The sequence below is a fragment of the Rattus norvegicus genome, chromosome 4, assembly GCF_021556685.1.
Source record: "Rattus norvegicus strain SHRSP/BbbUtx chromosome 4, alternate assembly SHRSP_T2T, whole genome shotgun sequence".
Taxonomy (NCBI): domain Eukaryota; kingdom Metazoa; phylum Chordata; class Mammalia; order Rodentia; family Muridae; genus Rattus; species Rattus norvegicus.
In genome coordinates this window covers 42,253,630-42,397,808 of record NC_141537.1, presented here as the reverse complement: position 1 = coordinate 42,397,808, position 144,179 = coordinate 42,253,630, and the positions used below count along the sequence as shown (strand labels likewise).

Genomic DNA, 144,179 nt, shown 5'->3' with positions numbered 1-144,179 from the left:
TGTGTCAGTTTATCCCAGAGAGTATGGTGAAAGGTAATCTCTTTATGGCCATCATCACAAAGCAGACAAGAAGACACCACAGAAGGGGCATTGAGAAGCCACGGCTTTCTGTTCCTTCTCACTGCTCTCAGATGGGCATCTGGGCTACTCCGCTCGACACATAGTAAGAGGATTCCTCTTCTTCCTGGCCCTTATCACACTACATGCTTGAGAGCAAGGGCAAGTGAGCAGAACACACTTAGACACTCTCAGGGTAAAAGAATATTGTCTTTATGTGAACTGTTCTCAGGAGTCATTTGGAAAAGTTGTCTGGTCATGGGTAGTGACTTTGGGGACTTGGCAGCACTTGTGTTTCCCTTCTTGAGGGAAAAAGCAGAGAGTCCAGTTGGTGCTAAGGGTGGAGGTATTTCTGTCACAAGAACAGGAGAAGAGATTCCAGTTCTAACTGTCTCAGTGTCCAGATGGAGCAAGGTAAACGTGAGTTCATTTTTGAGAGTCAAGCTTGCTAAACAGCACTACAGTGACCTTTATTTTTCCAAACACACAATCACTGACTGATTGCTGAAAAGAAGAGGAAGCTTCATATTGGCCTCAGAAATGCTGATCGATTCTGAAGAGCAGCACCTCCTGCTGAGTACGTTCAAGCCAGATGTGTTACACTGTGGTGCTTTGACCAAGGTTCTTCAAAGAAAGGCTTATCTTTTCATTTACTAGTCAGATCAAGCAACCACAGTGCCCAACAGTGTGCTATAGCCAAGGACAGCATGGGTGTCACCATGCCTTGTCTTGTCACCTGCCTCATGCTGTCCTTTAGGTGTCCTCTGGTGTTTTATTCCTCTCATCCCCTATCCTTCAGTCTGTCATATTTCCTAACTCACCAAGGGGCTCACCCAGTGAATGTAACTAACTAGCAACTGATGAAGTGCAAATTGGACCAACACGGCCTCAGAAATGAGGCTCTTAACCACTGTGTGTGTAAACTGCAGTTCTCAAAAGTGTCCTTAAGTCACCAACAGGAATATTATATGGAGACTTGTGAGCGTTGCTCCCCAACCACTGAATTGGAATCGTTTCATGCTGCATTCCAATAAAAATCCAGTGAATCGTTTTAAACTGGGGTACATGCCATCTCTGTTCTTAAAGTATGAAAATAAACTTTCAGTTTTATTTTTACATTCCCAAATTAATAGAGAAGTTTGTTTGAGAAATAAAGAATATAATGGCAATATAACATTTGTGCCTTAACTGCCCTTTGCTCTACATAAGGAATGGTTTAAAGTACTTTTATACTGGCTGAGACATCAAAACTCACTGTTGAATCAGGGTTGAGTCTTTTACTGTCGTATTTTAGAGATGAAGAAGTTAAGACAGAGAGGAAAATAATTTTCCAAGTTGATATATCAAGCAACTAGTAAAGTGCAAACCTTTCCAACTAGGCCTCAAAAATTAGGTCTTTAAACCACTATTCCTGTCAACCATTGGTTTGCAAAGGGTCTCCAAGCCACAGGCAGGACTATTATATGGAGACTTGGTAGCAATGCTAATCTCAGCTACTTCCCAGCCACTGAATAGGAAGCGTTCATGTCAGGACTAACAAAGTGACACAAATGTCCCAAGTGAGTTCGGTACCAGTTTGAACATGAGAAACATTTCTTCAGAGATCAGTGGTAACATTGTTAGGATATTTTCAAAATTTTAACTGGTGGTAAACCATTGTGTGTATACATATACACCTATCAAAGGTTTTTGTCAACCCAGCAACTTTCAATCACTTTTAATTATAATTTGTTACAATTAAAGTAATACATACTGTTTTGGCTTAGGAGTCAAAGAGGAATTTTCAGATTTGCGTTGGTATCCAGTAATTGTTTCAAAAAATTACCTTTCTTCCTCAAACCAAATCCCGACATTTTCACTTATGATCCACCTCATGCTACTATACCCAGACCAGAGTCTCAGTGAGGGATAAAATCAGATCTCTTAGGGAGTGCTTTCTTCTGAAACGTTTCACTCAGCAACCTCCACCATGCTCTCTCTCTCTCTGGAAATAAATTTGATATTCCAGGAGGTTGAAATTTTTGTCTTCATTTTGCTAAAGACAAAACAAAAACAAACATCCTTATTTGTTCTCATGTGTTTATGTAGGCCAGCTCAAGTGGCACCTGACTCTCCACTGGGGTCAAAAGTGGACAAGGCTTTACCCTGTTACCCAGGAGAGCTATGCTGTCACCCTTAGTATATATATAGTAGTACCATGTAATTTGCATTTGTCTATTGAATGAATCTGTTCAAAAAACAGCTAAATGTACCAAACAAGCAACATTGATATGCTCTGTTAAGTCTTGAACTCAATTCAGATGTTTTTCCTTATTTCTACCAGAAGATTCCCAATTTCCTGGAAAGGCATACAATAGAATCCAAATTTTGATTTACCCAATGAAGTCTTAAGCCTGCCTTAATTTAATTTCTAAATTAGAGCCTGTCTTTAATTTTTAAAATGAAGCTGGTGCACCAGGGTAATTAATTGTTATTAATATCACAATATTTTGAGTACAGAGTTCATGGAAGACTGATATTCCTCCAGGGTAAAATGATTGACTTGCATGTCTTGGGTATGACCTGGGAGGAACTGACCAAGTGAAAAGGCATGGCAGGGAAACAGTCTCCTTCTCACCCTTCCTTCTGCAGACATATCATTCTCGTGAATAAGTCTTTGAACTTAGAGTTACTCAAGATGATTATGACGGAGTGGCCGGCAGGATATGCTGCCATGATTTCCTTCACCACAAAGAACTGATGACTTCTGTATGGAATTCTAAATGTCATATTTGCCATGAAGGCAGCGAAGTAAGAAACAAAGAAACAGAAGAATGATGTCACTGTTTTTAATGCATTTATATGGGCTTCGGTTCTGGCATTTGACATCCTCTGAGATTCACTTCGCATCCGGTACATGTGCTTGTAAAGAGAAATGAATAACATAGAGGTGCACATCACAAACACAGTTAGGGGAAGCAGTAAGGTCAGGTTGATGAGGAGTAAGTTGTTATTTCTCATTAGCTTGACATTACTATTATTTAGTCTTGTGTTCCTCAGGATATACCCATCCTCAATTAAAGGGAAACCTACCTCTATACACACAGTTGCGGTCCCCAAAGAGGCCAGCAAGCTGCCCAGAAGCAGCCAAAATATGAGCTTTGAAATTCTGAATTTCAGCCAAAGAAACCAGGGCTGAGTGAAGCCTGAAATCTTGAGGCAGTAAAAGACAGAAAGACATGTGGCAAACCAGAGGCCAATTGAGCTGAAGAACATCCAAACGAACATTATCTTGGAACTATAAATATTTTCCTCATAAGAGTATGGAAAGAACACAGAGAAGAAGCTTTGTGTCATCAGCATTATCTGCAGCCCGAGTCTGGACAGCCCTGTGCACATCAAGAGGGTAGGCAGGATCGGGAATGCTCGGCTCTTGAACAAGTCATAGCAGTTCACAATGATAAGGAATCCATTCACTGTAGTCCCTATGAGGAACTCTGCTGTCATGATGACCATGTGATAAATAGCTGGGAAAAAGAAAGTCATGATGAATCTCAGCGTTTTTCTGAACGATCTTAGATTCCTCCTCTTGATCGTTCTCCATGCAGGACCTAAGGAATCTGGCTGGCTGCTGGCACCTGAATTGTAATAGCGTCTTATGCATGCTTTTCTGTAAGAAAGAAAGATGTCTTTTCAATGCAGTGATCATCACTGGAAACTGAGAATGCAAATCCAAACATTTGAATGATGGCTGCTCTTTCCAATTATATTCGGGGGTGGTGTGTACCATGTCTGATCTACTCTGTTTTCTGATTTGGTCTGATTGTGACTATGTTTCATTTTGGCTACTGCTATTATTTTTTTTTCCTTTCATTTTTTTTCCTAGTGCCAAAGACAACAGCCCTAGGGTACATGCTTAATTTTCTTTATTGTAACAATGTCCAATCTCAGATGTCACTTGTTCTAGCATATGTGGCTCTCTATCCAACACACTTTCAAGTTATAATACTTCTGGAAAACGTTAATAAAATTTCTTCTCTTGATTCAAAGTTTGGGCAGAGGAGGGAGTCTGGGAAGGATAAACAACATTGAAGATGTTTGAAGAAAGCTAACGTGTGTGTGTGTGTGTGTGTGTGTGTGTGTGTGTGTGTGTGTGTGTGTAGAGGAGTTTAAATGGAGTTAATCCTACACAGGGGATAGCGTTCCTCCTAGAATCCCTAGGTTGTCAATTTCTACTTCCCAGTGTGGGATACTTCTCTTGAGTTGCTTGACAGGGAGGTCACAGAAGCTCATCAAATGATATAGGTTAGTGCTGCTGCCATTCATTTCTGACCAGAACTTGATTGTCAGGTCCTATTCCTGAAAATATCGTGCACTTTGTCTCTGAATTTAGAGAGATCAGGCAAGGGCTGACCTGGGAGTTTTCTTTATGTTGCCTAGCTTTTATAGCACAAGAGGCTGCAGTGTAGGCTGCTGGGGCAGGAAAGCCATTATCAGTCTACTGGAGCCATGAATCTGTGAACTACAATACAGACTGCTCTGGCAAGATGTGCCCATGGCTGCCATAGAAGTATTCAATCACTCTCTGGTGGGATTTAAGGCACACTCCTCAGGAGGGAACTTCTATCTGATAATATAAAGACCCGTGACTAGGAAGGTAATAGACTCTAGGGAATGAATCAATACCATTATTTTGCTAAATAGCCATAGTATCCATCTGACTTTTAATTATTTACTTTCCTTTCATACTCATAGACTTGTGTAGCTCTCAGTCCTTATCAGAGAAGCTTTGTGTTAACATGGGTCTGTGCAGTGCTCATCCACAGATGGGACATTCCCAGTTGGACATATCTCAGTCCTTTCCCAACCAAAGGTTTAACTCAGAACAGGAGGTGGAGTGATTGTAAATGCTAGAGTAAGAGAGTGGAGTACTGGCGACTTCTGGATGTAAGAAGAAGATTGTGGTCATGAGCTCATAGCAGCATGGTCTTAGAAGAACGTTGCTGTCTCTGAGTACCTGAACAAGAGCTGCACAGTATTAAGTCAGTCGACATTCCAGTACGGAGGTAGCACAGCAAATGTACACCATTTCTGGCTGTAGAGAGTTGATGGCTAGGGGATATGGGAGCAATTTTCTTTAGGTCTGCGGTCCCTGATATGTTAATTAGACACCAGTAGATGCCCATCCCCACCTTGCACCTGAGCATGTATGGGTAGCACTAAGCAGACTCAGTGGGTAAGGAGGAGGAGGAGGAGGAGGAAGAGGAGGAGGAGGAGGAGGAGGAAGAGGAGGAAGAGGAGGAAGAGGAGGAGGAAGAGGAGGAAGAGGAGGAAGAGGAGGAGGAGGAGGAGGAAGAGGAGGAGGAAGAGGAGGAGGAGGAGGAGGAAGAGGAGGAGGAAGAGGAGGAAGAGGAGGAAGAGGAGGAGGAGGAGGAGGAAGAGGAGGAGGGAGAGGAGGAGGAGGAGGAGGAGGAAGAGGAGGAAGAGGAGGAAGAGGAGGAGGAAGAGGAGGAAGAGGAGGAAGAGGAGGAAGAGGAGGAAGAGGAGGAGGAGGAAGAGGAGGAAGAGGAGGAAGAGGAGGAGGAAGAGGAGGAGGAAGAGGAAGAGGAAGAGGAGGAGGAGGAGAAAGAAGGAAGGGGAGGGGGGAGGGGGATGTTTGCCCGGATACCGGGAAAGGGAATAACACTTGTTGAAATGTATATAAGAAATACTCAAGTTAATAAAAAAAAAAAAGAAATGTCTTTGGGAAAGGTAAATGGGGGAGATTCACAGAGGAGTTGAGGAAAGGGGAGTGAATTGATAGAAGTAAAATCATATACATGTATGGAATTCTCAGAAATAAATTTAAAATATTATATTAAAATAAGACAGAACAAAAGTTTCCCTCCCTTGAGCTCAACTTTCATCTAAGAAAATTGCCACATTAGACTCTGACAGCAATTTCTGGAATATAATACCTTAAAACGAAAGCCCCTTTTTGTTCCCAAATATACTGTATTTCCATTGCCTTTGTATTGGTGGAATGTTGACAGGTGATCCTGCCATGCAAAATAGAGTGTTCAGTAATGTTACCAACCAACAGAGGCCATAATCACTGTGTTAAAATGAGCTCCCTCTCTGGGTTAAGAAGAGGCATACACATAACCCTGTTCAACTCACCCTACATACAAAATGTAATAAACTATTCCTACATAAGATGTCATCATCCTGGATGAATCAGAGTAGACACTTGAGAAATGTTAGTTGCTATAAACATTACATATCTGTCATTGTAATGTACTTTATTATATATGACATATTGTATAAAGTCTTTCTATCCTATGGAAAGGATAATATATATTATATGTTAATACATAATATATAACAAGTAATTATATGTTAATATATAATATTATATATTGTATATTGATATAATATATGACACATTAATATGTTAGCATACATACACATCCCATGAATAAATTATTTCTACAGGAAGTTAAAAAGAGAAGTATCTAAGAACACTGAAAAAACAAAAGGCAAACAACAGGATTTGCCATCCACTGTCCAGTCTCATGATGATGTCAGAAAGCCACAAAGTGGCTACTGTCTTGTGAAAGGAACTGTCATTACGCTGTGCAAATTCCTCTGTAAATGCTGGAACCCTTTCCATCTTCCACACTTTATAACTCAGCCAGATGTTGAAGGCTGAGTTCACCTTTGTCTCTTCGAAAATTCTACTTCTATGAACCATAGTGTGGGCCAGAATTTCATTCTGCCTGGCTTTTGGTCTTGGTGATTTTGTTTAGAAACCACAGTATCGATATTTGCCTCCTAAAAACATTACCCCTTATAGACAGGTTATGAAACTTCAGCAGAATTCCAAACACCTGTGAGTGTCCTAAGTCTGAGATGAAGGGAAGATTAAGGAGAGCACCATAGTTTATAGCTTAGCCTAAGTTAAGAGTTACCACTAAGCCATAGCATTATGTTTGGATAGTTTTCAAATACCATAGATCTGGATAGAATTCTTGCTTAAAATAAAAATTCAATCTCTCTCATCAGTTTTTCAACACTCCTGTTTTGGTTTTCTAGTAACTTTGTTTCAATAAAAGACCTTACTGAGCTAACTTTCTTGAGCCAATGAGAGGTAGGAGTTTGTATATAAGTAATCCAGATGACAGGTCTATGTCAAATTATTAATTATGTAATGTAATGCTTGACAAAGGTCTTAGACTATATACCAACCTTAGGGGATTATATATTAAATAGCAACATATTCAATGTGGTTTAAATATACTGTTTGATCATACAAATATAATGAAAAATATATACTAATATGCCTCTATTGACTTTATATTTTATATAGCATTGGTGATCATTTTATATGTCCAATATATTTAAAATTATAGCCAGTGTTTGATTATATAGCAATTTGCATAATTTCTTCCTTATTTTCTAGGATTCTTGCTCCTAGAGTCTTCCCTCAACTTTTCATGGAACATTAGGATTAAAATGGATGGGGTAATACATAGTTAGACATTTTTTTATTTTTGTCAAAAACATTAACATTGAAGTGTAATTTTTCTGATGATTGTTGTGAAACTGCATTTTTACACCCTAACTCACAATGTATATATTCTAATATGATTTTAGAGAAGTTTCTTCTGATGTGATGTCTTAGATAAATACATAATCTAGTAGTTAGAACTTATCTCCATTATGCTTTAAAGTAGATTAAGTATCGACATGCTTTAAAGTAGATTGACTGAGTCAGTTTCCACCCACCTTGTCTTTGTCGCCTTGACCCTGGTGCAGCTGCTTTCAGGGAATGGGCTTGATGATTCCCCTCTGAGATTTGAATTTCCAGAACCAATTTCATTGTGAAATCCTGGATTCTGACTCTTATTTGCCTCTCTATGTACACCGTTTAATTGGAGGCAATGGGTGACTTTGGTAAGAACTGCTCTAAAAGTATAATTGACATTGAGCTCCAATTAGTTTGCATTTGCATTTGTGATTTTCCTGTCATATGGCTACTGGTTTGCATTGACCCTGTCCAACCCCATCTTGGAAACAGAGTCTTAATGAAGAGCTTGCTCAGGCAGAGAGAAGGATCATGGTGACTGAGATAGTCTTACCATGAACAGCATTTTTTTCTGAGTTTAGAGAAAGGGAGCAAGCAAATCAAGAGAAGTGGTTTTCAAACTAAGAAATGTCTAGCAAATTTAATGTGACAGATTTCTTTTATTAGGACACTGGGTATTTATAAATAATTTTGCTTATCTGGTTTCAATGAATAAAAATTCTGATAAATACCCACAAGGTTCTTGAGCATTGGTATACCCCTAATAAAATTGATTGAATAGAGTCTTCTGATTCTAAGGTGAAGGACATAAATTATTTGGTAGACTAGAAGCGGAGGGCTGGCAACATGGCTCACTAACTAGAGGAGCTTGCCACCAAGTCTGATGACCTGAGTTCAATTCCCAGAAGCCACATGGGGAAAGAAGAACACCGAACCCCAAAGGTTGCTCACTGATTTTCATCCAAGCACATAGGTACTTACATATTGTAGATAGACAGATAGACAGAGACACAGACAGACAGATAGATCTCAAGCAGATATATACTTAGATACATGCAAGAGACAATAACCATAACAAAAATTAAAATTAAGTTGTACTTTAATTATTGATATTATTTCCAGGTATTTCCTTGTTAAAGAATATTATTTTTACTTACTGTAATTGCCCAAGTGTTGTGTATTTTAAACAAATCACCTTTGCTAGGCTAGGTGATCTACAGACATTGGAAGAAGTCTGAAGCTATGTTTATTATTAAAGTTGAAAATATTTTTGTTGTTAATTCATCTCCTACCTTGGGTTTACCATCAAAGTTTTATACAAAGAATTGGCCTTTTAAAAAATTAAATGCAATCCATTAGAGTGGTTTAATTTTATGAAAATACTCAAACTTATTTTATTCCATAAGGCCTGATGCAAATTTTCACCTGAATTTTTTGTTATCAAGTAGTTGTGGGAAGGGAAAGGAGGAGTAACAAGTCTTAAAAGGGATACCCACTGACATGTTGGTAGCATTTCCCTTGCTATCTCCTTAGTGAAACTTTGTGGAGAAACTGCCTCAGATTGTCTGCTTTTGGTATCTCTGCATGACTCTTTTGAGTTATGTATAGTGTCTTATTATGATTTTATTGAAAAGTACCAGTAGATTGTCTACATAGATTTTGAGCTGAGAGATGATGTCAGTTTTCTTTTTCTGTAGTGTCTATGTTTCCTCCCTGAGTTGATGGAATAGCAGCAAGCATTGGAAGTGTGACAGAGACTCCAAGCAAGGTAACCTCTCATACTTCCACCCAAATCTTTACTCTTGCATATACTACATTGCATAGATAAATTATTCCACGAAAAGGTAGACACCAATTCAGAAATTTGATAAATCTATTTGACTTTGATAATAGCTCATCACTGTGGTTGCCACAATAGTAGCAAGTGGTTATTGTTCTCCACAAATGTAGTTTCCTTTCCTACACAGGCACCATTGCTTCACTGTCTCAGGAAAACTGTAAATGACCTGTGGTATGAAAGCAATGGAGAGCCTGAGGTTTGAGGACAGCCTAAGGAAGGGCTTGAATGTAGGTGGAAGTTTGTAATGGATGAATCTTTCCTTCTAGGAAAATAACTTTGGAAGGGGCAGGAAAATAATTATAAACAGTACTTCCTCAGCAGATTGCTACACTATTAACTAAAACAACACAGGACATTCTCAACGGAATAGTGGAAGAAAAAAACACACTTCAAACCACTTGAGAATCACAGTAAAATTTGCTATAATCCACTCCCCACTTTATGTAGAAATAAGAAGAAATTAATGTGACATTTTCTAGGATAGTTCTGTGAAGTGTTCAAACTAGGACTTTGGTCTTGATTGTTAGCACATGTGATTATCAGCCAATGCCGTGGGACTAACATAGTGAGCAGCAAGAAAAGCCCAGATATAATTTAACAAATAGTATTCGTTTACTACATCTGTGAAAAGCAAGGCACGACTAAATTCACAGGCAAGCTATAGGGAAATGGTTTACATTCAGTCACTGTTTGTTCCCTTTACAGAGCAAATCATTGCAGACTCTAAAGGGCTGAGTTTTTCCAGATAACACAGGTAAATACTGGCAGAACTTGTGAAGTCCCCCTTTCTGGAGTCCTATGCCCTCCCAGGTAAAACATGTCTATGAACAAAGAAGAATATCTGTATCTCAGATTTTGTCACTGGAGAAGACTGATATTTGGCTAAAACCTTGAAGCAAGTAGTTTACCTTGCACAATCTGTGTCTCATCTAGGTATGATAAAGATTGTGTGATATACTATTTGCTATTCAGAATATTCTGCATGTATTCTATCACACCACTAACATGAAATAGGTTGTAGCCCATCACCAGAAGTAAAACAGCCTAGAGCAGCATGCATGGACTCAGGAAAATAAGTTGCAAGCAGAAAATATGATAGCATATTTATTCCTGTTTGCTTTGCCTTGCTGTAATAAAACACTGACCAAAAGCAACTTGAGAAAGACATCTTATTTACTGTTACACTACAAGGTAAAATTCCACTGGGAGACTCTGAAGGGCACACAAGTTACTCCAAATTACACAGGTAAGCTGGAGAATACTGGGGGGAATTCAAAGTAGCAACTTGGATGCAGGTACTGAAACAGAGGCCGTAATAGAGCACATAAAAACAAAATTTTGTTGTCAGACAATGTAGGTTCAAGACATTAACCTTTGCTGTCTTCAGAAAGTATTGTTCTTTCAATACAAGCAAGCTCTTGTTCCCTCTGCTACAGCTTATGTGGAGTTCGAACCTTTTGCCGACTTAACTAATAAATAATTCATGTGTTTTACAACATCTATTTTTCTCTTTCTTCAAAATATATGTTATTCTAACATTCACATTGTATATGATTTTGCATGCATTATTTTGTTACTTTAATTAGTTTACTAATTTTTTAATATTTGAACTGATATTCAGGACTTTAAAAAATTTATTAGATATATTTCTTTACTTACATTTCAAATGTTATTCCCTTTCTCAGTTTCCTGTCCATAAGCCCACATCCCCTCCCCCTCTCCCATATGGGTATTCCCCCACCCGCCTCCCTTACCGCCCCCCACACACACATTCCCCTGCACTGGGGCATGTATGTATATGTGCCTGTATGACTTTTCCTGTAGCATAGGCACATGGGTACCTGTAGTAGCCAGAGAGAGTTAGGTTCTGTGGAACTGGAGTTACAGTAGATTTTGAGACACCTGATGTGGGTACTGGGAACCAAACTTGGGTCTTCTGCCAGGGCAGCTAGTGCTCTAAACCTCTCCAGTCATCATATTACTTTATATAAGGCAGATTCAGAAAATACAACTCTTGGTGCACTTTAATTATCATGCTATTTTCTAGTAAATGAACATAATAATGCTTATGGTATATTTATTCATATTCTCTGTTTTATTTTCCAAGTTTGAAATTTCATATGAAGATTTATAATACATTTTGAATGTCAGTGGACAAATACACACCTTATTTCCAATATTTAAAGCATCTTTATGATGGCAGCCCAGCATTAAGATATACACGTTTTATTAATTTTTAAATTATTTTTTGTTCTCTCATAATCAATACAAAGATATTACTAGTAAATTGGCCATAATATCATCTAAATCAGTAGGGTACTAAAAGTAATCACTAAATCATAAATCTCAAGAGAGACTAAGTGATAATTTTGCAGAGGTGAAGTAATGTGCTGTGGTTTCCAGGTTCATGCACCTAATCTTCATTTTGTTATAGAGGTAGTTTGTGTATGCACAAGGATGCATATTTACATGGGGGCGAGTCTAGGTTCCTGCCATGCCTACTAACATGTTGACTCATAGTCTGTAGGTAAATGCAGGTTTTGCTCTATGTAAATGAGTTAGATGATGGGCCTTTTTACTAATCCCTATTTACATGTATTTTCTGAATTATTACTAGTAATAGCAAACCTAGTTAATAAACATAGTCCTTTGTAAAAGAAATGCACATTGAAACTAAAACATACTATAAAAGCATGAGGAAACATTCCCACAAGAGCGCTACTCGTTGCTATTCTTTGCCCCTCCGATAGAATTGTAACAAAATGATAGTCTGAGAGAACACGAAAGTAAGTTCTTTAATATGTAGAGAGATACATTCCTCAAGTTGTGTGCATGCTTTGAGTGATGGAACTTTAGCCGAGTCCAGGAAGAGTTGGCAGCCATGGTGAGAGAGATGTAGCATTCAGGAAAACAAAACACAATTCTCAAGGTAAAAATGGATCCACCACCAGGCTGAGGATGATAAATGTCTGATCCATCTGGTACCAATAAAGAGATTCTCCATAGAATCTCCACAGAACTCTGGAAACGTGCTGCACGCCTTTACAACAGTTGCCAATGTAACATTGGTTTTCTTGTTTTGTCTTTTTTTTTTCAAATTTAACAGTTTTGTGTGAAATAATTTAAGACATGTCTCTTTACTTTGCTCCCCTTGTACCTTGCTATGAGAATATTAGTGTGGCCTCTAGCATAATACATTACTTTTCAATGTAGAACCTTAAATAAAAGTTACCTTAAAAAATAAAGAGATTTTAAAAAAAACAGAGTTTAGCTGTTACCTTAAAAACAGTTATTTACAGAATTTTATTCAAACACAGGTTTAATATATTTATGATAACATAATATATAAAATGTTGTTGCATAGTTATATAATAGTTATATATATCTAGTATTTTATATATATATATAGTATATTACGTTACATGTTTTTGGAAGCCAAGGCATTGAATTACCCAAATAATTATTTTTTGTTTTTATATCCACATAGATTTTATTTTTTTAATTTTATATACAAATACATTGTATTTAAATGCCAAGAAGGAGGAAGCCAAGTAAGAGAAACACATGCCACTCTAGACTGCCCTTCACATCTCCTCCCTAGTGTTCGTTGACCACCATTTGACTGATTCTTTTGGAATCTCCCCCTCCCCACTTCTTACTTTGATCTCTCTGGAATGTCATGAGCCCAATGAATTAGCGAGAAAAGACTGATATTAAAGGCTGCAGCGATCATATCACTCCAAGTCAGTGTTCAAAACAAGCCATTCCCCCAGCACACTAAACGGAAATGCCTTTACCTCCACCTTCTTTATTTCCTCTCTTCCCAGGCAAAATGAATGCTGAAGGGGGTATTCTCCTTCACTGGTGGGAAGGGCAGGTCCTCTCAGAACTAGTGGTGAGAGGTCTTGAAGAGACAACCTTTTTAGTCCTGTACAGGGTGGGTTAGCAAGATGTCACCTGATTCAAGGGAGCTTGGAAGACCTCTCTCTCTAGAAAGACAAGAGTTTGCAATAGGAAGGGCACTTTGTCTTCCAAGTGGAAATTCTGACAAGAGAAATAGCGTGAAGGTCTGAGGATAAAGCGAGAGGCGCTTGAAGATGAAGAGCAAGCCCACGTGCCTAATAAGAACCGCACTTCTGTTTACTCTGAAGGGTGCAAGCAAATCACTTTGCTCCTCTGTGGGAAAGTCAACAAACGCCATTGGCTTGAGCAAATGGTTGCAAATGTTGTTGCTTTAGATTATTCTCCCTAGGATACAGTATCAAATGTTACTAATATTTATTAGAAATTACTTGGTACGTACTTCAGGGAATCCACGTGGCACGAGTAACAAGCCTTTGAGGAACTGCCAGAGAGGAGATGACATTTACCAAAAGAAAAAGATGTTCCCTCATACAATATTCAGCCAATGCAGTTCTTCTGAGTGATCAGCAAACAAGGAAGTGGCCATGTAGCAGGCTATGAAGAGCTGGAAGAAGAGGGTATGGTGGGGAACCTGAGTTTGAATATTTAAGACAGAAATGCTGGGGTTGGGGATTTAGCTCAGTGGTAGAGCGCTTGCCTAGGAAGCGCAAGGCCCTGGGTTCGGTCCCCAGCTCCGAAAAAAAGAACAAAAAAAAAAAAAAAAAAAAAAACAAGACAGAAATGCTTCCAGGTGTCCCTGGTTTATTGATTATGCTTCCTTCTTGCATAATAGCTTATATAGCTGGAAAAATAAAACCTATAAAATGGCTATTCATTTGAACATCAACAATACTGCTCAATATGTCATTTTAACCCTTTTGATCAATTACAGTACTTGTAAAGCTGTTCCCCTAATTTTTGTGACTTGCTGCCACCTATTGATAAGAGAGCTGTATTACCATTTGTGTACTGATATCCCCCAAACCCAATAAAGCTTTGGATGGCTGACTGAAGGCTCTTGTCTGTGAAAATTTAGTTGAGTTAAACTCAGTTCAAAGACTGCTTTTGTCAACATTAAATTAGATAAGTAAAGTTTTGAATTTTAAGAGTTCACAGGTCACTTGGCCAAATAAACTTGGAAAAAACTAATGCCATGAAACTAAGACAAGGCATAAACAAGAATAAAACTCACACTTAAGGATACACAAAGATAAAACAAGAAATTTGGAGTTCAGATCCCAGAATCGTGTTGGTTGACTCATAACTCGTTACTCCAGTTCCAGAGACATCAGGTGTTTCTGGGCACTCGTGTGAACATATCTACTCACGTACATACACATAACTAAAAAGCAATAAAATAATTTCAAAAAGTGAATTGTGAGTGGAAACTTGTAATTACACAATCAAAACTATAGGAATCCTAGTGCATGGTAGGTGGGATAGAATGAAGTAAAGAGTCGGATGTGTGGGATTTGGAAGCTAATTACATGAATCTGAATCTCAGGTAAGATCAGGAGTGAGGATACACACCGCTCACTTAATTAAGGAAAAATCATGGGAGAATAGTTTGCCTAAGAATACAATATTGCCAAGCATGATGGCATACACTTACAATGCTAAAGTCAATTAATAATACCTGTATTAGTTTGCATTCCCTAGAGTAAAAAACTTATAGAAGGAATTATTTATTTTTTCATTGGATAATTTTATTTACATTTCAAATGTTATTCCCTTTCCCGGATTCCCGGCCATAGCCTCTTATCCCATTTCTCTCCCCTTTTTCTACAAGGGTGTTCCCCCTCCCCAACCGCTACCCCTTCCCACCACCCCCGACAATCTCCTACACTGGGGTGGTCCAACCTTGGCAGGACCAAGGGTTTCTCCTTTCATTGGTGCCCAACAAGGCCATCTTCTGCTACATATGCAGCTGGAGCCATGGATCTGTCCATGTATAGTCTTTAGGTAGTGGTCCCTGGGAGATCTGGTTGGTTGGTATTGTTGTTCTTATGGGGTTGCAAGGTCCTTCAGCTCCTTTAATCCTTTCTCTAATCCTTCCAACCAGGACCCCGTTCTCAGATCAATGGTTTGCTGGTAGCATTTACCTCTGTATTCAACACGTTCTGGCTGTGCCTCTCATGAGACAGCTGTATCAGGCTCCTGTCAGCATGCACTTCTTAGCTTCTTCAATATTATATTCTTTCCGTGGCTGTATGTATATGGGCTGTATCTCCATGTGGGGCAGGCTCTGAAAGGCCATTTCTTCAGTCTCTGCGCCAAACTTTGTCTCTAACTCCCTTCCTACACATATTCTTGTTTCTCCTTTTAAGGAGGAGTGAAGCATCTGCATTTTGGTCATCCTTCTTGAGCTTCATGTGGACTGTGGATTGTTTCTTGGGTATTTCAAGCTTTGGGGCTAATATCGAGTTATCAATGAGTGCATACCATGTATGTCTTTCTGTGATTGGGTTACCTCACTCAGGATATTTTCTAGTTCATTCCATTTGCCTATGAATTTCATGAAATCATTGATTTTAATAGCTGAGTAGTACTCCATTTTGTAGACATACGACAATTTCTGTATGCATTCCTCTGTTGAAGGGAATCTGGGTTCTTTCCAGCTTCTGGCTATTATAAATAAGGCTGCTATGAACATAGTGGAGCATGTGTCTTTGTTGTATGTTGGGGTATCATTTGGGTATATGCCCAGAAGTGGTATAGCTGGTTCTTAGGTAGTTCAATGTCTAATTTTCTGAGGAACCTCCAGACTGATTTCCAGAGTGGTTGTACCAGTTTGCAATCCCACCAACAATGGAGGAGTGTTCCTCTTTCTCCACATCCTTGCCAGCATCTGTTGTCACCTGAGTTTTTTTTTTTTATCTTAGTCATTCTGACTGGTGTGAGGTGGAGTCTCAGCATTGCTTTGATTCGTATTTCCCTGATGACTAAGGATGTTGAACATTCCTTTGGGTACTTCTCAGCCATTCAATATTCCTCACCTGAGAATTCTTTGTTTAGCTCTGTACCTCATTTTTAATAGAGTTATTTGGCTTCCTGGAATCTAACTTTTGAATTCTTTGTATATTTTGGATATTAGCCCTGTATCAGATGTAGGATTAGTAAAGATCTACATAACGATTCTCAATCTGTTGGTTGCCATTTTGTCCTAATGATAGTGTCCTTTGCCTTACAGAAGCTTTGCAATTTTATGAGGTTCTATTTGTCAATTCTTGACCTTAGAGTATAAGACATTAGTGTTTTGTTCAGGAATTTCTTCACCAGTGTCAATGTGCTTGAGGCTCTTCCCCACTTTTTCTTCTATTAGATTGAGTGTATCTGGTTTGATGTGAAGGTCCTTAATCCATTTGTACTTAAGCTTTGTACAGGGCAATAAGAATGGGTCAATTTGCATTCTTCGATGTGCTGACCTTTTTCCAGCTGAACCAGCACCATTTGTTGAAAGTGCTATCTTTTTTCCATTGGATGGTTTTAGTTCTTTTGTCGAAGATGAAGTGACCATAGGTGTATAGGTTCATTTCTGGGTCTGCAATTCTATTCCACTGATTTACCTGCCTTTCTCTGTACCAATACCATGCAGTTTTAATCACTATTGCTCTGTAATACTGCTGGGGGTCAGGGATGGTGATTTCCCTGGAAGTTCTTTTATGGTTCAGGATAGTTTTCATTATCCTGGGTTTTTGTTATTCCAAAAGAATTTGCAGATTATTCTTTCTAACTCTGTGAAGAATTGAGTTGGAATTTTGATGGGGATTGCATTGAATCTGTAGATTGCTTTGGCAAGGTGGCCATTTTTACTATATTAATCCTGAAAATTCATGAGCATGGGAGATCTTTCCATTTTCTGAGATCTTCAATTTCTTTCTTCACAGACTTGAAGTTCTTGTCATACAGATCTTTCACTTGCTTGGTTAGAGTCATACCAAGGTATTTTATGCAATTTGTGACTACTGCGAAGGGTGTCATTTCCTTAATTTCTTTCTTAGCCTGTTTATCCTTTGAGTAGAGGAAGGCTACTGATTTGTTTGAATTAATTTTATACCCAGCCACTTTGCTGAAGCTGTTTATCAAGCTTAGTAGTTCTCTGGTGTAACTTTTGGGGTCACTTAAGTATACTAACATATCACCTGCCTATAGTGATATTTTGACTTCTTCCTTTCCAATTTGTATTCCTTTAACCTCTTTTTGTTGTCTGATTGCTCTGGCTAGGACATCAAGTACTATATTGAGTAAGTAGGGAGAGAGTGGGCAATCTTGTCTACTCCCTGATTTTAGTGGGGTTGCTTTAAGTTTCCTTCCATTTAGTTTAATGTTGGCTACTGGTTTGCTGTATATTGCTTTTACTATGTTAACGAATGGGCCTTGAATTCCTATTCTTTCCAGGACTTTTATCAGGAAGGAGTGTTGAATTTTGTCAAATGCTTTCTCAGCATCTAATAGAATGATCATGTGTTTTTTTTCCTTTGAGTTTGTATGTATAGTAGATTACATTGATGGATTTCCAAATATTGAACCATCCCTGCACCCCTGGATGAAGCCTACTTGATCATGATGGATAATCATTCTGATGTGTTCTTGGATTGGGTTTGCAAGAATTTTATTGAGTATTTTTGCGTCAATATTCATAAGGGAAATTGGTCTGAAGTTCTCTTTCTTTGTTGGATCTTTGTGTGGTTTAGGTATCAGAGTAATTGTGGCTTCCTAGAAGGAATTTGGTAGTGCTCCATCTGTTTCTATTTTGTGGAATAGTTTGGACAGTATTGGAATGAGGTCTTCTATGAAGGTCTGATAGAACTCTTTACTAAATCTACCTGGTCCTGCATTTTTTTTGGTTGGGAGACTTTTAAATACTGGTTCTACTTCTTCAGGAGTTATGGGGTTATTTAAATGGTTTATCTGTTTCTGATTTAAATTTGGTACCTGATATTTGTCTAGAAAATTGTCTATTTCATCCAGATTTTCCAGTTTTGTTGAGTATAGGCTTTTATAGTGCAATCTGAAAATTTTTTGAATTTCCTTGGAGTCTGTTGTTATGTCTTCCTTTTCATTTCTGTTTTCGTTAATTTGGAAACTCTCTCTGTTCCCTCTGGTTAGTCTTCCAAGGGTTTGTATACCTTGCTAATTTTCTCAAAGAACCAGCTCCTGGTTTTGTTGATTCTTTGTATAGTCATTTTTGTTTCATCTTTCTTGATTTCAACCTAGAGTTTGATTATTTCCTGCCTTCTACTTATCTTGGGTGTATTTGCATCTTTTTGTTCTAGAGCTTTTGTGTGTGCTATGAAGCTAGTAGTGTATGCTGTCTTCAGTTTCTTTTTGGAGGCACACAGGGCTATGAGTTTTCTTAGCACTGCTATCATTTTGTCTCATAAGTTTGGGTATGCTTTGCCTTCATTTTCATTAAATTCTAAAAAGTCTTTAATTTCTTTCTTTATTTCTTCCTTGACCAAGTTATCATTGAGTAGATTGTTGTTCAATTTCTGTGTATATGTGGGCTTTCTGTCATTATTGTTATTGAAGACCAACCTTAGTCCATGGTGATCTCATGGGATGCATGGGATTATTTCAATCTCCTTGTATCTGTTGAGCCTGATTTGTGACCAATTATATGGTCAATTTTGGAGAAGTTTCCGTGAGGTGGTGAGAAGAAGGTATATTCTTTTGTTTTAGGATGAAATGTTCCATAAATATCTGTTAAATCCATTTGGTTCACAACCTCTGTTAGTTTCTCTATGTCTCTCTTTAGTTCCTATTTCCATGCTCTGTCATTGATGACAGTGGGATGTTGAAATCTCCTACTATTATTGTGTGAGGTGCAATGTGTGCTTTGAGCTTTAGTAAGGTTTCTTTTATGCATGTAGGTGCCATTGCATTTGGAGAATAGATATTTAGGATTGAGAGTTCATCTTGGTGGATTTTTCCTTTGATGAATATGAAGTGTCCTTCTTTATCTTTTTTGATAACTTTCGGTTGAAAGCCAATTTTATTCGATTTTAGAATGGCTAATCCAGCTTGTTTCTTTGGACCATTTGCTTGGAAAGTTGTTTTCCAGCCTTTCACTCTGAGGTAGTGTCTGTCTTTGTCTCTTAGTTGTGTTTCCTGTATGCAGCAAAATGCTGGGTCATCTTTACATATCCAGTCTGTTAGTCTATGTCTTTTTGTTGGGGAGATATTAGCCCAAATGCTAGAATTACCCTAGATGCACAGAACACATGAAACTCAAGAAGAATGACCAAAATGTGAATGCTTCACTCCTTCTTTAAAAGGGGGAACAAGAATACCCTTGGCAGGGAATAGAGAGGCAAAGATTAAAACAGACACAGAAGGAACACCCATTCAGAGCCTGCCCCACATGTGGCCCATACATATACAGCTACCCAATTAGATAAGATGGATGAAACAAAGAAGTGCAGGCCGACAGGAACCGGATGTAGATCTCTCCTGAGAGACACAGCCAGAATACAGCAAATACACAGGCGAATGCCAGCAGCAAACCACTGAACTGGACCCCTGTTGAAAGAATCTTAGAAAGGACTGAAAGAGCTTGAAGGGGCTTGAGACCCCATATAAACAACAATGCCAACCAACTAGAGCTCCCAGGACTATGCCACTACCCAAAAACTATACATGGACTGACCCTGGGCTCCAACCTCATAGGTAGCAATGAATAGCCTAGTAAGAGCACCAGTGGAAGGGGAAGCCTTTGGTCCTGCTAAGACTGAACTTCCAGTGAATGTGATTGTTGGGGGGAGGATGGTAATGGGAGGAGGATGTGGAGGGGAACACCCATATAGAAGGGGAGGAGGAGGGGTTAAGGGGATGTTGGCCCGGAAACTGGGAAAGGGAATAACAATCGAAATGTAAATAAAAAATACTCAAGTTAATAAAGAAAAAAATAAAGATGGAAAAAAAATATTAGATCATCAAGAAAGGTGTGGTATTGTATTATGCTGGAATGAAAGGTGATGATGAGTAGTGAAGTAGGGGAGAGAAGATAATGAATTTAGAAAAGTGAATGTAGAGAAATTTTAATCTAGCGGCATGGATGCTCTGGTAAAGGAACACATCCAAAGACAAGGTCTGTATGACCCAGCTGGATTGCAGAGACACCACACACCTTTAATCCCTCTGTCTTGAATACAGACATGTCCTTAGAATGCGCTTTTAAGGTAAACTTAGTTTTTAGAAGGAAGCATCCATGTTTGAAACTGATTCCTAATTGAGGGGCAGACAAAGTGATGAATCAGAGAAAGATTTGACAGGACGAGTCAGAGATAGTATATACCCAACTCTCAGCAGAACAGACAGAAGAGAGAAGAGGTGATTTAACAGACACACACACACACACACACACACACACACACACAGAGAGAGAGAGAGAGAGAGAGAGAGAGAGAGAGAGAGGTTTACTAGGATAGTTTTAAAGAGATAGATTACAGTTGAGGACAGAATGACTCAGAGGATGACAAGGAGCCAGAAAATTTGAACCAATTGTCAGAGTTAGTTTGGAGCCAACCAGAGCAATTCAGTTGGAAGCAGAGAGAAGTCAATTAGAATCAATCTGCTTAGAGAGGAGTTTGAACCGTAACAGCTGAGTTAAATCAGCCAGTAGAGTTTGGATAGTGGGAGAAAGGATGAGTTTATTCAGTAGTAAGCCTCTGAGACAAAAATTACACCTGGAAAATTACCTTTACAAGTCAGAAATGTAAAAATTTTGTAGATGAACCCAGAGAAGTTTCAGTACCATAGACAGAGACAGCCAGGGCACCTGCATTCAGGTCTTCAACACTACTGTTAGGTAAGTTGAAAGTTCATAGTAAAAGAGTAATGAGGGTTTCTCAGACCTTATACTCAGCAGACTTATGAGTTAATAGTATTTTGAGGAAAAAAATCCTATATTAACTTTTAAGCTTGGTTTGCTGCATAATTTTCTCACAGTTATGACATAGAATGCTATTATTATAGAGTATGATCATCAGAAAAGGAAGAGAGAACATGTAGAGTGAGGGTTACACAGAATTATATGTGATCAATAATATGCTGTTTCAGAAGACACAGTTGCTAGAAAGATGATTGGTAAGAAACAGAAATTCAGTCAAAAGAAGGATGTGGACAACAGAGTGAGTATGGTAAATGCTGTCTTCATAGACTTAACTATTAATTGTTATTGTATACTGTTGACACCAGATTCATCTACACCTCCTTGAGCATACACCTTCACTTAATATAATAAGTAGGAAAACAATGATTCCACAGCCTGCTCTAAGCATTTATGGATTTGATTCTCACCAGGAGACATCCCATGTGGTATTTTGAAGAGAAGAGAAATGCAAAATCAGATCTCTACCATCTTTATGCTTATTTCCAAGAGAATGGTGTGAAGTCGGTTTCTAGTAGCAATGTTTCTTGTCAATGTCCAATTCTTGGTATTGTGTGCTCAGGGACATTTTAATCATAATATGACTACCTTCAGTTCTATTTTCCATTCAGCAATGTTGCAGCCATTGAGAGCAAAGTTAGTGGCTCTAGGGGCATGGGCAGATTCCTAACCTCCCTTTCTTTTCTGGTCAGAATCCTATACACTGAAATTTCTACATCCAAACCTTGCAATAAAATCATGTGCATACAATTTCTCTATTAAATCCCTTTCTATACTCTGACTAATACAGGGTTTTCCGCTATATTAATGTCACATATATGTTGTCCCTGGTTCAACTCTGTATTCAGTAAATCATGCCTGTCCTAAAAAAAAGTTTATTTCCAATTTCATAAACATTTTTAGTTTTGTTGTGAAAGTAAAGAAGATTGTTTTTAGTTTTGGCTCTTACTCTAGAACATTGTTTTTAGAGATTATCAGGGAAATTTGTCCATATTGATTTGTTAAAGTAATTTTCTCATTCTTTTGTAACAGGGATTTTATGAAACCTTGTGAAAAGAGATGATTCTGCCACATCCTTTTAGAAACTGTGTCATATGCAACTTGCATGGAGTCAATGATAAACATGTTCTAAAGAAATTAAACCTGAATATAGTGATTCATAGTTTCCGGCAATCTCTAATTCCCATGACATACTCTGTTATCTCTACCTAATCCTATTATTACAGTTGTTTATTAGTATGTGACTTTTGCATAACTGCCTAGAGTTGAAACTGCCACTCAATAGACATAACTTGTAAGTCTAAGGAATAGGAGACAGGAAACCCGGCTTCCTAAGGATGACAAGTATTGCATTTTGGATTTGATGTTATAGAAGAAGAGACTTCTTTTCAAAGGCTTCATCTGCTTGCAGTCTATGATTAAGGCCACCTTAAACATGGCCGTTACAAAAAGCTGCATGTTTCCTCAACCTAGCAATTTTTGGCAGCCTTTTGAAGTAAATTATAGTCTTCTCTGCTTACTTCACAACACTGTCCCTTCACCTTCCAAATTAAGTATCACAGTGGTATAAATGCAAAACAGATTAAGTGTCTTTCGGCATGGCTGCCCTTTGTGAGGCTTGGCTGATATCGAAGTGTGGGTCTGAGGCAAATTTTAATTTGAAAATAAGATATGGAAATGATGATATAGAGGATTAGAAGAACCAACTGACTCAATTTGAGGCTGTTCTGGAAACAGATTGATTTGCTTTAACATGCTTATTATGCTTTTACATGCATGCCTGTGTGTGTGTGCAACTGTGTGTGTGCATATTAATACCAGGGAATGTATATGAGAACCAGAGCTCAACTTACTGCAATCGGTTCTCTCCTTGCACCATGGGGATCTGTGGAATCCAACTTGGGCTGACAGAGTTGGGAGCAGAAACCGTAACATGCAGGTGTGTCTCACCTCTCCCAGACTGACATGTTTTAACAGGCAAACAACTGTTTGCACCTTCTTATCAGGGTAAGTCTAGTCAATGGACTTGAAATTCCTTTTATTTTTAAAGACAAAGTTAATACTAGCTTTGGCCTAATAAAATTGATCCAGGGATTAGACAAAAACAATACATGTGAGGTCTTACCAAACATGGCATAGAGAACTTGCTTTTATTGTTGTCAGTGTTAGTTTTTTCAGTCTTACAAATGTGTCCTGATTGGTTTGATGTATATTTGTTCATGGAGAAATTTTTACTAGGGAGATGCAGTATAACCACACACACACACACACACACACACACACACACACACACACACACACAGAGAGAGAGAGAGAGAGAGAGAGAGAGAGAGAGAGAGAGAGAGAGAGAGAGAGAGAGAGAGGCAGAAGGAGAGGGAGAGGGAGAGAGGGAGGGAGGGAGAGAGGGAGGGAGGGAGAGAGGGAGGGGGAGGGAGAGAGAAAGGGAGAGGAGGAGGGTAAGGGGGAAGGAGAGAGACCTACTTACTTCAGCGAGGCTACCCATAGCAGACCAAAGTAACAATTACACCATAGTCTAACTTGGTGAACCAGTGAGTTTCTTGGGCGGTAACTATCAGAAATAGTTAGTTATAGGAGTGAACACCACTCACCAAAACAGCTCTGTCACCAAAAGGCCCACCCAACATGGGTGATGACTCACAAAAGCTGCACCCGCATAGGGACTGACACGCTGGTACAGGAGTGTGGTTCGCTCTGACTTTATGAGAAAGATGGTACCCGATGAAACTCCTATGTTTGACCCAAGTTTCCTCAAAGAAGTGGACTGGAGTCACAATACAACTATATTATCTCTAGCCACTTCTCCAACACATCCTGGAGGAAGTTTGGTTTTGAGGCCTCTCTGTACTGTGGACTTAAATAAAGGGTTTCTTAAAGGTATTGGGTCAGTCGAGAGAGACTGGCGTCATCAGCCCGGAGTAGTTCGTGAAATCTTTGAGCCTATGAAGAGGTCTGGGGATTACTATGTTACAGTTGTAGAAGATGGAACCCTAGGACAAATTGTGGCTACAGCAACTCTGATAATAGAACATAAATTTATCCATTCATGTGCTAAGAGAGGGAGAGTAGAAGACGCGGTCATTAGTGACGCGTGCAGAGGAAAGCAGCTTGGCAAACTGTTTCCAACTCTAACTTTGCTAAGCAAGATGAGCTGTTACAACATCACCCTTGAATGTCTACCACAACATGTCGGTTTCTTCAAAAAGAAGTTTGCCTATACAGTATCTGAAGAAAATTACATGTGTTGGAAGTTTCTAAAGTAAAAACCACCATCAAGAGGTTAATGCTACAAGGCTTTAGCTGTTTTAGAGTTCATTTTTGTTGCTGTAACCCAGTGAGCTTCCTACCTACTAGACTGAAAAAATGCTGTGAGTACCAGTGTATAGCCACAAGAGGATGCCTGTGGCTGCTGGGAGTACAAATGAACAAAAGGTGGGGGGGGGGGTGATTTTTAACCAAAGGAATATATTTCCAACTTGAATCTTTTCTTGCATTGTATTTTTCAAGAGTTTGTCTTCATTTCTTGCTAGTCAAGAGTATGGGTTGTAAACAGTTAATCTGCTCTATGCTGCTTGTATGAATATATATATATATGTATATATATTATATATGTATATATATTATATGTGTATATTATATATATGTATATATATTATATGTGTATATTATATATATGTATATATATTATATGTGTGTATATATTATATACATATAATATATATATATATATATTACAGTGCACCATTTCTCACATTACAGTGAGTTGAACTCTTTTGTTATCATGATCACCAGGTACATCTTTGCACAGCATTAACCCTAATCCTGCACACAACTTGGACAGTCTTTTCAAAGCAACAAAAGGAAAGAAAAATGGGACAGGGTACAACAGCTTAAATATCTATTGTACTAAATATATAGTTCTGTACAGATACTGTACCACCTGTCTCATCTGTCAAAGGATGTTAGAACTATCCAAGGGCAGATACAGAGATCCAGCGTCCTTTCCATGAGTGAGTGATCAGCCCCCAGTGAGGCTTCCACCCAGGTTTCTGTATCTTCAACATCTGAAGCCCTTGAATCACAAAAATGTGTGGTACTGCCTTTGGTACAGCTTTAAAAGGATGGTAGCTTTTTTATTTCATGTGATTATAATGGTACTATTATTCTGACCTTTGTCCTATTTTATTTATATTAATGATTTTTTTTAAAAAACAGAATCAGATACTTTACTAATAATAGTTCTAAACTTTTTCATTCCATGTTATTACATGAAACTTGGTTATATGAAATAAAAAAGCTGCAGCCCTGGAGTTCTTTGCAGTGTTCAGAATATCTCTCTTCTCTTCAGCATGGCTGCTCAGAATCTTTCCCCAGCTGCTTCTACTTAGTTATGGAAGGGAGTTAGAGAATCATGGAAGTTTTGATTATTCCAGACATGTGACATTTTTGTTTATCTCCAGGGTCCCATGAGTCCACCCCTTTCTCCTGGAGAGAAAGCTTCCTTAGGAGGAAATTGCTCTATAAGACTGAGGGAAAGTAAATCTCAGGAAATGGTCAGAATATTTAGAGATTGCCCAAGGCCTCTGTGTGTGTGCTTATCTTTTTCTGCCACAATACTTATATTTTGCTAATGCATGACCTCTAGCAAACATTACCAAACTTTTATGCCTTGGTAAGGCCCCCTTGTTAGAATATGCTTCTATGAGTTCTTACTACCTTGTTACGTCCCTCCCAGTTTAAATTTGACGTTATGCATGCTATTTAAACTATCTAAAAATGAATATATTATTGCCTATCAATGGGAAAGTACAAAATTAAAAAAATACTATGAACATACTGTATACACTTTTATATAACATTTAAATGCTAATAATTGACAGACTACTTTCTATGTTGTGTTAGGCAGCTATACACCACGATGAAAACTACCTTAGTTGAGCTATTTAAAAAGGGGAAAGGCTTAATTTGCATCATGGATTTAGAGGGTTCAGTCCATGGTCACTTAGTCCTGCAATTTTGGGTTGAGGGTGACACAATCAATATGGTGCAGATACGTAACACAGGGCCTGTTCTCACAGTAGCCTGGAAGCAAAGAGAAAAAAGTAAAGGAGCAGACTCCCAAAGTCTTTGTAAGGGCACCCACCCCATGTAATCTACCCTCTTTCCAATGATCTCCTCCTACTAAATAAGTTTTATCAGCTCCCAAGAGTGCTTAAGGTTTGGTAATCAAGTTTTTAACACAGGTGACTTGGGAAGACATTACATCTAAGCTATCCTAGCTAGCCACAAAGACCATGCTGAAATCTCTTCTTTTGTGGTATCACAAATGAGAATTAGCAGAGAGACAGATAGATTCAATGTTCAGACCTGGAGGTTGAAGTGGAGAGTAGTTATGAGTTGTCACAGTGTTTCTCTTTAGTGTAGAAGTTCTCAACATGTGAGTTGCAACCCCTTTGAGGGTCAAATGGCCCTTTCACAGACACTATATGTCAGATGTCGTACCCATCAGATATTTACATTATGATTCATAACAGTAACAAAGTCACCGCTATGAAGTAACAATGAAAATAGTTCTATGGTTGGTGTTCACCTCAACAAGAAGGGTCTCAGTATTAGGAAGGTTGAGAATCACTGCTTTAGAGTGACAGAAATGTCTTCAAATTAGATGTTGGTGATTAGATGAAACAGAAAATATGTTAATGTTCGCTAAGTTATATGCTAAAATTTGGTGGACCTATGTATATATTATGCATATGTAAACAGGTATGAAATTCTAAAAAAATAAAAATAAAAGTAGTTGAATGTCATCAAGATATCTTAAAATGGATTTGTATCTACTATATCTGGTAAATTTAAATTGAAATACTGTGAACTAAGCATGGCAGAACAATAATTTGGGGGAGAGAGAACTGGAATCGGTATGTGGGAGTGAGCATCTCTAGGCTGAGCTAAAAACCTAGGACAATAAAAATTCCAGGAATCTATGTGGATTGCTCTAGCTAAAACTTGTAGCAACTGGGGATATGGAGCATAAAGTGGCCATCCCCTGTAACCAAAAAAGACTTCCAATGGAGGGCCTTGGATAACTATTTAGTCACAAAACTTTAGACCCACAATTTATCCAGCCTACAAGGTATGCAGAAGGAACAGAAATTGAGGGAACATCCAACCAATGACTGGCCCAGCTTGGTATTCATTAGAGAGAGTCCACCCTTGAAACTGTTAATGATATTCTGCTATACTAGCAGATAGGAGCTTAGCATAACTGTCCTCTAGAGGTTTCACCAAAAACTAAAGGAAACTGATACAGAGACCCACAGCCAAGCAGTCAAAGGAGTTTGGGGGAAGTCTCTTGAAGGGGTGGGGGAGGGTTGTGGGAGCCAGAGAGGTCAAGGACACCACAAGAAAACATACACAATCAACTAATCTGGGCCCATAGGGGCATAGAGACTGAACTGCCAATGAGCCAGCATTCATGGGGTGGACCTAGGCCCTCAGGAAATATGTCATAATTGTGCAGCTTGGTCTTCATGTGGAACTCCTAACAGCAGAAGCAGGGGCTGTTGCCTGCTCTTTTGACTGCCTTTCAATCCCTTTCCCCTGTGTTTCCTTTCCTCAACACAACAGAAGAAAATGTACCTACTCCTACTACAACTTGATTTGCCAAAATGGGCTGATATCCATGGGAGGCCTCCCATTTTCTGAGGAGAAAGGTCTGTACTGTGGGAGTTGAAGTGGGGGAGGGGAGATGAGAGCAAGGAACTGGGAGTTGAGGAGAGAGGGGAAGATGGATGTAAAGTAAAAAAAAGAAAATAGCAGAACAAAATCTAAATTTACAAACATCTTTTAGACTGTTTTGAAAACCTAATCTACTTCCAGATACAAGCCATGCATTATGTTATAAGGTATAATCTTGAGGCTCAAATGCTTTGTGATTTAGAAAGAATTCAATATAAAAATCACATAAACAAACCCAGAGTGTCACATAGCATCACCACCTGCTACAGCATTTCATTTACAGCTTCTGAAAGAAACTAAATTAAACAGAGTCATCACCATTCACTAGTCAGTTACTGATTTCAAAAGCATTTTATATTGTATACTTGAAATGTCTCGGAGTTACTTCCTGTGTGTGGATACTTGTTGAAAGGGTAAGTTACACACTTTTTCAATTACATTCAAAAGAACTGTAGCACTTAAAATCATATTAAAAATCATATTGTTGAAGCAAATTTAATTTCTCCATCGACCATTTTAAAATTTGCTTTATTTATGAGCATGCTAAAGATTGCACTTTTGAAAATAAGTTCCTAGTCTTCTATAATTCATTTGTTAACATTGAGTTATTTTCCCACATTCAAATACTCAAATTTGATATTAAAAGAACTCACTGCAATTATATAGTTCAATTCTCTGGTACAGTTGGTCAGAAAACAATGCCCTAATCAAATCAAATATTCTTTTTAACCAATGTAGGAATCATGTTCTATTTTGGGGCTAGCTCTTAGTTAAACATTAGTGTGTTTGAGATAGCTGATGTCTTGGAATCTGATCTATAGGAGGAACAATCACTCCTACAAACACACACACACACACACACACACACGCACACGCACACGCACACGCACACGCACACGCACACATATGTCAAGATCCTAATCCAGCAATGTGTATGTTACTTCCTGTGTAAGTTACTTCACATGGTAAAGTAACTTTGTAAGAGGTATTAAATTATGGCGGAAGATTTTTCTATGCAAATTGGCTGTAATCCCAACTCCTCTTTATTTTTTTTTTCTGAAAAAGAATTTTTTTTATTAACTTGAGTATTTCTTATTTACATTTCTAATGTTATTCCCTTTCCCGGTTTCCGGGCAAACATCCCCCTAGCCCCTCCCCCTCCCCTTCTTTATGGGTGTTCCCCTCCCCCACCCTCCCCCCATTGCCACCCTCCCCCCAACAATCACGTTCACTGGGGGTTCAGTCTTAGCAGGACCCAGGGCTTCCCCTTCCACTGGTGATCTTACTAGGATATTCATTGCTACCTATGAGGTCAGAGTCCAGGGTCAGTCCATGTATAGTCTTTAGGTAGTGGCTTAGTCCCTGGAAGCTCTGGTTGCTTGCCATTGTTGTTCATAAGGGGTCTTGAGCCCCTTCAAGCTCTTCCAGTTCTTTCTCTGATTCCTCCAACGGGGGTCCTATTCTCAGTTCAGTGGTTTGCTGCTGGCATTCGCCTCTGTATTTGCTGTATTGTGGCTGTGTCTCTCAGGAGAGATCTACATCTGGCTCCTGTCGGCCTGCACTTCTTTGCTTCATCCATCTTGTCTAATTGGGTGGCTGTATATGTATGGGCCACATGTGGGGCAGGCTCTGAATGGGTGTTCCTTCTGTGTCTGTTTTAATCCTTGCCTCTCTATTCCCTGCCAAGGGTATTCTTGTTCCCCCTTTTAAAGAAGGAGTGAAGCATTCACATTTTGATCATCCGTCTTGAGTTTCACCAACTCCTCTTTAAAAGAGAGTCAGGACAATCAGAGATTTAAAGAGTGGCATTGGGGTCAAACAGAGAAGAAGCTACTGCCTTATTGGCTCTCGAGGTGACAGAGAAGCATGAAAGCCAAGGAATGCAGGAGGCCTCTTCAAGCTGGGCAAGGCTCACAAGACAGTTTCCCTGCATGCTCCCCTACCATCCAGTGTCTCCAGAAAGAATTCAGGTTTGGTTGAAAACAAGTTGATTTTAAAATAGACTCCCGCCTCTCTTTTCTGATCCCTTTTTTCTCATTTTCTTTCCCATTAACAATAGGGCTTTGCTTCATATCCTACTCTGATTTGAAAGTATAATCTTTTTACTCAACATTCTGAATTGTGAGGCTGTCATCAGATGTTTTGAACAAAAGACTGACCTCTTGGAATCTAAATAGACTAGTCAAAAGGAAGAGTTGTAGTGAGGGTATAGAAAAGTGACTTAATCGGTGTAACTAGTGTCTGCTTCCCCTGGATCCATCCTATAGAAACTACCAGGAACTTCCAGATTTTATAGAGAAAGGAAACAAAGAAGGTTGGAGTATGCACAGTTGAGAGCAGATAGTTTTGGTCAGACCAGTAGTCTGAATAATCATTACCCAACTGTTTCTCTAAAGGTGTTACTGTTTCCATACTCTGTGAGGAGCAGTGTAGTTCCCATGGGTGATTGCTCTTGGGAGCACTTTTGGTCCATTGCTTCCACCATGAGGTAATTGGTTCTGTGAGGTGGGCCACTGTTTGTGTGTAGTTTCAAATGCTTGTCACCAAGATGTTAATTGATTAGTCCTGCCATTCTTTGATGGCAGGGTAATCACCGAAGAAAATAGTAACACTTTTAAAATTAGTTCTTTGAGTTTGAAAATAGTCAAAAATATGGATATCTTAAAAATGAGACATGAAAATATATTATGGAAGCATAAAGAAAAACTTCAACATTATGCATGTCTAAACCACAATGACTTAGCTAACATCCAACACTGATTAGAATGCCTGCCTTAAAAATAGAAACAGAAAGAACTTTACAAAGACTCAACAAGACTACAACCTGGTTCTTTAAGAGACTTAATATGATACATAAATCTTTAGACAAACTCACTAAAGGGCACAGAGACAGCATCCAAATTAACAAAACCAGAAACGAAAAGGGAGACATAACAACAGAAATAGAGGAAATTAAAAAGAAATCATCAGATACTACAACAAAAGCATATACTCAACAAAACTGGAAAACCTAGTTGAAATGGATGATTTTCTAGACAGATACCACATTCCTTAATTAAATCAAGAGCATCTAAATTATCTAAACAAGTCCATATCCCATAAGGAAATAAAAGAATTCATTAAAAACCTCACAACCAAAAGAAAACCCAGGGCCAGACAGATTTAGTGCAGAATTCTACCAGACCTTCAAAGAGGACCTGATACCAATATTCCTCAAACTATTCCATAAAATAGAAACAGAAGGAACACTACCTAACTCATTCTAAGAAGCCACAATTTCTCTGATATCTAAACCACACAAGGACCCAACCAAAAAACAGAACTTCAGACCTATCTTGCTTGTGAATATCCATTCAATAATACTAAATAAAATTCTTGCAAACCAAATCCAAGAATACATCAAAACCATCATTCACCATGGTCAAGTAGGCTTCATCCCATGGATGCAAGGTTGGTTCAATATACAAAAATCCATTAACTTAATCCACTATATAAGCAAACTCAAAGAAAAATTGACATTATCATCTGCTTAGATGCATAAAAAGCATTTGACAAAATACAATACCCCTTCATGTTAAAATTATTGGAGAGATCAGGAATTCAAGAATCATACCCAAACATAATAAAAGCAATTTCCTGCAATCTGACAGCCAATATCACATTAAGTGCTGTTGTGGTTTGCCCTGAAGTTTTCTGTATTTTGATGCTAATTCCACTGCCCCAAGGACAGCTGCCTAGTCAAGGACTCACAACTCTGGTGACTTCACCAGAACCACCTCTCCATTGAATTTGTAAAGTACAGGTGAGGGGCAGGTACAGGATAGAAGGAGGCCTGTCATTGGAGGAGAAGGAAGGATGGGTGGGAGATAAGTTTGAAAGAAGAGGAGGAGACCAGAGAGAAAGGAGAGACAGGAGGGAGAGAGGGGCAGAGAAGCCGTGGCAGGACAAGATGGCAGGTGATATTAAGATTCTGCTCTGTGTATTTACAGGTTGTTATTAATGTTCTCAAGATATGAATGGTACTGGGCTTTGTATGTTTAAGTGGGCAATTATATCTTATCAATTGGGTCAAAGATTATTGTATTGTGTGTTCTTTTATGTGAAGGTTTGAGTGTAGGAAAGTGCGCGGCTGGGATGTGTTTCCGCCAAGATATCTAGCAGATATCTTGGGGCACCGCGGTGCGGACCTAGTGGGGTAATAGACAACTATACCTCATTATTTTTATACTTTTACAACAACAAAGTGCCACCAAAATCTGAGACAAGGATGCCCACTCTTCCCATATCTATTCAATACAGTACTTGAAGTTCTAGCTAGAACAATAAGACAACAAAAAGAGATCAACGGGATACAAGTTGGCAAAGAAGAAATAAAGGTATCCCTATTTGCAGATGATATGATAGTATATATAAGCAAACCCAAAAAATTCTACTGGAGAACTTTTCCAGATGATAAACAACTTCAGCATAATGGCTGGATATAAAATTAACTCAAATAAATAAGTTGCCTTCCTTTATATAAATGATAAACAGGCTGAGAAAGAAATTAGGAAAATAACTCCCTTCACAATAGCCAAAAATCATATAAAATATCTTGGGGTAACTTTAACCAAACAAGTGATAAATCTGTATGACAATAGCTTCAAGTTTCTCAAGAAAGAAACTAAAGAAGATCTCAGAAAATGGAGAGATCTCCCATGCTCATGGATTGGCAGAAGTAGCTGTAAAATTGATCATCCTACCAAAGACAATCTACAGATTCAGTGCAATCCCCCATCAAAATCCAAACATAATTCTTTAAAGTCATGGAAAGAGGAATTCTCAAATTCATCTGGAAAGGCAAGAAAACCAGAATAGTGAAAACAATTCTTAACAATAAAAGAACGGGTGAGGGAATCACCATCTCTGATTATATTAAAAAGTTATATTAAAACTTTTTCCTTTAAGTCACTAAATTTGTAATTTGCTAAGTAGCTGGAACCCAACAATACTTGAAACTCTAAGAATTACTGTTCTTATTTTGAAAATAAAATAATAAAGTTATTTGGAGGTATTTGAATGACTTATTTAATTTAAAGACAAAACTAAATTCAGAGTATAAAGCCACCCCAAGGAACATTATTCATATTTCTTAAAAGGTCTTTATATGTTAGGGCTATGAAAATTGTTCAGATGTTGAGGCCTTGCTACATAATCATGAAGACCTGAGTTCAGAACTCAAAACTCACTTAAGCTAGGTTTACCACAAAATAATAATACTATTAGGTCTGACAAACCTGAGCACTCATATGTGTGTTCCCCTCGAACAAATTGCATGTAAACTCTCTCTCTCTCTCTCTCTCTCTCTCTCTCTCTCTCACACACACACACACACACACACACACACACACACACACAGAGAAGCAGGTTGGGGGAGGCAGAGAGACAGAAACATACAGAGAGAGAGAGAGAGAGAGAGAGAGAGAGAGAGAGAGAGATTTTCCTAAAAATCCTGATGTTAGATTTTTGCTCACTATCAATGCAGACATGAAGACCTCTATTCTCTATCATGTGGAGCTTACTCTGTGAAAGAAAAAAAACTTAGATAAAGATGAAATATTGAGTTTGCTTTAAATTCTAAAAATGACATAATTGGCCCAAGGCCAGATCATGCCCAAGGACGATGTTTTCTGTACTTACTCAAGGGCTTGTAACAGTGTTCTAGACCAGAAGAGAAACAATGCAATGGTATATTATTTGAGTTTCTTGCCAAATCTTGTCAAGGACAGTGTGAAAGAGCTAGTGACAGAGTCACCTGGTTTGTGATAAAAAAAAAAAAAAAGCAACTATTGTCATTTTTCCAAGGAATGCCAAAAGAGGACCATGATATAAATTGTCAGGCCAAGTAAGTGAGTGCCTTAGCTTTTTCCTTTTAAAGATTACAGCATTACCCACTTTAAGATCTACATGAAGCCAGAATGGCATGAATGAAAGATTTTATAATGCAGTTTCCAGGGCATTCTCTGTTAAGCTCCAACCACTCTTCTTCATTAATATTAATGGAATAAAGCTGGTCTTTTATTTATCCACATTTTTCTCATTAGCTTTTAAGGGATTAACAAAAAAGAACCATTTTAATTGCAGGATAAAGACAAAGTGTAAACAGCCTGGGAGTGAGTATATGTCAGCTCATCTCTCCTCAGGCATTTCAGTTACACTATAACTGACTACGTTATCATTATTAATAATCTAGATGGTTTTCACATGATACTCTTCAAAGACCCAAACTTCTCTTGTCTCTGATGTTTTGGTTTTGTTTTTGGATATTTTTTTAATGTGGCCTGCTACCTAGTCATTCTGTCCTCTAGGGATGACTATTTAATTATAAGACACAATACTATGTTCCCATTACTTCACTGGTAAAATACAGAAGAGCAACAAAGTACTTAGTAATTGTATCATTCATATTCTTTCCTGGGCTGAAACAACATTTTTAGAGGTAAGTGATAGTAATAGAAACAAAAGGTCCAAACTCACAACCCACAACCGAGTCCACTGGCAGCTATGGGAGATCTCAGGGAACAGAGAGGGTTGCTAGAAGGCATTATGGGAGCATTCCATGTCTGTGTTGCTCTCTTTGCTTCTGTTTCCCCTCTTCCTCTGATTATGTGTCTTTCTGACCTGTGTGTGTGTGTGTGTGTGTGTGTGTGTGTTTGTGTGTGTGTGTGTGTGTGTGTCTGTCTGTCTGTTTGTCTGTGTGTGGTGATGTGCTGTTTATTGCTCCTGTATACCTTTCATTCTCCATGAGCAGTCGCTGTGTTCTTTCTTCTCCCCACTGCCTTCCCTATTTGATCACTCCTGGAGTAAAAATGGCTTCACATCGGCTTTTGAGTGCCCTTATGTTCAGCTGCAATGAACCACATAAGACTCCCTGTCTTTTTTTCCTTTTTGGGTAAGAGTCTTTCATCTTTATTCTGTCAGTACTGTGGCTAACGTGACTTTGGGAAAAAACAAGGTTGTTCTTGCTCAGTCAAACGTGGAATTCATAGTATGTAAATGCGATTGTTTACTGTGTTCTGGATGATGCACTATACTATAATAGAGTAATAATAAGAGACTACACATTTTTATGTAATTAGAGATAAAGGAAGACATAATTACATAGTTTGTGTCCATTGTTTTAATAACAGTAAATTATCATGTTTATTCGTAATAGCTAATCAAAACCAGGAACTAGACAAAGTATCTCTCTTTCCATTGCTTCAACCACACACAAGCACACGTACTCTTGATTCTTAAACCCTGTGTAGTATTATTTTCACTCCTGTTGTACAGGAAAACTGAAGTGGGCACGAGCATGCTGTTCAAAGTTACACACAGAAAAAGTGTGTGTCAGACTTGTAATCAGAGCCCAGGTGGCCTGTGTTCCCGAAGTCATTGTCCCAATTGTGTATCTTATTCTTTATTTCCCAGTGATATTTAAAAAAAAATTACAAGTTACATGAATATTGATGAAGGCAACACACTTACATTATTCTTTCATCTTTCCAACAATAAAACTGTGAAATCAGAATTTATACTGTTTTATTAACACTGTGACACATGATAAAACATTTTATTGCTCTTTGGTTTCTTTCCATATACCCTTAATATACATACATGCTTGAAATTCCTAAGTAAGAGGCTAGGTTTTTATCTTTTACTTTGTAATATTGGGTGCCTTTTTGACATAGGAAAACAAAACTTACAAACAAGTTTGTATGCCAAAGAGAACTTAGTTCCCAAATCAGTTAATGATTTCAATTTTGAGACATGGTTTAAACTGTTTTTCTTTTGTTCTTCTCTTACATATGACATCCAGACCACAGTTTTCTCTCCCTCCCCTCTCTCTAGTTTCTCCCTCCCACCTCCCTTCTCCCCACAGATACCGTTCTTCTACTGTCTGTCCTCAGAAGAGAACAAGCCTCCCAGGGAAATCAAGCAAACACTGCATAACAGGCTACAATGGATCAGGCACACACTGTCACATCAAGGCTGGACAAGCCAACCCAGTAGGAGGAAAATGGTCCCACAAGTAGGCAAAAGAGTCACAGACAGCCCCCACTCTCACTTTTACGATTCCCACACAAACACCAAGCTACTCAGCCATAACATATATGCAGAAGACCTAGGTCAGACCTCTCTACGGGGTCCTCCTAACTTCTGCTGCAAGTTTTGATCCCAGTCAGTTGATTCTGTGGGTATTTATCTGATAGTGTCTCTGACCCCTCTGATTCTACCAACCCTCCCTTCTCCTCCCCATTCCCCTCCTCTCTCCTCCTCCTCTGAGGGACTTCTTGAGTTCTGCTTAAAGTTTGGCTGTGGGATTCTGAAACTGCTCTCATCAGTTGCTGCATGAAGCTTCTTTGATGATTTCCACTAGGTTCCAGTCCCAGAAGACTGCAGGTAGGACAAACTGTAGGCTGTAGGTTTTGTAACTGGATTGATATCCTAATCCCTACACTTGAGACCTTGCCTGGTTACAGAAGATGGGCACTTCAGGCTCCATGTCCCCTATTACTAGGAGTCTTTGGTAGGATTACTTTCATAGATTTCATGGAATCTCCATTACACTAGTTTCGCCTTGCCCCCACAATGCCCAGCCTCAATTCCAGTCATTTCTCCCAGTATTTTCTCCTGCTTACTCCCACTACCTGATACCTCCTGCTCATAACTGCACACATCCCAAGTCCACCCACAAGAGCTATACTCTTTCCCCTTCCCAGGGGAAACTTTTTGTACCTGCTTAAACTCTCCTTGTTACATATCTGGGTCTGTGGACTGATTTTTTAAAAGCTAATATCTACTTATAAGTGAATTCATACCATGTTTAACTTTCTGGGTCTGGGTTACTTCACTCAGGATGATTTTTTTTTCTTGTTCCATGTACCTGAAAATTTCATGAAGTCATTATTTTGAACAGCTGATTACTACTCCATTGTGTAAATACCACATTTTCTTCATCCATTCTTTGTGTGAGAGACTTCTAGGTTCTTTCCAGTTTCTGGCTATTAAAAATAAAGCCGCTGTAAACATAGTTGAGCATGTGTCTTTGTGATAGGATGGAGTGCTCTTTAGGTATAAGCCAAGGAGTGGTCTATCTCAGTCTCGAGGTTGAAGGACTCCCAATTTTCAGAGAAATTGCCATATTGATTTTCGAACTGTACGTGTTTTCACTCCCACCAGCAGTAGAGTAATGCTCCCCTTGCTCCACATCCCTGCCAGCATGAGTCATCACTTACGTTATTCACCATTGTAATAGCTATAAGATGAAATTTCAAAATAATTTTGGTTTGCATTTCCCTGATGCCTAAGGATGTTCAACATTTCTTTTCATGTTTCTCAGCCACTTAAGATTACTCCGTCAAGAATTTTCTGATTAGATTTGTGCCCCATATTTAAATTGGAAGATTTAGTTTGTTGATGTCTAGTTTTACATATTGTAGATATAAGCCCTCTGTTAGATAAGGGATTGGTGAAAATCTTTTCCCACTCTGTAGACTGCTGTTCTGTCCCATTGACAGTGTTGTTTGCTTTACAGAAGCTTGTCAGTTTTTTGAGGGACCATTTCTTAATTATTAATCTTAGTGCCTGCACTATTGGTGTTCTGTTTAGGAAGCTGTCTCCTTTGCCAGTAAGACAAAGTAGTCTTCACGTTTTCTTCTATCAGGACTAGTGTATCTGATTTTATGTTGAAATCTTTGATTCACTTGGATTTGAGTTTTTCGCAGGGTGATAGGGATCTATTTGCATTCTTCTATTTGCAGACATCCAGTTAGACAAGCACCATTTAGTGAAGAAGATTTTTCTATGGTATATTTTTGGTTTCTTTACCAAAAATTAGATATCCATTGGTGTGTGGATTTATATCTGTATCTCTGATTTGATTCTGTTGGTCAGTGTGTCTGTTTTTATGCCAATACCATGCAGTTTTTACTACTACAGTTGTGTAGTACAGCTTGAGGTCAGAGACTGTGATACCTCCAGAAATTTTTTTTATTGTGGAGGATTGTTTTAGCTATCCTGGTTTTTGTTTTGTTTTGTTTTGCTTTCTACATAAATTCGAGTATTGTTATTTCATGGTCTGTAATGAATTGTGTTGGAAATTTGATGGCGATTGAGTTGAACCTGTAGGTAACTTTTAATAGGATGGTCATTTTTACTATGTTAATTCTACCAATCCAAAACCATGGGAGATATTTCCATCTTCTGATATCTTCCTAAATTTTTCTTTAAAGACTTGAAGTTTTTATTATACATGTCTTCCACTCGCTTGGTTAGTTACTCCAAAATATTATTTATGCCTATTTTGAAGGGTGTTGTTGCCATGACTTTCAAAGACCTAATACCAATATTTCTCAAACTATTCCACAACGTGAAATAGAAGTTCATGAGGCCACAGTGACCGAGTCTAGGCAGTGGAGGCATTTCTGCTAATAGATTGGTCATTCACCTGTTTTCCTGATGGTTTACTAAGAGACAATTTCTCTTTCATATTAAAAGGAATAAGTATATAATTTACAGCAGAATTTCTTAGTGCTTGTGGTTTCCTCTGTCTCCTGCATAAAGTCCCATCTTGTCTTTACAGCTCTACAGGGAGAATTGTGATCTGAATCCAGCAGGTCTCCCCAGGAAACCCTTTGTTCACCAAAGTCTCTTTTCCCCTCAGGCCAAGACTGGTCAGGGTAAAGTTCTAGGTGGTGGATCAGGGGACTCTGGGTCTGAGACTGGCAGGGAAAAATCTCCAGAGAATTCATTTTAAGATAGTACTCTCTCTCTCTCTCTCTCTCTCTCTCTCTCTCTCTCTCTCTCACACACACACACACACACACACACACACACACACACACACACACACACAAGGGTCTGCTTTCTTTACAGAGACAACTAACCCTCTACAGACTCAAATGACTCTTGGGTTTACCAGGAACCAGGAAAGTCTTGTTGTTTGCTGAAGAATCCTGGGCTGGGTCAGCACTAGACAACCTAGTCAGCTCTAGGATTCACACACAAATACACTCAGTCTCTCTATTCATGAAGAGCAGACACCACACCACACTGACATCAGTTACTCTCTCTTCCTGCTCCCACAACTTATTAATGAATTCCAAGACAACAAGGGCATCTTCTGGGAAACAGGTTCACCCAAAGAAACAAAGTGAAGCAGCAGAAAGGGCTGGAAACTTAAGACTGCGTCTATCCTGTCAAAGGAAGTGATGGCTCAGTTTATAAAGTGCTTGCCCTGCAGTAATAAGAATTTGATTTCAATCCCCAGAGCTCATTCAAAAAAGCCTTCTTGTAACCATAGTGTTTGCTGTGATCCCTGGACCTCAATGGCCCAACTTCCTAGCTATTTCGTAGGCTAACAAGAGAGATCTATCTTAAAATCATGTCACCAGTGCTTGAGGAATGACACCTTAGGTTGGCCTCTAGTCTCCACATGAAAAGATGTGTTTATAACCAGATGGTGATGTCTTTTTCCTGTAATCTCAGAATTTAAGGGGCCAAAGAAGGAGGATTCAAAGTTCAAAGGCAGCCTTATCTAAGATGAGGCACCCTACAGCCAAAGAATAACAAAACAATCCTTTGCAAACCCCACCAAAACAGTCTAGATTTCTTGGAGAACTTGCATTCTAGCAGTTTCTCACTATTTGTTAGGACAGCCAAACCCTGTGTCAGAGCTAAATCCCAGAGCTCCTGGCAAGCTATACTAATGCAGATGACATCCTGGGAGATGGGACATCCAAGACCTGCTGTGAGCTCAGGGTCCTCATGGGCGTGTCTTTCAGAGGTTGGTAGTCGGGGTTGGGAGGAGTCTAGGGCTGGCGCTAGGGACCAGAAGTCTCCCTTAGAAGGACTGATTTGGTACAGACTGAGGTCTCAGGACTCCCATGTAGGTCCTATGAAGGCTGGGCTGGAACAGACTCTGAGAAAATCCAGGGAGCAGAGGGCTGAGGCCAGGTTCTCCCGATCTGTGATACTCGCTGGGACACACGCGCAGCCCCAGCAATGCAGGGCGGAGTCTGGGCACGCCTGGTAACCGCGCTGATGCTCCTGGTCTCCGGAGAAGGACAGCAAGGTAGGTGGCTGGACGGGGCGCATACAGGCGCTGCCGGGAGCTGGGCTGAGGACCAGCTTTGCTGAGGAATCAGTGGCGTTCCCTGGACCTGTCAGCATCTCGGTGCCTTTCTCCAACCAGCCGCTCCTGGAATTTACTTTAAGCTTAAGTTGCCAGAACTTCTTTTTGGAAACCCTTGGTCCTGTTTTGGTTTCTTTTGTTCCGTGCAGATCTCCTGATCTTTAAACTCCTTTAATTTGCTGCAAGAACCTTTGCCGAATCTGCCGGATACCATACCGGAAAATGATTCGGAATTAGTTAGAAACTAATGATTACCACTCCCAGGCCTCCTCTGGAAACAATTGGTGAAAGTTGCATCTCGAAGTACACGACTGGGTTAGTTTTGCATATGATAGTTTTCTCATCATTTAGTAGTCAGTTTTGTGCTGTGAAAGGGAGCTTGTCATGTTTCATCAAAACAGGACAGAGAAGTGTACAGCAGAGTGACGTTAATGACACAAAACAGAGCCACGTCCCTTAACCTTTCTGAGTGTCTTTGTCCGCTTACCGATAGGAATATTAAACAAATGTCACTTAGTCTTGTAAGTCAGTTTTTTGCGGGAAGTTAATGATGTGCACAGCTATCTGCAGCTTGAAGAAAAGCCCCATGCACCTGTTCTAAAGGTTGAAGATATAATTGTCTTTGTACTTTCATGTCAATCCTGAGGAGTTTTATTAATATAAGTTTGGCCTGAAAAGTGAGAAAGAAGTCGGTATGCCCCACGTGGATGATGATGATGATGATGATGATGATGATGATGATGATGATGATGATGATAATAACAACAACAACAACAACAATAATAATACCACCATCATCACCATCATCACATCAACACTCAATTTACTTCTTAACCCGGTGGCATTCATCTGTGGCTTCTTGTTAGATTAACCAGGTATCCAGAAAAAGCTTTTCTTAAACTAACATATTCATAGGCAGAAGAGTGTGACTGGATCCAGGTATCTAGTGTCTAAAGAACAGATCACCCATTAGGATACCTGTCTTCTTAAAGCTGTTTGTTTATGTTTTGTTTTGTTTTGTTTTGTTTTTTTGCTCATTGCTACTGAGAATCTCTGAACCTTTTGTTTCTAGTTCTTTATTAGGTATAGAATACATTTTATTCAACTAGTCAGCACACTGTGTTGGAGAACATTATAATTTATTCCTTGTAGATATTCTCAAGCCCATTATTTAATCATCTTTTCCCTCTCCCCTTACGCTTCCTAACCCACAGAAGGAATGCCACTAAGAATTTCTAGAACTTATGAACAATAAGTACTAATTATACAGCCATTGTGTTTCCAGAAAATACTTGTAAACATGTTTATTAGCATATCCCAATATTTAGAAAGATGTTTCTAATTTTTCTGTAAATCACATTAACAATTCTATTAGGATGGTGTGTAGACCAAATAGATCACTCACCTAGAGTGTGTTATGGTTTTAGTAAATTCATTCAACCATGTACAGCCGTTTCATAGTCATTCTGCTTTTGGTTTTGAGTATTTGTCCAGTCTGTGTATTTTAATAAATGGGATCATATTAAAGGAATAATTTTCACATAATGTAATGTTTTAAAGATGTACCATGATATAATATGGATCAGAATGTCATTTACTTTTAAGGCTGACTAGTATTCAACTCTAAAGAGGCAGTGTATTTTGTGCATGCATTCTTCTGTCGATGGATTTATTTGCTTCTGTCTTTCTGATTTTATACATAACGTTGCCACAGCATCTCTGTATAAGTGTTTGTATGAACGCATGTTTTTATTTTTACCCAGGAAGAGGTTTACTGGGTCAGAAGAAAGCTTAATTTTGGAGTGGGTAGTGCCTTCCAAGAGTGGCTGCACTGTATTCCTATAGCAATTCCCTTATTTCAATTCACTCACATACCTACTAACATTTAAAGTTGCCTGATGTTTTGATTTTAGTCAACCTAGCAGATATCAGCTTGCATATTTCATTGTGACTTGGTTTATATTTCCCTGATGACTAATGATTTTAAGCAAGTCTTAGTCATTTCTATATTGACATTTCTACGTATTCTTTGAAAAGAGTCCTAGTTAGATCTTTGCCCTTAAAAAAATGAATTCTTGAAGGATTTTGTTTTGCTGTTGTTGATTTATAGGAATTGCTAGTATATTTTAGACTTAATTTTCTTGTCATCTGTATGTATGCATTTATTTTTCCCATTTTGTTCGTGGATTATCCTTTTGTTTTCTGCATCTTTTGCAGCACAAAATTCTTAGATTTTCTGGAGACAAGGCTATACTATGTAGTGTATGCTTGCCTGAAACATGTAATCCTCTTCAGCGTGCTAGGGTTACATGTACCACCACACTGAATTTAAATTTTTAATTTTTGATGAAGCTTGATTTCTATTCGATTAGTGTCTTAACATATTTCCCAACTAATTCTCAGCTTTAGAGAATTATGATCTGCCTATTGTACTAAACTAGAAAGTAATGCATTATAGGAAAGAGACAGTAAAAACCATTTGCATATGTTGCCACTGTGAGCCTATCATTTATAACCTGACACAGTCTTTCAAAGTATTTGAAATCAAAGTATTGTAGATCTTTTTACATGCTACTTAGTTGACCTAAATCACACCAGAACATAGATTAACAAGCAGTAGTATACATTTACATGAACTTTTGTTTTGGGGGAAATACACTGAGGCTTTTCTTTTCTTTCTTTTTTTTTTTTTTTTTTTTTTTTGTCAGGCCTTTATATTTTTATTTTATATTTATTTATTGTTTTTACATTACAGGCCTTTTGTATATATCTTATAGTTTCTGGTTTAGGATTTTTATGGGATTTTTGTGTGTGTCTCCATGTCTTAATATGTATTTCTTGAGCTTCTTCTTTGGATATTTTTCTTCTGTTTGCTTGTTTTGTCTATTCTAGTTTGTCTCTTTTTATTTTATCTACTTTTATTTTATTATTGTTTTTTTTATTTATTTTTTTTTATTAACTTGAGTATTTCTTATATACATTTCGAGTGTTATTCCCTTTCCCGGTTTCCGGGCAAACATCCCCCTCCCCCCTCCCCTTCCTTATGGGTGTTCCCCTCCCAACCCTCCCCCCATTGCCGCCCTCCCCCCATAGACTAGTTCACTGGGGGTTCAGTCTTAGCAGGACCCAGGGCTTCCCCTTCCACTGGTGCTCTTACTAGGATATTCATTGCTACCTATGGGGTCAGAGTCCAGGGTCAGTCCATGTATAGTCTTTAGGTAGTGGCTTAGTCCCTGGAAGCTCTGGTTGCTTGGCATTGTTGTACTTTTGGGGTCTCGAGCCCCTTCAAGCTCTTCCAGTTCTTTCTCTGATTCCTTCAATAGGGGACCTATTCTCAGTTCAGTGGTTTGCTGCTGGCATTCGCCTCTATATTTGCTGTATTCTGGCTGTGTCTCTCAGGAGCGATCTACATCCGGCTCCTGTCGGTCTGCACTTCTTTGCTTCATCCATCTTGTCTAATTGGGTGGCTGTATATGTATGGGCCACATGTGGGGCAGGCTCTGAATGGGTGTTCCTTCAGTCTCTGTTTTAATCTTTGCTTCTCCCTTCCCTGCCAAGGGTATACTTTTTCCTCATTTAAAGAAGGAGTGAAGCATTCACATTTTGATCATCCATCTTGAGTTTCGTTTGTTCTAGGGATCTAGGGTAATTCAAGCATTTGGGCTAATAGCCACTTATCAATGAGTGCATACCATGTATGTCTTTCTGTGATTGGGTTAGCTCACTCAGGATGATATTTTCCAGTTCCAACCATTTGCCTACCAATTTCATAAAGTCGTTGTTTTTGATAGCTGAGTAATATTCCATTGTGTAGATGTACCACATTTTCTGTATCCATTCCTCTGTTGAAGGGCATCTGGGTTCTTTCCAGCTTCTGGCTATTATAAATAAGGCTGCGATGAACATAGTGGAGCACATGTCTCTTTTATATGTTGAGGCATCTTTTGGGTATATGCCCAAGAGAGGTATAGCTAGATCATCGGGCAGTTCAATGTCCAATTTTCTGAGGAACCTCCAGACTGATTTCCAGAATGGTTTTACCAGTCTGCAATCCCACCAACAATGGAGGAGTGTTCCTCTTTCTCCACATCCTCGCCAGCATCTGCTGTCACCTGAGTTTTTGATCTTAGCCAATCGCACTGGTGTGAGGTGAAATCTCAGGGTTGTTTTGATTTGCATTTCCCTTATGACTAAAGATGTTGAACATTTCTTTAGGTGTTTCTCAGCCATTCGGCATTCCTCAGCTGTGAATTCTTTGTTTAGCTCTGAACCCCATTTTTTAATAGGGTTATTTGTTTCCCTGCGGTCTAACTTCTTGAGTTCTTTGTATATTTTGGAAATAAGGCCTCTATCTGTTGTAGGATTGGTAAAGATCTTTTCCCAATCTGTTGGTTGCCGTTTTGTCCTAACCACAGTGTCCTTTGCCTTACAGAAGCTTTGCAGTTTTATGAGATCCCATTTGTCGATTCTTGATCTTAGAGCATAAGCCATTGGTGTTTTGTTCAGGAAATTTTTTCCAGTGCCCATGTGTTCCAGATGCTTCCCTAGTTTTTCTTCTATTAGTTTGAGTGTGTCTGGTTTGATGTGGAGGTCCTTGATCCACTTGGACTTAAGCTTTGTACAGGGTGATAAGGATGGATCGATCTGCATTCTTCTACATGTTGCCCTCCAGTTGAACCAGCACCATTTGCTGAAAATACTATCTTTTTTCCATTGGATGGTTTTGGCTCCTTTGTCAAAAATCAAGTGACCATAGGTGTGTGGGTTCATTTCTGGGTCTTCAATTCTATTCCATTGGTCTATCTGTCTGTCTCTGTACCAATACCATGCAGTTTTTATCACTATTGCTCTGTAATACTGCTTGAGTTCAGGGATAGTGATTCCCCCTGAAGTCCTTTTATTGTTGAGGATAGCTTTAGCTATCCTGGGTTTTTTGTTATTCCAGATGAATTTGCAAATTGTTCTGTCTAACTCTTTGAAGAATTGGATTGGTATTTTGATGGGGATTGCATTGAATCTGTAGATTGCTTTTGGTAAAATGGCCATTTTTACCATATTAATCCTGCCAATCCATGAGCATGGGAGATCTTTCCATCTTCTGAGGTCTTCTTCAATTTCTTTCCTCAGTGTCTTGAAGTTCTTATTGTACAGATCTTTTACTTGCTTGGTTAAAGTCACACCGAGGTACTTTATATTATTTGGGTCTATTATGAAGGGTGTCGTTTCCCTAATTTCTTTCTCGGCTTGTTTCTCTTTTGTATAGAGGAAGGCAACTGATTTATTTGAGTTAATTTTATACCCAGCCACTTTGCTGAAGTTGTTTATCAGCTTTAGTAGTTCTCTGGTGGAACTTTTGGGATCACTTAAATATACTATCATGTCATCTGCAAATAGTGATATTTTGACCTCTTCTTTTCCGATCTGTATCCCTTTGATCTCCTTTTGTTGTCTGATTGCTCTGGCTAGAACTTCAAGAACTATATTGAATAAGTAGGGAGAGAGTGGGCAGCCTTGTCTAGTCCCTGATTTTAGTGGGATTGCTTCAAGTTTCTCTCCATTTAGTTTAATGTTAGCAACTGGTTTGCTGTATATGGCTTTTACTATGTTTAGGTATGGGCCTTGAATTCCTATTCTTTCCAGGACTTTTATCATGAAGGGGTGTTGAATTTTGTCAAATGCTTTCTCAGCATCTAATGAAATGATCATGTGGTTCTGTTCTTTCAGTTTGTTTATATAATGGATCACGTTGATGGTTTTCCGTATATTAAACCATCCCTGCATGCCTGGGATGAAGCCTACGTGATCATGGTGGATGATTGTTTTGATGTGCTCTTGAATTCGGTTTGCCAGAATTTTATTGAGTATTTTTGCGTCGATATTCATAAGGGAAATTGGTCTGAAGTTCTCTTTCTTTGTTGTGTCTTTGTGTGGTTTAGGTATAAGAGTAATTGTGGCTTCGTAGAAGGAATTCGGTAGGGCTCCATCTGTTTCAATTTTGTGGAATAGTTTGGATAATATTGGTATGAGGTCTTCTATGAAGGTTTGATAGAATTCTGCACTAAACCCGTCTGGACCTGGGCTCTTTTTGGTTGGGAGACCTTTAATGACTCCTTCTATTTCCTTAGGAGTTATGGGGTTGTTTAACTGGTTTATCTGTTCCTGATTTAACTTCGATACCTGGTATCTGTCTAGGAAATTGTCCATTTCCTGAAGATTTTCAAATTTTGTTGAATATAGGTTTTTATAGTAAGATCTGATGATTTTTTGAATTTCCTCCGAATCTGTAGTTATGTCTCCCTTTTCATTTCTGATTTTGTTAATTTGGACACACTCTCTGTGTCCTCTCGTTAGTCTGGCTAAGGGTTTATCTATCTTGTTGATTTTCTCAAAGAACCAACTTTTGGTTCTGTTGATTCTTTCTATGGTCCTTTTTGTTTCTACTTGGTTGATTTCAGCTCTGAGTTTGATTATTTCCTGCCTTCTACTCCTCCTGGGTGTATTTGCTTCTTTTTGTTCTAGAGCTTTTAGGTGTGCTGTCAAGCTGCTGACATATGCTCTTTCCTGTTTCTTTCTGCAGGCACTCAGCGCTATGAGTTTTCCTCTTAGCACAGCTTTCATTGTGTCCCATAAGTTTGAGTATGTTGTATCTTCATTTTCATTAAATTCTAAAAAGTTTTTAATTTCTTTCTTTATTTCTTCCTTGACCAGGTTATCATTGAGTAGAGCATTGTTCAATTTCCACGTATATGTGGGCATTCTTCCCTTATTGTTATTGAAGACCAGTTTTAGGCCGTGGTGGTCCGATAGCACGCATGGGATTATTTCTATCTTTCTGTACCTGTTGAGGCCCGTTTTTTGACCAATTATATGGTCAATTTTGGAGAAAGTACCATGAGGAGCTGAGAAGAAGGTATATCCTTTTGCTTTAGGATAGAATGTTCTATAAATATCCGTTAAGTCCATTTGGCTCATGACTTCTCTTAGTCTGTCTACATCACTGTTTAATTTCTGTTTCCATGATCTGTCCATTGATGAGAGTGGGGTGTTGAAATCTCCCACTATTATTGTGTGAGGTGCAATGTGTGTTTTGAGCTTTAGTAAGGTTTCTTTTACATATGTAGGTGCCCTTGTATTTGGGGCATAGATATTTAGGATTGAGAGTTCATCTTGGTTGATTTTTCCTTTGATGAATATGAAGTGTCCTTCCTTATCTTTTTTGATGACTTTTAGTTGGAAATTGATTTTATTTGATATTAGAATGGCTACTCCAGCTTGCTTCTTCTGACCATTTGCTTGGAAAGTTGTTTTCCAGCCTTTCACTCTGAGGTAGTGTCTGTCTTTGTCTCTGAGGTGTGTTTCCTGTAGGCAGCAGAATGCAGGGTCCTCGTTGCGTATCCAGTTTGTTAATCTATGTCTTTTTATTGGGGAGTTGAGGCCATTGATGTTGAGAGATATTAAGGAATAGTGATTATTTCTTCCAGTTATATTCATATTTGGATGTGAGGTTATGTTTGTGTGCTTTCATTCTTTTTGTTTTGTTGCCAAGACGATTAGTTTCTTGCTTCTTCTAGGGTATAGCTTGCCTCCTTATGTTGGGCTTTACCCTTTATTATCCTTTGTAGTGCTGGATTTGTAGAAAGATATTGTGTAAATTTGGTTTTGTCATGGAATATCTTGGTTTCTCCATCAATGTTAATTGAGAGTTTTGCTGGATACAGTAATCTGGGCTGGCATTTGTGTTCTCTTAGGGTCTGTATAACATCAGTCCAGGATCTTCTGGCCTTCATAGTTTCTGGCGAGAAGTCTGGTGTGATTCTGATAGGTCTCCCTTTATATGTTACTTGACCTTTTTCCCTTACTGCTTTTAATATTCTTTCTTTATTTTGTGCGTTTGGTGTTTTGACAATTATGTGACGGGAGGTGTTTCTTTTCTGGTCCAATCTATTTGGAGTTCTGTAGGCTTCCTGTATGTCTATGGGTATCTCTTTTTTTAGGTTAGGGAAGTTTTCTTCTATGATTTTGTTGAAGATATTTACTGGTCCTTTGAGCTGGGAGTCTTCACTCTCTTCTATACCTATTATCCTTAGGTTTGATCTTCTCATTGAGTCCTGGATTTCCTGTATGTTTTGGACCAGTAGCTTTTTCCGCTTTACATTATCTTTGACAGTTGAGTCAATGATTTCTATGGAATCTTCTGCTCCTGAGATTCTCTCTTCCATCTCTTGTATTCTGTTGGTGAAGCTTGTATCTACAGCTCCTTGTCTCTTCTTTTGGTTTTCTATATCCAGGGTTGTTTCCATGTGTTCTTTCTTGATTGCTTCTATTTCCATTTTTAATTCCTTCAACTGTTTGATTGTGTTTTCCTGGAATTCTTTCAGGGATTTTTGCGATTCCTCTCTGTAGGCTTTTACTTGTTTATTAATGTTTTCCTGTGCTTCCCTAAGTGTGTTCAGGTCTTTCCTGAAGTCCTCCAGCATCATGATCAAATATGATTTTGAAACTAGATCTTGCTTTTCTGGTGTGTTTGGATATTCCATGTTTGTTTTGGTGGGAGAATTGGGCTCCGATGATGGCATGTAGTCTTGGTTTCTGTTGCTTGGGTTCCTGCGCTTGCCTCTCGCCATCAGATTATCTCTAGTGTTACTTTGTTCTGCTATTTCTGACAGTGGCTAGACTGTCCTATAAGCCTGTGTGTCAGGAGTGCTGTAGACCTGTTTTCCTCTCTTTCAGTCAGTTATGGGGACAGAGTGTTCTGCTTTCGGGCGTGAAGTTTTTCCTCTCTACAGGTCTTCAGCTGTTCCTGTGGGCCTGTGTCTTGAGTTCACCAGGCAGCTTTCTTGCAGCAGAAAATTTGGTCTTACCTGTGGTCCCGAGGCTCAGGTTTGCTCGTGGGGTGCTGTTCAGGGGCTCTCTGCAGCGGCAGCAACCAGGAAGACCTGTGCCGCCCCTTCCGGGAGCTTCAGTGCACCAGGGTTCCAGATGGTCTTTGGCTTTTTCCTCTGGCGTCCGAGATGTGTGTGCAGGGAGCAGTCTCTTCTGGTTTCCCAGGCCTGTCTGCCTCTCTGAAGGTTTAGCTCTCCCTCCCACGGGATTTGGGTGCAGAGAACTGTTTATCCGGTCTGTTTCCTTCAGGGTCCGGCGGTGTCTGTGGCAGGGGTCCTGCCGCTCCTGGGCCCTCCCCCACGGGAGCCCAGAGGCCTTATACAGTTTCCTCTTGGGCCAGGGATGTGGGCAGGGGTGAGCAGTGTTGGTGGTCTCTTCAGCTCTGCAGCCTCAGGAGTGCCCACCTGACCAGGCGGTTGGGTCTCTCTCTCACCGGGTCTGGGAGCAGAGAGCTGCTGCGGGCCGGGATCCGCAGGTGTGGGACTTCCGGTAAACACAGAACGTGCCCGGTTCTAGAGAAATTCTGCTTCCGTGTGTCCCAAGCTCACCAGGCAGCTTTCTTGCAGCAGAAAATTTGGTCTTACCTATGGTCCCGAGGCTCAGGTTTGCTCGTGGGGTGCTGTCCAGGGGCTCTCTGCAGCGGCAGCAACCAGGAAGGGCTTTTCTTTTCTTTTTCTTTCTTTTTTTTTTTTTTTTTTTTGGTGGGGGTTAGGGTGGGGGTGGGAGGAGTTTATTCAGCTTACACTTCCACATTGCTGTTCATCACCAAAGTAAGTCAGGACTGGAACTCAAGCAGGTCTAGAAGCAGAAGCTGATGCAGAAGCCATGGAGGGATGCTGCTTACTGGCTTGCTCCCCTGGCTTGCTCAGTCTCCTTCCTTTCTTACTTCCTTCCCTCCTTCCTTCCTTCCTTCCTTTCTTTTTTAAGGCAGTTGCTTTATGACTTTTATTCTCCTCTCATACCAAAACTAGGTAAATTAACACCAGCTCCAGAAATTTACATAGAACTTTTAATCCCATAATAACCTGACAACTTAAGAGGAAATGTTTTTTTTTATTATTATTATTAACTTGAGTATTTCTTATATACATTTCGAGTGTTATTCCCTTTCCCGGTATCCGGGCAAACATCCCCCTCCCCCCTCCCCTTCCTTATGGGTGTTCCCCTCCCAACCCTCCCCCCACTGCCGCCCTCCCCCCACCAGTCTAGTTCACTGGGGGTTCAGTCTTAGCAGGACCCAGGACTTCCCCTTCCACTGGTGCTCTTACTAGGATATTCATTGCTACCTATGAGGTCAGAGTCCAGGGTCAGTCCATGTATAGTCTTTAGGTAGTGGCTTAGTCCCTGGAAGCTCTGGTTGCTTGGCATTGTTGTACATATGGGGTCTCGAGCCCCTTCAAGCTCTTCCAGTTCTTTCTCTGATTCCTTCAACGGAGGTCCTATTCTCAGTTCAGTGGTTTGCTGCTGGCATTCGCCTCTGTATTTGCTGTATTCTGGCTGTGTCTCTCAGGAGCGCTCTACATCCGGCTCCTGTCGGCCTGCACTTCTTTGCTTCATCCATCTTGTCTAATTGGGTGGCTGTATATGTATGGGCCACAAGGAGGAAATGTTTATAGCTGTTTTCTGTATTTTTCATGTCAAAACACTTCTCGACTTAAGCAATACATTTGTATTATGTACATATACATTTGCATATTATACGCATTAATTTTACACATATGATTTATGACATTACACATATACACTCCTATAAAAGCCAGAGTTTTGACAGTTCTTGTACTTGGTGTTGAAATCATTCATTGTATTTTCATGTGTTGCATATAGCAATCTCCATTGTGACAGCTTTCTTTGATTAAGTTGGTGGCATCTTACGTTTCTTCTATTACTAAGTCAAATGATTTGCTATTACTTTAACTTTGAAGTTGAAGTAATGATATTGTGTTAGCAGACTAAGATTAACATAAATCCAAGTGTTTCCCTACGGTTTATTCTCACACTAAGCCATTTTCTAATGTAGCTAATGCGAGATATTTTTGAAAATTAAATAATTTTGAAAGGATTCATGTTGTCTTCTTGTTCTCAGTAAGCAGAGAATTTTCAAGGTGCTGTTTTTTCTTTTTTTTCCTTGTATATTTTATGTATTTACATTTCCAATGATATTCCTTTTTCCCTCTCTCCCATGCTCTGTCCCCACTCCCCTTACATCTATGAAGTTGCTCCCACCCACCAACTCCGACCTCAACACCCTGGCATTCCGCTACACTGGGGAAAGAAGCCTTCACAGGACCAAGGGCTTCTCCTCTTATTGATGCTGGGCTTAACTGATTTATTCATAGCTACTTACTATTCTTCTATGTTTTGCTCACATGCATACTCTCAACATCTTTGTGTCTCTACAGTTTCAGACTATTTTCAATATAACATTGAAAACTACCTTGTGTATCACGCTTCCTTAGGAGAAAACAAGGATTCTATGAAAATTATACTTAGTATTATTCTTTTTAAATTTTTTATTAGATATATTTCTTTACTCACATTTCAAATACTATTCCCCTTCCCAGGTTACCGTTTATAAGCCCCCATCACCTCCCCCTTCCCCTCCCCAATACTGGTATTCCCTCCTTACATCCCCCTTACTGCCCCCCCAAATTCCCCTGCACTGGGGGTCCAACCTTGGCAAGACCAAGGGTTTCCCCTTCCAGTGGTGCCCCAACAAGGCTATTCTCTGCTACATATGCAGTTGGAGCCCTGGGTCAGTCCATGTATAGTCTTTCAGTAGTGGTTTAGTCCCTGGAAGCTCTGGTTGTTGGCATTGTTGTTCTTATGGGGTTGTAACCTCCTTCGACTCTTTCAATCCTTCCTCTAATTCCCCCCAAGGGGGTTTCATTCTCAGTTCAGTGGTTTACTGCTAGCACTGACCTCTGTATTGGCTCTGGATGCGTCTTTCACCATGTGTTTTTTAGCTTCATCAATCTTATCTAGTTTTGGTCGTTGTATATATATATGGGACACATGTGGGGCAGGCGCTGAATGGCCATTCCTTCAGTCACTGATCTAATCTTTGCTTCCATATCCCCTCCTATGGATATTTTTTTCCCTTTTTAAGAAGGAGTGGGAGCATCGGCATTTTGGTCATCCTTCTTCTTGAGCTTCATGTGGTCTGTGGATTGCATCTTGGGTAATTCGAGCTTTTGGGCTAATATCCACTTATTAGTGAGTGCATACCATGTGTATTTTCCTGTGATTGAGTAACCTCACTCAGGATGATATTTTCTAGTTCATTCCATTTGTCTATGAATTACATGAAGTCATTGTTTTTGATAGCTGAGTAGTACCCCATTGTGTAAATGTACCATATTTTCTGTATCCTTTCCTCTGTTGAAGGGCATCTGGGTTCTTTCCAGCTTCTGGCTATTATAAATAAGGCTGCTATGAGCATAGTGGAGCATGTGTCCTTGTTATATGTTGGAGCATCTTTTGGGTATATGCCCAGGAGAGGTATAGCTGGATCCTCAGGTAGTTCAATGTCCAATTTTCTGAGGAACCTCCAGAATGATCTCCAGAATGGTTGTACCAGTTTGCAGTCCCACCGACAATGGAGGAGTGTTCCTCTTTCTCCACATCCTCGCCAGCATCTGCTGTCACCTGAGCTGTTTATCTTAGCCATTTCACTAGTGTAAGGTGGAATCTCAGGGTTGTTTTGATTTGCATTTCCCTGATTCCTAAGGATGTTGAACATTTCTTTAAGTGCATTTTGGCCATTCGATAATCCTCAGCTGAGAATGTTTTCTTTAGCTCTGTACCCCATTTTTAATATTGTTATTTGATTCTCTGGAGTCTAACTTCTTGAGTTCTTTGTATGTTTTGGATATTAGCCCTCTTCAGATGTAGGATTGACAAAGATCTTTTCCCAATCTATTGGTTGCCGTTTTTGTCCTAATAACAGTGTCTTTTGCTTTACAAAAGCTTTGCCATTTTATGAGGTCCCATTAGTCAATTCTTGATCTTAGAGCATAAGCCATTAGTGTTTTGTTCAGGAAATTTTCCCCACTGTCCATGTGTTTGAGACTCTTCCCCACTTTTTCTTCTATTAGTTTGAGTATATCTGGTTTGATGTGGAGGTCCTTGATCCACTTGGACTTATGTTTTGTACATGGTAATAAGAACGGATCGATTTGCATTCTTCTTCGTGTTGACCTCCAGTTGAATCAGCACCATTTGTTGAAAATGCTATCTTTCTTCCACTGGATGTCAAAGATCAAGTGACCATAGGTGTGTGGGTTCATTTCTGGGTCTTCGATTCAGCCTGCTATCTTATAGAACCCAAGATTACCAGCCAGGGATGGCATCACCCACATTGGGCCCTTCCATCGTGATCACTAATTAAGCAAATGCCTTACAGCTGGATCTCATAGAGGCTTTTCCTTAAGGCAGGCTCCTTTCTCTGTGATAACTCCAACTTGTGACAAGTTGATAGATAAAACCAGCCAGTACAATGCATACTCTGTTTTTTTTAAATTTTTTATTAGATATATTTCTTTACTCACATTTCAAATGTTATTCCCCTTCCCAGGTTCTTTCCATAAGCCCTCATCAACTCCCCCTCCCCCATATGGTTATTCCCCCCATACATCCCCCTTACTGCCCCTCCCATATTCCACTACACTGGGGGGTTCAACCTTGGCAGGATCAAGGGTTTCCCCTTCCACTGGTACCCCAACAAGGCTATTCTCTGCTACATATGCAATTGGAGCCCTGGGTCAGTCCATGTATAGTCTTTGGGTAGTGGTTTAGTCCCGGAAGCTCTGGTTGGTTGGCATTGTTGTTCTTATCAGGTTACAAGCTCCTTCAATTCCTTCAATCCTTCCTTTCAGCATGAATTTTTTTAGCTTCATCAATCTTATCTAGTTTTGGTGGCTGTATATATATGGGCCACAGCAATGCAAAGTCTTATATCAATGTAGTATTCTAGCAAGTTTGAGTCTTTGCTTTTTAAAAAGGTATTTATTTCATGGCAATGGACATCTAGCTCAGTGGTAAGTATAAAAATGAAATAGTGTTAATTATCCACATTTCTTTTTTATCAAGTTCTTTAGATTATTTTAATTTTATTTATATTTGCATATGCATGTAAGTATTAGCCTGTTGGTTTGTGTTTTTCTCTGTGACACTGAGGAAAAATGTAATAAATTTGCAAAGAATTAGTGACTTCTGTAAACTGAATTTTGAAATCTATGAATGTGTTTCTCTCCCTTGTTTCAGGTTTCCTTAACTTTCTTTGAGCCATGTTCTGTAGCTAGACTTACTCGTAATGTGTTTGTTTCTGGATATTACAAAATGTAGCCTTGATTTTGATTGTCAGTTACATAGAGATATTTCAGATAAATTGTGCTGGTGTTGGAGGTTGCAAACTTACTGTGCCTACTCAGCAGTTCCTGGACGTCTGTTGGTTTTGCAGTGTTGTCTGTGCAGGTATATGGTATTCAGTGTTTATGAATAAAGGCAGTTTTATCACATTCTAGTCCACTTGCCTATCATTCTTGTTTTACTTTACTCACTTGTACATCCCACTCAATGGTGAATGGACATCCTCGGGCTTCATGCTCTTGTTCTCTCGAGTGTAAAAGATTCAATCCTTTATTTAGCATTGTGTTGCTAACTCTAATATTCAAAATTTTCTTCATCTGGCCAACGAAGTTCTCTTTTAAACTTACTGAGCATTATCAATCATGAGTATATGTCAAATGTTGTCAGTCATGTTCCCTGGTAATATTAAAATGATCATAGAGTTTTAAAACATCTTTTCCTTTAATATGAATAATTTTGTGGACTGAAATGAAAACCAAGTGTGACATTCCTAAAGGTAAACTTCACTTGGTTCTTTGGTTGGCTTCTCTTGTTAATATTTATTTTATAATCATTGCATAGTCATGAGCTCGTTTTATTAATAATTGCCTAATTTTGTACTTACACTGTTTCTCTCATTAACTAAAAAAGGGGCCACAGCAACCTCTAGTTTAGGGATAATTTAACCTCTTTACCTAATTCCTTGGCTACCTTTGTCACAGTTTTGGATTCTCAGAAAGCAGATTATAGCACAGAACTTTTCAGGTCTGTGGGTGATAAGGTGGGGGTGGAGGTGCCCTCTCAAGATCAACCTTATCAGGAAGTATAGGGAATAAGTCTGTCCAGAAGAAGACACTGCTTCAGGGAGAGCTTAGTGAACGCTGTCTGGAGAAACTTGTTTTTCCAAAGTAAAATCTTAGTGGGGAAAGGCTTACTTATTCAGGTATACAGACTATAGTGTTCTATGAGGAACGTGGATTATTTTATCATCATCATCATCATCATCATCATCATTATTATTATTATTAAACTATTATTAAACAGTGAAATAAGAATATACTTATCTAGACACTGGGGATTTTCTAGAAAGCATGCTGAGTCATGACATTGGTGATTATTTGCAAAACTATTTAGTCAGTACCAGACAAAGATAGTCTTGTCCTTACATGAGAGCCTAAACCTCATTCTAATGCTTACTTAACTTTGTAATATATTTTAGAGCTAAGACCAGTCTTTTGATTGCTTTTGAGACTTTTTCTTCCTACTGAGTTGCCTCATCCAGCCTTATTATGAGGTGAGATGTTTAGTCTTATTGTAACTTGATGTGGGATGTTTGGTTGATATCACTGGGAGGCCTGTTGTCTTTTAAAGAGAAAGAAGGAGTGGAAGGGAAGTGGGGTAGAGGGGAGAGAGGGTGGAGGGACTGGGAGGGGGGAGAAAGGGGAAATTGTGGTCTGAATGTAACTAATATATAAGAGAAGAATAAACAAACACAAATGACTTTTAGAAGCATGTTTTCTTTCTTTACTAAGATTGTTTTAAACTTTCTACTCAATGTTCTTTAAGTGACAAACATTTTTAGGAAATTACAAACTAACATAAAAATAGGAACTATTAGTAATGTTATTTACTAAGAACTATTCTCAATAAAATAAAATAAAGTGAAATAAAATTCTCATTTAAATATTATATAGTCCTCCAATATTGGGAATGTCACACAAAGATGTTCCCTACAATTATTCTTTATGCTGCTTTGGATTAAGAAGCATTATTTTAAGCAGGAAAATAAGAATAAATGTGAAATTTGAGGACTCTAAGTGCACTGGAGAAGTACTACATAGAATTCAAATAGATCCATGGGTTGGGAAAATCGACCAGTCTTAGAATATTTGCCACTAAGATGACCTGAGTTCAGATGCCCATGAACCATGTAAATAGCCTACAAGTGTGCCCGCACAAGGTGCTAACATGTATTCACACATCACACATGCACCTGAGAAAGAAAATGAACTTATTTTTCCCTAGTGAAAATATATTGGGGATAATGGATCACAAACAATATTTCAGTAATTCATGTAAATCCCATTAGTACTATCCTTCATCATCACATCTTTAAATTTTTATTGGTTATTTTATTTATTTACATTTCAAATGTTGTCCCACTTTCCAGTTTCCCTTTGAAAACCCCATACCCCATTCCCCCCTGCTTCTATGAGGGTGCTCACCCACCCACCCACTCCTGCCTCACTGTCCTAGCATTCCTGTGAGAATTTTATTGGATATTTTTATTTACATTCCAAATGTTATCTCCTTTCCCCCACCTAACCACCCAGTCCTTCCCACCTCCCCACCCTGACATTAATTTTTAACCACTCACGATGTTCTTACATGGAAGGGTAATAGAATTGTTTTAAAATTGAAATATTAAGGTGTGTGTGTTTGTGTGTGTGTGTGTTTGTGTGTGTGTGTGTTTGTGTATATGAAGATACTTATCTGATACAGCTTGTAATTATCAAAGTTATTGGAATTATCAAAGTAAAAATTCTTTCTAGAAAATGCATAATTTTGGAGAAATAAGGCCCTTGGGGTAATTCTGAAATCCTGTAGTAAACAGAGGAAACTTAGGTGGCAGGCACAATTACAAAAAATAAGAACGGCATTTAAAAAATTAGTTGGGCATATTGCATCTGCTATCTAGCAAAGGTAGGATTTTAGTGCCCATTTTAGAGAAAGTTTGTTCAAGAAAGGCCAGTAATGACATTTAAGACCATTGAGTCCAAGAGGAATCCATTTAGTATTGGTGACTTCTGGCCATAATAATCTCATCTTATCTCAAGAGTGGTCAGCTCTGTCATTCTTTCAGCTCAAGTCAAATGAAGAATAAAACCTCAAAGCTTCAGTATCTTAGAGTCACACTGTGACAAGATTCAAGTTGTTCCTTGCATCTTTAGAAAGTGCAAGGTCAATCATCTTTGACGTGCTAGGAGTCCCTGATACTGAGGGCCTTTTGTGTGTGTGCAAAGGTGAGTATATTTGCTTGCTTCGGGAGGGGGAATAAAATACTAAGCGTAGACTTAACTAGGTTGGTGTACAAAACACATGACCAAAAAAAAATTCTCATCTTTCTATCTAGCTCAGGAGTGCTCTCCTGGAGGCCACCAGTTTCTTCAGAGTCCTTACAGAAGCATTCACTTTGACTCGGTGTATCTCCAGCATTCAGCTGCTCAAGACCTGATCTGTGACCATTCTCTCGCTCCTGGATGGTACCGATTTCTCATCTTTGACAGACCCGCTGAGATGCCCACCAAATGCGTTGAGGTACTTTTCCTCCTACTGGAGAAATCATTCTCCCTCGAAGTATTCAGGACACATATATTCCTACACTTATGTCTCCTGGTTACCCCAAGTAGCCGGCCAAATAGCCAAATTTTAAACATAGGTCCAGATATATATATAACTGCCATTAAGGAATGCTTTTGAAAATTTGCTTTAGTGCTTTTCAGTTGTTACCTGACATTTTCTTTCTTGACTCAAAACCCTCAAGTCCACCACCTATTTCTTAAGTGAAGAAAACTCATACTGCCAGTGAAATTTTAAATCGTCTTTCACACAATATATGTAATGGGGTGTGTGTGTGTGTGTGAGAGAGAGAGAGAGAGAGAGAGAGAGAGAGGCAGAGAGACAGACAGACAAAGAGACACAGAGACAGAGAGATACAGACAGAGAAAGAGAGAGAGAGGTAAATATTGGATCCCTTTTTTTAAAAAAAAGTTTTTATTAGATATATTTCTTTACTTACATTTCAAATGTTATTCCCCTTCCCAGTTTCCTGGCCTTTTTGAATTGTTTTTCACTCAGTGTTTGAAACAGGATCTGTCACTGAATCATGCCCTCCCCAACTATGCTAAACTAGCCCCAGGGATCATTTCATCTCCATCTCTTCAGTGCTGGGATGTATAGGCGTGTGCCATGGCTTTTTTTTTTTTAATGGTGGATGCTGAGGCTCAAACTCAGGTCTTCATGATTGTCCATCAAATAACTTATTAGCTTAGCTGTCTCCCCAGCAGTCATATATTTCTCGGTTCCACCCTACAGACAGAATACCTTATATAACTCAGTAACCTGGAGGTCTATGATTTCGGCACATAGTTTCTGTTCTTTAAGCACACTATGTGTACAGCCTACATGTTTTGTTTTTCTTAAACCTGTAAACAGGCTAGCCTGGTTCTTTTAGGTAAGTCACATTTAATTCTATTTTTTACTTTTTTTCATTTTGCTGGCCTGGGGAATTGAACCCAAGATATCACACACACTAGGCAAACAGACTACCACTGAGGTACATCTCTAACCATGTTTAAGATCTTCTATACATAAAATCAAACCAGATGTGTTTTTCTGAAGTCAACTTTTCCCTGAGCTTGCTTCTTCTTATGATGCTTTTCATTCTGATAAGAGTCTAGCTTAGTCAGTTAGCCCAGATAGCTTTGTTTACACAGGGATCTTTGAGAAGAACTTTTTTTCCCCAAATTGCCTCAAAGAATAAGCCTAAAGAATAGCAATTCAAAACACTATTTCTTGATGATTCATCAGCTGCTGTGAATTTGACTGAGAGCTCTAGTTGCTTGAATGACAATTTTCAACTGAGAAGTCACCAGTAATTCAGGAATCTTACTGTCACAGTACTGACAACTCCCCTACCTATGTTACTTGTGATAAGTTGCTGTTTTGAACTGCTCCTGTTATTGCTACTGTAATCTTGTCCACAGAATCTAAGGAATAAGACTAAGTTTAAATATTGTAAAAAAAAAAGTTTCAGAACCTCTGTGGCCTCAAAATGGTAATGAAGTATTTGAGCATGGCATTTATTTTGTAACTGATATGCTCCTTGCACTGTAAGTATTTTAAGTATTTAGCCTCACTTGATTTCACACTGAGATTTTGTGGTAGCCAATGGACCTCGTTATGGAAATGTGGATGCAGATGGAGTTTGAATCACGTAACCAAAGTCATTACCATTAGGGGCAAAATGACACGCAACTCACACCATGAGTTCTTTGCCTTATTATAAGCTTCCACACAGCTCAGTGGATGGTTTCCAAGGATGGACTAGACACAAGTGGTTTTGGTTGAAATATCAAGTTCTGTGTCAGGACTGTACTATTCAAGAAACATGTCCAAATTGATAATCATCACTAATGACTTGGCGCCCCATTGTGTTGTGCTATTCTTACTTCAGAGCTACTAATTAAGAGCTGGAGTGAGAGGATACTGTACACAACTATATCTTACCAGATCACTTGTTCATCTTATTTTCATGTGTGTTTTGAGGGTTATTGAGATGCAGGCTTTTCCTTTCTCATCACCAATGCAAGAACAACAAAACAAAACCTCAGAAAAAGTATTGAATTTTGACACTTTCGCTGTCATCATGGCTGTTTCATTTTCTCTTTCATTGTTTATCTACTTTTATTCTTACCACTTTTGCAGCATTTTGTTGGAAGGAGACTAAGCCATCAGAATTTAAAAGTAAAGCTTGAGGAAAATATTTGGTGAGGGGATCACAACATTCTTATATGTGGGTTCTCTTCCTTTGGCTAATGAATCAACTCAGGAGCCTTATAGAAATATGAAGATGAAATGGCTTCCCTTGTTTGTTCCTGAAATTCAGCACATGGTCACATCACGTTACTGGTGGTAAATAGGTGTCCACTGTTTACCTGTCCTTAACAGTTAAGTGGACAATCAATATTTTTTTTCTTTTTCCACAGGATGATACAAACCTGTTAAAATAAGTTTTTGCATGTTGGGTTTAAAGCAATATACATGAATCATAGGAAACAGCAAAGAAACCATAGGGACTATAACAGTGATTTTTTTCATAATCCACCTTAGTTGTAGCAATCATTAACAGGCACCTTCTATTTCCCTTTATTTAATTTTTACAACATGGTTTTGTGGATAATTACATCATTAACATGTTCCTATACTATAATTTATTTCATGTGACTTTTAGAAATGATGTGCATAATCATTGTAATTTTGTATGATTAATAAAGTTCTTATAAGTAAAATTAATGAAAACATCTTTTAAGGTGTTGGAAAATGTACTTGTTATTGAAAACGTAATGATAATTTTTAATTTCCATAGCAATAGGTAAAAATGTATCCCTTGATACTGCATATTCACCCTTTAGATGCTCCGAAAAAAAAAAAGAACCAAAAAAAAAAAAAATCAAGTTTGTATTTCTTTTGAGACTTTTGAAATTGTGGTCTTACAGTTTGTAAAATAAAAATAAATGCAATAATGTAACAATAAGTAACAGGACACTAAAAATAACTACTGCAAATAGTTACTTCATTTAATTCTTTTTTTTTATTTTTATTATTATTTTTTTTATTAACTTGAGTATTTCTTATATACATTTCGAGTGTTATTCCCTTTCCCGGTTTCCGGGCAAACATCCCCCTCCCCCCTCCCCTTCCTTATGGGTGTTCCCCTCCCAACCCTCCCCCCATTGCCGCCCTCCCCCCATAGACTAGTTCACTGGGGGTTCAGTCTTAGCAGGACCCAGGGCTTCCCCTTCCACTGGTGCTCTTACTAGGATATTCATTGCTACCTATGGGGTCAGAGTCCAGGGTCAGTCCATGTATAGTCTTTAGGTAGTGGCTTAGTCCCTGGAAGCTCTGGTTGCTTGGCATTGTTGTACTTTTGGGGTCTCGAGCCCCTTCAAGCTCTTCCAGTTCTTTCTCTGATTCCTTCAATAGGGGACCTATTCTCAGTTCAGTGGTTTGCTGCTGGCATTCGCCTCTATATTTGCTGTATTCTGGCTGTGTCTCTCAGGAGCGATCTACATCTGGCTCCTGTCGGTCTGCACTTCTTTGCTTCATCCATCTTGTCTAATTGGGTGGCTGTATATGTATGGGCCACATGTGGGGCAGGCTCTGAATGGGTGTTCCTTCAGTCTCTGTTTTAATCTTTGCCTCTCCCTTCCCTGCCAAGGGTATTCTTTTTCCTCATTTAAAGAAGGAGTGAAGCATTCACATTTTGATCATCCGTCTTGAGTTTCGTTTGTTCTAGGGATCTAGGGCAATTCAAGCATTTGGGCTAATAGCCACTTATCAATGAGTGCATACCATGTATGTCTTTCTGTGATTGGGTTAGCTCACTCAGGATGATATTTTCCAGTTCCAACCATTTGCCTACCAATTTCATAAAGTCACTGTTTTTGATAGCTGAGTAATATTCCATTGTGAAGATGTACCACATTTTCTATATCCATTCCTCTGTTGAAGGGCATCTGGGTTCGTTCCAGCTTCTGGCTATTATAAATAAGGCTGCGATGAACATAGTGGAGCACGTGTCTCTTTTATATGTTGAGGCATCTTTTGGGCATATGCCCAAGAGAGGTATAGCTGGATCCTCAGGCAGTTCAATGTCCAATTTTCTGAGGAACCTCCAGACTGATTTCCAGAATGGTTTTACCAGTCTGCAATCCCACCAACAATGGAGGAGTGTTCCTCTTTCTCCAAATCCTTGCCAGCATCTGCTGTCACCTGAGTTTTTGATCTTAGCCATTCTCACTGGTGTGAGGTGAAATCTCAGGGTTGTTTTGATTTGCATTTCCCTTATGACTAAAGATGTTGAACATTTCTTTAGGTGTTTCTCAGCCATTCGGCATTCCTCAGCTGTGAATTCTTTGTTTAGCTCTGAACCCCATTTTTTAATAGGGTTATTTGTTTCCCTGCGGTCTAACTTCTTGAGTTCTTTGTATATTTTGGATATAAGGCCTCTATCTGTTGTAGGATTGGTAAAGATCTTTTCCCAATCTGTTGGTTGCCGTTTTGTCCTAACCACAGTGTCCTTTGCCTTACAGAAGCTTTGCAGTTTTATGAGATCCCATTTGTCGATTCTTGATCTTAGAGCATGAGCCATTGGTGTTTTGTTCAGGAAATTTTTTCCAGTGCCCATGTGTTCCAGATGCTTCCCTAGTTTTTCTTCTATTAGTTTGAGTGTGTCTGGTTTGATGTGGAGGTCCTTGATCCACTTGGACTTAAGCTTTGTACAGGGTGATAAGCATGGATCGATCTGCATTCTTCTACATGTTGCCCTCCAGTTGAACCAGCACCATTTGTTGAAAATGCTATCTTTTTTCCATTGGATGGTTTTGGCTCCTTTGTCAAAAATCAAGTGACCATAGGTGTGTGGGTTCATTTCTGGGTCTTCAATTCTATTCCATTGGTCTATCTGTCTGTCTCTGTACCAATACCATTCAGTTTTTATCACTATTGCTCTGTAATACTGCTTGAGTTCAGGGATAGTGATTCCCCCTGAAGTTCTTTTATTGTTGAGGATAGCTTTAGCTATCCTGGGTTTTTTGTTATTCCAGATGAATTTGCAAATTGTTCTGTCTAACTCTTTGAAGAATTGGATTGGTATTTTGATGGGGATTGCATTGAATCTGTAGATTGCTTTTGGTAAAATGGCCATTTTTACTATATTAATCCTCCCAATCCATGAGCATGGGAGATCTTTCCATCTTCTGAGGTCTTCTTCAATTTCTTTCCTCAGTGTCTTGAAGTTCTTATTGTACAGATCTTTTACTTGCTTGGTTAAAGTCACACCGAGGTACTTTATATTATTTGGGTCTATTATGAAGGGTGTCGTTTCCCTAATTTCTTTCTCGGCTTGTTTCTCTTTTGTATAGAGGAAGGCAACTGATTTATTTGAGTTAATTTTATACCCAGCCAATATGCTGAAGTTGTTTATCAGCTTTAGTAGTTCTCTGGTGGAACTTTTGGGATCACTTAAATATACTATCATGTCATCTGCAAATAGTGATATTTTGACCTCTTCTTTTCCGATCTGTATCCCTTTGATCTCCTTTTGTTGTCTGATTGCTCTGGCTAGAACTTCAAGAACTATATTAAATAAGTAGGGAGAGAGTGGGCAGCCTTGTCTAGTCCCTGATTTTAGTGGGATTGCTTCAAGTTTCTCTCCATTTAGTTTAATGTTAGCAACTGGTTTGCTGTATATGGCTTTTACTATGTTTAGGTATGGGCCTTGAATTCCTATTCATTCCAGGACTTTTATCATGAAGGGGTGTTGAATTTTGTCAAATGCTTTCTCAGCATCTAATGAAATGATCATGTGGTTCTGTTCTTTCAGTTTGTTTATATGATGGATCACGTTGATGGTTTTCCGTATATTAAACCATCCCTGCATGCCTGGGATGAAGCCTACTTGATCATGGTGGATGATTGTTTTGATGTGCTCTTGAATTCGGTTTGCCAGAATTTTATTGAGTATTTTTGCGTCGATATTCATAAGGGAAATTGGTCTGAAGTTCTCTTTCTTTGTTGTGTCTTTGTGTGGTTTAGGTATAAGAGTAATTGTGGCTTCGTAGAAGGAATTCGGTAGGGCTCCATCTGTTTCAATTTTGTGGAATAGTTTGGATAATATTGGTATGAGGTCTTCTATGAAGGTTTGATAGAATTCTGCACTAAACCCGTCTGGACCTGGGCTCTTTTTGGTTGGGAGACCTTTAATGACTGCTTCTATTTCCTTAGGAGTTATGGGGTTGTTTAACTGGTTTATCTGTTCCTGATTTAACCTCGATACCTGGTATCTGTCTAGGAAATTGTCCATTTCCTGAAGATTTTCAAATTTTGTTGAATATAGGTTTTTATAGTAAGATCTGATGATTTTTTGAATTTCCTCCGAATCTGTAGTTATGTCTCCCTTTTCATTTCTGATTTTGTTAATTTGGACACACTCTCTGTGTCCTCTCGTTAGTCTGGCTAAGGGTTTATCTATCTTGTTGATTTTCTCAAAGAACCAACTTTTGGTTCTGTTGATTCTTTCTATGGTCCTTTTTGTTTCTACTTGGTTGATTTCAGCTCTGAGTTTGATTATTTCCTGCCTTCTACTCCTCCTGGGTGTAATTGCTTCTTTTTGTTCTAGAGCTTTTAGGTGTGCTGTCAAGCTGCTGACATATGCTCTTTCCTGTTCCTTTCTGCAGGCACTCAGCGCTATGAGTTTTCCTCTTAGCACAGCTTTCATTGTGTCCCATAAGTTTGAGTATGTTGTATCTTCATTTTCATTAAATTCTAAAAAGTTTTTAATTTCTTTCTTTATTTCTTCCTTGACCAGGTTATCATTAAGTAGAGCATTGTTCAATTTCCACGTATATGTGGGCATTCTTCCCTTATTGTTATTGAAGACCAGTTTTAGGCCGTGGTGGTCCGATAGCACGCATGGGATTATTTCTATCTTTCTGTACCTGTTGAGGCCCGTTTTTTGACCAATTATATGGTCAATTTTGGAGAAAGTACCATGAGGAGCTGAGAAGAAGGTATATCCTTTTGCTTTAGGATAGAATGTTCTATAAATATCCGTTAAGTCCATTTGGCTCATGACTTCTCTTAGTCTGTCGACATCACTGTTTAATTTCTGTTTCCATGATCTGTCCATGGATGAGAGTGGGGTGTTGAAATCTCCCACTATTATTGTGTGAGGTGCAATGTGTGTTTTGAGCTTTAGTAAGGTTTCTTTTACGTATGTAGGTGCCCTTGTATTTGGGGCATAGATATTTAGGATTGAGAGTTCATCTTGGTTGATTTTTCCTTTGATGAATATGAAGTGTCCTTCCTTATCTTTTTTGATGACTTTTAGTTGGAAATTGATTTTATTTGATATTAGAATGGCTACTCCAGCTTGCTTCTTCTGACCATTTGCTTGGAAAGTTGTTTTCCAGCCTTTCACTCTGAGGTAGTGTCTGTCTTTGTCTCTGAGGTGTGTTTACTGTAGGCAGCAGAATGCAGGGTCCTCGTTGCGTATCCAGTTTGTTAATCTATGTCTTTTTATTGGGGAGTTGAGGCCATTGATATTGAGAGATATTAAGGAATAGTGATTATTGCTTCCCGTTATATTCATATTTGGATGTGAGGTTATGTTTGTGTGCTTTCATTCTCTTTGTTTTGTTGCCAAGACGATTAGTTTCTTGCTTCTTCTAGGGTATAGCTTGCCTCCTTATGTTGGGCTTTACCATTTATTATCCTTTGTAGTGCTGGATTTGTAGAAAGATATTGTGTAAATTTGGTTTTGTCATGGAATATCTTGGTTTCTCCATCAATGTTAATTGAGAGTTTTGCTGGATACAGTAACCTGGGCTGGCATTTGTGTTCTCTTAGGGTCTGTATAACATCAGTCCAGGATCTTCTGGCCTTCATAGTTTCTGGCGAGAAGTCTGGTGTGATTCTGATAGGTCTCCCTTTATATGTTACTTGACCTTTTTCCCTTACTGCTTTTAATATTCTTTCTTTATTTTGTGCGTTTGGTGTTTTGACAATTATGTGACGGGAGGTGTTTCTTTTCTGGTCCAATCTGTTTGGAGTTCTGTAGGCTTCTTGTATGTCTATGGGTATCTCTTTTTTTAGGTTAGGGAAGTTTTCTTCTATGATTTTGTTGAAGATATTTACTGGTCCTTTGAGCTGGGAGTCTTCACTCTCTTCTATACCTATTATCCTTAGGTTTGATCTTCTCATTGAGTCCTGGATTTCCTGTATGTTTTGGACCAGTAGCTTTTTCCGCTTTACATTATCTTTGACAGTTGAGTCAATGATTTCTATGGAATCTTCTGCTCCTGAGATTCTCTCTTCCATCTCTTGTATTCTGTTGGTGAAGCTTGTATCTACAGCTCCTTGTCTCTTCTTTTGGTTTTCTATATCCAGGGTTGTTTCCATGTGTTCTTTCTTGATTGCTTCTATTTCCATTTTTAATTCCTTCAACTGTTTGATTGTGTTTTCCTGGAATTCTTTCAGGGATTTTTGCGATTCCTCTCTGTAGGCTTTTACTTGTTTATTAATGTTTTCCTGTGCTTCCCTAAGTGTGTTCATGTCTTTCTTGAAGTCCTCCAGCATCATGATCAAATATGATTTTGAAACTAGATCTTGCTTTTCTGGTGTGTTTGGATATTCCATGTTTGTTTTGGTGGGAGAATTGGGCTCCGATGATGGCATGTAGTCTTGGTTTCTGTTGCTTGGGTTCCTGCGCTTGCCTCTCGCCATCAGATTATCTCTAGTGTTACTTTGTTCTGCTATTTCTGACAGTGGCTAGACTGTCCTATAAGCCTGTGTGTCAGGAGTGCTGTAGACCTGTTTTCCTCTCTTTCAGTCAGTTATGGGGACAGAGTGTTCTGCTTTCGGGCGTGAAGTTTTTCCTCTCTACAGGTCTTCAGCTGTTCCTGTGGGCCTGTGTCTTGAGTTCACCAGGCAGCTTTCTTGCAGCAGAAAATTTGGTCTTACCTGTGGTCCCGAGGCTCAGGTTCGCTCGTGGGGTGCTGCCCAGGGGCTCTCTTCAGCGGCAGCAACCAGGAAGACCTGTGCCGCCCCTTCCGGGAGCTTCAGTGCACCAGGGTTCCAGATGGTCTTTGGCTTTTTCCTCTGGCGTCCGAGATGTGTGTGCAGGGAGCAGTCTCTTCTGGTTTCCCAGGCTTGTCTGCCTCTCTGAAGGTTTAGCTCTCCCTCCCACGGGATTTGGGTGCAGAGAACTGTTTATCCGGTCTGTTTCCTTCAGGGTCCGGTGGTGTCTCTGGCAGGTGTCCTGCTGCTCCTGGGCCCTCCTCTATACAGTTTCCTCTTGGGCCAGGGATGTGGGCAGGGGTGAGCAGTGTTGGTGGTCTCTTCCGCTCTGCAGCCTCAGGAGTGCCCACCTGACCAGGCGGTTGGGTCTCTCTCTCACCGGGTCTGGGAGTAGAGAGCTGCTGCGGGCCGGGATCCTCATTTAATTCTTATTTATTCTATATTTTATGGTTGTTAGTGAATCACAGTTATTAACTTTTCCATAATAATTTTATTATTCTTTTTAAATATGGAAATAACATGATTAGTGACTGGTTAACGACTATTGGTTATTCCTGCACAGATGCTGCACTTACATTTATGCTTCACCAGAGCTCTTCAAGCATATACTGCTGTCTGTTCAGTACCAGAGAAGGATGACGGGTGCCTTGTCCAAAGTCATGAGTCTTTTAGGAATTCTAAAAAGTGTGTCTATTTTACAGCTTAATTTGCCAGAGTTACATGATAGCAGGCTGCAAACATTTTTTAACTCCATTTTTCCAAGTTGCTAAATGATTTTTCTGTATCAGATCATAAATAATACCTTTTTTTCTCTTGTGGATTTTGTTTCATCTTGACTCTGAATTAATATCAATTATATATTATTTCCAGCGATTGTCAAAAATTTTCATGATCAGTTGGTATCTGTGCTACATATTGATACATTTAGATAACTGGCTTTGTTTTCTGATATGTCAGCTAACTTTGTAAATTATCTGAAGTTGAATATCTCACTTGTAATACAAATATAAAATAAAAATACTTTCATTGAACAGGCTAATCAGCATTAATATTATATTCATTTAATGTTCTTTAAACTTACTTTCTTATACAATACATATATAAATGGACATGTTTTGCCTGAATGTATGCATTTATACCATGTGCATGTTTGGTTGCACAGAAGTCAGAAGAGGATGTTTAGATTCCCGGATCTGGAGTTACGAATGGCTATGAACCACTCTAAGGATGCTTGTATCCAAATCCTGATATTCTAGGAGAGCAGAAAGTGCTCTTCACTACTGAACTACAACTCAAGCCCCAAGTTATTTCATTTGTAACCTAATTGATAATTTACTATTTTGAAAATTATTCAGAAAAACATGTAAAGTTTTTCCTATTTGTATGAAATTAAGTGACTTTTCACCTTTTATCTTCTCTGACATGAAAGATGAACCACTGTGGAACTCAGGCCCCCATCTGGTTGTCTCTGAGTGAATCAGAAGCCCTACCTCTTCCTGGGGAGATCAAGAAACTGACCGCTTGTGCCACTTGGCAGTTTTTGTTTAGCCCTGAAAAGGACTGCTGCCTCTTTCAAATCCCCGTATCTGTGAGAAACTGTGGTGATTTTTTTGTGTACTTACTGCAGCCCACTCAGGGATGTATGGGCTACTGTGCTGAAGGTAGGGGATCATCTTAATAATGTGAGAGGCTAACTGTAGAGGTGTGCGTGAGTGCATTTGTATTCTGAACAGGCTGTCATGAGCTAACGTAAGCAGGAGACTTGGTCTATCTTTATTGATAAATTAAAGACAACTTTCTGGATTAAATTGGCTAGGTTTGCTTAGAATATGTATTAATCTCTTTAAGTGCTCAAAAATGAATATTACTGTAAAGGTATTAAAGCAGAATTACTGCACATTAACACCTGAGCTGCTTAAGAAACTTGGTTTCTTCTTGGCCTTTCCCTTTCTAATTAAGTCGTGATGGATAGCAAGCAAATATATATATATAAAAAATTGGACTTCTGCATTATTTTATTTTTCATAAGCAATTTACTGAGTATTTATACTGAGCCAAGAATTACTTTAGGCCTTGGGGTTGGTTACTGTAAGAATCAAGATAAGTATGATCTCTCCCATAAAAGAATACCTCAAAGAAGTCATAAATAAGCTAGATATAGCTCACAAAGAAGAAATAAATATATACATATTCCACATGCAAAATTTCCCTAAAGAAGAATTTGCGATTGTATTTGTGATGTACTTGCATGTTGGAGTGCTTGTCTAGGATCTACAAAGCTTTAACCTCCAGTACTACAAAAACTGTAAAACTAGAAAAAACAAACAAAATGATATCAAATCATGTTTGTAGCTTCTGTACCACCTGGATAAATTCCTTTATTTTGGTTGTGATCTGGGCTATACAGCTACCTTGCAAGTAATAGTGTATGGAAAAGAAAACACAATGGTGATTTCATAGAAGAAGACTTGCTGATGCTATGTTTGATCATACCTAAAAATGGACCCAGAGGACAACATGAGCATCTAGAAAATTGTAATCTTCTAGAGAACAGATGAGAGTCATAAGTTTCAGAAGAAACAAGGGCCAGAAAAGAGTGAAGAACTCTCCCGTAGACTGATGAAAAACTTTGTGAGTGATGCACTATAATTTCCTGGAATGGATATTGAGACAGAAGAGGATGCCAGTGGGAGAAATTATGTTTGTTTTATGTCTAATATAGTCCTAAGATCAGCTTCCTGATTTTGACAAATACATCCTGGTCTTAAAATATGCTAACATTTTAAGAAAATAACTCAGAGGTATATATGGGAATTTTTCTGTGTTATAATTTATGTGTGTGAATCTAAAATTATTTTAAGCTAAAATATTTGTAAAAAAACAAAACCAAATTGTTTTGAAATTAATGCCTTATTAATTAAAGAAATCCAGGCATTACAAGAGACATATACTAGCACAAAGACATTGTCTTTGAAAATTAGTTTTGTAAGTCTTTAGAAACAGCTGATGAGTCTGAATAGATATCTGGATGAGGAGAATTAGGCAGACATGAAAAATATGATGGGAACAGAGTAAGAAGAACATACCAGAAGATGAATTCGGAGAGCCAGAGGTAACAACTCCAGGAACCTTAGTTCATTAAAGAACTTAGGTCGAATTAGAACCATTGTATAAAGCCTTAGGGGCTTTTCAAGAAGATTGAAAATGCAATTGGAGGATTGTATGGTAAAGGCATTATTCCTGGAGAAAGTTTCCTGTACACTGTTGCATTCATTCTATAGTGAAGCATGGAAGGGGTAGAAATACCTTGTACTGATGGCAAAGCGAGGGGAACACTGAGCTTACATGCAATTCTCAGACAAAATATGCATACATTACCCATATATATATATATATATATATATATATATATATATATATATATATGAGTAATATTTCTCTTCTAACCAATAAAGTATGTTCTTAGCATAGGTTAGAGGATAAGTTTAAAGTCATCCATTATTCCATGGGGCATTCATGTGTTTACAAATTGCAATTAATCATAGAATTATATAGAAGAGAATGCTGCAGGCAAGTGAAGGATGTAGTTCATAATCTGGAGACCATAGAGAAAGCCACTTCAGATCAGATGGCATTGACACTGAGAGCTGGAGGGTGCACAGACTATTGTCAGAGCAAGTGAGTCAGTATCAGCTAAAAGCAGCAGTAGGCAGCACACACTCAGGGGACAGGCTTAGAGTGAAAGCACAGCAGAAATGTTGGGGGCCCATGAGGAAGGGAGAGCACAGGAAGGCTTCTAGGCCATGGCACTAGTGCCATCTTCAGGAAGTTCTGCACTATATTATGAGATTAGGTTGAAAAACTAAGAAAACTTCTGGCAAAAAGCTGTGGAAAAAGTCACATGACATATAAAAATATAATGAGTTCAAGGGACATGGGATAGCAATTCTAACCATGTAACACAAATTAAAAAGTTGAAGAGTGGCAACAATACATTTGAAGAAAGTAGAGAGTAAAGACTCTTAAGATAGCTAGTTCTATAGCAGGATATAGCAATTCAAGAGACTGAACCACAACCAGATGCACACTGTGTGATACAAAACTAGTGGATCTTATATTCAAGGAGAAACAGATAAGCCTCCAATTAGATTGCATATCATCGACCACTCTGAGTAATAAAATGAAGCCAGCTTAAGCAAAGAGCAATGGTGTCAAGCAATTTGATCAAAGAGACTTTCACAAACAAACATTCTTAGTAAGTGGATGTACATATTTACAAAGATACACATCATCCTGGGCCCATAATAAGAAAACCAAAAAATTTTTAAATGAAGTTAATTAAAATTAGTATTGATTGAACATTTATTTTATATAACGAAAATTTGCAAATTAAGTATCTCAAGTAAGTACTTACAAATTTAGAGATGAAAAGAAATGTAAATGAGAATCAGAACAATAAGGCGAAAGAATGGACAGAATAGAAGTCAATAAACTGTAATTCACATAAACAACAGACAATTTAATCAATTAAAATATAATTCTTTTAATAGTTTAGTGAAAGCTACGATTCTTTACCCGTAAATACGGTTTAGAAAAGACCACATGGGGACCAGCTGTGTAGAGCAGGTGGTAGACTGTATGCTGAAAGATTCGTTCTCTAGGAACACACAAGTAGAAAGAGGGTTGGGGAGGAAGAGAGTGGGAGAGAGAAAGAATATTAGGGAGGCAATTGAAACAAGACACAGATGAGCTCACAGAGACCGAAGCAGCAAACACAGGGTCTAAATGGGTCTGCACCAGGTCCCTCTGTTGAGTGCTGTTGAGTGTTTTTATGAGATTCCGAATTGGGAGTATGAATTGATCTCTGATTCTGGTTTCTGCTCTCGGGACTCTCATCCTCCTGCTGGGTTGCTGTGTCCAACTTTTTGCTTCATCATATCGTATTTTATTTTGTAATGTTTGATTATTAGCTCTTAGAAGCTAATTATTAGCTCTAATAAGCTTAGAAGGCTGTTCCTTTCTAATGAGAGACAAAAGGGGAGTGGATCTGGAATGGAGAAAATGTGGGGTGGAACTGGGAGAAGCAGTGAAAGGGAAACTATAGTCAGGATATATTGTATGAGAAAAATTCATTTTCAATAGAAGGAAACAAGTAAAGTAAAAGTAAAGGTAAAGAACCCAGAAAAATATTTCAGAGATAATATAGATAATATGAGAACAAAGACAAAGGTACAGTTATGAACAATTCTATTATTACTTTGGTATCCCAGATGAACTATTTAAATTACCTAAAATGGGCACCCAGCCACAATCACTTAAAAGTAGGCTCTATTTGCATTCAAGAAGTTATATTTCTAATTCCGTACTACTTCATCCAGGAACCAGACCAGTTTGAGTGGGTACTTTCCAAACATATTGTGAAAATAATAATTTCACGAAAAATCTTGTGAATAAATGAAGAGAAATCTCTTGTCCTGAGGGAATAGAGCTAAGCTTCTGAGAAGCCAGGGCTACTCAAAACGACCAAAGCCAGACACACAAGAGAAAACATTATTCCTAAAAGTCTTGGAAGCTTTAAGGTGAAAACCTAGGCCTTGGGAGGCTGGGGTGACACAAAGTTTATTAATTTGAGTTTGGGTTACACAGTAAGTTCCCAGCCAGCCTGAGCTAATAAGTAAAACCCTAGATTGAGGATAAAAATATTATGACCCAGCCATAAAATTCTTCTTGGCCAAGAAACCAAAATCATTGTGTGCATAAAATCTCTATAAAATGGAAAATTATGAATATAGCTGTTATTCGGAAGAAAAGTGGCAGCATTATGGTAAGAGTGTATTTAGTATCATACAAGAATGCAAAATTGTCCTTCAAAGTGACTGTATCACTTTGCACTCCTGCAGCCCAAACATTTGGAATTATCAATGTTCTGATGTTTACTAGTGAAGATGCCGAAGAAGATAAGAAAGCTACAAGTATTTCAAACTACAGTCCCTGCCCATCGATTTTCTGTTTGATCTTATCCTTAAAGGAGGAAAATTCTTATAAAAAAAAATCCCAGAGAGAGCAACTACATCCTAAACTCAGATGAAAATGTATTTTTCCAAGACCACTTCTTAGCTATATGCGGATTTACACATTTATGGTAAAAATAAGAACAATTTTATGATTTAAATAAAAATGCAAACCTTAAATTTTTGCAGCTATTTCTGATGTGAAGTTACACACGTGTGGCCCTGGAGAAACAGAAATTGGAGGTGGCTGTATTGGTGTGTATTACATTGTTTATTTTTTAAATTTTTTATTAAGTATATTTCTTTATTTACATTTCAAATGTTATTCCCCTTCCCGGTTTTCTGTCCATAAGTCCCCATTTCCTCCCCCTCCCATATATGGATATTCCCCACAACCATCCCTTTTACGACTCCCCAATATTCCCCTGCACTGTGCAGGACCAAGGACTTCCCCTTCTACTGGTGTCCCAACAAGGCTATTCTCTGCTACATATGCAGTTGGAGCCCTGGGTCAGTCCATGTACAGTCTTTGGGTAGTGGTTTAGTGCCTGGAAGCTATGGTTGGTTGGCATTGTTGTTTTAATGGGGTTGCAAGCTCCTTCAGCTCTTTCAATCTTTCCTCTAATTCCCTCAAAGGGGATCCTATTCTCAGTTTGGTGGTTTGCTGCTAGTATTGACCTCTGTATTGGACATGCTCTGGATGTGTCTCTCAGGAGAGATCTATATCCGGTCCCTTTCAGCTTGCATTTTTTAGCTTCATCAATCTTATTTTGGTGGCTGTACATATATGGGCCGCATGTGGGGCAGGCTCTGAATGGCCATTCCTTAAGTAGCTGCTCTAAACTTTGCTCCCATATCCCCTCCCTTGGATATTTTCCCCTTTTATGAAGGAGTTTGAGCATCTGCATTTTGGTCATCCTTCTTCTTGAGCTTCCTGTGGTCTGTGGATTGCACCTTGGGTAATTCGAGCTTTTGGGCTAATATCCACTTATCAATGAGTGAATACCAAGTGTGTTTTTTTGTGATTGAGTTACCTCACTAAGGATATTTTTTAGTTCCATCCATTTGCCTATGAATTTTATGAAGTCATTGTTTTTGATAGCTGAGTAGTACTCCATTGTGTAGATGTACCACATTTTTTTAATCCATTCCTCTGTTGAAGGGCATCTGGGTTCTTTCCAGCTTCTGGCTACTATAAATAAGGCTGCTATGAACATAGTGGAGCATATGTCTTTGTTGTATGTTGGAGCATCTTTGGGTATATGCCCAAGAGAGGCAGAGCTGGGTCCTCAGGTAGTGAAATGTCCAATTTTCTAAGGAAACTCCAGACTGATTTTCAGAGTGGTTGTACCAGTTTGCAGTCCCACCAACAACAGATAAGTGTTCCTCTTTCTCCACATCCTCGACAACATCTGCTGTCACCTGAGTTTTTTATCTTAGCCACTCTGACTGGTGTGAGGTGGAATCTCAGGGTTGTTTTGATTTGCACTTCCCTGATGATTAAGAATGTTGAACATTTCTTTAGGTGCTTTTTGGCCATTCCATAAACCTCAGCTGAGAATGTTTTGTTTAGCTCTGTGCTCCATTTTTAATAGGGCTATTTGGCGCTCTGGAGTCTAACTTCTTGAGTTATTTGTATATTTTGGATATTAGCCCTCTATCAGTTGTAGGATTGGTAAAGATCTTTCCCCAATCTGTTGGTTGCTGTTTTTTCCTAATGACAGTGTCCTTTGCCTTACAGAAGCTTTGCAGTTTTATGAGATCCCATTTGTCGATTCTTGATCTTAGAGCATGAGTCATTAGTATTTTGTTCAGGAAATTTTCCCCAGTGCCCATGTGTTTGAGACTCTTCCCCACTTTATCTTCTATTAGTTAGAGTGTGTCTGGTTTGATGTGGAGGTCCTTGATCCAGTTGGACTTAAGCTCTGAACATGGTGATAAGCATGGATCAATTTGCATTCTTCTACATGTTGACCTCCAGTTGAACCAGCACCATTTGCTGAAAATGCTATCTTTTTTCCTTTGGATGGTTTTGACTCCTTTGTCAAAAATCAAGTGACCATAGGTGTGTGGGTTCATTTCTGGGTCTTTAATTCTGTTCCACTGATCTATTTGCCTGCCTCTGTACCAATACCATGCAGTTTGTATGACTATTGCTCTGTAATACTGCTTGAAGTCAGGGATGGTGATTCCTCCAGAAGTTCTTCTATTGTTGAGTATAGTTTTCACTATCCTGGGTTTTTTGTTATTCTAAATTAATTTGCAAATTGCTCTTTCTATCTCTATAAAGAATTGAGTAGGAATTTTAATGGGGATTGCACTGAATCTATAGGTTGTTTTTGATAAAATGGCCATCTTTACTATATTAATCCTGCCAATCCTTGAGCATGGAAGATCTTTCCATCTTCTGAGATCTTCCTCAATTTCTTGCTTCAGAGACTTGAAGTTCTCTTCATACCAATATTTCACTTTCTTGGTTAAAGTCAGACCAAGATATTTGATATTATTTGGGACTATTTTGAAGGGTGTCATTGAAAGAATAAAGATTTTAAACTATCTCCCGCTGACCTTGCTGTGAAAACAAGTGCACCTCACAACAAAGAAAAACATAACATGTTTTGGGGATGTAGCCTGGCTATAGTCACCACAAACCATCTGACCTCAATAAGGCCTGACTCAACTGTCCTGAGAAAAATGAGAATTAGGGTCAGCTTGCCCCAGAAGCAGGGTGGTCTAGAGTTGAACTGAGCCCAAGTTACAAACCAATGAAATTGCTTTGTGTAACTGTTGCCAACTACCTATGTAATTTTCCCTATAAATACCTTCCCCTAATTGGGCTCGGGGTCAACTCCTCTGTCTCCTGTGTAAGATACGTGTTGTCCCCAGAGCTCTGGTTCCTCAAGTACACCTCTTGTTCATTACATCAAGACCAGTTTCTCATGAGTTCTTGGGGGTTGCGTTGTCTCGAGATTTGAGTGGGGGTCTTCCCCACCCCAGTGGTCTTTCATCATTTCCTTAATTTCTTTCTCAGCCTGTTTATCCTTTGAGTAGAGGAAGGCTACTGATTTCTTTCAGTTAATTTTATACCCCGAAACTTTGCTGAAGTTGGTTATCAGGTGAAGTAGTTCTCTGGTGGAACCTTTGGGGTTACTTAAGTACACTATCATATCATCTGCAAATAGCGATATTTGGATTTCTTCCCTTCCAATTTGTATCCCGTTGACCGCCTTTTGCTGTCTGATTGCTCCAACTAGACTTCGAGTACTATATTGAATAAATGGGCAGCCTTGTCTAGTCCCTGAGTTTGGTGGAATTGCTTCAAGTTTCTCTCCATTTAGTTTAATGTCAGCTACTGGTTTGCAGTATATTGCCTTTACTATGTTTAGATATGGGCCTTGAAATCCTGATCTTTCCAGGACTTTTATCATGAAGGGGTGTTGAATTTTGTCAAATGCTTTCTCAGCATCTAATGAAATGATCATGTGGTTCTTATCTTTGAGTTTGTTTATATAGTGGATAACATTGATGGATTTTCGTATATTATACTATCCCTGCATCCCTAGGATGAAGCCTACTTGACCATGATGGATGACCATTTTGATGTGTTCTTGGGATTGTTTTGCAAGAATTTTATTGAGTATTTTTGCATCAATATTCATAAGGGAAATTGTTCTGAAGTTCTCTTTCTTTGTTGAGTCTTTGTGTGCTTTTGGTATAAGAGTAATTGTGGCTTCATAGAAGGAATTTGATAGTGCTCCATCTGTTTCAATTTTGTGGAATAGTTTGGATAGTATTGGTGTGAGGTCTTCTATGAAGGTCTGATAGAATTCTGCACTGAACCCATCAGGACCTGGGCTCTTTTTGGTTGGGAGAATTTTAATAACTGCTTCTATTTCCTTAGGAGTTATGGGGTTGTTTAGATGATTTATTTATTCCTGATTTAACTTTGGTACCTAGTATCTGTCTAAAAAAATGTCCATTCCCTCTAGTTTTGTCAGTTTTGTTGAATATAGGCTTTTGTAGTAGGATCTGATAATTTTTTTTAATTTCTTCAGAATCTGCTGTTATGTCTCCCTTTTCATTTCTGATTTTGATAATTTGGATACATTCTCTGTGACCACTGGTTAGTCTGGCTAAGGGTTTACCTATCTTTGTTGATTTTCTCAAAGAACCAGCTCCTGATTTTGTTGATTCTGTGTATAGTCCTTTTCATTTCTATTCAGTTGATTTCAACTTTGAGTTTGATTTTTTTCCTTCCTTCTACTCCTTCTGGGTGTATTTATTTCTTTTTGTTCTAGTGCTTTTAGGTGCGCTGTCAAGCTGCTGACATATGCTCTCTCTCCTGTTTCTTTTTGCAGGCACTCAGAGCTATGAGTTTTCCTTTTATTACCACTTTCATTGTGTCCCATAATTTCGGGAATGTTGTATCTTCATTTTCATTAACTTTTAAGAAGTCTTTAATTTCTTTCATTATTTCTTCATTGACCAAGTTGTCATTGAGTAGAGCATTGTTCAACTTCCATGTATGTGTGGGCTTTCTGTCATTATTATTGTTATTGAAGACCAGTTTTAGTGCATGTTGATCTGATAGGATGCATGAGATTATTTCTATCTTCCTGTATCTGTCAAGGCCTGTTTTGTGACCGATTATATGGTCAATTTTGAAGAAGGTTCCATGAGGTGCTGAGAAGAAGATATATCCTTTTGTTTTAGGATGGAATGTTCTATAAGTATTTGTTAAATCCATTTGATTCATAACTTCTGTTAGTTTCTCTCCCTCTCTTTAATTTCTGTTTCCATTGATGAGAGTGGGGTGTTGAAATCTCCTACTATTATTATGTGAGGTGCAATGTGTACTTTGAGCTTTAGTAAGGTTTCTTTTATGTATGTAGGTGCCCATGCATTTGGAGCATAGATACTTAGGCTTGAGAGTTCATCTAGGTGCATTTTTCCTTTGATGAATATGAAGTGTCCTTCCTGATCTTTTTTAATGACTTTTTCGTTGAAAGTCAATTTTATTTGATATTAGAATGGCAACTCTAGCTTGATTCTTCAGGCCATTTTCTTGGAAAGTTGATTTCCAGCCATTTACTCTGAGGTAGTATCTGTCTTTGTCTCTCAGGTGTGTTTCCTGCATGCAGCAAAATGTTGGGTCCTCTTTATGTATCCAGTTTGTTAGTATATGTCTTTTTATTGGGGGAATTGAGTCCATTGATGTTGAGAGATATTAAGGAATACTGAATGTTGCTTTCAGTTATTTTCGTTGTTAAAGGTGGAATTATGTTTGTTTTTCTCTCTTTTGGTTTCATTGCAAGGAAATTATATTCTTCCTTTCTGTACAGTGTAATTTCTCTCCTTGTGTTGGATTTTTCCGTATATTATCCTGAATTTGTAGAAAGATATTGTGTAAATTTTGTTTTGTCATGGAATATCTTGGTTTCTCCATCTATGTTAATTGAAACTTTTGCTGGATACAGTAACTTCGGCTGGCGTTTGTGTTCTCTTAGCGTCTGTATGATATCTGTCTAGGATCTTCTGGCTTCTTTGGTAGTGTCTGATGAGAAGTCTGGTGTAATTCTTGTAGGTTTGCCTTTATATGTCACTTGACCTTTTTCCCTTACTGCTTTTAATATTCTTTCTTTGTTTTGTGCATTTGGTGTTTTATAAAACTATTATGAGATGGAAGGAATTTCTCTTCTGGTTCAACTATTTGGAGTTCTGTAGGCTTCTTGTATGTTTATGGGCATCTCTTTCTTTAGGTTATGGAAGTTTTCTTCTATAATTTTGTTGAATATATTTACTGGCCCTTTAAGTTGGGAGTCTTCACTCTCTTCTATAACTATTATCCTTAGGTTTGATCTTCTCATTGTGTCCTGGATTTCCTGTATGTTTTGGGCTAGGAGCTTTTTGCATTTTACACTATCTTTGACAGTTGTGTCTATGTTTTCTATGGTATCTTCTGCCCCTGAGATTCTCTCCTCTGTTTCTTGTATTCTGTTTGGATGCCTGTATCTATTGCTCCTTGTCTCTTCCTTTGGTTTTCTATATCCAGAGTTGTCTCCCTTTTTGCTTTCTTTTTTGTTTCTATTTCCATTTTCAATTCATTCACCTGTTTGATTGTGTTTTCCTGTAATTCTTTCAGGGATTTTGTGTTTTCTCTCTAAGAGCTTCTACTTGTTTACTTGTGTTTTCCTGCATTTATTTAAGGGAGTGCTTTATGTCTTTCTTAAAGTCTTCCATCATTATCAAAAAATGTGATTTTAAATCTAAATCTTGCTTTTCTGGTTTGAATATCCAGTATTTTCTTTGGTGGGAGTACTGGGATCTGATGATGCCAAGGAGTCTTGATTTCTGTTGCTTAGATTCCTACCCTTGCCTCTAGCCATTGTGTTGTCTCTGGTGTTTGTTTGTCTTGTTGTTTCTGAGAGTGACTTGACCCTGCTGTAGGCCTTTGTGTCAGCTCTCCTGTAGAACTGTTTTCCTGTTTCCTTTCAGCCTTTCCTGAGAACAGATGTTCTGATTTCAGGTGTGTCAGCGCTCCTGGAAACTGTCTTCCAGCTCTAGGCATGGGCAAGAATCAAAGGGTCCTGCCCCTGATTGCTCGTAGGTCCTTGCACCCAGCGGGCACAGTTGGCACTATGTGATTCCTCTTGGGTCTGCACTGTGGGCAGAGGGCATTCTCCTCTGACTTCTCAGGAGTATCCACACTTCTGAGGCTACAGCTCTCTCCCCCAGGAGATTTGGGTGCAGGGAGCTGTTTGGCAGGTTCAGTTTGGTCCTGGGCACAGACCAGAACTGCGCCGACCAGCAGCTGTCTGTTCCTATATTCCTGTGTCCACAGGAACTGTGCAGTTTCCCCTTGGACCAAGGATGTGGGCCGAGGTGTGCAGAGGTGGCAGTCTGTCCTGTGGTCTTAGGATGTCTGTACTCCTGGGTGGTCCACTCTGTTCCCCATGGGATTTGGGTGTAGGGAACTGTGGGATGGTATCAGTTCACTTCCCGGCAGAGCCACAAACAGGAAGTGCCCTGATCCAGAGGACTTCTACTTCTGTATATTCTGAATCCACCAAGCAGGTCACTCTGTAGCAGAAAAGTGGTTCTTACCTCTGCACTCAGGTAAGTTGGTTCACACAGAGACTGTCTTCCAACTCTAGATGCGGGTAGGAATCAAAGGGTACTGCGTCTGTTTACTCATGTAGGTCCTTGCACCCAGCAGGAACAGTTGGCACTATGTGATTCCCTCTTGGGTCTGGACTATGGGCAGATGGTATTCTCCTATGACTTCTCAGGAGTATCCACACTTCTGAGAGTCCAGCTCTCTCCCCCACAGGATTTGGGTGCAGGGAGCTGTTTGGCCAGTCCAGTTTGGCCCTGGGCACAGACCAGAACCATGGGTACTGGCGGCTGACTGTTCCTCTATCCCTGTGTCCAGAGGCACTGTTCAGTTTCCCCTTGGACCATGGATGTGAGCCAAGGTGTGCAGAGGTGGCAGTCTGTCCTGTGGTCTCAGGATGTGTGCACTCCTGGGTAGTCCACTCTCTTCCCTCTTCATTTTTTTTATTATGTTTTTATGTGATCGTGAATTTTTTCCCCTGTGGCTTTAAATCTTGAATTATAGAAGAATCACCAGAATGACAAAAATCATCAATAACAATGACTTTTGTAATTTTTGTGTGTAGAACATATTCCTAAGGTTGGTAGATGTACAGAGATTTGTTTTGAAAAAAGCTATAAATATTGGCAGAATCATTCACAAGAAAATTGATGATTGCACTTAATTTTCATAAAACTTTACATGCATTTTACCTATTATGTTCAAAGCTCTTCCTTCTGGAACTGTTCAAGCAAGTGTGAAGCACAATAGTTATAACAACATTTTTTAATAATGTGGAAAAATGTCTTAAAACTACAATAAGCTGAGCACAGTGGTATGTATCTTTGATCACAGTTGGAAGATTATTGTAGGTTTTTGGCTTCATAGGATGACCATCTCTCAATACAAACAAACATTAGCCACTTCATTGTGTCTATAAACAAATAAGATTCCCTAAAACTAGGAGGTAGAGTTTTTATCTGGTTAGTATGATTAATACCTCTGAGTTACTTCTCCACAGTCTTCCAGTTGCAGGTTGATTTTGCAGGCAGCTTTCCCAGTATATCTGATACCAAAACATTATACTATCTCAAATTCTGAGCTTCATTAGAGCCTGTGTTATAAATTTTACTTTTGCTTTAATATTTTAGATATAAAAATAAAGCAATATTCCTTAAACATTGTAACAATAAGGTCATGATGATTATTGGTCTATTATGTGTACTAAACATGGACTTCCCTAATCAGAGATCTGTATTAAAGAAAAAAATCAATTTTTCTTCTTGCATAAATAACACATTTCAATTGTACTTGGGGTGTACTATGTAGGACAGAGCTTGTCTGTCCTATTTCAAGCCCTGAGTTCAAAATGAGCACCACAAAAAGCAATAGGCATATTTACTTCTTTATTTGCTTATTTCAGCAAATTGTGATTATTTAAAATATTGGTATAATTATTTAAAATTTAAAATATACAAAACTGTACACAAATTGAAGCAACATAAGCAAAAATCCTCACTATGACTGTGGTCACTTAGCTTAAGATTACTAGGATATTTGCAGCTGGGCATACATTAATCTCAGAATTTAGGAGACAAAGGAAGATTGAGGTAGAGGGCTGTAAGACACTTTCTCTAGAGCTCCAGAATGTTTGCTGTTATCATGTTAATTGCAAAATAATCTATTTGAAGTACTTGTTGGGATATGGTGTCTAATGAAATGATCCTTTAAATAATTTGAGAATAAGTTTCATTATTTTTTATTTTTTCTTTTCTTTTATTGGATATTTTCAATATTTACATTTCAAATGTTATCTACTTTCCCAGTGTCTCCAGTGGACCCCTCTTCCCCAAATCCACCCACACCCTGCCTCCATGAGGGTGCTACCCTACCCATTCACCCATGCCCTCTTACCTCCCCGCCCTGGCATTCCCCTACACTGGAGCATTTAGCTTTCACCAGACCAAAGGCTTCTCCTCCCATTGATGCCTAACAAGGCCCATCCTCTGCTACATATGCATCTGGAGCCCTGGGTCCCTCCAGGTGTACTCTTTGGTTGGTGGTTTAGTCCCTGGGAGTTCTTGGGGGTCTGGTTGGTTGATAGTGTTGTTATTCCTATAGGGTTGCAAACCCCTCTCAGTTACCTCAGTCCTTCCTCTAACTCCTCCATTGAGGACCCCATTCTCACTCCAATAGAGTGAAAAATTTTCCAGCCTTTTACTATGAGGTAGTGTCTGTCTTTGTCACTGAGGTGTATTTTCTCTATGCAGCAAAATGCTGGGTCTTGTTTACTTATCCGGTCAAACTATGTCTTTTTATTGAGGAATTGAGTCCATTCATGTCAAGAGATATTAAGGGAAAGTAATTGTTGCTTTCTGTTATTTTCGTTGTTAGAGGTGGAATTATGTTTGTGTTGCTAACTTCTTTTGGGCTTCTTGAAAGAAGATTGCTTTCTTGCTTTTTCTAGAGTGTAGTTTCCTTCCTTGTGTTGGGTTTTCCATCTATTATCCTTTGTAGTGCTGGATTTGTGGAAAGATATTTTGTAAATTTGGTTTTGTCGTGGAATAACTTGGTCTCTCCATCCATGGTAATTGAGAGTTTTGCTGGATATAGTAGTAGCCAAGGGTGGCATGTGTGTTCTCTTAGGGTCTGTACGACATCTGCCCAGGATCTTCTAGCTTTCATAGTCTCTGTTGAGAAGTGCGGTGTAATTTTGATGGTCTGCCTTTATGTGTTACTTGACTGTTTTCCCCTACTGCTTTTAATATTCTTTCTTTGTTTTGTGCATTTGATGTTTAATTCTGTGACAGTGGGAATTTCTTTTCTGGTCCAGTGTATTTGGAGTTACGTAGGCTTTTTTTTATTTTCATGGCCATCTCTTTCTTTATGTTAGGGAAGTTTTCTTCTTTAATTTTGTTGAGGATATTTACTGGCCCTTTAAGTTGGGAATCTTCATTCTCTTCTATACCTATTATCCTTAGGTTTTGGTCTTTTCATTGTGTTCTGGATTTCCTGGATGTTTGGATTAAGGGCTTTTTGCTTTTTGTATTTTCTTTGACTCTTCTGTCAATGTTTTTTATGGTATCTTCTGCACCTTCGATTCTCTCTTCTATCTCTTATATTCTGTTGGTGATGCTTGCATCTGTGATTCCTGATTTCTTTCCTTTTTCTATCTCCAAGGTTGAATCCCTTTAGGATTTCTTTATTGTTTCTATTTCAGGTTTTAGATCCTGGATAGTTTTGTTCAATTCCATCACCTATTTGTTTGTGTTTTCCTGTAATTCTTTAAGGGATTTTTGTGTTTTCTCTTTAAGGACTTCTACCTGTTTATCTGTGCTGTCCTGTATTTCTTTAAGGGAGTTATTTATGTCCTTCTTAAAATCCTTTATCATCATCATGAAATGTGACTTTAAATCCAAATCTTGCTTTTCCAGGGTGTTTGGATATGTAATATTTACATCAGTGGGAGAACTGGGCTCTGATGATGGCAAGTAGTCTTGGCTTCTGTTGCTTAGGTTTCTGTGCTTGCCTCTCGACATCAGGTTGTCTCTGGTGTTAGCATGTCTTGCTGTCTCTGACAGTGGCTTGACCCTCCTGTAAACCTGTGTGTTAGCACTCCTGTAGACCTGTTTTCTTTCAGCCAAATCTGCAAACTGAGACCTGCTCCTGGGTTTGTGTGTCCTGAAGCCTCAAGGCAGGTTGCTTGGAGCAGAAGAATTGGTCTTACCTCTGTTCTCAGCTGTGTCAGTGCTCCTGGAGACTGGCTTTTAGCTCTGGGCTCAGGCAGAAACCAGAAAAGTCCTGCCCTGACTGCTCCTAGGTTCCTGTATCCAGAGGGAACTAGGCAGGTTGCTCTTGGGCTAGGAATGTGAGCAGAACTGGAGATCTCCCCAGAGCTCTCAGGATTGTCTGTACTTCTGAAAGTCCAGCTCTCTCCCCCATGGGATTTGGGTACAGAGAGCTGTGGGAGTTGTTCAGCTCTGGGCGCAGGCAGAAACCGGAAGTGTCCTGTCTCAGACTGTTCCTGCCTTTGTGTGTCCTGAGGCCAGCAGGTGGGTTGCTTGGAGCAGAAGACTTGGTCTTCCCTCTGCTTTCAGGTGGGTCGGTGCTCCTGGCTATTAGCTTTCAGCTCTGGGGGCAGGCAGAAACCACTCTCCCGTATTTCTTTAAGAGAGTTATTTATGTTCTTCCTTAAAATCCTCTTTCATCATCATGAGATCTGATTTTAAATCCAAATCTTGCTTTTCTGGTGTGTTGGGATATCCAGTATTTGCTCTGGTGGCAGAACTGAGTTCTAATGTCACCAAAAAGCCTTGGTTTCTGTTGCTTATGTTCTTGTGCTTGCTTCTGGCCATCTGGTTATCTCTAGTGTTACCTGACCTTTCTGTCTCTGACTGCAGCCCATTCCTCTTGTGATCCTTGTGATGTCATAACTCCTCAGATCTGCTGTCTCTGTGATCCTTTGATTCTGGGAGCCTATGATTCTGAGATCCTGGTTGTGTCTGATAGCCTGGGAATTGAGCTTCCTCTGTAATCCTGTGATCCTGGGTGTTTCAGAGCATCTCTGATCTTGGGACAGTTAGAGAGCCTGGGAGTCTGGCTTTCTCTGGGTGATGTGGTACTTGGTGCGGAGCCAGCATCCAATGTCTGCCCAGGGCACTACTTCAGAGTGGAAAAAAACTGTGCCCCTGGCTGGTTGGGGGTTCCTGAGTCCCTGGATTCTGGGAGTCTTAGTTACTCCAGGGGTTGGGGTAGTTGTGGCCTCCACACCTCTGTTCCTGGGTGTGTCAGAGCACCTGGGAGTCAGGCTTCCTCTGGGTCTTGTGGGACTGGGTATGGAGCTGGAGCCCAATGTCTGTTCAGGGTACTGATGCAGACTGTAAGGCACAAGTTTCTTTATTAAAAAAGTCCTTAATACAAGGTTTCTTGAAATTTTCTAGTATTCTGTGGAATAGATTTAGAAAGTTAACTTTGTGATTGTCAAAAAATAATAATGTATGTAGTAAAATGATGTACACTTCAGAATATAGTAAAGCATCTTATTAAATTTTATCAGTTGAATATTTTTCTATTTCTAAAACAAGACAATCTTTACAGACCCCAAGATTTAACTTTACAAATGCCTGGAATTAAAACAACAAAAACAAAAACAAAAACCTTGTAAAATTTTTATATAGTTCCTGGAACAAACTTCAAGCATATCAGAAGCCTCAGGAAAAAATGAAAAAAAATAAGACAATTGGCAAGCACTGAGTACAGTTCATTGACAACATAACCACAACACACGAACGGCTCTGTCGACCTGAAGTTATGATGAATAGGGCTAAAAGCAAATTACAAAACACATATTTGACTTGATGCTACGGTAAATCGTTATCTTTATAGCAAGAAATTACAAAGGCTAGTGACTAACTTTTGTCCGTTCTATATTTAGAACTGATGATTGCCTGAGGAATGTGAGTCCTTTTTCTTTTCCCAACCCAGGCTTTGCTAAGGTTCTGCATGACTAATGTAAGCCTAAGCTGTTACTCTGGTGCCAGTCAGTACTCAACATAGTTCAAATTGGAGTATTTCCCTTTGTTGCCTGCTAGAAAATAATCATTTTTCCCCCAAATTTCTTTGCTGTCTCCTTAAAGTAAGTCCTGAATTGATGGTCTTCAAGTGCTTTTGTTTTTGTTTTTGCTGAGATTCTTTTCTTTTCTTTTCTCCCTTATTTACCAGCTGTGTTTTCTCCTTCCAGGTCAGCTCTCCACAGTACTGCCTCCTCCTCCTCCTGGCAGGCCCAAGGTCTCAGTGGAGCTTGTGGGCTCCCAGGTGTTTTGTAGGTGTACTTTTGATGTTTCCCCAACAAACAACTCAGTAGGATTTCTGATAGCCTGGTCTAGGCTTTCTTCCCAAGAAATCAAAGAAGAACTGAGACAGGAGAGCACTATTCAGGCGTTCTCGATTTTAGAGCTTGATGGCATAAATCTCCGACTTGGAGATAGGGTATGTAAAAAATAACTTACATTTTTTCATGAATATATTGATTTTCAAAAATAGATTTCAAGCTGAACACTGAAAACTGCTTTTGTCTTTAACATATAAAGCAGTAGTGTCTTGACTTTGCATTTTTTCTACTTGTCAATTGTGCTAATTCTGGTAACAGCTAGACATGTCAATAATGTATGTTTGGTGACTATGTTTAAATATTTCCTTTTAACAATCTGCTGATTTTTGGTGAATCTTAAAATTATATGTCTCTTTCAGGTTTTTAAGACTATATTCTTATATATTGGAAAATAATGTTCTAACTTTTCAATGCTAATACCATGTTTCTACTTTCTAACACACACACACACACACACACACACACATATACATATATATATGTATATATATTTTGCACTATCCTTTATATTGAGGTTCAATAACTAATTATATATGATAGAATTTTTCTCAAATTTTTGGCAAGTATTTAAATATAATTTTATTTATTTTATCTTATGTATGAGGGTTTTTGTAAGTTCATGTACCATATGTGTGTTGGATGTCCATGAAGTTCAGAAAGGGTATTGGATCCCCTGAATCTGGAATTATGGGTAGCTCTGAACCACTTTGTGGGTGCTAAAAATGGAACCTGAATCCCATACAAGAGCAGCAAGTGCTCTTAACTGCTGGCCATCTCTTTAATTTTATAATTTACTAACAATTAAATTAAAGATTGAAAGATAATTTGCATGTTTATAATGTCATTACCAAGTGATTATTTCTTAACTGTATTCATAGATATTCTGCACTGCTGCCATGTTTTACTTGGAGAAACCAGATGTACCAAGTATAGCTGTTGAAAGCCAAGGATTTTTTGCTGGAATTAAGGTGTGTAGCATTCAGTATGAGATAGAAAGTTAATTTTCTATAGTTTGCCCATGATGGTTCCTGGGCCTTATCTTGGACTGAATCAGAAAGTCTAGATTAAATTTTCATTTTAAAGAGCAACCTGAATAATTTTCATATCCAGCAAAGCTGGGAGACACATGGGAAGGAGCTGAATTTGGGGTGCTCTTTTACTTATGGTGGCACTGTGTCCCAGTAAACTCATCATCAATTGAAAAACAGTTTGAGTCAAAATTGTATTTACTGCATCATAGCATAGCAACAAGTCCATTGTGGAATATTAGATGTTTACTCTTCATGACCCATTCCTAGGAGCTGTAAATGGCTACCGCTACCTAGCAATATAAGAAAGCATGTCACAGAATATTGCCAGTCTCAGGAAAGACTGAATGTAAAATTGTCCGCCATGATAAAGTAAAGCCTCACAAGTCAAGCCATCAAATTCATGGACTTGTGACAAAGGAGGTCTAAAGCTCAAATTAGAATAAATAAGTCAAAGACTCTATTTTCATAAGTCATTCTAGTAGATATTCTATTATGCATTGTGAGAATGCTACTACTTGACTATTGTAAATGTTTGAAGAGAGAAACCAGATGAAGGGCTAGCACCTGGGACTTGAGCTGAAAGGACTCAGCTCTGGGCTTTATGGATTGCCATGATTGTGCTAACTAAACAATATAATTCTATTGATTGCTGCTGCTCACTTTCGTGCTGGATCTAGAAAGCGATGCGTTCTTCCAACAGGTAAGCCGAGTGTCAGGGACTCACACCAGTGGAAGGCACGGGCAGAACAGAAGGACAGAAGCTAAAGAGTAACACTGGTGGGGAGGGGGTCCACTAATGGAATTGGAGATTGCATAGGGCATCATGTTGCATCATATCCAAAGATAATGTGGGAGATTGGTCAATTGTGAAAACAGGACTTAAAGACAGGATAAAACCCTTTGTCTAGCTAAGTTCATGCACACATAGACAGAACCCAGGTAAGGAAGACTCAATTACTTTGTCAGAAGAGCTAGCAGTGGGAGAGCAAAGAGAGCTCTGACCCTGGGAGCACAATAACCTTTGCCTCTGCTTTAGTAGATACTCAGCTAAACAATGTCAGTGGTCAGCCACTGTTATTAGTCTAACAAAGGAAGCGCACTAAGAAGCAATTCTTCCAGGCTCCCAGACAGTAGTTGATTCAAACAGATAACAGGTGCTCACAGCCAATCAGTGAATGGAACTTGGGAACTCTTGTGGATGAGTAGAATGAAGGATTATGGCCCTGGTGGGGATAAGAACTCCACAGGAAGACCAACAGAGTCAACTAACCTTCACCCTTGGGGCTCTCAAAGTCAGAACCACCAACCAAAGATCATACATGGGCTGGACCTAGGCCTCCCCACACATATGTAGTAGATGTGTAACTCAGTCTTCATGTGGGTCCTGAACAACTGGAATGGGGGCTGTTAGCAAAAGCTGTTGCTTGTCTGTGAGATATGTTCTTCCAGATGTGCTGTCTTGTCTGGCCTCTGTGGGAGAGGAAATGTCTAGCCTCACAGAGACTTGAAGTACTGGGGAGTGGAGGGGGGGAGGATACCAAGGGGGAAGTCTCACCTGCTCACCCACTTGCTTGCAGGAGAAGCTGAGGGGGAAAGGGAGAAGGATTGTAGGAGAGGGTTACCAGGAAGGGAGAGTGAGCAGGATATAAAGTAAATGAAAAAAATTAAAGAAAAAAAGCAAGGCTTCTTAGAGACGGTTAAGACTTGAGGCTGTGGGAACAACACCAAAGATCCCTGCTTCCACATATGACTGCCTGATGGATGGGAGTGGACTCAGGTTGTATCAATACATAATAGGAAGTCTAACTTAAAAGGCAGATGGTCAGAAACAAGCTGAGGAGCAGAATGGTGAAGGTGATGACATTTTGGCTTATGTATTAAGTAAATATATACATTTCAATGGTGACAATAAGTCCTTGAAAATCACCAGGTTCTTCTCTGGTTGTGTCAATAAGCATCAGCAAACAAATGAGAAAAAAAAATCACCATCTCTCATCCTTCATTCTCCAGAATCAACGAATTTTTACTGGTTTGATGTTAATCGGCCATGTTTACGGAAATAAAACAGAATGGTTGTTATTAATGTCTCACTAAGCAAATGATAGTCTGCTGGGGTAACAATAACAACAACACCAACAAAAACATGTCTTCAAAATGGACTCCTAGAAATACATTCCATTTGAACTTAAATGCTGTATTTTCTCATGCTAGTTAAAACCTGAACTGGACACTATATCAGAAGATGGAAAAGAATACCAGCTGAGGATAGAGAGTACAATTCCTATTGTTTGCTCTGAATTTAGTGAGCTTGATCAAGGATGCAAAATCTCATTAAAACTGAAAACCATCGAACACGGTAACACACTAAGTTCACTTTGGTTTATTACTTGCCAGGCAATAACTGATCCTTGGTCTCTTGCAGAGAGAGTCCCTGGATTGTACTCACATAAGAAAATATGTTTCTTGCTTAAATCAAACTATAGCCATATCATATTAATGATTTGACGTAATGTTGAACCGATGATGGACCCAGTGATTCATGTTTGCTTTTTCTTCCTTTCTGGTTCAAGCACACTAGTGAGCTATCTGCTCCATGTTGACATTGGTCCTCTTTCCATCCACATCTTCGTAATCGATCACTTCCCTTCTTCTCTGTCTCCTACCTTTTCTTCTCGCTGCCTTGTTTGTGGAGATAGCGACAACTTTACGGTTTTCCAAAAATGCCTTCACTGAAAATATTTTTTGTGAGGTACTCAGAGTTGGAGCTTATGAAACATGGATCTCATAATGAGTTCTGTACACTTCCCTCCCCAATGTAAGCTTCATGTGGGATATTTTGTCTCCATATAAATGACTGATCCTACCCATGGATACCTGATGCATGACCATAGATAGATCACTACTAGAACAAAATGGAGAGGGAAGCCTCTCCCTAGAACAGCATAGAACAGCCAAGAGAGCAGACTGTGAATAGCTGTGGCTGGGTTGCTTGAGTTCTTTCCAAGTTTCCCAATTGCTCTGACCCAAACCAGAGATTTTCTGATTAAAACAGAACCTATAAAGAGAAATGATAGTTCTGTTTGCACACTGTACATTTTTCATACAATAAAGCATTTTCAGTAGAACCTCAAGCACAGGGTATCTAGGTGATAATGGCCTTATAACACTGAACTGAATAAGAGAGGTGAAAAGATTAACAGGCCCAGGTTAGTCTCCTGCCTGATATACAAATAAATTAATGAATTAAAATTAAAATTTAAGAAGGTGAATTAGAGGCTTAAAAAGAAACTCAAAGATGTCACGCTAAGGGACTTGACAATTATACATGCTTAGAAGATACCTACCTGGGCACTTAGACTTCTGGAGGCCTGTGTACATCAGGCTTGTGATTTTATTACAGCTCAGACCTTTGACACAATTCCAGGTCAAGCTACTTCTGGGAAGCATGAAAACACATATTACTGAACACATAGAACTGTCCAAATTATGCTAAGCCAAATTTTCTCTTGATTAGAAGTGTACGTTCAAATATACTTACACACTCTTGGTTTCTTTAATTAAGACAATTATTGCTATAATAATATAAAAATGGCATAAATGTGCTCTTATATCTTGTGTGTCTGATTGCCAATTAAAAGTTGTTCTCTATTTCTAGGGAGAAATTTCTGATTTCATACTGGGTGCTCTTTCCCTTCCCTTCCCCCCAGTGTCTACGATGACAGAGAACATGGTTACCTGATTTGACAGAGGCCCTGCAGCTGTTGTACAGGTTCCATGAGAACAGCCTTGGCCTTCATATTGAATACTTGGGAAATGAAGTCATTGCCTGTACCTGATCCAGACATATTCCACACTCTTTCTAGGGAGCTAGCTAAGGAATTTCGACGTTTCTATTATTTTTATGAGTATGAGAAAAATGTATTTCTAGGAAAATAAAAAGAGAAACATAGGCCACGCAGTAGTAGCACATACCTTTAATCCCAGCGCTTGGAAGGCACAGACAGAGTTTGAGGCCAACTTGGCCTACAGACCTAGTTTCAGAGAAACCCTGTCTTAAAAAAGAAAGAGAGAGAGAGAGAGAGAGAGAGAGAGAGAGAGAGAGAGAGAGAGAGAACATTTTTTCTGGGATCTTGAACCCAGTAGAGTGTATAAATTTTACCCAACTACTGCAATTTCATACCTGTAAAATTCATGTGTGTAAAAAATAGTCTTTAGAATTAATTTCTTCCTCCTTGAATCTCAGGAAGGCTTTGTGGTGTTGAATTGAATTTGAAAACCTGCTTCTTTATATCCAATCTCAGGACATGTACTTTCATTAATGAAAAGACCAGAAATTATGCAAATGAGCTATATCACTTTTTAAAGTTCTGTTTTCGTTTTCCGTTACTGTTTCCTCTCAGGATTATTTCCTTTTTTTTCCTTTCCCAACCCCTATTTCCTTTTTTCTTTATTACTATCATTTTGAAGTTCTGAGTATATTCTGATATTTATAACGTGAAATGAGTTTATTACTCATGATCACCTTCAAGAGCGCTACATCATTTTCTTACTGAATGTCAAAATAGTATATGAACATTTATGTTGACGAAATATTCTACTAAATTATTCATTACCCTCTCCTACCTGTTGTTTACTGCTTTTGAATTTTGTCTAAATGCACATGTACTTATAACTTTATTGAAAATAGTAGTGTGTTTGTATGTATGCATACATACTTTAAATTAATATTATCTATAAAGATCAAGTAGATTCAGTAGCTTTATTTTAATTTAAACAAACATTACAGTAACTTTTAAAGAAAAATATTTAAGAATAATATTTTAGTCTGTCTCATATTGATCAAATAACTACATTTGACTTGTATATATCTTGGAAAAAAACTTTTTAAAATGTTTTTTTCTTCCTGAATAGGTAAAGAACACCTCAATTTAAATTTGGCATTGTCTTCGTGCCATGTGGACCTTTACCAGAACCCTTGTGCCGATGGAATATGTAGCCAGGCTATAGTGTATTACACTGCTGTGATAGACTTTTCCCGGGATGGAGACAGAGTTACAGACATCACTGTGGAACCTATAGTTAATGATATTTTCCTGTGGGACAGATACACTCCAGACAGCATCCAGGTTGACTAATCAGAAAAATAACCTTTATAACTTAAGATTTAAAAATACATTTGTGCCAACAATTTTTTTATAAATTATTTGAAGAGATGGCTAAAAGGCTAAGTTTCCTTTCTTGTCCTTTAGAGAACTAAAGTTGGGTTCCTATTGCCGTCTGAGGCAGCTGACAACTGCCTGTAACTTCTTCTCTAGGAGACCTGACACTTGCTTTTGGTCTCTATGGCCACCTGTTTACAGTTGCCATATGTACACATACGGATGCATTATAGAAATAAATAATCTTAAAAAATGCTTAATATTTTTACTTTAAAACAGTTTCATTTTCAGCACCTATAAAAAGAATTTATTGAATAGTAGTTTCAATTGCTAAAAATTTACTAGCCAGCAATCAATGTTAACATTTAAACATCTTCTTCCACAGGTCAAAATCAAGGATGTCCCGTCTGCTTACTGCTATTCATTTACTGACCCACACATCATTACGTTTGATGGCAGGTAATGTCCTGGTCTTTTCTTCTTTTGGTGGCTTTTATTTTCTTTGGTTTTTTTTTTTTTGCCATGTTTTGTTTTAAGCATCACACTTTTTTATCATTTCCTTATGTTTTCAATGATTTGCACTTTTGCTGGTTTGTTTCTAGACATTAGTGTATTTGTGTAGAATATTTTTGCCTTGATTCTGTTCCTTAGTAAATAATGCAAACAACTAATGGGCCTGAATTTTTGGATTATTATAAGTGAAGATGTATTGAAGATTATTACAAATGCACATATCATTCATGTTTGGCCGCCTATTTATTTTGATTTTAAGTCATTTATTTTCACTGAGTATTTACTGTGTTGTATGTTTATAGAATTACAAAATAATCTATGAGGCTTATGTGAATGATGAAGCTAATTCATTCAATCTACTTTAATACTATTTGCATTTAATTAGTGATAAGAATGCCAATTTTCAAAATTGATTTTTTTCCTACCATGACGTCCTTTGTGGTTGTTTCTGGAATTCAAGTAAACTGTTCAAAGTAATGAAAAGGGTATCAAAATGATACTGCTTTCACAGTCTGTAGCTGGGGCTTTGTGATGCTAAGCCATCCTTAAGAAGAGAGACAACTCATTGTCTAGTAAAACCTTTCTACATGATACCTGACAGGTGTTTTAAACATTGCGTGACAGCTGTCAGTAGATTATTCCTGAGTGACATAGTGGTGGAACCCTCCACTATGAGCTGGATAGAAGAATTGATACAGATACACGATTCACACCAATCATAGTAGTACTAGAAATAAAAAAAGTGTTGAAAGCAAATACGTGCCAGGAAGAAAATTAAAACAGACAGAAAATAAGGGAAGGAAATAGAGCTCCTGATTTTATTAAAAGAGACCGACTACTGAAAGCAGTAAGTAATACCCACGTTAGAAAATGCTTTCTGTAAGGAAGGCAGCCAGCTGCCTGTTTACTCTGCAAGCATAGTCTCCTTTAAGAGTAAAGCCTGCTGGATGGACAAAGAGACAGAGAGAGATATGGGAAAGAGTTAAGGAATCTGTGACCACTTTGAGTCATTCACAGACACATATCAATCTTCAGAACCACAAATGTGCTGAAAACACAAATTTCTTACTCTGAGAACAAAATACATTGCCTGCTTATACATACATTAAGGAACTTTTATATATTAAAGTTATATTGTTATAATATTTTATCCTGATTCTCAATGTAGCTGACCTTTGTTCATACTAGGGTATATGACAACTTCAAGACTGGAACGTTTGTGCTTTCTAAGAGTATGTCACGTGATTTTGAAATCCACGTACGTCAGTGGGACTGTGGGAGCTTACACTATCCTGTGTCATGTAACTGTGGCTTTGTTGCAAAAGAAGAAGGTGACATTGTTACTTTTGATATGTGCAGTGGGCAGTTACGTGAATCTCCGCCATATTTGTTTGTAAAGAGCCAAGAATCATCATCAAGAAATATCAGAATAACTGAGTCTTATTTAGGAAGAAAAATCACGGTATGTGGACAGAAGTAAAAATTTAACAGTAGAAGGAGTTTTGCTTTTCATAATTTTGATTAACTTTTATTCATGCTTACAAATTAGGGACTGTTATGTTTTGATATTAGGCTGCTGAAGAAATAAGCACTTAGAAGATAATGAATGAATATAATCAAAATATATTATATACATGCATGAGAATGTAAAAAAGAAAGAGATAGCTTTAGGTTCACTCAGATATTGGACAAAAAGCTTATATTTTAACCTATTATTCAAAATGCAGCATACCCTCATATCCAAATTATTCCTTTAAAACATTTTAATATTAGTTTTGTGGATTAGTCCTAAAATTACGTGGCAATGTCTAATAAATAGATAATAGGTAAAATGACAAAAATCAATATTCAGGAATAGCTGAGCAGTTTTTTTTAAATGAATACACTCTGTTACTACTTCAGGAAGACATTGGTAGATATATGAAAAAGAGTAAAAATCAGGCAAAGGGCCATAAATTATATTTTTAATTGGATTTCTTCCATCTTTATTAAACAAACGGGGTTCATTACAGTGACAGGCTGTGGTCTGCTAATCCTATTTTTTTCTCCTTTTTTTATTGGATATTTTTTATTTACATTTCAAATGTTATTCCCTTTTCCGATTTCCTGGACACAAGTCCCCTATCCCTTCCCTCTCCCCTTCTTCTATAAGGGTGTTCTCCTCCCCAACCACTCCCCTTGGAGGGGTCCAGCCTTGGCAGTACCAAGGACTTCTCCTTCCATTGGTGCTCAACAAGGCCATCCTCTGCTATATATGCATCTGTAATTATGGGTCTGTCCATGCATAGTCTTTGGGTGGTGGTTTAGTCCCTGGGAGCTCTGGTTGGTTGGCATTCTTGTTCTTATGGGGTTGCAAGCCCCTTCAGTTTCAATCCTTTCTCTAACTCATCCAACAGGGATCCGGTTCGGTTCTCAGTTCAATGGTTTGCTGCTAACATTTGCCTCTGCATGCTCTGACTGTGACTCTCAGGAGACAGCTATATTTGGCTCCTGTGAGCATGCATTTCTTAGTTTCATCAATCTTATCTAGTTTTGGTGGCTGTATACATATATATGTATGTGCTGTGTACCCATGTGTGGCAGGCTCTGAATGGCCTTTCCTTCAGACTCTTCTCGAAACATTGCCTCCATATCCCCTCCTATGAATATTTTTGTTCCCACTTTTAAGAAGGAGTGAGGCATCTGCACTTTTGTCATCCTTCTTCTTGAGCTTCATGTGGTCTGTGGATTGCATCTCGGGTAACTCGAGCTTTTGGGCTAATATCCACTTATTAGTGAGTGCATACCATGTGTGTTTTCCTGTGATTGGGTTACCTCACTCAGGATGATATTTTCTAGTTCATTCCATTTGCCTATGGATTTCATGAAGTCATTTTTTTGATAGCTGAGTAGTACCCCATTGTGTAAATGTAACATATTTTCTGTATCCTTTTCTCTGTTGAAGGCCATCTGGGTTCTTTCCAGCTTCTGGCTATTATAAATAAGGCTGCTATGAGCATAGTGGAGCCTGTGTCCTTGTTATATGTTGGAGCATCTTTTGGGTATATGCCCAGGAGAGGTATAGCTGGGTCTTCAGGAAGTACTATGTCTGATTTTCTGAGTAATCTCCAGACTGATTTCTAGAGTGGTTGTACCAGCTTACAGTCCCACCAAAAAATCGAGGAGTGTTCCTCTTTCTCCACATCCTCACCAGCATCTGTTGTCACCTGAGTTTCTTATCTTAGCCATTCTGACTGTTTTGAGGTGGAAACTCAGTTGTTTTGATTTGCATTTCCCTGATGACTAAGGATGTTGAATATTTCTTTAGGTACTTCTCAGCCATTTGATATTCCTCAGGTGAGAATTTTTTGTTTAGCTCTGGACTCCATTTTTAACAAGGTTATTTGACTCTCTGGAGTCTAATTTCTTGAGTTCTTTGTATATTTTGGATATTAGCCCTCTATCAGTTGTAGGATTGGTAAAGATCTTTTCCAAATCTGTTGGTTGCCATTTTGTCCTAATGACAGTGTTCTTTGTCTTACAGAAGCTTTCCCAATTTACGAAGCCCCATTTGTCAATTCTTGATCTTAGAGCATAAGCCATTGGTGTTCTGTTTAGGAAATTTTCCTCAGTGCCCATGTGTTTGAGGCTCTTCCCCACTTTTTTTTCTATTAGTCAAACTAATAGAAAAAAGTATATCTGGTTTGATGTGGAGGTCCTTGATCCACTTGGACTTAAACTTTGTACAGGGCAATAAGAATGGATTGATTTGCACTCTTCTACATGCTGACCTCCATTTGAACCAGCATCATTTGTTGAAAATGCTATCTTTTTTTTCACTTGATGGTTTTAGCTCCTTTTTAAAGATCAAGTGACCATAGGTGAATGGGTTCATTTTTGAGTCTTCAGTTCTAGTCCATTGATCTACCTGCCTGTATCGGTACCAGTACCATACAGTTTTTAATATAGCTTGAGGTGAGGGATGGTAATTCCCCCAGAAGTTTTTTTATTGTTGAGGCTAGTTTTTGCTATCCTGGGTGTTTTGTTATTCCAGAAGAATTTGAAAGTTGCTCTTTCTAACTCTATGAAAAATTGAGTTGGAATTTTGATGGGGAATATGTAGATTGCTTTTGGCAAGATGCCCATTTTTACTATATTAATTCTGCCATTCCATGAGCATGGGAGATCTTTCCATCTTCTGGGATCTTTTTCAATTTCTTTCTTCAGAGACTTGAAGTTCTTGTTTTACAGATCTTTCACTTGTTTGGTTAGAGTCCCACCGAGGTCGTTTATGTTATTTGTGACTATTATTTCCCTAATTTCTTTCTTAGCCTGTTTATCCTTTGAGTCGAGGAACACTCTACATGACTGCTATCCAAAGTTTAGAAGCCAAGTCAACAGAATGGGGAGCATAAGACAAGCCTGGGTTCTATAGCAAGACTCAGTCAAAACTAAATAAATAAGCAAAAACAAAAAGTCAATTCACAAAGGAATTTGTGAATTCCTTAGTATGTCTAAATGTACAAATAATCAACAAAATATTGAAATGCCTCATAATTAACCAAATAAATAAAGACCACTACCTTCCACATAATATTGCCAAAAATTAAAAATTATGGAAAAATAGTCTTTCTAGGGGACTCTATATGTCATTTCAGGAAAAGTTTTAACTGGAAACTTGTTCTAGTGAAATCCTTATGGATGTAGGTATCACCAGTGGTGTCCATTGCATCTCTCCCTGTAAGAGGAAATTTATAAGGTACCATAGGGAATTTTAATAAGAGAAAATTAAAATTAGACACATAGTAGAAGAAATTATGATCAAGAAAATGAGAGGGTGGACATTTGTTGATTTCTAGGCAGAGATACAATATATAGACTTTGGAATAGTTTTAACCAGCTTAAATATTAGAAATATAAGGTTATTACTCATGAAAAGCAATACCATGAGTATACATCATTTTTTTAAAATAAGGAGACAAGAAGGATTATGTTTAAACTGAAAAACAAACACTGGTGATGTGTCTTTAGTGCTTTTAGAAAAAGTCATTTTTTTTCAATTACAGATCCAGATGGTTGGCCTCAGGACATTACTGGGACCAGTGGCAGTGGTTCATTGTCAGATGGCACAGACCATTAAGGTCACTTGGGTATTGATTCTATTTGCCTACTGGCAATAAGAGAATAGTGATTAGCTTCAAGGACTTATATTCCTCTCAAATCATGTTTATTGGTGTAAATTAATGACTTGGCATTGCAATTCCATACTGCATTACTACCATCAGAATGCAACTTTGTTAACATTGCTCTTACTAGCTTTAACTACTTCAATCTTACAAAATACAAAATTTTAATTATGGAAGAAATCAAGAACCATCTGTTTCAATAAATAGTTGAAATGGTGGGGTCTGTAGACAGTTAAGAGGACTGGCTTCTCTTTTGGAGGTTCAATTCCCAACATCCACATGGTAGGTCTCAACTGTCTGTAACTCCAGTCTCACAGGATCTGACTCCCTATTTTGCCCTTTGCGGGTACCAGGCACACACACACACACACACACACACACACACACACACGCATGCACGCGTGCACACACACACACATGGAGAACAAACATACACTCTGGCAAAACATCCATGCACATAAAAATAAAAATTAAAAGAATTGAAATTGTGACCAAATTTCAAATCAGCATAAGGTGAAAAGTGATTTCTTTGAAAATATAATATTAAGTGAAAGTTTTCATGTAAAAAATAAGCTTCTAATTCTTTTTGTGCATAGAAAAATAACTTTCTTATATCTTACATGGCACTCTTTTCTTAACCGAGTGGATTGAGCATCTCGTATCTCAGTGTGGGCTTGTCTGCTTTCAGATTTGGTTTTCCTCCGGAGCGTTCATCCGTGCTGACCTCAGTGAGTGGGGTATGAGTATAACGCTAAGAATCCCTAGTTTAGACTTCAGAAGCACATTGGGGCTTTGTGGCACCTTCGATGAAAACCCAGAAAACGATTTCCATGACAAGAATGGGATCAAAATTGATCACCACGTCAACAATTATGTCGCTTTTATCAATGAATGGAGGTGAGAATCAAGCTATGATTCATTTGTTTTTGTGTTGCTATGAGGCTTAAGCCGTGGCCATTCAATGTTCTGCCCTTCCGTAATAGATCGGTGGAAAAAAAAAAGTTTCTGTTGACATAATTATCCTGTCTTTCATCTGGAAGGCTTCTACCAGGAAAAAGCATGTTTGACAAAATACCAACAACCCCGCCGTTTCCTGAAAAACCATCCTACTGCAGCTGTTCGCTGGGTACCTCCACGCACCATCTGCTTTCTCACCATCTGGGCAGCAGGTCTCACTCAGAAATGGCTTCCAGCTGCAAAGACGTCAAGCACATCCACTTCTCTTCCTTGATTCCGGACCTAGATATTAACTCTGAATATATCAATTCAGAAGCTCTTATTGGAAAAATAAACCTTCATGCACCTACGGAAGAAAACAATTTGAATGTCTCACTACAGGAACATGGCCACCCAAGCCTGCTCAAACCGGAGTTAAATTTACAGCATCCTGGGAATAAGACTCAAAATCCTCCTACATATTTGAGTAATGAGAAGCATTCAGAGGACCAGGAAATGAGGAATGATCTACAAAGCAGATGGAAACGACACAATCTGAAGGACTTTCATCCCGTATTTACTTTCCAGAGTCTTGGACAAGGCAACCTGGAAGAGTTTTCTTATTTTTTTCCTGAGGACCACTCTGAGGGCAGCCAGCAGGAGTTTGTCCCCTCATGGCCCACACCATCGGGCCTCACTGAATTCAACGTCTTAGCAATCTGTGAGCAGACTCTAGTCAACTCCAGCATTGGAAGGCTCTGTCTTCCCTTTCTTGGCAGGACACTAAACCATGTTATGGACATGTGTGTGAAGGATGTTCTGTTAAAGGACGACATTACCTGGGCAGAGGCAGGAGTGGCCTTGTTAGAAAATGAATGTGAGAGACACGTTTTAGAAGAAGGAAAACACAACGTAGAAGAATACAGGAAGTCAATGGAAGGCATCCTAGAAGTGTTAAAATGTCCCAGTTTGTGCAGCGGACATGGACAGTGTATGGACTGGGGCTGCGCATGTTTTCCAGGCTACAGTTCCTATGACTGCAGTCACGCACATGGTATGTAAATACTCTGAAACCTTGGTGTTGGGGATGGCATGTGATTATGGACATGTGTTTGTCCTCAGTGTTTATTAAGTCCATAGTGAGAATATATTAGTTAATATCCTAAGGATCCCCCCAAATGTTTCATCTTATTCAAATGTCAAAGGTAAAGTCCAGTGGCAACTTGGTGGTGGCTGTTGGTCCTTTCTAGCTGACTTCATCTCTGTTGTTCACTGGAAATGCCAGGCCACCCTGACACAGGCTTTTGCACACAATTGGTGCCTCTATCTGCAGAGAATAACCTTTCACCTAGCCCCCATGTTCCATATATTTTAAGCACTATTTTATGTTATTTTACTAAATACACTAATTTGCTCAAAATCATTTTTAAGTCTATTTTGGAACTTGTCTCTTGTCTGAGTATTAACTTAAAAACTTCCTAGTAGTTTTTCTCACACAACCCCATATTTTTTATCTCCTATGACATAATTAATTTAAAATTTCTGTACATACCTGAAAACACATGTTTGTACATTTTATGTTTTTTCACCTTTAAAACAATCTTTGCCATTGCATGATAAAACTTAAGTTACATGGAGGCTTGTTTTGGCTTATTCCTATAGCTCGTGTAGTGGAACTAAATACAAATACATCAGTAAATAGACACGTGTTACAACCATGACATGATAAACTAATTCAAATATTTGTGAGAATTTTGAGAATCCTGAGGTCATAGGCTTGTGATTTTTCTTCCAAGGCTGGTAGGTTTTCTCAGGCTTTGACAGAATTAGGGCAGAGGAATTTTGTTTACAGGCACACATCCATTTTAACAATCAGATCTCACCGATGCAGGTAAGATGTGCTCACTAAGGCTACAACCAGAATAAGAACCTTATGAAAGTCAGTTAACTATGAATTCTAAGAGAGATATTTCCTGTTAGTGATTAATAAACTCACAATTATCCTTATGGAACAACAAAAAATAGACAAAACTGGAATAGGTGTATAAACTATACATGCATATATATATATATATATGTGTGTGTGTGTGTGTATTTATATATGTGTATGTATATACATACACATATCCATGTATATATAATACTTTGATAAAAATATTTTGTAATACTGAAATGATTTTTGAAAAGTGAGTATTGCGCTGTTAAGTAAACTATTTTATTATAGAAGCGTATTTTACCTGTAATCTATTTATTTGGCACAAGCTGATATGGCTAAACTAAGATGTGTTTTAGGTGTAATTTGTTAACATCTGCTCTTAATTAATACAAATATTGCTGAAACATTAGGGAAATGTGAGTTTAAGAGTTATCAATTATGACAATGCTTTTGTTTTAATGGTAGCAATACCTATTTAAACACAACATGATTAAATGTTTAATTAGTTAATTGCTACAAATAATGTTTTGAGTACATTTCGAATTGTTATTGGAATTATACTTTTAATTTAGACACTCAAAATAATTATGTGGTCTTTTTCTGAAATTCACAAAGCATGCGATTTTTTTAATCATTTTTTTTTTCTCTAAAGACATAGTTCCTGAAATTACCGAGATTGAGAACGTTGGATTCTGTGATATTCAGAAGCAGAACTGTGTCACAGTGAGAGCTTTTGGTCATGGCTTCAAAGAGTCACTATCCATCAAGTGTGACGTTACTAAACTGGAGGTATGATAAGCCCAGGCTTTGGGTGTTGTCTTAGGGTTTTATTTTTGTGAACAGACACCATTACCAATGCAAGTTTTATAAAGAACAACATTTAATTGGGGCTAGATTACAGGTTCAGACCATTATCATCAAGGCAGGAGCATGGCAGCATCCAGGCAGGCATGGTGCAGAGAAGCTGAGAGTTCTACATCTTCATGTGAAGGATGCCAGGAACAGACTGTGCATCCCCAGGCAGCTAGGAGGAGGGTCTCCAAGCCCACGCCCACAGTGACACACTTCCTCCAGCAAGGCCACACCTTCTAATAGTGCCACTCCCTGGGCCAAGCATATGCAAACCATCACAGGTGTAGTGTGTAAAGCGATTGAGTTTATGCCATTTTTTAGGTTAACTTTGTCTATCAGAGAGCGACATGATCTCAGACTGTTCAACCCACTGAGAGTTACAGGAAAATGGCCACACTGCTTCACTAGATCAACATCCTTGTGATTGTTGATAAATATTTTATGCCATTATTAATAAGACATGGTTTTCAGGAATAATTGATAAAATCTAAAAGAACATCAAGCTTGTTATTTAGAAACATCTGTCTTTCTAGAGCAGTAAACCACATGAATGGTGATGGTTTTCAGCCAAGAAGGTGAATATGCCCTTCCAAAACACAAATGGGGATAGCTGTGCTCCGATCACATCTCCCTTGCTGACTCTGAAATACCCATTCGGTCCTCCATCAGTTCTTTGTCTCGCAAGATTATTAAAGCAGAAAAGTCATTCAGCTTGAATGCAAGTACATCAGAATATATTTTATTTTGTGAATTATACAATCTTCCTTTTCTTTATTCAAGTAAAAAATTTATTATAAGGACATGCTTTTAAAGTTAGATGCTCATTTGGAAAAGTTGAAAATTTAAAACATGTTTTTGCATTCTTTATATCTAAGTCAACGAAGTAAAGTGTGAATCTGGCACTGAGAATTTGCTGAAGAAAATAATTTTGGAAATATTCCCCTTGTGTAATTATACACAAATATGCTCATTGCATCATGTTATGCATGGGGTCTCAATATCAGAAGAGAGAAGAATTGTGGTTTTGGCTGATTTGATAATATAAGATCATGCTTTTAGTAAATGATTGAATAGAAGAGAATTTTACAAATAGAAAATTGGCATATATTTTCCCCTCCTTCTCTATCCAACCTTTCCTGTATGGATATATAATATATATTTGAATATATATTTGAAAATATATTCAATAAGCATTCATTTAGTGTTGCCTTTTTTGTATATATTTATTAGCTGTCAACTTGCTATTGGAAATACCACTTATGTAGATGTAATCTTAAAATCTCAACATAAAATGTGTCCAACATGGGTTTTAAGGCTTTCTTGGCTCACTCTTTATTAAGCATAATTTGACACAATTTTCAAGTCATGCAACCCTAGTCTTTTAGGGTTTGCTGAACTTGTATTTAAGGCACTAAGCTTCCAGTAAGCTAATGTTTTCTTCTGGTTTCATTTTTTATTACAGGCTAGTTATTGCTTTTAAGACCTCTCAATGGATCAAACATGCACACATATCTATTATCTTTCTATCATCTATGTATCGATCTATGATTCTATCATCTATCTTCATCATCTTTGCCTATCTACTTAGCATCTGTCTTATCTACCATCTTCAAGATATTGACAGCATTGTCTCTGATTCTATTGGAATGGCACAGGGTTCACTCTAGTCTCTCTTCTTATTTGTTTCTCTTTTTTTTACAAGTGAAAAGGAATTCCCACCATTTCTAATATATAAACCTATTTTGTCATTCTTTGCATATACATATATAGTCAAATATTTTACCCTCTACCTTTGAAAATCAAATTTATAAAATGACATAATGATACAATAGCAAATGAAGTTTCCAATGATATACACTATTTTTACTTCATATTCAAGTAGTTATGTATTTCATTGTAATATAATTAGTTTAAATGTTTCTGTTTCTTTTTGAGTTTCCTATAAATCCTAGTTTATTTGCATTAAAAGTATTTAGAGAGTGTCTGGAATATTATCATAATTCCAAAAATTTGATCTATGGGAAAGGTATTTACAGAGAATTGTTTATTCCTTCTCTTCTCTTTCACCTACTTTTTCCATTATCTTTTTTATTGTCCAGAGTAATGAGTTCCCATTATTCCATATTTTTATAGTATTCTCTCCATATACTGACATATATGTCTATGATCATTGTTTCCAAGTTAATCCCCCTCACCATATTTCTTTTGTACAAAGGCACACATATATATCTTCTATGTTCCATAAAGAACAGACTATCATAGCTTGCAGCTCTTTTCTACTATTACAGTAATATTGATAAACATGTCTTGATCTAGAAATCCAGCTACACATCCATTTCTCTTTTTTTTATTCCTCTAAAAGTCAATTCCAGTTTTTAAGTTGCTTGTCTATAGTATTAAATCCAAAAAGTAATCTTGTAGGAAAAGGGCTCTTTCTGATCTAGATCCTGACTCGTTTTGTGGGCAGTTTAAACAACCTCTTGTCTTCATTCAGCTCTACTATAGACCATGATGTTTTGTGCTTCCTTCATTTTCAAACGCTGGTTTCTCTATTCATGTTGGATTTCCCTCTCTCTGTTTCAGTTTTCAGTATCCAAACAGAAGCTCCCTTTATCTTCCAGGAAGAAAAAAATATGACACCCTCTTCTGAAGCCTTCCTTGACTAGATTAGATTTGGGACTTTCTCTGTATTATATCTTATTTCAACCTCAGTCATTACAGCAAAATATTATATACTCCATTTCTTTTCGTTTATGTTTTGCCTTAACAGAATACCAGCAGCTGATATGTATATGTGTACAGGGCTGATCAACTGAGATTGGATAGATATGGTTTAATACAGGACACATGTGTGAAACTCTAAAAAATTAAAATATTTAAACTAAAAAGAATATCCTCAGCATATAAAAAACACAAAATTTTGAATATAAAGGATGTAGAATCCTATTTATTTACTACTTTGTGTCAACCTTTTCATAGAGGAATAGAACTCATAACTTAAGGACCAGTCATTGGCCACAGCCTGATTTCACAGAGAAAAACAAGAGGTCCAAAATGCCTTAAGGATAGCTATCACGACAAAATTGTTATGCTATTTTTGTCATTCTTCCTCTGCTAGAGAAACTGACAGACCTTCTATAACAGACTGTTCCTCCATAACTATAGATATCTGCACAACTGTTGAGCTGTCAATCAAAAAGTCTTCAAAATGAGGTTATACCTTATTCCACATAAGCTGGAGTGATATCGCTGTCCTTGCCCTTTCCTTCTAACCTACAATGTTGAGGAAATATCAGGTGGTATGACCAATGCTACGTCATTGTGCAATCAAAATGCATTTTTATATATTTGAGTATACAAATGAATTCAGATGTCAACAAATGTGCCCTTCTAGTTTTCAATAGAATTGTCAATACTCAGCAAATCATTCTGCCATTTTCTTTTCACACGTTAAGATTTTTATAACACTATAAAGTAGTACCTAATGTATAGCTTAAACATGACATTCTGTTGGCATTGAGTAGGATAAACTGGCTAGAATCTACTCAAATGACACAAACTAGCTTTAGCAAAATGACACATTTTACTTTGGATAGTATGTTTTTTAATAGAATCAAAAACATGAAGTTGACTTCCCATGGGGGAAAATATTTTACTTTCATGGGACTTGGTACTATGAAAAGTGATTATGTGCACAATTATAAATGTGCACATCTGGTTTTAGTCCTACTATTCTTTGTACTACCACTATACAGTTTTATATTTTGAAATGTAATCTGTTATGGGGAGTCTGACCCCAAATCCTCTGGCATAAAGTTAAAAATGTTCAAATAGTTGACGTACTGACTATCTTTGTTATTTTTCTGGATCAGTCAAGGGTCATATAGCAGCATGAAAGCTCTATGGCTACCGACATACTGTAAAGGTGTTCCAGGGAGGTGAAAGTGGGAATTTTTTGGATGGGGGCGGGAAACTCTTACATTAAAAATGTGTTTACCATGTGCCAACTGGCACTCCACTGATTTCTGACTTCCTCTTGCTCTGAAATACATTCTGTGGTGAATACATATATATGATCAACCTTGGCAACTTTTTTGGGATTGAACTTGTCAATAATGTATGCTTTGGGGGAAATGTTGAGGGGAAATGTTGATTTTTTTTATTATCAAAATACGGCATATACTTTTCTATTATTCTGAATAAAACTTACTTTCAATGTATTTTTCTAATCATATATATGATCGTGTGGATTATATATTTTAAAATTTCTATGTTGACTATATGTAATTTACTAATTATAAAATGTACAAAAGCACTTCCACCATTTAGAAGCAATCAGTTGACTTTTCATTACTCCTTCAGTATAATGGCAATGAATGGGTGCTTGGAGCCAGTGTCTACACACAAGCAATCTTTCAAAGTAGCAGAGTGGTTGACTGTCAGCTGCTCCCAGATGGCCAGCATTTTGATAACATGGATCTAACAGCAGGGAAACCCTTGGCAAAGTTTCAATTAAAGGTAACAGATAAAAGATATCATCATATGCATAAATAAAATTGCATAGTGAATTGATGAAGCAACATTTAGAAAAAAATAACCTTAATGTATAACTACATCTCATAGGTATCTAATGATGGTTACACATTCAGTAATCCCAAGATAATGATTATATATGATGGCGCTTGTCAAGTTTGTGGTTTCTATGAAAATGATTCATGCACTATGAAGGTATATATTTTTACTTTTTCATATAATATATATACATGTTTTTGCATATTTTGTCCTTTTCCCAACCTTATGCTAGAATGACATGGATAAATTCTTTCCTCAGATTTGTGTTAGTCTAGGTAAAATTAATGAACTTTCTGTAACTCTTGTTGATTAAACAAGGATATCTCTTCTTTTTGTGTCTTAAAGTGGCAGAATGTTTCTCCCTGAAACTTTGAAGGAGGAGCTATGTTAAAGTAGCAAACATCTGTGTTCTAGTACTTAGGAGATGAAGGCAGGAGAACCACAAGTATAAGGTTGTCCCATCCTGGAGAACAGTCTGGACTACATGAGACCCTGCTTCTCTGTACCCCTCCCTAAAGAAACAGAAGAGAAATTTCACATTTAATTATACACTCATGTGGTCCTACATACATATTTTTCAGTAAGATTAGTGTTTTTGGTTAATTAGTTATTTTTTGAAGCAAATAATTTGGATTTGAAAGGGGTTTATAATATGTATCTAAGGCTTTTATTGTTTTTGTTTGCCTGTTTTCTGGTTTTATTTTTCCTTTGGTTATCTAGAAGGCTTCCTACATGGACCTAATATCAGTCAACTCTTCAAACCAGAGAACATAAAACTAGTGTGTACACATTAAAAAAAAATATATATATATATACATATATATATAAATATATATACTTTTTCCTGAGATAAGTATTCAGAGTATGTCAAGAAGAAATTTTAGTTATTGAAAACTGATTTGGACTTTATTTTACTTGAAATATTTTGTGTCTGCCTGCTTAGAAATACTTTCAATGATGTCATTCAAAGCTGCCTTGCCCTCTTGGGCTATTTGTTCAATTTCATAGAGCACTGTAAGTGCTAACAAAGGAATTGTTATAAAGTGAGCAGAAGTGGTAAGCAAGTGTGATTCCTCAGAAGACGTTAAGGCATAGTTGCACTCTGCTGCTTTGCTTTGGGGGATAATTTGGGGAGCTGAAGTGACTGTTCCATGGATCTTGGCCAGTGGTAAAATTTAAAGAACAGAGTAGGCAACACCGGAAACGGAAGTCAGCTATAAATTGATATCATTCTTTCAACTGTACAGGAAAAATGCCATTTTATTAATAAAGCACTTCTAGGAGGAGCCGACAGACAGAACATTGGGGCTGTGTTTCCTGTTACTCATAAGCTGTGCTCTAGTATTCCATGGCCTCCCTGCATTTTTTTATTTTTCCAAATTAATAAGTTTTATTGTTTTTAATACTATGAATAACTTGTTTACAAAGATGTATTTTGAGTTCAGTTTATGAAAATTATCTCCAAATCCAAATATATATGCTACTGTCTTTCTGATTCTAGTTTCTATGTATTAAGCATGGGATATCTTATTGAATTTTTTTTCAAATTTCACTAGGATAATATTTGTATTATTGATGATGTCTGCTACAATGATGGGGATAAAAATCCTACCAGCTCTTGTTTGATTTGTAGACCTCAAACTTCAAATTCTACTTGGTCAGTTTTAGATTGTAAGTTCTTTTTTATTAATTCAATTGTTTCTTATACAAAGGTCTTCTAAGTAATTTTAAGCCATAACTGATATTAATATATTTGAGGTAGATGAACAATGTAGTTAACTTAGAATCTCTCATTACTTCATAAGTTTCTTTGCTTTAAGAAATCAAAAGACAGGAGTATGTTTTTATATGTGGTCATGAACACCAAATAACAACACTTTGGCTAGTAATAGGCTTCATATATATTTGTATCAAGTGATTTAATAGCTCTTTTAATTTGTGACTAAACCTTCCATGATGATACAATGATAAAACTGATCGATGGTGTCTATCTTAGAACTTATCCTAATATTAAATGATATAATGCTATATATAATTTATATCACCATATAGTAATAGGTTATAAATTATGTATTTTAATATTTAATAATGAAATAATATTTGAATAGTTCATAGAAGAAGGAAATGAGAATTCTTACTTCAGATATATACAGTTTCCTACATCTAATTCTACTTTGTTCAGTTTCATGGCAAAAATTCAGCTATTTCAGCTCCAATGGGCAGGGATCTATCATTTGATATTTAAAATATTTAGACTCAGTACTCTATAAAGTGCCTTTTAACACCCCCTTCTGTGATTCTGTGAATATTATCATGTGTACAGAAAAATTCAGGATCTACTCCTCGATCCTAAAGGTACCACAAATAGCGGTCACCTGTCATTAACGTCTTCACTTTCCCAAACCTAAGATAATTTCATGTGTGTGTCTGAGTTCTTTCCTCCTGTGTGATCAGGTATTATTAAGTACATGGAGTACTAAGTACGGTGCAGTAGACATGACTCTCAGAGCCTATATAAGCTTATTTATAATTAATACACTTTATATTTACATGTCATTGCTTATGTAAATTCCATTACTTTTGTTAGGCAATTTTTTCATATCCACTGCTTAGCGACAAGATTTACAGAACATTAGCCAAAGCTAATGAAATTTTGAGGGAAAATCTTGAGAGTGATAAAGAAAATGGAAACTGCCTCCTGAGTTGGAGTCTTTCTTGTTTGTTCATTTTTATGTTTGAGACAGAGTTTCTCTTTGTAGTAGCCCTGACTGTCCTAGAACTCACTCTGTAGACCAGGCTCAAGCTCAGAGACCTGCCTGCCTCTGCCACCCTAGAGCTAGGATTAAAGGTGTGTGTCCCCACCATCCGGTGAGTCTTTTAATGGTTATGGTATGGCTGATTTGTGATTATCTATCATGCTCAGTAGTATAAATAGTCTTAAGTGGGCCTCATGTAAAGGAAGAGGGAACTAAGGTCAATAATGAGGCAGCTTTCAAAATTATACAGGGACAAATAGGGAGGCGGACCAGGACTCTTGGCACCAGGGAATCCTATATACACATAATGCTCTTGTAATATCTCTTGGATCTCTTATCCTTAGCTAGTGTCATAGCCAGGGTTTCTATTCCTGCACTAACATCATGACCAAGATGCAAGTTGGGGAGGGAAGGATTTATTCAGCTTTCACTTCCACATTGCTGTTCATCACCAAAGGAAGTCAGGACTGGAACTCAAGCAGGTCAAGAAGCAAGAGCTGATGAAGAGGCCATGGAGGGATGTTACTCACTGGCTTGCTTCCCCTGGCTTGCTCAGCTTGCTTTCTTATAGAACCCAGGACTACCAGCCCAGAGATGGCACTATCCACAATGCCCTCCAACCCTCTCACTAACTGAGAAAATGCCTTACAGCTGGATTTCATGGAGGCATTTCCTCAAGAGAGGCTCATTGCTGTGATAACTCCAGTTTGTGTCAAATTGACACACAAAACCAGCCAGTACAGCTAGCAAGTGAGGAAAATACATATATTAAAATATAAGACAGTATAACATACATTTTAGAAAGTTTTCTGAGTATAAAGAGAACATTCCTTATTCCTGACACAGCTTCACTAGCAGGTGTGTGAGCTTGGGTATTGGAAAGAGCACAGAGGAATAGGATTTGATCTGACTGTTCACTCCCAATTGTTATAAATGGGGAAGAAGGCAGAGTGAAAGAAGTGTTAGGATTTGGATGAGGAGTATAATCACAGAAAGTAATGGGAGGTGCAGAGGGGAAAGTGAGGCTGGGAAAGTATACATGGACAGAGTACCAGGGTCCAAGATACCCAGGATCCCCAAGCCATGGAATGGTCAACACAAAGTTGTTTAAGACAAAAGAGGAATGCCTCCAACCTGCAGAGTACAAAACTGTCAGCATGTGTTATTCAGTATGCAAAGTATTTATAGTCTTGGCTCGCAAAACTAACCCTGAACCTGTCAGTTACTTTACATTTACACAGAATAGAATGCCATTTATGAAAAAGAAAAAAAAAGCAGCTAATAAAACTTAAAGCAGTAATAAGACCTAATTAGACATTTGTCCCTATGGGAACTATCAGAATTATTTCATTTTCTGTGCAGGCACAAGGTTAAATTCTTTCTCTGTTACAGATAACCAGCCCCCTGTGATTCAAACACTGCAAGACAAATTACAGGTGTTTTATGGGGAAGACTTTGAATACCAGTTCATCGCCTGGGATCCAGAAGGCTCTGAGATACAGTTTACACTAGATTCTGGTCCTGATGGTGCAGGTGTTTCCTCTGAAGGACTTCTTACATGGAAAACAGAGTCACAGACTCCTCAGAAATTCACTCTCCGTCTTAAGGATGACTGTGAGACTGAAGCTACAGTCACACTGGAGGTTATAGCTATAATTACATAAATGTCACTGGACTTTTTACAAACACTACCACTTTATTTTAAATCCAAGCCCAAGACATTGTCTTAATGTCAAAGGGATATGGAGACAACAAATGTTGCATGTTTGTTTTAATGTGGTTTGTAACCAAATAACACCTTAGAAACACTCTTTTTAAAAAATGGATATATTTCTTTATTTACATCTCAAATGTTATTCCCTTTCCAGGTTTCCTGTCCACAAGCCCCCTATATCCCCCTCCCTCATAAGGGTGTTCCCCCTATTCACCCCTCCCTTATAGTCCCCCAACACTCCCTTACACTGGGGATCCAACCTTGGCAGAAGCAAGGGCTTTCCCTTCCACTGGTGCTCCAACAAGTCTATTCTCTGCTACATATGCAGTTGGAGCCCTGGATCAGTCCATGTATAGCCTTTGAGTAGTGGTTTAGTCCCTGGAAACTCTGGTTGGTTGGCATTGTTGTATTTATGTGGCTGTAAGCCCCTTCAGCTCTTTCAAACCTTCCTCTAATTCCCCCAAAGGGGGGTCCTATTCTCAGTTCAGTGGTTTGCTGCTAGCATTCATCTCCGTATTTGACATGCTCTGGTTGTATCTCTCAGGAGAGATCTATATCTGGTCCCTTTCAGCGTGCATTTTTTAGGTTCATCAATCTTATCTAGTTTTGGTGACTATATATATGGGTCACATGAGGGGCAGTCTCTGGATGGCTGTTCCTTCAGTTGCTGCTCTTAACTTTGCTTCCATATACCCTCCTATGGATATTTTTTTACCCTTTTAAGACGGAGTGGAAGCATCTGAATTTTGGTCATCCTTCTTCTTGATCTTCCTGTGGTCTATGGATAGCATCTTCGGTAATTCAAGCTTTTGGGCTAATATCCACTTATCAATGAGTGCATACCATGTGTGTTTTTCTGTGATTGGGTTACCTCACTAAGGATGATATTTTCTAATTCATTCCATGAAGTCATGGATTTCATGGAATGAATTTCATGAAGTCATTGCTTTTGATTGCTGAGTAGTTCTCTATTGTGTAGATGTACCACATTTTCTGTATCCATTCCTCTCTTGAAGGCCATCTGGGTTCTTTCCAGCTTCTGGCTATTATAAATAAGGCTGCTATGAATATAGTGGAGCACGTGTCTTTGTTGTATGTTGGAGCATCTTTTGGGTATATGCCCAAGAGAGGTATAGCTGGGTCCTCAGGCAGTTCAATGTCCAATTTTCTGAGAAACTTCCAGACTGAATTTCAGAGTGGTTGTACCAGTTTGCAATCCCACCAACAATGGAGGAGTGTTCCTCTTTCTCCACATCCTCACCAGCATCTGCTGTCACCTGAGTTTATCTTAGACATTCTGACTAGTGTGAGGTGGAATCTCAGGGTTGTTTTGATTTGAATTTTCCTGATGACTAAGGATGTTGAACATTTCTCTAGGTGCTTCTCAACCATTCGATATTCCTCAGCTGAAAATTTTTTGTTTAGCTCTGTACCCCATTTTTAAATAGGGTTATTTGGTTTTCTGGAGTCTAACTTCTTTGAGTTCTTTGTATATTTTGGATATTAGCCCTCTGTCAGATGTAGGATTGGTAAAGATCTTTTCCCAATCTGTTGGTTGCCATTTTGTCCTAATGACAATGTCCTTTACCTTACAGAAGCTTTGCAGTTTTATGAGGTCCTATTTGTTGATTCTTGATCTTAGAGCATAAGCCATCAGGAAATTTTTCCCAGTGTCCATGTGTTCGAGACTCTTCCCTGCTTTTTTTCTATTAGTTTGAGTGTATCTGGTTTGACTCTTAAGGCCTGAAGCATGGCCTTGATAGCTGGCATCATACTCTGTAGTTGCAGAGAAGGATGGGGATCTCACTCATTTCCACTCTGAAGGAAGTCCTGACTAAAATAAGATCCATAACTATATCCTTTTCCTTCAAACAAAGGTGTCTTGGATGATGAATTAGAAATAACCAATACACAAAGAAGACATGAAAGAACTAATTGACAATTTTTACTTTATTGATATATGTAGCATGTCTGTCACAAGGCTTAAATTCTTATAAATTTGTGATGTCCATGTATGCTCGGAGTTTTGCACGTACATTTTCACACAGACACATCTGATGAAAGGTAACTGTGTTTGATGATATTAGCCTAGCAATTGAAGTTATTGTCTGCTCTTAAACTGCAATAACACGGGTGGCTGACTGCCTTCCATATTACTGATTTTGTTTCCTTGTATTCTGTTTGCATTTAGAAACTGATGGTTCTATCCAGGGGATATGGTGTTACTTACCTAAAAACTATGTCCTTGGGAAAATGAGGAAGGGGGAATATAAATTCAAGGCCACTTTGAACTATTATTGAATCTATTTTAAAGATTAGAAAATAATAACAAATGTTCTACTTGCAACATTTCTAAGATATAGGTGCAACATGTAGCACCTATATTTTAACTTCACTCTTGAAAGGAGACATAATTTTTTAAACAAGAAATTTGCAGAGAAGCATGACTTGTTTATCCATGTCCAAAAGGCCTTATACCTATCCTGATTTCATGGAGAGATAACTAAACATAGTTTTATTCAAAATAAACACATTCCATACTTTTCTTTTGTAGGTGACTGTGAAGTCTTGCGACTGCTTGAATGGTGGTTCATGTGTGACTGATAGAAAATTTCCTCCAGGAACTGGAGCCTACCTTTGTGACTGCTTGCCTGGTTTTTCTGGTGATCTTTGTGAGGTTGAAGCCAGTGGGTGCCAGTCAAACCCCTGTGGCCTTGGGAAATGCACTGGAGGCTTATACGGTTACTCCTGTGACTGTCCTCCTGAGCTCACAGGTCAGTTTGGGTTCCTTATGAACTGAATAAGAATGTGAATAAGTTAAACACAAAGTTCCTTGGAATTGTCTTTGGGTGAACCAGGAAAATCTATACTCCTAATATTTTAAACCATATTCTTAAAAGTCTAGCAAAAAGTGGCACAGGCAATAAACACTGCATGCATCCTCTGATAATTTTTAATTCCAAACTACTCTCAAACACTTCTGCACTTTTGCTTTCATATATATATATATATATATATATATATATATATACATACATATATATATTCCTGTAATTTTCTCCATTTTATGATTCTGACAGCAATCAAGGAAACTCATTGCGTGTTTATAGGCACTTCTACATCTATTTGGCAAGTAGAAGTACGTGTAAGTGCATTTATATTGAAATATGGATCAGGGAACCCTGTAGAAGAAGAGGCGGAAGGAGTGTGGGAGCCAGAGGGTGGAAGACACCAGGAGAACAATGCCCTCTACATCAGCTAAGGAAAGCTTCTATGAACTTATAAAAGCTAGATCAGAAAGTACAGGGCCTACACAGGTCTGCACCTTTGGGTATATATTTTAGCTTTCAGTGTAGTGTTTTTATGGAACTCCTGAAGGTGTGAATGAGTGGGTCTCTGAATCCCATGACTTCTCTTGGGGTTCATTTACTACTGTTGGTTTACACTGACCAACTTCCCTGTGATGGTTGCTTTATCATTTTATATTTTATTTTGTCAGAAAAAAAGAAACATTTATGTAAAAATATCTTTGAAAGAAATATAGTGTAGAATAATAAAAATGTTTCCAGAGAATAAAAATTGTATCACATAAGAAATGCTTTATTAGTAATTTACTAACTTAGAGGTATCATAGGTTAAATCAGAGTTGGAAACAAGTGAAATGCAAGCACATTCACTAATTCATCACTTGTCCTCAAATGTCTGATTCCAAAAATAAACACACGATAATAATAAGCTTAAATTATCAAAGAGTTGAAAGTCATGTATCAATAGATTTTTGGGTATATTGATGTAATATTAGATTAATATACAGTCATTGAGCTGACCTTTCTGAAATAAGTCAATTTTAACATAGATGAGCAAAACAGAAAATTTACTTATATTTAATCTTTTTATTATTTTGAAATTATCACTTAGGCAATATGATATCTCATTTGTTTTGTGTTATGGACTATATTTGAAAGTATTTAAATGCTAATTGTCTAAAATATGTGCATAACAAGGTCTTTTCTCTATTCATAATATGAATTTATTCATTCAAATAAGATTCTAAGCATATCAAAGAATCTTATTGAGAAATTTTTGACTTTTTAACATGTAAAATTAAAAATTTCAGAGCCCAGTACTTTGAATAAGTCATTCTTAACATAAGTGGTCAACATTATAAACAATCATTCAAAAATTCACATTTTTAAAGAAAAGTATAAATTTTATAATTATTTTATATAATTATGTATTATATGCTGTAATTCTTACCTCAAATATTAATCAACTATTTCTTAAGACACATCTTGTTATAATACTTATCCTGACCAACTCAAAATCTTCCTATCACACCCTCCCTGGGAATGAGATTGTTCACCTTATTTATAGAAAAAAAAAACAAATTTACGTGAGTAAAGACGTTGAGTATACTATTAAAGCAGTCTCAATGATTTTATATTTGATTGTACAGTAGTTTTTTAAATAGAGAGTAAATGTATTTCCTCTATAGAGGTTTGGAAGCACTAAATAAAGAGCAGGAGAATCTGCTAGGCAAGTATATGCCTGCAATTCCAAAACTCAAGAGGCAGCAGTATAACAGCTTTTAGTTTAACCTGAGCTACATAGCCAATACCAGTAAAGTATAAGTAACCATACAATGAGATGTTGACATTGAATAATTATAACTATTGGTCTGTTTCCTATAGGCAAGAACTGTGAGACAGATGTAGATGAATGTGAATCCTGGCCTTGTTTCCCAGGTGTGGAGTGCATCAATGTCTTTGGTTCCTATTATTGTGGTCCATGTCCAGAAGGGTTTCATGGTGATGGAAACACATGTCATGGTAAAAGCCCTTGCTTGTTGCTGTATTTGGTGCTGCATTTATCTACTTCAGGTCACTCAAGAGCATTTTCATCCACTCACATTTTTCTTCAGTATGTATGTGCCATGTTACATGTAGAACTAGATGCACAGGATACAAAAGCATAGCTCATACATCCTCACACTTAATTAGCATCTGGTAGCAGGAGATGTGATTAGTAGCTTCATGGTACAAAAAAGAAGTTTTGTATGTTTTGAGTGAGGAACACACAAGAGGTATCACTCCTGCCAGGAAGGACAACTGAAGACCTTCCAAGAGGTATGAATTGAGTGGAGAAGGAGAGATAGAGAAAGAGAGGAAGAGGGGGGAGGGAGAGGGAGAGAGGGGAAAGGGAGAGAAAGAGGGAGAGGGAGAGAGGGGGAGGGGGAAGTAGGGGAAGAGGGAGGGAGGGAGGGAGGGAGGGAGAGAGAGAGAGAGAGAGAGAGAGAGAGAGAGAGAGAGAAGACTATCCATATGAAAGTCAAGAGGTCAAGAGAGAGGACTGAATTAAAGAAGAACTCTTGTGGTTATTATCCAAGGAGACAGAGGAAGGGGGACATAAGAAGTTGAGGGACATCAACAGTGAGTTCCAGAAAACAGAATTAAAGAACTATACATGGATTATGGTTAAGTGAATAAAGATCCCCTTTTCATGATATATTTACAGATCACCCAATCTATATACCATACAGATATGTGGGTCTATATGTCAAGGTAACAAATAAGAAAGCCTGTGCAGCCTCCTACTTGTTTTCCATTATCCCTAGAGTATTTTTTGTAGATAGATAAGAATTGTATAATTAACCACAAAATACCTTCTTTTCTTTCATAATCTCTGCAACTTCAAATCTTATATTACAGAAAAACATTGGAAAAATCATTTTTTCCTAGTTCTGGAGTGTGAAAATTCAAGAGCAAAAGTGTAGTTTATTTGTCTTCAGGAATACTGTCTTCTTGCCCATCAGATAATAGAGTCTTCAGGCCTTTCTTCTGTGTGTGTTTTCCTGGTACCTCTACCTTTTCTTAGGACAGTTATCTGCTTAGAGCAGAGTTGCACTTTCTTACCTTGTGAAACCAGATTTCTTTTTACAAAGGCCCTCCCTCCAAACACAGCCATGTTTAGGATGTACACATTTTACAGATGAAATTTCAGGCCCACAATTTAATCCGAAAATTTGTAGGGAAAAAACTTAACTTTGACCTAATTTCCAATAGTCAAGTCCAAGAGACTCATGAATCCCAGATTATGACTCATCTGATTTTGTTTGCAATAGTTGAACTCCAATAGGTTTGATTTACTGATTTACAGTTGAAGAAGAGTTTTGAAATGATTTTAACACAAAACCATGATTCTCCTGAAGTCTGATAAAAGAGTTATTGATATAGAAGATGATAAAACTGCAAAAATTGACATTAGGCTAATAGACAAAAATGTCCCCAATAAGTCATGATCTTGGATCAAGTGTAACCCAGACATTTTTGCTTTCCCTAAGACTAACAAGTTGCAACTCAGTTGTTTTTACTTTTAGAAAGCTATCCTGAGGGTTATATAGGTAACTCAGAATACATTTGCCCTTGCTAATCTCCCAAATGCTCAGGTATGTATTACAGAATCATGAGCAAAGTGGATTTCAGGGAAGCTTATTAGTGGATATTCCATAGCTTTCAAACCTGCTACTTTCTGTTGTTACCTCGTGTATCCAAGTACGTTGCACAGTCCTTGAAGGCTGGAATACTATGACGACTTTTATTACTGTATGATTCTTAGTCATAAGTGTTATAAACCACACATAAATGAATGAATAACTTGGCATCAAAATGTGTATAGGATAAAACATTAATAAACATTCTGATAAACATTTCTTTTTATTTCTTTGTTCTTTAGACTTGAGTTTTCAACCACCGTCAAAGGAACCTTTACTGACAAAACCAAGCTTTACTTGGAGTCCTGCAACAACTTTCAACAAATTCTTACACTCAGCAGGCACATCCCACTTGTCAATAAAATCAGTCACAACTCAAATGGATAATACAAAGAAGGGTGGTGTTTCTCATCAGACACCAGCTCATGAGTATGTGGATCACGTTCTCAGTACAGATCTAACTGTTGACGTGCTTGAAGTTCCGGCACCCAGTGGTCATTTTTTAAGCACCAATCCTAACAGTTCTTTTGGCCAGGTAGATCCTGTCCAGAGCACTACTCCAACAGAGACCGGAGGGCATAATGCTCAAATTAGCCAACCTTTCCAAAATTTCTCTGGGCGAGAGTTTACATCGTTTACATCATTGACAACTAAAGCAGCAATTGCTGTTTTGCCAGGAAAGTCTACATCAACCAAAATGTCAAATTGCACAGAATCATCTTGTTTCCTGGGTGTTTCCTGTATGCCAACCGCAGATGGTCACTTCAGGTGTGGTCGCTGCCCCTCTGGGTATTACGGAGATGGTGTCATTTGTAGAGGTACTGTGAGAACTTTTCACTATACAAAATGGAAACTAACTCACTTAATTTCAAGTAACTAAGAAGTTGTACTTCTCTGTTTGCTGATTTCTACTCACTCTGCTTAGTTTAAAATGTTTTGGGAAGAGTGGGTTTTCCAAATTACTTTTAAAAATTGCTGTTTTGTTAAAAATATGATTACTCTGTAAGTTATTAATAATGCAATTATACTTGTTCTGTTCTAAGTTTTATAGTAACTCTGTTTTAACCATCATATAATCTATAACAACCTCCCATTTTGAGTGCTGTTTTCCGTTTGTACAAATGACAGAGCAAATCTTTGTGAGCCTAGTTATCTAGTATCAAACAGCTACCGAGATGAGACACAGTTGTGCATACAAACCTGATCAGTATTGTGTCTCAAGCTCTTGTCAGTCCACAGTTGACATGTAACACTTCAAATTACTAATTCTGACGTACTTGCTTATTTTTACAAACTAAAACTTTCTGTATTTCCACCAGCACTTTTGACATTCACACAATTTTCTGACATTTCAATTCTACAAGCATTGTTTATATGTTTATATGTTGGATGTGCTTAGTCATGGTTTTTGTTTAATAGAAATTCACATTTTGGCTTGGGCAGTGGAGAAACTGTTTCTTAGGTGTGTTGCCATTGCTTCTACGATTGCTTTGTTAAGAATAACTCCATCTTTTATGGCTTAATAAATAGAGTAGAGTCATCATCGCATATATTATGGTTACATGAGAAGTGTCAAAAACCCAGTGGAATATGTCAAGGGACTCAAGATGCTCGAGGGAATCTAATCCCATTAGCTTTCGACTCCCTGGAACCTTGCTTTTCCCTTGCGCATCACTGTCTGTTCACCAACATTTAGCTGTATTCAGCCTGAAACTCCATTGCACTCTGCAACACAAGTGTATGGCTGGCTGCTTCCTCTTCTGCAAGCTGGGGTTATTGGAATAATTGCCACATAGTGTGCTTCTTTCTTAGTTTGGTAACTATTTTTTCAACCATTCTAATCATGAAACCAGTATAAAGAAAAGACTTATGGGTAAACATAGTAACTGTGCTTTAATACTTCATTAAAATGTTCACATCAGAAAACTTCAGGGTTGGAGTTCAGTACTCAGAATGGTGACTCACAACCATTAGAACTCCATTTCCAGGAGATTCTATGCCCTCTGCTGGGGTCCATAGACATTGCATGTTGCCAAACACCCACAAAATAAAAATTTGTAAAACCAAAAAAGATTTGGCTGGGCTGTGGTGGTGCACACCTTTAATGCCAGCATTTGGGAGGGAGGTGGATTTTAAGTTTGAGGCCAGCCTGATCAATAGAGCAAGTTCCAGGACAGCCAGGGCTACATAAAGAAACCTTGTCTCAAAGAAAGAGAGACAGATACAGAGACAGAAAGAGAGACTGAGAGACAGAGAGACTGAGAGGCTGAGAGACAGAGAGACAGAGACAGAGAGACAGAGAGAGACAAAGACAGAGAGAGAGGCAGAGACACAGTCAGAGACAAAGATAAAGACAGAGAGAGAGGCAGAGACATAGAGACAGAGAGACAAAGAGAACATTTAATTCTACAGGTAACACACACACACACACACACCCATGCTACCATTCAGACTTTCTTCCTTGTTTTTTTGCAGCATTTTGTAGACACTCTTGTGGAAGAAACAGGGAATGTGTTGCCCCAAACATATGCAAATGTAAACCAGGTTACACTGGTTCCAACTGCCAAACTGGTGGGTACATGATTCATTAGTTTGTATAATAAATTTTATTTGATAATCAATATTTCTGAGCCATGGGCTTTATTTTTATGTAGCCATCTGTCACCCTGCTTGCAAAAAGCATGGAAAATGCATTAAGCCTAACATCTGTGAATGTCCTCCAGGGCATGGTGGATCCTCCTGCGATGAAGGTGAGAAGTCCGATGAGGGTCTCAAATATGGAATTAAGTACAGTGTTATTTCCTTGAAAATATTTTTAAAAGATAATTGTCTTTTAAAAGTTTTGTGTTTGTGTTAATGAATACTTATTGGTACTGGGATAAAAAGCTCACAGTTTAAAAAGTATTCATATTAATTCTTTTTTTTTTTTTGGTTCTTTTTTTTGGAGCTGGGAACCGAACCCAGGGCCTTGCGCTTCCTAGGCAAGCGCTCTGCCACGGAGCTAAATCCCCAACCCCATATTAATTCTTTTTAGGGAGATTTTTGCTTTTAATTTAAAAAATATTAACTGTACAGGTGTTTTGTCTGGATGTCTGTCTGGACACCATGTGTATACGATGCCTCCAGAACAGAGTGCCATATTTCTTGGGACTAGATTTACAAAGGGTTGTGAGCTGCTAATAGGTACAGTAGTTTATCTGGAAAGCAGCCAGTGGTTCTTAACCATTGAGCCATCTCTCTAGCCCCTAACTTTAGACTTTTAAACACTCAAACTTCAGAAGTCATAGATGGAAAGAGTAATTGTTTCTCTTCCAAAATCTTTGCTTTTTGAGAGTTAGGTATTTGGGGGAAACTAATTCTTTAATTGATTTATGTATTAAATGCAAAACTCATGGCTATTAGATGGTAAGAAGAAACCTAAAAGGTGACCCTAAAAGTACACGTATATCCATAGTGAGTGGTTTAGGATGAGTTATTAAGTAAGGAATCTACAGGATAGAGCTGATAGAAGTAGGTGCTCATTAAAAATTAATTTGCTATTTTTAAAACAGTTTTTGAGACTGAATTTTAATAAGTGATACATATAATTGTGAATGATGTTAGAACCCTGTTAAATGCTTTGATGGTGACAAAGAAAGCAAAAAGTCACAAAATAAAATTGGAAGGAACAGAAGTCTTCAAAGCTAATAGCAAGTGAGAACTATGGAAAGATAAAAGTCTATGTTTAGGACAGGAATTCGTGTCAGGTATTTTCATCCAATTAACCAAAGGTTTATAAACCGTTCACACACCTGCATTGCATTTTGTAGTTTTTATGTATAAACCATGGTGGCTGATTTCTAAGCTTTAAAATTGTGAATTCACGTCGTGGATCCCCCCAGAAGAGTAGCTACACAGTAAAAGGAACTGGGCTTACCCTAAATTGTTCTTATAATGAGACTTTATTGCAACCATACTTTATAAATCCATCTATACTGATTACTGAAACCTGACTTAATGCTATCTGTGTCTGCAGAACATTGTAGCCCTCCTTGCCAACATGGTGGCACGTGCTTGTCTGGGAATCTCTGCACTTGTGCTTATGGCTTTGTAGGACCAAGGTGTGAAACATGTAAGTAAAGCTCTCTTACAATCTGCTATAACAAACACCTTCCTCGGTGAGTTGATGGCTTTCGTGCTAAATAAAACAAACCCATTCCTAAGCAACTTTGACATGCTAAAGGAAGCAGGTGTTCCCTGAATATAGGTAAAGATGTTTAGATGGGTGTGGCTCTAATCCTGGTATTCTATTCCGGAGGTTGAGAGGAGACAGTCATGAGTTGAAGAGTAGTGTGAGTTATACATAGTAAAACCGTTGTCTTACGAAAAAAATAAAGAGGTTTGCTATGAATAGTAACATCTTTGAAATAAGTGGAAATCAGACTTATTAATTTGCTTATAAGTTTATTTTATTTCATTTATCTCTATATTCACCAGATACTAATGATTTTCTTAAACAACTCATTCTTGTTTGGTGCTGATAATTTTCTAATTTCTCCATCTCTGTTTGCAAGAAAATAGCTGAACATAAGAACCTGAGTACATCTATTATGATCATGAAATATCCTGGTCTTTCTCTCTGGCCAAATTCAATTACTAGAAGTATTTGACGGTCACAAGCTAAATTTGTCTTTCTTTTGTCCTTGTTCTGTGATCTTAGTGGTCTGTAACAGGCATTGTGAAAATGGAGGCAAATGTGTTGGACCAGATATTTGTCAGTGCAAGCCTGGCTGGTATGGACCCACGTGTAGTACAGGTAAAATCAGAATTATGTGCAATAAAATTATCACCAAAAGAAACTTCAAATGTCCCTAACATTAACATCTAAGTTACAAAACTGAGCTGATAGGAATGCCATGAAGAAGATATGTATAACACATTTTAAAACTCATACATTTCATCTTCACATTTTTCTGTTATCTTAAACCTTATGCCTGTCTTACATGCTGCGTTACCTAGTAAGTACCTTCTTGCTGTGGTGTTTCTATGGTATGTGTTACATGGTATGGACACAGAAGCCTGTGTTTGTTGCAATTTCTCCATTTAAGTTCTGTCTTCCTTCTTTTCTAACCAGGACATAGACATCCTGCTTTACTTAACATCTGTTCAATTTTGGATGTTAGGGACAGCCATCACAGAAATCCTTTTTGAAATCAGTATCAGATGTAGCAGTAGCAGTAGCAGAAGGTTTGCAATCTAATCTAACTTACTATCTACTCCATGTAGTATCTACCCTCCTATGCTTAGAAGGCAAAATCCTTTCCCTATTTATTACAACTTCAATGTCTACTTTAAATTCTAACTCAATAATTTCACCTGTAATCCCTATCTAATGACTTTTCTCAACAAAAATATAACCCACCATTTATAATGTGCTGGCCATACGTGAAGCCCATGTCAGAAGAAAAAAAAGATCACGCACTTATTTCAAGTCTCACACCATTTTTGAGACAAGAGATGGAATTATATTTTTCTAAATATGACTATGAAACAAGTTGGTTTATAAGAAATATAAGTAAACTACATATCATAAGTGAAAGCATTAATTCCAGCAAGTGGAGTTTGGAAGAAAACTGTGTAGCCCTCTTGGAGGCTGGATAAAAAAATCTAAGCTGAAAATTGAATTAAAAGTGCTTTCAAAACAAAACATAGGTGATCAGGCATCAACCGTCTGAGCATGGAAGGACTTGAGTGAAGCACCCCTGTATTATTTGCAAGGGGGTAAAGATGCACACATAGCCACGTCCTTTTATGGGTGCTGTTGAGTTGAATTGGCTTTCCTTAGCCTACAATCATGACAAAAAGTATTCTGCATTTTAATCATGCTCACTCTACATTCTTAGTTTTATTGTTATCGTCGTTAGCACACCAAATAACCACACTTACAAGCAATTGCAAAGTTCCTCTGCTACCTCCCATTTGGTAAAGTCTAGAACATTATTGGCTCTCTTGCAGTTAAGTATACCATCATGCTTCCTCCATCCATCTGCGCCACATTCAGTCTTCAAATAACATCCTTTGTGATCTCTTCCTCTCCTGCTGTTCATTAGCTCTTTGCGATCCCATTTGCCTCAATGGTGGTTCCTGTTATAAGCCAAACACGTGCCTTTGCCCTGGTGGATTCTTTGGAACACAGTGCCAGAATGGTAAGCATTCCTTGGACATGGTACAGAAGGCAAGTGCAAAACCACGGACACAAAATGGGAAAGAAACACAAGTTTCAGACGGAAAAAGACTGTTTCCTCTGTTTCCTATTGTTGTTCAGATATGGCCATGTGGACCAGCTCATGTATCAGAATTGTCGATTGTTCAACACATGTTAAATTAACAACCGGGGCATGGTCTGTGAAGTTTTGTCAAGCTCAGATGTGAAACAAATGTACATCCTTCTAGTACAGTTCGTAATGAATGTTTCCATTGCTTTCAATCCAGTAGTTTTTGACACGTATCTTATCTAATGTCTGACGTTTTCCTGTAACGGCTCCTGATTTTAGACTCATAAAACACTTGTAAAATGCATCTATGTACAAGTCTATGCAAAATGGCAAATTTTTTCTTTTTCTTTTCTTTGTTTTATTTATTTGTATTATTTATTTAAGATTTATTTATTTATTTTATGTATAGGAGTATGCTGTTGCTGAGGGAGAGGGAGAGGTAAAGGGAGAGGGAGAGAGAGAGGGAGAGGGAGAGGGAGAGGGAGAGGTAAAGGGAGAGGGAGAGAGAGAGGGAGAGGGAGAGAGACTAGTGTCAGGTGTTACTCAGGTCCTTGTTTAATCTGGAGTTCCAATGTGGGTCTGAGTGGGTCATCAGTTGAGGTACGCATGCAGCTAGTGCTCTTAACCACTGAGCCATCTCTCCAGCCCAGGATCATTTTCTTTTCTGCACCATGTTTTAATACTTTTTCTCATGCAGTTAAAATTATAGAAGTTTCTTTTTCTTTTAACTTTTTTCTTTTCAGATTAATAGTAATATCTCAGGCTTGAGCATATTGGTAGGAAATAGGAACTATTCTCAGTAAATTAAATGCATGAAATACTTACTGTATCTTTAATTTTAGAATTATAGCAAACAGTTTTAGAACACATTTGAACATCTTCATCATTAAATTTCTAAAATTAACAGTTATGTGATACGATTGGTAGGAAATAGGAACTATTCTCAGTAATTTAAATGCATGAAATACTTACTGTATCTTTAATTTTAGAATTATAGCAAACATAGTTTTAGAACACATTTGAACATCTTCATCATTAAATTTCTAAAATTAACAGTTATGTGATACGATTTGATTTATTTTATTGGAAATATGTTTTCATGCAATACATTCTGGTTACAGTTTGCTCTCCCCTAACTTTTTCATGATTCTCCCCATCATTTCCCCTCCCATCTAAATTGACACCCTTTTTTTTCTCATTAGAAAAGAATAGGCATCTAAAAATTATAATAAAATAAAGACAAATCTGAATAGGACAAAACAAGGCAAGGATACAGAAAGAAAGGAGCTAAAGAAAAAGCACAAGAAACATAGAAATGCACAGAAACATTCATTTACACAGAGAAATCACATTAAAAACAACAAAAAACAAACAAATGTTTGCACACAATAAAACAATAAAACAGAAATAAAAGGAAAACTGTAACATATATGCCAAAGATCTGTAAAGTTGAGAGAGAGAGAGAGAGAGAGAGAGAGAGAGAGAGAGAGAGAGAGAGAGAGAGGTGGTTTTTGCCTTTACTCCCAGCACTCAGGAAGCAAAGACAGGCAGGTCAGTGAGTTCAGGGCCATCCTGGTCTACAAAATGAGTTCTAGGACAGCCTAGGCTATGAAGAGAAACCTTGTCTCAAAAAACAAAACAAAACAAACAAAGAAAGAAACAAACAAACGAGTGGGAGAGAGACAGAGACAGACTGTGCCTGGCATGAACTTTAGAAGCTTAAAGCTCACATCCCCCTCCCCCCCCAGTGACACACTTCCTCCAGCAAGGCTACCCCTTCTAGTTCTAACCCATTAGAATCCCATTCACTGTTGAGTAAGCATTCAAATATAGGACCTATAGAAGCCATTCTTACTCAAACCACCACAGATGTATTTCACAGCTTGTAATTTTCTTTCCATGATTAACAAATTATATGGGATGCACATTTAGAAAAAAAATGTATCTGTAAGGCTGATGAGATGGTTCACTAGGTACAGATGCTTGCTAACAAGCCTCAAAGCAGAGTTCAGTCTGCAGAATCGACACAGGGGCAGGAGAGAGCTGTCTCCTGAAAATAATCTTCTCTGATCTGTATCACATGCATGAGTACTTGCGTGGGCGCGGGCGCGCGCGCGCGCGCGCGCGCACACACACACACACACACACACACACACACACACACACTCTCAGTATGTACCTGCAGAGCTTCAACCTAAAGCGGTGCAAACTATCTATTTGTTGAATTAACTATAATTAATAAATCTCAGTGGTGGGGTCACTACCTGCCTCAATGGTTGATGTTCCTGAATGAAAGACACGCACATAGTCACACGGTCTTTATATATTAATATGCCTTAAGCAGCACAATTGCTGGGAGACTGCCTAGCCGCTGGGATGCTAGAATAATTCTGAGTTACTATTTACTAACTTCTGTGTTCCATCTTGGCTTTTCATGGTCAACGGTCTGGGCCACGTTTTCTTGGCCCAGAGACTAGGATGCTCTCCTTGCTTCTCTGCCCCATGGTGACTTCTCTGTCTTCCTCTCTCCCCTCTCTCCTAAAGCATGAGGATCTCTTCCTCTTCCTGTCAGTTTGAGGCCTGGGAAATCCTAAAATCCCACCTCTGTCTGTCCTCCCCACTATTGGCTGCTGGCATCTTTATTTACCAATCAGAACCAACTGGGGCAGGTTCCCGGAAGCTATGCGGAAACTCTCTTGTGCAAACAGATTTTGGGGGAACATGATTAGCATTTGTTATACAATATTCATCAAAATATCCAACTGCATATTTTGTATTGAAAGTGCTATTTCATTTATAAAGCTTCTTAAAATCAATGATGTTTTTAGGGGGAGTGGAAATTAAGAAAGCAGTTATTAAGGGGAACTGATCCAAATTGGCAGTCTAAACAGCTCTTTTACTAAAACACATTAATTTTTTAAAACAAATTAAAATCCATGTAACAATCTATCAATCAAGGAGAAATAAATTTAAATTAGGCAAAGCAGATAAACAATACAAGAAAATCCAATATTTACAGTTTATAGTATAGCTGGGTGTCAGAGCACTGTTTAGCATATACAGAGCTCTGGCTCGATTCCCAACACTGCATACAAATAAAATAACATTAAATTTTACTGTTTGAGAGAAACACAAAGCAGTAATAACGCATCTCATAGAATGACAAACATTCAGGTTTGTTTCCTAATCTGGCTTCCCCTCTATGGTCAATATATGGTCAATACGAGGGAAGTTACATTAAACAACCAACAAGTATTTCCAACAAAGGAATTTTATTTTACTTATTTTTTAAAAGATTTTTACCCAGCATTCTCAGGAACCAGTCATATAAAGTTTCACTAGGATGTGACTAGGTAAATGTTCTTTTAAAGTGTTTACTGCTAATTTTATACAAATCGTTAAGGGTCTTTCTAGTCATATAGAAGAGTAAATATAACCTAACTTTGAGCTAAGCATCATTGGTTCACTTTCTCAATTCTCTTCAGATCATTTCACAGTTGGCTTTCCATGCACATGAAGTATAAGTTACATTTCACAAGGCACTCAGTTGAAGATTCCAGCACTAGGGTGTTTTAACGATGTTTACCTCCTAGTGGCCGATGGCTCTGATTTCTGCATTTCATTGTTTAGGAAGGACAGTTGCAATGGCTTGCAGCTGTGGTCTTTTATTTTTATAGTGCAGTTCTCTATCTTATGGCTCCATTGATAACAGGCCTATAAGGCCATGTGCAATATATAATAATTCAATATGTACAGTTCACACACTGCTGCCATGTGTTCTTTTAGCTGTCTGTCACCCTCCCTGTAAAAATGGCGGCCTATGCATGAGGAATAACGTTTGCACCTGTCGTGGTGGGTACACCGGAAAAAGATGCCAGACAAGTAAGACACCACTAAAATATTTGCATGCCCCAGGTAAAAATGAGCCTTTGTTGTGTGACACATGTTTTTGTTGCTTTTGTTCTTTTGACCTAAGGCATCTGTGAGCCTATGTGCATGAATGGTGGAAAATGTGTGGGACCGAATATTTGTTCCTGTGCTTCTGGTTGGAGTGGAAAATGGTGTAACACACGTAAGTAAAACAAAGAAGGCTCTCAGTGTGTCAGCCCTCTGTCCTCAGTGAGACTGCAGGAGGGCACCATGCAGTAGGATTTAAGACAAAGTCTGTTTTTATCTGTTTGTTTTTATTTTGCTCTTTTATTCTTGCTCTGGGAGATATCACTTTAAAATAATGAAAGACAGAGTCATCTGAAGACAGTGTCCAGTATTTTCTAGTTTTTCAGTCACATATGCCAGCATAAGCCATGGGTCTGGGCTAATCTGAAGTTGGAAGTTGAACTGAACTCACCTGAGCTCAGCAGTTCAGGTCATTGCAGGATGAGTTTCTACCCATTCCATCATTAGCCGCAGAGCTAGTGATGACTCCCTTCCCTCGGATGTCTCCTTTATTCTTTGTGTAAAATTGTTGTTTAATCTGGGGGTGATGCTCCATGCCTTTAATCCCAGCATTTGGACACCAAGGCAGTTGGACCTCTGTGAATTCAAGGTCAACTTGGTCTACAAAGTGATATCCAGGCTAGGGCTGGCTACACAAGAGGCTGTCTCCAAATAAACCAAGATGATTACTTTAAAGTAATATGTGGTGTGTTGCTTAAAAATGAAAACCACTGTAAAACTCCAACAACTAGGGAAGAAGTAGGATGCACCATGGTACTCCAAAGAGCATTAAAATCACATTTTCTCTCCTTCTTCTCCCCTGTTTTTGATACCGTAATATAATTACATCATTCCTCCTTTCCCATTCCTCCCTCCAAACCCTGCCATATGCTTCTTGCTGTCTTCCAAACTCATGACCTCCTTTTTCATTGATAATCCCTTTGTGCATATCTTACTATGTGTGTGTGGAAAGATAAAGGTAATAGAGAGAAAAAGAAAGAAAGAAAGAAAGAAAGAAAGAAAGGAAGGAAGGAAGGAAGAAAGAGAGAAAGAGGGAAGGAAGGAAGGAAAGAAAGAAGGAAGGAAGATCCTACTCAGTCTGTATCATGTTCGTTTTATGTGTGTTCTCAGGGATGATATTTGTTATTGGAAATGACTTGATGTGCTCCTCTCTGGGGAAACATTCTCCCAATGTCCATATCGATATCGATGTCGGTATTCCTTAGTTGCCTGTGGTTCTTTATGTAGAATTAACACTTCTGATATTTCCTGAATCTACTTGGGCATGGCTATTCTTGTCCTCCTTCAGCTCTTGTATAGGCTGACATGTTAAGACTTTTTTGAAGACTATGCCTGAAGTTGGGAAATGATATTGATAAATTGTTTTCCTTTTAGTTTTTTTTCTTTTCCATTTTATTTTATTTTACTTTGGAGACAGGTTCTCATATTGTTGGTATCAGGAACTGTTTTCGCCTCCAGCAATGACATCACCTGGTCAGTGTTTCCATGGCAACAGACATACATTCCCAGCATACCTTTGACTTAATTCCCACCTTCATCTGGGAGCAGTTACATCATATTTCAAATAAAAGGCAGAACTTTTTTGCCTCTCTCCTCTTTTTCTTCTCTCTCTCATCCCTCTCCCTTGTCTTTTCATTACACCTCTCCATGTGGAACTGTGTTGGCCTGGTGTGGTTTGTCCATACACAAGTCGAAATTTCTCCCCCAACACATATCATTTCGGCTGACCTTGAGCTTGCTATGTAGCTGAGGCTGAACTTGACCTCCAGATATTACTGCCTTAAACTCCAAAGTGGTTGGATAATGGGCATGTTCCATCACTCCAGGCTGAGGAAAGATCTTTTAGTTCTTGACTTGTACATTTTTCTTTTTTAATAAATGAGAGTTGTTTTTGGTAGTTTGTAATAATTTGACTAGTAGTTTAAATTTATAATTTCTTTACCTTTTTATTTTCAGCCATCTGCCTTCAGAAATGTAAAAATGGCGGTGAATGTGTAGCTCCCAGCATGTGCCATTGCCCCTCTACATGGGAAGGGGTACAGTGTGAGAAACGTAAGCAGCATTCTCTACTTCGCGTTCTGTGTATTAAACCCATTGGAATAATTAATCTGTAGCTTATGGAGACACAATAAAGACTGATTTCTTTGTGAATAAAAAGATATATCTACAAGATGGTGTTTCTCACCAAGTCTGGTGAGAACAGACCCCACATGCCATTTTCTGATTTCCAAATATGAGACACAGCATGAGTGTGCCCCATCCCTATGTGCCATGGCATGAGTGTACCCCCTCCCCATGCTATCCTAATTTTATTGTATCACTCTGATAAAGTATCCTGACAAAGAACAACTTAAGGCAGAAATCATTTATTTTAGCTTACAATTACAAGTTACATGTTATCGCTGCAGGGAGGTCACCGTGGCAGGAACTTAAAGGAACTAGTCACATCATACCGACAGTGATGAGAAGAGAAAAGAGAGAGAAGTCAATGCTCCAGTTCTTGGAGAGCTTTCTTTTTACTCTTATCCACTCTGGGGCCCTAAACCTGGGAATGGTGCCATCCATTTTCAACCTACATCATTTAAGACCTAATCAAGATAATCCCCCATAGAAATATCCATAGGCCAACCTGATCTAAGAAACCATTTCTACTTTCTTCTCATATGACCCTAGGCTGTGTCAAATTGACATTTAAAGCTACCTGTTATATATACACAATGAAAATAAAAATTTAGAATATAAATGTTGGCCAATTTTATATCCATTTGAAAGAAGAGATTATTTGAAAGTTTATTTCCCATTTCTCTTATTTCCTTTTAAAGTTTTAAAACAGCATATTAATCATATAATTAATGGGTTTCACTATAACATTTTTATACATGGGTATAATGTTTGTTGAACGTGTTGATTTCCAGTACCCTCCCTTGTCCCTTCTCTGCTCCTCATGATCCTCCATGAATGTGGAAGCTTTTGTTATAAGTGTAGACTGATATCCTTTAAGCACAGCCTGAAGCTGGGACTGTGGATTCTCCACACTGAAGGACCTTTGTGTGAATCAAAAAACAAACCATTTTCCTCAAAATGTTTTCTGTCCAATTTTCCAGAAACTAATGTATTGGCAATGCTAACTGAACATAGATGTTACTGCCATCTTCTGGGAAACAGTGGTAATGCCCATTCAAAAATAGATCTAAAGGTTGGAACTTTGTTAGTGTGGAACCCTTGAGTGTTACATTCCTTCCCAACCACATACAGCAGCCCCCTACATATTTACAAGTAATGGTTTTATTAAAGCATTTTATAGATGATTATGCACAAAGAGATATTGATATGTATATAGATATTTGTAAAATTACCTTAGAAGAGATTTCCACGAACACCTTTCCTGTATGGACAGTGCACTGGTGTTCAAAAAGTAACTGATTTAGCTGGGCATGGTGGTTCACACTTATAATCCAAACACTTGAAAGCTTGGATCAGGGGGACTGAAATGAGTTTGAGCAATTTCGGCTACATAGGGAATAAAAATGTAGCAAAGGTTCACAGCAAGGTTCTGTCTCTAGAAAAAAAACAGAGGGAGAGAGAAGTCAAGATGTTTCCAGTTACTGTCCAATGTAGGATAGAAATTTTTTCATATACATACCAGTATCAAATTGTCTCTTTGGAATGCTTTTAATAATTTCAAATAGCTTAGAACATAAGTAATATAGTTTTAGTTTGATTTAATAAGGTATACCTTGAGTTGCAAGTGTGGATTCTGGAGTTAAGAGAGAATGTAAATTAAATCTGCCCATAGAGAGATCACTGACAGATTCTTTATAGCATGTATTATTTTTCTACTCTAATGTGACTACCAGAAAATTTAAATGATACATGGTTCATATGCACTTCTTTCCTGTGGTGAATTATAATTTATTTTGTTTTTTTAGTGGCACAGAAATTGTACATATCTCTGTGTGATGTTCTAATCCATATATGTACCATAAGAAGTAATAACCATTGGGAATCACAGTGAGGCTCCAATCACAAGATAGTTTCAGGATAGTGGAATACAGTGTATTATGGGATTCTATTATAAGGCGTGATGACCATACAAATCTGCTTGTTGCAGCCATTTGTACTCAGAAGTGTCTTTATGGAGGAAGATGTGCATTTCCTGGTGTATGTTCCTGCCGCACCGGATACTCTGGAGTCAAATGTGAAAAAAAGATACAGGTACTTGATAGTACAAAGAATAGAGGCTTCTCTGTCTGTCTTCTACCTGGTGACTGACTACTGTTGATATCTTATTTCCAAAACAGAGCATATATGGATTCATTTTTGCCTCCAAAGTCAGAAAATATTATCAGTTTACACTCACCCAAATGCCTTATGTCCACGTAAATGAGTGCAATGTATAAATCCCACCACACAGTGGGATGCAGGACATCAGAGGACAGCTACTCCATAGTATGACATAGGACACAACTAACATTTGCTTTGGTCAAATACCAGCCTCACATCTCTCAACATACACACCACTTTAAATTAATGAGCCACTACCTCGGTGATTAACGTCCAGCCCTATTTGATTGAAATGACCGTGTATCACAAAAATCAAGTCTGTTCTTATAATCCTCTCTCAAAATTCTTTCTTTATTTGCTGTCTATTAGAATCCATTTATAGGAAAGGAAATATGCCTATCAGTAGAATTGGGGATTCCTTGTGTTTCAGAAGCCAAAATACCAAGGGAAGAAGAGGATTTCTTGCTGTAAGAGACTTGCTCTATGACCTATAAAGCAACTGTTGTAATGCATTTATTGCAAAGCTTCTCTCTAAAAGTTTGCACTATACCTGCTTAGCCACTACTCAAAGTCCAGGCTAGCAAGATGTTGTTTGGTTCTGATTTCTATAAATATTAGAGGTATGATGACATGCAAGTATCCATATGAGTGCACATGCAGAAGGCCCTTCAAAAATGTCTTACCCTATGAATTTCAATATAAAAGCCATCATGTATTATTCAGTATTTCAAAAGGCCCAGGGGCCAACATTCCAAATGTGAGGGCTTGAGGATCTAGGATTTGAGGTCATCTTTTACTATGTGATGAATTGAGACACTATGTCAAAATAAAACAAAATATCCCAGAGATCATGGAGACCTAAACATATTGAAACATTATAATGCTTAAAATACTAAAAAAAATTCTTCTTGAAGTTTGAAACTGGATCAATCTGTTTTTGGTGCAAAGACAATTTCTGTATGTTTTTCTATACTGAGAATAGTAGGGATATAATAGAGTCCTGGTGTGAAATTCAGGATGTCAAGCTGTTTAATGCTTAGCTGATTAGATCTTAGCAAGTCCTTGGCAAGTCTGATATTGTGGTTGCATTGAACACAGGACTGGGGAATGGAGAGGAAGAAAAGAATGGGAAATGAGGCTGAGAGAAATGTGTGAACTATTCTGAATATGTAATCCTTCCCAAAACATATAAAAGCCAGTTTTGTTGGACATTGAGCATTTTAATGTTATACTTTTCCAGTGTGCATCACATCGGTATACAAGCTCCAGATACAAGTGAGCTTATTTACCATTGCTTGGATCTATTTTATGAAAACAGAGCTGAGTGTAGCAAATTTAACCTTCAAGTTGACAGAACTGACGGGCTTTGTGTGCTATGCCAGAGGAAGGGAAAATAAACAGATTAATACTAAACTTCTACTGCTCATTGGAACGTGACTTTCTCTTTCTATTACAGATGAAACATCGTTGAGAAACGCGTACTGTTTACAAACCTCTATCATTAGAAATTCAGTATTATTCAGAAAGAGTCGAAGATAATTTTGGAACTTATTTGAATATTGCTTAAAGTATTATAAAGACAAAAGAAAGTAATAAAATGTGCAATGATCTAAGTTGTCAATATCAAAGAAAAACAAAATAAAAGCTCCAAGTAATTTGAATTTGACCTTGAAGTATGTTTTGATAGTTGATATTAAGTTCGTACTCCTGAAACTACACCGTTATTTATAAATTTGTGGTTTTTATCAGTTCCGTCTGTGACTATGTCTGCATCAGAGGTCAGTTGAAATGACATGCTGCTTAATGTCTCCTAGATACACAATGCCTAATGCATAAGTGTACATTGTCAGGGTTTTTACAAGAATTGGACAAGAAGATGGAGATCTATAAGTTGGGAAAATAGTTGCAAAAGGTCTGAAAGATTGATATTGAAGGTTCCAACCTAAAGCACCAACCTAGTACTTTCTAGAACAGTACTACTCCTCAAACTGTAATTAAGGGCCTTTCCCAGGGTTGCATACCTGATATCAGGCATAGTGCAAATTTATATTAATATTCATTAAAATTAAGAAACATTTAAGTTGCCAGTCATTAAATTACAGTTATAAAGTAACAATAAAATAATTTTATGTTTGGGGGTCACTACAACATGGGGAACTGTATTAAAGGGTCGCAGTATTAAGAAGGTGGAGGACTGTTCTAGGAACTTTGCTGTTGCTGCTGCTGCCCTTGAGAATCTTCAAACTCTAGCACCAAGTCTCAAACAGAGTAGGCTACTCTGAAGCAAGTATTACAAAGATGCCATGAGTCTTCCATTATCGCAGCCCCCAGGTATAGATACCAGTGAAAAAAATATTAGCTTGGTTCAGAGGATACGAAAGAAGAGGCTGAGCGAAGAATACAGAAGCCATAGGATAGGGACGAATATTTTGAATGTTTTAACTTCTGGACATGACATTAGTATCACAATTGTAGACACATAGCAATTACAGTAACTTCACACAGGCTACACAAGAACAACTCAGCCAAAATTCCATCATGAATTGCATAGGTGGTCTCTTGCCCCACACATGATGACTTATTAGTAATGTAGAAGTTGCTAGAGAATCATTCCTTTCTGAGGATATAAATAGTGGTAGACTTCTCATGCTCCAGTGAATGGTTCCAGACCCAAGCACACATGGGCACTGCAAACTAGACTGGGCTATGCAAAACAAGCAAAAAGATATACACTTAGTAGGGGATCCTTTGGGGAAGAACACTGAGAGTCGGAGATGGTACGTGGGGTAGATGCAGAATAGTTTTCATACCTGGAGAGGTATACTAAGAGCACAGTGCAGGAACAGGGCTGAGATAGGAGAGCCACTAGAGGACACACCCAGCTGAGGCCTGCGACCGGCATACTACAGATGCAATTCAGCTTCAAATCCCGGCTCTACCTCATCTCAGGGATGTGGACTTGTGAAGAAAACTTCACCTTCCTATACTCTCGAATCCATTCATTGGCAAACGTATGGTGAACATACTTATTTCAGAGCACTACTGGGTAATTTTAAAGTTAAAATGAGGTTATTGTAAATTCTACAGTACACAGCAATTGAACAAAGGTCAACAATGGCACTAGAGTATATATAGCTAAATAAATTTGCCTTTTATTTGATTACTGCTGAATACACTTATTTGTTTTAGTTCTTTCCAAATTTTATCTGGCTGGTTCAACTCAGCTGTTTGGGCTCAAACTCTTTTCCAAACTGACTAATTCAATCTGGCTTCTCTCAGTTTCTCACTAAATTGCTCTGGTTAGCTTCAAAGTAACTCTAGTCATTTGTTATAGTCCTCTGGCTCCTTCTAATTCACTGACTTCACTACCTCTGCTGACCTGCATATCCTTTCCCTGACTCATTCTGTCAGATCTTTCTCTGATTCATCACTCTTTCTGCCTCAATTAGAAGTAGTATGGTTTGTTTCCAAGTTTAAGTATTTACTCTTAAAAAACACCAAGTCGGCAATGTGTGAGTTAAACAAGACAAAAGTCTATGGTCAATACTTAGTAACTAGACGACTCTAATAAGGGCTAACACATAGAGGAAAACTGGGGAGCTGAGTGCATAATGAGCTGGTCCATATGACTGACAAGGGTTCAGTTGATGGATCTGTGAGGCTCCCTCTGTAGTTTCCCCTTTGTAGTTTCTCAGCATTACTAATTGAACTGCAAGTAAGACCTGTGTGGGCTTAGTGGACCGTAAGACTAGTTGTCTTCTTGTGCTTTTTCCATTTAAAGATATTAAAACCTAATCCTGGCCATAGTGCTCAAAGGAAGTGTACATACGTAGCAATCAAGAGAGTTGTATTTCTAATCCCCAGCCTCCCAAATAAACAAAATTCTGTATTATAGCCATGTTGGTATGAAGATGAGTGACATCCATGTAAAATGAAAAACCACACCTGAAACCCCATTCTTCCCATCTCCATGGCCCGCTAAGCATCATGGGCCACAGCTGCTGTACCTCTCTGCTAAAGAAGAAGGGTTCTCCTGCACAACTTAAGTAGGCTTTTGTTTGGTGTTGTGTTTTGCTGTTTTCTGGGAAGAGTCTCACAGCTTAGACTGGCCTCCCATTTTGCACAGTACTGTTTAAACCTCCACAGAAGATATCTCAAGATAGTTTTAAAAATATAGTAAGAGCAAACTATGTGCCATTCCAGTGTAGGTGTGTGTGTGTGTGTGTGTGTGTGTGGCAGGAGGAGGGGACATATCTGTCATTCTTCAATGTAAATCTATTGTAATCTCCTGTAGTTTCTACACTAAGGCGAAATGAGCAGACTTGACCTGCAGATGGTGCTAGAGCTTCAGCTCATCTTACGTGCCTTGGGTACAAGGCAACCACTTTGATAATAGCATAGGAAGCATTTAATGCGAACATGACACTTTCAATAAGAACATCATTTATGAGCCTAGGCATCTCCATTATATTGGGTGATTGCCTGGTAATTGTAGGCCCCTGCCTTGGCAGTTCACAGTTCCTATTGTGCTAGTAAGGGATATTACATCCCAGGAGTGATGTACTGAATTCATCAGAGGTTTACATTGTCTTGAGTAGTATTTGGTTAGACAGAATTTCCTTCTTTATTCTGTGAGTTGGGAAACGTTGATCAATTAGAAGAGACAGTGTTCCAGGTAGTTGAGAGTGTATTTTCTGGTGCCGATGAGAGATAATATAATCAAGCCATATAAATGACACCTGAAAAGAATCTCTATAAGGCAGAGTACTTGCCTGGAGGGTCTCCTTCTCTCCACTGTAGTTTGTTGATTTTGGAGACAGAGATTTTACAATGTAGCCCACAAACTGTTCTTGAACTCAAGGCGAGGCTCCTGCCCCAGCTTTGAGAACACTGGTACCAAAAACATGATCCTAGATGTTGTTACTTCATTTCTGTCAAAGGTGTGTGCAATTTCCCTGGCTAACTGTGCATCTAATCATGTGGAGAGTCTGATTTGAGACACTATGAGTTTAAGGAATAATAAAATTATAAATATTTAAAATCAGTGCTAGAGATCAAATCGTGGCTGCCAGGAAAGGGCTTGAGCACTGAGCCAAATCTTTAGCCATTAGTCTCCAACTTAAGTTATGGTCAATACAGATAAAATATGTGAAAAGCGATGACATCAACTTAAACTATCCTCACCAAAGCCTCAGTGAGATAACTCTTCCCCAGTTTGCTTTGTTCTTTCCGGGGGTAGGCTCAAACTTCTGCTTTCCTTTCACTGTCTGATCTCCAAGTTATTCAAGTTGAGGCTCTTTCCTAGACCACAGCTCTTATACTACTAAAAGAAGATTCTCAGGTTATCTTATATGCCACGGATCAAGGTTGGATCACTGGGGAACAAGAACTGTGGATTAATTTTATATGGCTGATTCCAATGGAGGTGGTGACACATGCTCCTCTCCATTATCCAACTGCCCTGTGGCTTCTCAGTGTCCCTGCTGATCCTGGGATGACTGAAATTATCTGATGGCTATAGGATTCAAGAGGAGAAATTTTTTAAACTCTTTCTTGAGATTGGCCAATTATTTCTTTGGATTTCATCTGAAACCCATTTCCCCAAATTAAGGCATCAATACAGAACCAAAATATTACCATTCCAGATGAAATCGGTATGCTCAATGAGTTTATTGTCTGATCGTTTCCTTTATGGTAGGAAGCAGTCCCTTCAGAAGGTTTCAGGATGAACGATTTACATTAGGAAACAAATGTAAGGTAGCCACAGAGTTTTTTTAAGAGAATTTTGACTTATAGGGCAAACATCTTGAAACAGTTTCATTTTCAGCTCCTCACTGTAAACAACAAATAAGCATAACCATACGAGATGAGAAGTTTCACTACCCAAATGTACAACCTCAACTGGTGACTCTGAGGTCATAGATCAGATGTATGCTTGGCTTTGTTCACTGAGAGTTGGGGTTTCTAAAGGCAAAGATAGCATCAATAGGAAAACAGGGTCAGAGAAGTCAGAAGATGGATTGCAGTTCAATGCTGATGCTCAATATAACATCAGTCCATACATCAGTCTGAAAGGAAGGGGATGCCAAGCCAGTCCTTCAATAATTTTTGCTCTGAGATAAGAGGACCGATTCTTGGTGGCCCTGATGATGCACACTTTAATTCCAGCATGCTGGAGGCAGGGGCAGGTGGATCTCTTGAATTTGAGGGCAGCCTGGTCTACAAAGAGGACAGGACAGGATAGCCGGGGCTGTTACACAAAGAAACCATGTCTCAAAAAGAAAAGAAAGAAAGAAGGAAGGGAGGGAGGACTAAGCACTGTCCCCATCAGTCCTACCCAACTGAGCCCGTCTTGAAGTTGTTTCTAAATGTTTTCCACATCATCACTGTCTTCCAAGTGAAAAGCATTTCGACTCCATAGTTAACCTGTGAATGATGCAGAATCAGCTCTGCCAGGCTCTATTACTAAGCAGTAGTAAAAGGATATGTTAGGAAGATGTTTCCTCTCTCAGGGACTGCTAACAAGACAAACATGCTTGAAGCAAAAATGAATAAACAGTTTGTAGCTTCCCACAGAACGTTCATGCCGAAAAGATACATGTGCACTTCTAGCTAATTAGGCCCTGAGTTCTTCTTAAAAGCCACATTGTGATTAATTAAAATGATTGCCACTCATTACTTTAAAAGGAGTAAGTTCATTATTATGTGTACCCTTAAGGTGCCATATTACTATTGCTGTGCAGGAATATTTATAAGACCTTTTTATGTCATTCATCTGTCAGTTTGAGTTGAAATTGTCATAATATTATAAATCCTTTGGTTAATATTTAGTAGAACTTGAACTAACAACTAAAATTTAAATTCAAGATTTGTTATCTTTTATTGCAGACCAATTTAGGAAAAGTGATCACATCCATACCTGGTTCAGTGCTGTGAAGAAGGACCAATCAGTGGAAACGTTTACCACTTACAGAATAATTTATTTAAGTGAGGTGTCCCACTGTGGAGAGCCGCAATAACATTCACCACCACAAGATGGCGCTGGCTTCCACTGCGCCCCACGTGGAAAGCCAGGATAGCTTTTGCCATTACAAGATGGCGCTGGCCTCCGCCACGCCAGTCGACTTCCTTTCAGGAAGTTAACTGTGTGCGCATGTGCAAGAGTGCCTTCGTGCCAGGTCTTTGCCCACTCCGGGGCGTGCCTAATGAGATCATGGGTAAGCAACCAATCAGGTGTGGATGCGACGCGCTAGGGTGTATATAAGCCACGCCATGCCAGCGCCCCGGGCCCTCTCTTTAAGATACAATAAACGTTTAGCTGCAGAAAGATTCGTGTGTCCCCGCGTATTCTTGCTGGCGAGATAGCGCGGGGCATCTGTGTGCCGAAACCCGGAAAAAAACGCCACACCATCGCCAGGCGCCGAGAGAGAGGTCCTCCATCCGTGGAGAGAATCCAAAGCTGCAGGACGCGGGTAGGCTCTGAGAGACATGTTTGGTCTTGATCTGTTCCACTTCTCTCCCCCGCTAGAAGATGCGGCGGAAGTTTTTATTATCGTTTTAGCAGCCTTCGTGCTTTCTCTTTTGGTTTTTGATTTCGTGGCTGCCGCTAGGCACCATCAGAGGTCGCACCTAGAAGATGGGAAATGCCGCCCAACTGTGGTGGCGGGACGGAGAGTGCTAGGGGAGTTACAAGGCAGCATGTCAGAAACAGAGTGGGATAAAAAATTAAAGAGCGCAAGGAGAAAAGATAAATATAAGCAAAAAGGCCCTTCCAAGGACCTTGGATCTGAGGAAGCGAGAGGTTGGGGAAAGAACGCCCCGGGAGAGATGAAACAGAGAAAGGAGAAAAAAGTCTTGAAAAGGAGAAGTCTTTATCCGGTAAAGGAATTAAAGTCTTCAGAGCTTGATAGCTCAGAGACAGACGAGCTTGGCTCCTCTGAGGAAGAGGATTTAAAAGATGAGGCAGCTCGCTATGAAGAAGAGCTTCACAGAGTCATACTGATCAGATTTGATAGAGGTAGACCGCCTGAAAATTTATTCAGGAGAATCAAACAAAAGGACATCTCAATGCCCATGCACAGCTTGATGGAGTTAATGTAATTGGGTTGTGAGTGGAAATATTCAGGACTGTGTTTCACTTCCATACCATTTGTGAATGTCAGTCGTGCTGCTCAGATATCCCGTAATATATCTCAGTATCTTACAGGAATTTGGTTTTAACACATTGATGGACTAGTCCAGGAATTGAGACAATCCATCGTCCATATCAACTCCACTCGAGTGGATGGTCACCGTGGAAGTGGTGGGAAAGGGGAAATCCTACCTCTCTGCTGACACCATCTAGTTTTTCCTCTTTGTCTATTGTCTGTCCTTGGTGCACCAAGCTGCCCATGTATGTCAGTTTATGTCTGTGGTTTTGTTTCTTGCTGCTTAAATGTTTTATGTTTCATGTTCAAAGGAAAAAATGGTAAAAACTTTATCTGTCGGTCGTTCACATCTTGATTTGGTTTTAACTCGTTTCAAAAAGGAACAAATGAATAAAAAACAGTTTCAATCGGCCTTTAGAGCCCTATACCTGTAGCCAGGAGTCTAGGTCAGCTGGAGAAGCTGCCCAGGGGGCTGAGCGTCTGCACGAGCTGATCTTAAAGGCGCCAACAGCTCCTCAGCTTCTTTGGTACAGGAGCTGATAGCTGTTTCTCTTAGAAAAATCCCTGACTTATTATTTGACTCAACAGGTGACAAGGTGCTTCTCTTAAAATCATAGCTAAAAAGGTAAAAATGGTGCTTGGTCTAAATATTAAAGATATGTGTAGCCATTTCAATTTTGTTTCTCATTGGTTTTAAATGTATAAATATGCTCTACATGCCTTGGTTATGGACTATTGGCTTTTAAGTTATTGGATATGGTTAAAAAAGTATAATATTGGTAACAGAGAGTTGACATAAAGCTGGTAATTTGGACTGAGTCATTCTAGACAACATGTAACATGAACCAACCTAGGGAAACAGGTCTAAATTGAGATAATATTTTTATGGAACTCTTATTCTAGAAACCAGGCTTCTAAAAGAATTTAGGACAATGTCTCTTTGTTGAGGTACTGGAGACTACACCATCGTGCGTTCATATGTAGAAATTGGCAGTCAAACTTTGTAACATGCAGGATAGACTTGGTGTTTTAAAGACTGGATTTTGGAGACTGGATCGTTTGTTGGAGGTTGATTTTGCTTTCTAAAGTTGTGGTTTTCCCTGAAGTTACTGTATTTCAATGCTAATTCTACTGCCCCAAAGACAGTACTCAGAACTCAGGTGACTTTCCAAAGTTGTGGCTGTGCTCTGGTGTTACAAGGAGAACTTAAAGATTGTGATTAAGGATTGCCAGTGTTGCATTGACTAACTCACACTTATTTGTAATTAAGAAAAATCAAACAGGTAGAGATTGTTACAGGATTTACGAAGGATTGATGAGGTTTTGAAACTTGTGAGAGCATTACAGCCAGTTTGCTTACTCCAACTGCCATTTCAAGATAGATTTAGAGGATTGATTGTGAGCTTTCATTTCATGAGCTTGCTTATAATTTTAGAGAGCCCATAAAGTGATATAATTAGGAATGGCTAATAGCCTTATATTATGTAATTTTGTTGCTTCTTCAATGTTAGAAGTTAGAACTTAAGTCTTTTCAGTGTATATGGAAATTTTTACTACAAATCTTTGCTCTCAAAATGAGCTTTAATATTTGGGGAGTAGCTGTTACACTACTCCAGAAAAGAATATTTGAAACTAATTTTAAGCTACTAAGGATATGTTAATTGGCTAAGTACCTCACCTTACCAGAGGACTTAGGTCTTTGTTTGTTAGCCACATTGGAGATAAAGCTTCAGTTGTGTTAATACAAAATTGTAGGCTAGAGTCATGGAAATATTTTAAAAAGAAACCTGGTAAAGCATATCTTATTCCAAACAACAGTAAATTGGTTATTACAAAATACTGATATTTGACCTATTACATATACAAATTTTTCAGGCAAAATTGATAATTTTACTCTTTACATGCTTTTGTACTTCCTGTATATTTGTGCATACAACCCATAGGAAATGCTCTTACTGTATTTATAGGTGGTTCATCTAATGAAAAGGCTACATATATGATTGGATCACTTGTTTATTCTCTTGAGTTTCTGTTGCTTCAGCACAGATTATTAAATTCCGTGCTTTAGCCACTGTTTTTAAATCAAGCTTTCAATTCATATACTGATAGCCAATGTGTGGCTTGTGGTTTACAATTGATTTCAATTACTTAATGCTTTACTAGAGGCAAGTTTTCTACATAAAATCAGTGAGTGATGATTTCAGTGTGAATTGTCTGACAACTCACTGTCCTTTCAGTGCTCTGGCTCAGACAACTAAACAAAACCATAGACCCAGCTCTTTGAAAATGGTAATGGAGTTAATATGAAAAGAGGAAGACTCCATTTACTTACTTTCGATTCCCAGCCTCGCCCTGCCAGCTCAAGGATTTCTAGTACAACTGAAATTAGACAATATTTACAGGTTTTGACATTTCTAATTAATGCTTATGTTTAGGTAAATAAAGTTTGTGAGGTGCTAGAGAAATGGCTTAGTGGTTAAGAACACTAAATACTGTTACTTTTTAGGACATTAAGAACTCAAACTGGATTGCCTAGACTCCTTAACAAGGGAGGACAATGATACCAGACAGATTATAGGCCTTACATAAGAACAATTAGTCAAAAAATCTCATTCTTTATATATCCAAAACAATAATGCTGGAGACAATAATTTGGTATACAAGTCAATTTATAAATACAAGTGCTCAGTGTCCTCAAATTAATCCTCGAGGACTTACCTTAATAAATAATATCTTTACTATATCTTAATAAATAAAAAGGGGGAGTTATCCCTGTATGCTAAATAATGCTCCTTTTATTTCAATTTTAAAATTTGGGTGCCAAGGAACACTCTGAGTGTTTATGGCACCCTACAACTAGGCATACTTCTGCCTAGGTGAAATAGAAAGATGCATGTATTGGCATGATCCTGTTCAAATATTTTATATGGGGAAGAGGGAATGTTTGTGTTTTTTCTACAGGATGCTACAAGAGTATGCCAGCTGCCAGAGGTGGTTGCTGAGACTTGCTGGTCCTGGGAGCACGAAGATTCAACTCTCGTAGTTCGGGTCCTTGGAGTCATTCCTCTGCCCTGAGAGGAAGATGGAAGATTCCCCCTCATCTTTTGTCATCACAGAGATTTTGGCGTTGCTGCAGTCAGTGTTACCGCTGTGTGTGTCCCGTCCCACTGTGACCTGCTCTTTGACCCTCTGTGCACTGCTGCTTTCTGGAGAAGACTGGACTCCAGCCGTTGCTGCCCCCCTCATTCCCCGGTGACTCTTGCTGCCTTAACTGGTGTTGTCATCTTACAATCTATAGCTTTTACAGGAATGCCACCTGCGTGAAGCTGCTGTGGACTGGGAAACTCTGCCCTGGTTATGCAGATCTCAGATATGATTCCATTGCCTGCTGGTTATTCCAGAAAAGAATGGCTGATCCTGAACTGCCCTGGGAAAGACCTTGTTATTTTCGCTGCTATTGTAGCAGCCATTTACTGCTATAGCCATTGTGTCTACAGTGTCTGGATTTATCCTCCCCCCATTCTATTGTTAGGCAAGCACAGTGGGTGAACTTTCTAGAGTAGTTGCTAGAACCAGATGAGGTGCCCACTACTTATCGGGAGTGGCTCTGTTTGGTGCACCCCTATGCTGTGGATTAGTGTTCATGCTATGGTTGGTTTGCAAACTCAGATCTCAACAGAAACGTGACAAGGGCGTTGTCACTCAAGCACTTGTGGCCACTGAACAAGGGGCCTCCCCTAAAATTTGGTTATCTATGCTCAGGAATTAGTCGGTATCTGAGTTCTCTGCTCTTGCACCCCATGGATCTGTGGATCCATTGCACTGGGATGAGAGAGACTCAATGATTCTTTGATCAGCCCTTCTACATCGCTGAGGTTTCCTCATTGCATGCGATAGGGTGATCATGATTTCCCCACTAACTCATTTCCTGGCTGGCCTCTTTTATAGAGTTCGCCCTAGGTCGTTTAACAGTTACTGTCACACAGCACTGCGGTATCCAGAGACGGGCAACTTTCCTCATGCACAGACCAATCTAAGACACAGGGCCCGGTGGTGATAGGGTTACCCTTCGGATAAGGCTGTGACATAGAGGAACGATCTAAGACAGGAGCCACAGCAGATGGACGTAACTGCAGGGACCTAGACCAACCTCATATTAAAAAAACAATAAGGGGGATCATATTACTAAAACAATAAGGGTGAGATGTGGAGAGTCGCAATAACATTCGCCACCACAAGATGGCGCTGGCTTCCACTGTGCTCCACGTGGAAAGCCAGGATAGCTTTTGCCATTACAAGATGGCGCTGGCCTCCGCCGCGCCGGTCGACTTCCTTTCAGGAAGTTAACTGTGTGCGCATGTGCAAGAGTGCCTTTGTGCCAGGTCTTTGCCCACTCTGGGGCGTGCCTAATGAGATCATGGGTAAGCGACCAATCAGGTGTGGATGCGCCACACTAGGGTGTATATAAGCCGTGCCATGCCGGCGCCCCGGGCCCTCTCTTTAAATACAATAAACGTTTAGCTGCAGAAAGATTCGTGTGTCCCCGCGTGTTCTTGCTGGCGAGATAGCGCGGGGCATCCCACTACCACAAATTCAAAACAAAATGGCTGAGTGTATAACTCTATATACACATATGTTTATTCAAATACTCTCTGAAGTATTATTCTTATATTAATGATA

General features: G+C 38.4%; 2 protein-coding genes and 1 pseudogene across 2 annotated transcripts; 2 read left to right on the top strand and 1 right to left on the bottom strand.

The window, feature by feature from the left end:
- Positions 1–2,670: 2,670 nt before the first annotated feature.
- On the bottom strand, positions 2,671–3,582 carry Tas2r7l (taste receptor type 2 member 7-like). The gene has a single exon (NM_001024319.1). The coding sequence runs from the start codon at positions 3,580–3,582 to the stop codon at positions 2,671–2,673; it is 912 nt and encodes a 303-aa protein (NP_001019490.1).
- Positions 3,583–23,966: 20,384 nt separating this feature from the next.
- Gnpnat1-ps1 (glucosamine-phosphate N-acetyltransferase 1, pseudogene 1) lies at positions 23,967–24,518 on the top strand (annotated as a pseudogene).
- A 32,960-nt stretch (positions 24,519–57,478) lies between these two features.
- Vwde (von Willebrand factor D and EGF domains) lies at positions 57,479–133,017 on the top strand. Its single transcript, XM_087659536.1, has 29 exons — positions 57,479–57,697; positions 68,169–68,400; positions 72,940–73,005; positions 85,584–85,831; positions 86,612–86,701; positions 88,976–89,120; positions 91,676–91,890; positions 92,309–92,382; positions 93,625–93,898; positions 98,290–98,498; positions 98,642–99,591; positions 101,126–101,262; positions 105,688–105,843; positions 105,949–106,053; positions 107,454–107,568; positions 110,046–110,296; positions 112,922–113,141; positions 115,059–115,196; positions 117,100–117,675; positions 119,333–119,428; positions 119,512–119,607; positions 120,873–120,968; positions 121,557–121,652; positions 122,947–123,042; positions 126,898–126,993; positions 127,088–127,183; positions 129,025–129,120; positions 131,180–131,283; positions 132,809–133,017. Exons 1-29 carry the CDS (start codon positions 57,479–57,481, stop codon positions 132,821–132,823), a joined length of 5,307 nt encoding a protein of 1,768 aa, XP_087515662.1. The 3' UTR covers positions 132,824–133,017.
- The last annotated feature ends 11,162 nt before the right edge of the window (positions 133,018–144,179 follow it).

Bases quoted from the DNA above. Each gene is read 5' to 3' on its own strand.
- Tas2r7l (NM_001024319.1), bottom strand. From the start codon at position 3,582: ATGACTTTCTTTTTCCCAGCTATTTATCACATGGTCATCATGACAGCA.
- Vwde (XM_087659536.1), top strand. From the start codon at position 57,479: ATGACCAAAAAAAAATTCTCATCTTTCTATCTAGCTCAGGAGTGCTCT. The intron at 73,006-85,583 runs GTGTGTATTACA...TTCTCCTTCCAG, and splicing joins AATTGGAGGTGGCTGTATTG to GTCAGCTCTCCACAGTACTG. The intron at 110,297-112,921 runs GTTATAGCTATA...TTTCTTTTGTAG, and splicing joins AAGCTACAGTCACACTGGAG to GTGACTGTGAAGTCTTGCGA.